General features: G+C 39.1%; 1 protein-coding gene across 15 annotated transcripts; it reads right to left on the minus strand.

Moving 5' to 3' along the window:
- Nucleotides 1-4,822: 4,822 nt before the first annotated feature.
- EMSY (EMSY transcriptional repressor, BRCA2 interacting) lies at nt 4,823-85,076 on the minus strand. Of its 15 annotated transcripts, none has more exons than XM_019726430.3 (22): nt 84,937-85,076; nt 83,141-83,249; nt 77,179-77,278; nt 75,640-75,714; nt 74,243-74,284; nt 70,641-70,816; nt 68,840-68,989; nt 66,675-66,934; nt 58,370-58,646; nt 52,675-52,929; nt 38,636-38,785; nt 35,944-36,114; nt 30,098-30,234; nt 27,478-27,651; nt 25,646-25,844; nt 18,377-18,541; nt 16,488-16,643; nt 15,537-15,578; nt 13,102-13,253; nt 10,646-11,209; nt 9,179-9,679; nt 4,823-5,246 (listed from the first exon to the last, which is right to left on the minus strand). In XM_019726430.3, the coding sequence occupies exons 2-22, from the start codon at nt 83,208-83,210 to the stop codon at nt 5,052-5,054; spliced, it is 4,011 nt and encodes a 1,336-aa protein (XP_019581989.1). In that variant the 5' UTR covers nt 83,211-83,249; nt 84,937-85,076; the 3' UTR covers nt 4,823-5,051. The 15 variants fall into 15 exon arrangements, with proteins under 15 accessions (XP_019581989.1, XP_019581988.1, XP_019581992.1 ...); XM_019726429.3 differs by having other exon boundaries at nt 68,840-68,992; XM_019726433.3 differs by lacking the exon at nt 74,243-74,284.
- Between the last annotated feature and the right edge of the window lie 45,118 nt (nt 85,077-130,194).

Genomic DNA, 130,194 nt, shown 5'->3' on the forward strand with positions numbered 1-130,194 from the left:
TTGACAACTGTGTCCCCAATGTCTACACATGGAAAGTACCCAACAACTATTTGTTAGAAGAAAGTCAAGCCGCCAGAAAAAACCATTTGCAGGAAGATTGCTTATCTATCAGGCTTTTTAAAAGTGGTAATTAGATAATGTGGCATTATAATTCATTCTATCTTCTGCTGTTTTAAGCCTTTTAGAGCTCACATGACTTGTCAGGATTCAAACCCAGGCTTGTCGGGTTAAAAACAAAACAACAAAAAAAAGCAAGCATGTTTTTTTCAGTTACAGTATGCATGTGTGAGCAAGGAAGAGGGAAGAAGGCGGAGCAAGTCTTCTCACAAGTACAAATCTGATCCTTTCTTCTTTTTTCAATATGTAGGTCATCAAGCCTCACTTAAAGGCTTATAAACCTGCAAGCAGAGGCAGCAGACTGTTTTTCACTGTCCCTTCTTGGAAAGGCCTTGCTTATATGGTGCTTTTTCACTCTACTTCCTCTTACCTGGCATTTGTGACACATAAGTAAACTCAAAAAACAAACCTGAATTGAGCACCTCTGTGTGAATGCATCTAAGGTTGGTGAAGAGATGACGTTATAGACCAACACCAAGTTCCTCTGCCCTTCCAAAGGCCAGTCCTGTGTTTGGTGCAGCAAACACACTCCTCTGTAGAAAGCAGCAACTCGTGGCTCAGCAGGATGCCAATTAGCATTTAATGTGAGTTTTGGTATATCCTTTATCTCTGAGTTTTCTATTTATACAGTGGGAGTGCAATAAATGCTAGACTTCAAAACTAGTGCACTTAACTCTGTGCCTGGCATTTGACATGCACCCTGTCATCTAGGCTCCATAATAATCCTGTGAGGTCAGAAACGCTCAAGCTGTATCACGGGGAACGTACTTGCTCAAGTTCATACAATCAACCTGTTTATTGCCTGGCACTCAAATCCAGACCACCTGACCACTAGTTCCTTTGTACGTTTCCTATCCTAGCAGGCTATTGAGAGAGCCACCTCTCAAAGAAATGTATTTAAAAGAGTTTTCAACTCTAAAGCTCTATACAGTTTCAAGAACGTGAAGCAATTTGTTACATTAGAGAAGAACTAGAACCTGATTAAGATTTTAAGTGTGATGAATCAATTACCAGAGAATAGCTTACTTTTCTGTTAAGAGTCATATTTTCTGTATTTCAAAAGTTCGCAATTTAAATAATAAAACCGAAAATAATTCAACTGAAAAACGGGCAAAGGGTCTGAACAGACATTTCTCCAAAGATATACGAATGGACAATAAGCACATGAAAAGATGCTCAGCGTTAGCCATCAGGGAAATGCAAATCAGAGCCACAGTGAGGTACCACTTCACACACTCAGGCGGCTCAGTTAAACAGACAGTATCAAGTGCTGGCAAGGATGTAGAGAAATGGGAACTCTCCTGCACGGCTGTTAAGGATGTAAAGGTGCAGCGCCGTGGGAAACAGTTTGGCAGTTCTTCAAATCATTAAACCGGCGGTACTGAAAGGTAGGTAGAAAGGTAGAAATGAGCAGGAGAGAACTAGCCCCGGTTAGGAGGCCCCTTGCAGCTGCTCCTACTTATCAAGATACATATGTTGTTAGAAAAAGGGGAAAAATGTCAAAAAGGGAGGGAAAACATCCCACTTATCAAAATGTACATCCTGTTTCTCAGGACCGTACAATTATAATTTGCCCCTTTTTAATGAGTTTCTCAAATAAATTACAGGAAATTGACTGGTTCACATTTGTACCCTAGGAAACAACCTTGAGAACAAGAAGGGAGGACGGGACACGCCAGTAGAAAGAGAGAAAGCTACTACACAAGGAGATGGGGAGACAACTGTACCCATAGAAATAAAAACCCTCACACCATGTAAGGAGGCCATTTCTCTCCTAGGTCAGCCCGTGCCAGGTCTCAGTGCACTTGCTTACTAATAAACCTTGCTTTTTCTGCAACTCGCTTAATTCTGTCTTTTGACTGAATTATTTCCTTCAAGAAGACAAGAACCGAGGAAAAACGTCACTAACATCAAGACACAGCAATTGCACTCCTAGACATATATGCCAGAGAATTGAAAACATGGGTAAAACTTGTACAAATTTTCACAGCATTATTCGTAACAGTCAAAAAGTGGAAACCTCCCAAATGTCCATCAATTGATGAATGGATAAATAAAATATGGTACATCCATGTAATGGAATATTACTGAGCCATAAAAAGGAATAGAGCACTGATACATGCTACAGCATGGATGCACCTTGAAAATGTTATGTTAAGTGAAAGAAGTCAGTCACAAAGACCACATATTGTTTGATTCCATTTATATGAAATGTCCAGAATAGGCAAATCCATAGAGACAGAAGGTAGTTTAGTGGTTGCCTAGGGCTGGGATGGTGGTGGTGGGGTTTCAGGGCTGATGGCTAAGGGGTACAGGGTTTCTTTTGGGGGTTATGCAAATGTTCTAAAATTGATTGTAGTGATGCTTGCCCAACTCTGTGCCTGTAATAAAAACACTGAACTGTACACTTTTAATGGGTAAATTCTATGGCATGCGAATTAATCTCAATAAAGCTATTTTTTAAAGTTTCTAAGTTCACCACAAACTGCATCTGTAATACGAAGTATTTATCAAAGTTTACTTTGAACCAAATGCATTTTTCTCATCGATGCCTATAACAGTTGTTACAATAATTTTGTAACATTTGCTTCATGATCTCTGAGTATCTTTCACAGGGATGACTTAAAATTACATTTAATTCATGGACTTAAACATGAAATACTAATGCTAAGACCTTAAGTGAAAGGATACCTGGAGATCCACATATGGTATCACCATGTACTTAATCAAGAAACCTAAGAGTCACTCTTGTTTCCTCCTTCCTTTAATCCTCACATCCATGTCATCAGCAGGAAGCCCTGTTTGTAAACTCTCTCAGGGTGGGTAGGATTTTTTCTTTATTCACGACAGTATCCCTGGTGCTTAGAACAGTACCTGGCACACAGAAGATGCTTAATTAATATTTGTTGAATAAAAGAATTCATGCTGTCCTTGAAACTAATACCTTTAAGAGAAAAAAAATTTAAATCCCTTATTTGATTTGTTAATATATATAAGTACTACTTTTTTTAAATGTAGGCTATGGAAGTTTCATTTGCCATTCCAGTTGCTGAAACATATTAAGGCTAAATTCTCAAAGGGACAAAGGTATGCTATGCTGCCAGAATATGTCGAAGTAGAACATAATAATTTTATTCAAGTTTGCTCTTGGTACCTGATCCACAAATATTTAAAAGATTTTATTTTATAAAAACTTACATCTGTAAGTAATGGACTGACCATAACAGAGGGCTTACCCTGCAATACACGGATAGGCTGAAGGGTCCATGGACCCCTGAAATTGTATGGAAAATCTAACATGTGTATCATTTTGAGGAGTTCATATTGTGATCAGATTTTCAATGAAGTCTATGACCCGAGAGGTTAAAAAATTACATAACTAGAAACAGTCACAAAGTCTTTTAAACATGAATTTGTACAATAAAATAATATCCAACAGCTCCACCTATGGGTGAGCCATCATCGCCTAACAGAAATAATGACAACTACCGGAGATCAGTGCATCTTATGAATGCTTGGGTTTAAATCTTCAGTGTCACTCTAGTGGGAATTTATTAACTGTAGTATCCCAGTTTTTTTCCAGATATAGATGCAAAAATTGGGAGACTGTTGATGAATTCTACTTACAGTACTTCAGCACCAAAAAACTGGGCAGTTATGCTGATATATGTATATACAGTTCAACATTTGTCAGTCTTAAAATGCTTATTTATAGTGAAATCTATATAAAACCGTTAAAAACTTTTCTATTTACATTTTTTTAAAAACGAAAAGTATAGTTTCCTTTGCCACAACTTGTCAAAACTGACCCTTACCCTCCCACCCTCTTACCCCTCAGTCTACTTGGGACGGTGAGCACAAGACCCAAACATATTGCTTAAACAAACTGTCCTAAAAAGGTAGAATGCTTAAAAACATTACATTTAGAAACTGTAAATGAACTTTTTATACATTTCAAAGGGGTTAAACAAAAGTATGTGAGTTTTTTTCAAAGTCTCAGTCCAACATGTATGTGCAATTTCTATGTAAAGATAGCATCATATGAATAATTTGTTTTCCTGAACAGAACTGAACAGTTCCTTTGAGCCAGAAAATGTTTCTTTTTCCTCTGCTTCACAATGAAACATTTTCTCTGAAGTTTTCTTAAGGGGGAGGGTAGGAGGTGGAAAGGTAAGCAATCCTGGTTTACAAGAAATTTGTCAGAAGTAATGTGGCCTGCTTTGAAAAACGTTTACATTTAAATAAATAGAAGGCAAGTGTGCCACCTAGAGCACAAAAGAACAACACAATAAATTAGCATACAATTAGTAAGAATGTACAAGCCACCCAAAAAGCACTTCCCACTGGTTAAGGATGTGATTTCCACCATCCAACAAGGATTCTTCAATGCCAATATTTTTCTAGTGATTTTATAAACTATGAACTGAGCAAATGTAAAAATGTTAACCCATTCAATACTTCCATGGATTTGTAAAAACATACAAGATTTTAAAAAAACAGTTCCTGACACACTGTTTCAAAATACAAACTATTCACATTCTGCTTTTTCGATGGTGTTTTGCTCAGTAGAAACCAGTTGAGGAGCATTCACAGGAAAAGTCTCTTTCCACTGCAAGACAAACCTTTCCATCAGCCAGGGTCCAACAGAGGAAGAATATTCGGTCTTATGTCACTGTTGATGTGCATCTTTTTTTTCCTTTTTCTCTTTTTCCTTTTTTTTTTTTTTTTTTTTTTTAAAGTACATTCCCTTGTGAGTTTTATCTTGTTTTAAAATGCTGCTCCCGCAGCAATTCTTGTTGAAACACTGCTGTTTCAGGGTCTATAGCCTAAAACAAGCATGGGCAAAGTGCTCTTTTTAGACATCAAAATACAAGGGCTTCCCTGGACACTTGGTAACCAAGTAGGTTTTAAAGTGCACTCCTGTGTCCAAAACACTAGGACCGTTCAGCAGAACTCTGCGAGGGGCTGGGCTCAGTTCCATCCTCTGTGCTACTGTCTATGTCCTGCTCCATTGCTGTCTCATCGTCATCCAACTGCTGACTGGTGAAGTTGTTTAGCTCAAGGAGCCCACTGGGCTCTACTACCACATTGGAGCTGGAGTGACAAGGAATAGCATACTGGGGAATGGCCTGGAAGAGAAGACACGGAACAGAAGCTTTACGGTAAGAAAAGGTAACAGAAGAGTTTATTTCCCCAATAACACTAAAGAAGGAAAAAAGGATTCTGACATTTATTGGACAACTACTATATGCTAGGCACTGTGCTAGGTGATTTCACATATGATGTTCCACTAAACCCCCATAATAAGACTATAAGGGAAATGTTATTCCAGTTTTACAAATGAGGAAACTAAGAGGGTAAGTGATGTAATCAAGGGCATACAGCTGGTCAGGGTTAATGTCAAGATTCAAATTCAAGTACCATAAAACACAAAGTGATCTTTCTGCTCCTTGCTGTCTCCTAACAAAGGAGGCTATCAGTGCCTAATTTGAGACAGAATTTGAAGGTTATTTTCATTTGATCAGTAAGCAAATTTCAAGTGTAATTTTGCTCATTTCTATCAGTAAAATGAATGATTAATTTGCTGATACTATAATAGTATTTTAAGCCCTTTGGTAACCCTTTGGTAGTTCAAAGGGGGAATTATCTGTTTGGGTCACCTTGTGACAATCTTTATTGAAAATGGGCATAGAGAGGACAAAACTATCTTTTTAATAATAAAAATAACAGTGGATAAACACATATTATGACCATACTGCCTTGTCATATTCTTCTTTCTCATCTTCATTAGACATCTTTTTAAAAGGTACTCAGTTCACATCATACCCTTCTTAAAACTCTACAATTGTTTCCTATTGTACTTCCTTTAATAAAAACCGAACTCCTCACCATGGCTCCAGCCTTATGCCAAACTCACTTGTACTAGTTCTTCCCCTCTTCCTGGAATACTCTTCCTCCAGATGGCTGGTTTCCTGTCATCTGCATTTTAACTCAAACGCTTTCTTAAAGAAGAAACTTTGCGATGCCTTCCTTCTATGACCATGAAACCAGATTTCTGGGTCGGTCAGTCCCCCACCCCACCCCCCAACTTCTATTACGTTCTTTTACATTTTCTTCATTACATTTATTATGTTTGTTAAATTTTGTTCTCACCCTTAGAATGTAACATGAGAGTATGGACCAGAACACAGATCTTAACTATCTTTTTGTTTGTTTGTTTTTCATTAAAGTTTACTGCGGGGACAATTGTTAGTAAAGTTACATAGGTTTCAAGTGTACAATTCTTAATACATCGTCTAAATATTACATTGTGTATTCGCCACCTAGAGTCAATTCTCCTTCCATCACCATATATTTGATCCCTTTTTGACTATCTTTATCATTGCTAAAGTCCCAGGGCTTTGAACAGGGCGTGGCACACATCAGATGCTCAATAAAGATTGGCCAAATGAATAACGTACCTTTAACATTAAAATCCTAGAGCAAAGTTGAATATAAGCACTTTGCAAATATAATGGACCAAAACAACCCTCTACTGGGGGGGAGATGTGAAATTAATTTTAATACTATCAAGAAAATATTGTAAGATGCCTAGAAATCGATTCTAGGGTGGTGGTGTTTTTTTGGTCTCCCCCATCCCCATCTTATATAGCTAATCACTATGAAAAAGTCTCAGTCAGGAGACTAGGATTTTCGTTCAGCTCTGGCTCTGACTTGTGGACCGCAGAGCAAGTCACTTCACTTCCTTGAACATTAGTTTAATCTCGTGTAAAATAAGACAGTTAGAGAAGATATGCTCCCAAGATCCTTGTAGCTCTAAAACTCTATGAATTCCATATATATAGACTCCTTCAGGACAGAAAATATATTCACCTTGTTTACTACTCTAACCTCAGCACCTAGCACAGTGCCTGGAACACAGAGGTTAAATAATAACATGTGAAATGAAGAAATGAACAAATGAATAAAACACACATTATCTGTCTACAAATAATGATTTTTCATTTAAAGCATTTAATACCAAACATACTGAATTTTTATAGACTATTTCTCAAGTAATCAAAGCACTTCTGCATACTTCCTTCACTAGTCCCTATAGGTATTTTACTGAATCAGTAAAATCAGTACTTCAGGTCAGAGCTAAGTATAACTAATAAGATCTGAAAATGTTCTAGCAATACATTAATAATGATTATAATTATACGGGCTATCTTTATTGAGTATCACTCTATATCAGACACTTGACCAGGGGCTTTATATACAGCTTCTCACCTAATCCTCAGAACAACCCTGTGAAGTAAATGGTATTGTTTCCATTTCATAAATCATGAAACTGAAGTATAAGTTCACTCTGTTCCTCAAAGACAAAATTCGGGGAAGGCGTACAGGTAAGATTCAAATCTAGGCATTTCTGACTCCAAAAGCTTGGTTTGGAATCACTATGCTGACCTTCCATGACACAGCCATCTAAAACGTGGTAGATGTTTAAAGTTGAGTATTCTGTAGAGAAACTGTTCATTAGCTATTGTTTGATATGTGAAAACAAACTATATTTTCACTCCTGTTCATAAAGTGCAGAAAATAACTTTCAAATAAGTTATTAAAATTATTTTCAATTTAGTGAGTATACCAATTAAAACCCCCAGGAGCCAATAAATTTTAGTAAAAATAGTAATAGCTACCATTTATTGGACAATCACTATGAGCCAGGTACTGTGCTAGGTGCTTCATCTCAATTTTGTGAAATCCTTACATCCATCTCATGTAAAGGTGGCATCTGTTATTCCCATTTTACTGAGGAAACTAAGGCACAGTGAAGTTAAGTAGCCTTGCCACGAGTCACACAGTGAACGGCAAAGCCAGGAAGCCATTCCTTTTTCACTACACCATACCTCTTCAGGGGGGAAAAAATCCCTTTGTCAAGGGTTATTTAATTCATTAACATTTGTTTTTACAGGGAGGAAAAAATTATTTGAATAATTCAATGGCCGGTTCTATTTGCCTTTAAGCATTTCCCCCATACTTAATTATATTGTATTTCGAATAATATTGGTCCATTTGCATTCTCTCATAGCTTGGCATCATGGAAAAGGGAAAGTTTACCACAGGAACTTCCAAGCCACACAATAGTGAATCTATGGTAAATCCTAGACCGTCCACATTTCAGTAAATCCAAATTCTCAATTAACTAAAATGTGCTACTCTGATATCTTCTAAGCCATGTTATTAGTTTATCAAAAACTGACAACTGTCAAGAAAATAACCTGATATCCTGCAAGGAGAAAGGGAAATAAAACATAACTTTTAAGGGGTAGTCTGGACTAGGTAATTCTTCACTTTTGCTCTAGTATGCATGATGAAAGATGACTTTTAGGATGACGGGAACGTGAGACATTTTGTTCACTAGCCTGTACTTACCAAGGCAGGACAGTAACCATAACAAGATTTTTAATAACAATGATTAAAATAAAAAGCAAAGCTTTATGGTTAATCCCAAGTTAGATATAAAATTAAATTACTTAGAAATATTCTCTTAAAACGTTTCTCCAGACATTTCAGTTAATTAAGGTTTTATTGTCCTGAAAACCGTAAATTTGGATCAAGATCAAGAACTGTGTTTTTCTAAGGAAAGGGTGCCTGAAGTGTACTTGGAATAGAAGTACAACCCAGTGCTATCCCAGCAGTCCTTGAGCAAAGATTGGGGAGCCCAAAGTTTGACCCCAGGAAGTAACTGATCTTCAGGGATGACTTGCTGAATTAACACTGGAAAGTGTGGCTTGGATCTATAAATCAAGCTGACATCTGGGCTCAGGGCCCTTGATTGCCTCTAAGATGTGCTATATAACAATACCCATCAATTTTCTACGACTCTTTTTCAGAAAATAAATATAAAATTGTGTATTTGTAATAAGTATCAATAAAATTTGTCAAATGCCATCTCAAAGATGATCTCTATGTCTTTTTCCCACCTTGACTTGACTCTTCCTGTGACATCCCCAAACACACCAAACCCACCACCCCCAAGATGCCCAATATTTCTCATGTTCTTTCCAATTCTTACCTGGATGATAATTTCTGCTGGGCTCTCTTCAGCTTTCTTCTGGCCTACATTCTGAATACGCATGAACTGGCCTGTCGTAGGCACGCCTGGTGTGTCGATTTTTCTTGTCGTTAGGGGAGGGCCAACAGCAGATGGACTTGAACAGGACTCTCTACATTTCTGTTGCTGGGGAGTAGAATTCGCCATCCCTGCCACCACCACATGGGTGGAGGACAATGATCCTGCTTCACCAGTGAGCATACTAGTGGCAAGAGCCTTCTTTGGGGGATCCACTACCATATGCTCTACATTTGTATCAATCTGAGCTTCCATCAAAGACATTTTCAAAATGTCTGACACTGCTGTCTTCTCAGAGGCCTGAATGGGAGATATGCTTGTAACTGGTGATGTCAGCTTAGGTACAGAACTGCCACCAGTTATCTTTGTAACTGTGGGTGGCTGGCGCCCCTCAAAAGTTATCTTTGTAACAGAGGATCCTTGGGTTATAATTGGCTGCTCCACCTGAAAACAAATTGGGGTTGTGTGTGTTACAGCTACATCTCTTTGAGAAAACCTATCCAACACCCCAGACAATATGGCAAAAGAAACATTCGTGCGGTATACTAGGAAGACATTTCGAAGCTTGGTGTTTCGACAAGAGGGCTGGATGGGAAAGTATATCTGGTTACTTTTAAAGAACCTAGGGAAAGAGGAGGGGTTGAAAGAACCTTTGTTCAGCCAGCCAAGGTTCATGGCAGTAAAGGAAAAAAAGTCACAGCAGCCTTGTTTTCCTTTGGGATTTATATTCCCCACACAGTATACCTTCAACCTGTCTCAAATTATTTCATAATTTTTGACTTCTTAAAATAAAAAGTAGGGTTCTTTTTAAATCCTTTGCTTCAAAATACATTTAATACAAACATGTTCTATGTATATGTATTTATAACACACACACGTTACTACAAAGCCACTGATTTTCCCTAGCATCATTTTTCTTTTGAATATCCACAGAACATGCCTCTGTAATATAGAAGATAAATCTAAAAGATAATTTATTAACTAAATGGTGATGATATAAACTACAAAGGAAGACATTCAATAAAACTACTTAAAAGACTGTAGTTTACTTAGCATTATTGCCACAGAAATAAGAGTTTACAGGCATGGAAATAAATAATTTATATCTAAAAAATAAATTTAAGGATATCGCTTCTATGCACTGTTGATCAATGCTGAAGTGATTTCATTAAAAACTGCCTGGAAAATCAAGTTCTGAGGGCCATGCTTTTTTTCTCTTCCTATAATAATGTGTGTATTTCTTTCCTTAAGGTCAGCCTTCTGATGGGGCAAATTAACACCAGCGTAATGAGGCTTTCAGAGTTTCCTCTTGCCCGGAGAAAGCACTGCTAATCACAACAGGGTCGTGATGGTCTCATTTTTTCCGTGAACAGAGAAGTTTAACTTTGCATGCTATCAATATTCCGTTACCTGGCTTGCCGGCTGTTTCTCTGACGAGGCTGGGAGCGGCATTTGGCTCTGGGGGGTTTGGGGTTGCACGTAGATTTTTGGTTGGTTCGGAGCCTGCTGCAGTTTAGGGAGCTGCTGCGTGGTTTTCACTGCAAGCACCTGTACTACAGTTTGCGGGGACTGTGCCATTAAGGTAGGAAGCTGCCTGTCTTTGGCCACCATGGGATGCTGTGTGTGCTGTACATCTGGCTTGGGCTGTGCTTGTTCTTGCTGGAGAGGGGTGAGTTTCTGATGCCTGATGGAAAGCTGGGGCATTTGCGGGAGTTTGTGCTGGAGCTGGTCTGCCTGTAGGTGGATGGTCTGCTTCTGTTTAGTCTGGAAGCACTGCAGAGTTTTCACTTGCAGCTGAGTCTGTTCCAGCTGGGGCTGGCTAAGTTTCTGCTGTTTAGCTGACTGTGCCTGAGTCAGGGCAGATCGGTAAAACAGACCTGTCTGAGGGTCTAAAGTGTCCATCTCTTCAACCTCGCCCTCCTCAGTTCCAAGTTCCTCGCTGTGTTTGGTGAAAGCAGTGTGACTGCTTAATGCCTAAGTGAAAAAGGCACAAAGTAAGAATGAAGTAAGAAAAACAGCTACATTGCTACATTTTCCTCAAACTGGAAAAGACTTGGTTATGAGAGTCATGTAAAAATTTTCAGAGGAAAGAGCTTAAAAAGACCAAGTAACTTCAGGTTTCTACATCTAATGGGGGCTTTAGATTAAGACTCTTGTAATTTCAACTCTGCTGGTCTTCTCACTTCTACAAGTAAAGTCCTAGAGGGCCCAGAACTTATAGGTAAGAGGAATTAGGTTGCTCTGCAAGCACAGCCCAACACAGAAAAAGATGAAAAGGCTCCCTGGCTCAGGACACAGCTCTCTGGCCTGGTCATCACAGGTGTTAACCATCCAAAGAAAGACTCAGCAACCCAGAAGTGAGGCCAAGAAAAGCCGAGGTCCAGAGAAGCCCACTTGGCCATGTTCACGGCCAGCACTGCCCAGAAGGTAAGAACTGACGTCTGAGGGACGAGCCCCTCCCAGTCCCCCTAGAGGGCCTCTCTGCTCCGAGTGGAGATGGTTCATACACTTCACAAAGGTCTGCCCACAACCCTCTGCACTAGCCTCCTCACCCCTCCACTCAGATTCCAGGCCCAACAGACAACAGCTTCCCAGAGACTCGGCTCCCGGGAGGGAAGGAGAGTGGGGAGGGGACAAGAGCCCTCCTGTCAGTGGAAAGGGAGACTGCCTGGTATCGGTTATAATAGTGTTGGGAGGAGGCCTTGATCTTGAGTGACATGGTTGGGGCCAGCCTGTCTGACCTCTCTGGGTGTCTTGAGAAAGGTCAATGTCAGAACGGGCCAGATGAGGGCCAGGCTGCAGACTGAGATCTGACACCCAGAAAAACCTCTGCCCATCTGGCTTCCCTTGGTGACATGAGAACCACCCCCAGCCCATCCTTCCCGTGCCTTGTCTCCGTTGCACCTCCACTCTAAACTTTAATACTCTGAGATTCAGTTGAAACCCTTCCCTATCTCACAATGAACTTACACATACAAGTTTTTAATTCAACAATTTCTTCATTGTTTTGCAGGTAGTTTGCCTCCTATTAGGGTCAACTACTAATGGTTAAGTGATGGTGATTTACATGAATACTAATGATAAGTCACGCTTCAATCTGATATCTATGATATCACTTTGTAATGAAAGCAGGCTGCTCTGGGTTTAAATCCTGGCTGTCACCCAGGATAAGTTACTTAACTTATGAGCATGAGTTTCCTCATTTGTAAGAGGGATAGTGCACCCATCTTGCAGGGTCATAGTGAGAATTAAACAAGTTAATGTATTTAAAGCTCAAAGCACAGTATCTGACACAAAATCAACTTATCAATATGCTTCCTTTTCCTTGTTACCCCTGGTACCAGATTTTCTGTTCTACATTAATTCATTCCCCTTACTATTGAGTCTTTTCCTCCTTAATTGGTTACATATAGTAAAAAAAAAAAAAAAAAAAAAAAGTCAAATATTTATTTACCTCCTTATTCTTTATGTTCCTATGAGGATTCATTATAAAGGCAAAAAGTAAAACAAAAAACCCAGCCAACAAACAGCGAACCAAGCCAACTTCTACTTCATTTGAAAACCTTACCTTAGTGATAAATTCTTCTATAACAATAAGCTACAAAGAAACAGTGACTAATTCTAATCTCATAGATTCATGTAGATAGCCCCATCCTTTTGAAATGTTAAGAGCTCACAGAGGATCCAAGAACACTAATTACTTTCCTTTGTTAAGACTCTCAATTCGTTTCCTCTACTCACTCCTCACAGATGAAACAACTACACACTCTTTGATTCAGTTATTTCTTCTCTTATGAGATGAAACTGAACCTTATTTCAGGAAAAAGACAGTTACAGAAGGTAGGAAGAAAAAGAAGAGATACAACCTGCTGCATAATGTGGGTGATTGCTCCAGGGGAAGATGCCGGGATGGACTTCACCACCACCGAAGTCTGGGTTGCGGTCTGTGACTGCGCCACGTGCTGGAGCAGGGTCCGCTGGGGCTGGGAAGGCTGTTGGGGCTGGGAGCGATGGCTGACTGAAAATAGAGGAGGTGATGATATTTTCTCCAGAAATCACCACAGCATCTGTAACCAGTAGTCATTTTAAACAAAAGTCTGTGATACTGCGTCACAGAGAAAGTGTGGTACTGTGAACTAGGAGGCAGAAGACCAGAGCCTGCCCATCTATGAGCTGTGTGACTCTGAGAAAGTCACTTATCTTCTCTGAGACTCTGTGTCCTCATCTGTAAAATGGGAATAACAGAGCTATTATAAGGATGAGATGAGACATGTGTGTGGAAGCACTGTGAAAACTATTACCACAAAAGAGGAACAAACCCCTTAGAGTTACATCCTCCTGTGAGCTGTACTCACTTTCTCCAATGACCTTTATCCCATTAAGGTAACAAAACAATAATTAGTTTCTGTAATTAGTTCCCAGTCTGAAATCTTTAAGGATAGGAAGACAATACAAGTTCTTTAATCTCTCGGTCCCAGTTCCAAATGCAATACAAAAACCAGAAGCATTCAATCCTTTATATGAAGTGACACTGTCTCACAGCCTTACAGTTCCTAAAGCCGTAAGAGGTCAAGATGATACTGCAGAAAGAGAACTGGACCAAGAGTCATATCTGGATTCTGTCACACTCTGCTACCAACCAGATAATGTAGATTTGAAGAGGTCACTTAAACTTTACTTAACCTCTAAAACTTAGAAGTTTTGTTTTGTTTGATTTTTGTTTTTTAATGGGATAGTAATTTCTGTTTCTACCTAGAAGAGGGTCAAATGAAGTAATGGATTGAAAATGGTCCCTAAATTGTTAAATACTAAAATATAAAGTTAACAAAATAATAGAAAAATAGAGTTCTCCCATTTCCCCAAAGTTAGCTCATCTGACAAACGGGTAAGAGTACATACAGACTGCAACAACCCCACTTCTTATTCTCTTGCTGCAAAGGTCCCATGGAGTAGACTATACATCTACACTGATGTCAACTCATCATCTTTCATCAGCCTCAAATTCAATGATTTGCACAGTATAAACATTCACCACTTCTTATTCTACAGAGCTTCACAAATGCTTATGGTTACTGGGAAACCAACTTTTTGAATCAGAGACAGAGTAAAACAAATCTGTAAAATTGGCTAAGGATTTTGAGAATGTCAAAGTCAAAACTCCCTCTACAATCCATGATTCTAATGCTCATATATCTTGATCTACAATTTCTAGTAGTGGTTCCATACTTGGAAAAGTTACTAGTGGGGTATTGAAGGGTAAGATGAGCACTACAAAAATCAATGTAAAAGTGCCGTTTATGTGTTATTAAGTACAGAACTTTAAAACTATCTATTGAAATATAAACAAGTGTTGTTTATTTCTACAACACATTCTGTCTATACTCAGAAATACAGTTTTTCTATTGTTGCTGTACATGTCTACATGTGACATAAGAGACTATAGGTGGCACTATCAACATTCTTTTATAAATGTACTGTAGTATCTCACTGTACTTCACATGCGTTATATGTACATTTTAAACGATATGAGTTAAAATTTTCCATATGTGCTTAACCAAACTGAAAAAAAGGAAGCTAGGGTTTATATCAAAACAACTACTGAAATCATTTACGATATGACTGAATAGGAGAAAAAAACATATCATACTAATATTAAAATTAAGCAAGCAAATTAATGAAGTTTTTATTGATGAAGCATCAATAAAATGAATGACATTTGAAAAATAAAGATAATTTCTGATGAAATTATCAGATCACTTCTGCTGTCCATACTAATCTTCATAATTATTACATTAATTTTTTTTTTTATTAAGAAATAAGATAATCCTCATTCGAGATACTATAAACCTCTTCCCCAGAGTAACCACCCGGAATGCAGGAAAGTCAGAGAAAATGAGCACCCACTGCAGGATAATACAAGAGGCTGGGGCCAGAAAGCTGGCTGTGAAGTCAAAGAAAATGCTCCATGTGGCTGAGGCTATGATGGGAGGAGATTATGGAAGGCAGTCACAGAGTGAACATTTGGAAAACAGCTGAAGTGACCTTAACGAAGCCGTATAAACACCATAAAACAGTAACTTATTTCTTTAAACAACTCTTACTTTTTCCAATGTCAAACTGCTCATGTCTGAAAAAGAATCCCACTATTCTGCAACAGGAAAATGTCTCTCCCTCTCTTTCACTGAGTGGAGCTTCCCTTTCCTCTACCAGATCAGAGTAGAGCGCATCCATTTAGGTGGTTCCCCCAAAAACAATCATCTTTTACCTTTGGTTATACTACAAATGGATGCACACCACTTACCTAGAAGGGGAAAAGCAACCTCTGTCCCCTCATCAGTGCGTTCTGAAAAGGATAAGTAAGGGAAGAAATCATAGATCTTTTCATCTAATTATATCCAGTCTATCCCCAGAGGTTAATACTAATTTCCCCAACATACTGCCCTTGGCTTCATGTAGCTTTCTGCTAAGTATCTCAAAAGAAAGATGCTAGATAGATGGCTTTCCATTATCTTTAACTGGATTTTCCCTTTTTGGCAATTTTAACCCATTAGTAATATCTCCTAAAACGATGCCAAAGAATTCCTTTTCTGCTTTGGTATTTATAGCCTTTAAATATCTGTAACTTTATGTTCTCTTTTAATCACTGCTTAAGAATACTTAAGACAGGTGTTATTTATATTATTGCCTCCTAAGTCATTTCTCCTAACCCGTCATTATTCACGTTACTATTCTCTGAACTAGTTCAGATCTCAAGGTAATGAAGTGCCCAAAACAGAAAGCAGTATTCCAGGTGTGGTCTCACGAATACGAGAGAAAGAATCTATTATCCTTCCTGCTCCGCTTCTCCACATATGCCATCCAAAAATCGTATTAGTGCTTTGCTGCCAGACCACATTTTAAACAAATACCTAATTCGCTTTTCACCAGAACTCCTAAGTATTTACAGGAATTTCAAGTTTTCCACATTTTTTTCTTTACATTAAAAAAGGGTTGGATTTTATACCTTCTTCCTCCCTTGACCCACCTCCTCTCCCCCAAAACTAAAAATTCAGATGCAGAAAAATATTTATTTTTTTATTGATTTTCCCCCCTACTCATTAAAGGCAGAGTAAATCCCAAGGACAATGTCAATCAGAGCAAACTGGAAAAGAGCTAGAAATATAAAAAATATATTCCCCCCCAAACAACCATCCCATATAATCCAGGAAGGTAGCTCTCCTACCGTAATGCTACTTTTTAAGAGGACACCTACCAGTGGTGATGTATTCAGCAACTAGTTCTGACTCTACCACAGCAATTGATGGACTCTCAGGAGAATGTCTCTTTTCCTGGGTCATCTGAATAGGCACTGCCATTTGACTCAAGTCAATAGTGGGTTGTCTTGGTTTAGACTCCAATTTTTCCTTTACTGCATAAAAAAGTCAGGGAAAAGTCAACTTTTATTACCAAGTACCAAAACAAGTACCAAAACCAGAGCTGTCCATGGGAATAATGAACCCAACCTCTGGGGTGACACAGTGGCAGTGATTAAGGAGACAGTGAGTTGGGAAGAAATAAGCAGACTGCTATGTATGGCTATCGAGTCCACCATTTGTGCAACAGTACCCAGCAGCCTAGTATGAAGGACTCATATGCAATCAGAGTACAATCCCAGCCTGTTATCACCAGGCCAGGCGACTAGGTCTGTTTCTCTTGTAGACACTCCTTTTAGAACATTTCCTTTACCCTTTTTCAAGGTAGTCCCTGGTATCCTTGAGTTCAATACCTGAAAACAAAGGGTGAATAAGCAGTACAAAGCATGATTTGCTCTCAGGCACATCTACCCAGAATAGTACAACACAGTGATCAGTTAAATTTGATCTGTTAAAAATCTGACATAATTTTAAATAAATACTACAATGTTTTCAGTGACTCTTAAAAAATAAAAAATTTTAGTGTTAGGGAAAAATGGCCTCTCTGTTCCTATAAAAATGTCTTATGGAATGGTCTGAAATCAAGAATGGTTTCCGTGAATAGATTTACTTTTATATCTTATCATTTTTTTCTACAAAGTCTTCTTGTTCAGTTTCCACCCTCTATAAAGGCATTAATGGAAATGGCTGAGTATGTCAAAAACAGGGCTCTGAGGAAACGACTAAGGCCAAAAATAACACCAATATACAGAAAGGTTAGCCAAAGACTTACATTAAATGCTAGTATTTTTGGGGTAGTGTAGAGTGGATGTTACAACAAACAGTAACCAGTAATTAAGTCCACTGAATGATCATTCAGATTATTCCCACAAAGCATATAATGTGACAAAATCAAAATAATCATTTAAACAAAGAAAGCAAAACAAAACCAAAAGAATACAAAAGTCACCCCACAAGTAGAGAAGACACTGAATAGGAATCAAAAGATGTGGAGTCTCACTCTGCCACTAACCAATTGGGTAACCTCTTTAGATCTCAGTTTACTTATCCATAAAATGAAAGGGTTGGATGAGAGCATCGCTAAGGTCCCTTAAGTACTTTGACACTCTTTGACCCATTATTAAAGAAAAGTCAGTATTTATAATAAATACAGGTTTTGCCTAGAGTTCACTGAAGATATTTAGTAACTAGAAATACTGATAGGATCTTGTTAAATGAGGATAGCTTTCCATGGAAGCTCAAGTGATTCATTATATAAAGAAATATGAAGGTAAAATTGAAACAAATCAGAATACTAGGAAGGGCCATTCACGGTGTTTTATGACCATAAAACTGCCCCACTAATATCAAGAATGATGGCAGGAGCCCTTCAATCTGCTACTACGCTGGAATACAACTGGCAACTGTGCCACATCTATCTTTCTGCTTAGAAGTGACAGACCTACTCCTTTCTGTGACAAGAGGCAACAGGATTGTCCATTTTAAGCAGAAGACAGAGAAGAAGAGCTCTTTACATTCTCCTTTCTACCGACTATATCTATCCTTCAGTACTCATGTGCACATCTTAATGAACTGACAAGTAAACAGACTGTACCAATGATTATAGACAAGTCCAGAGGGGGGAAGTGTGCTCAAATAATAACAAAGAAAATATAACAGTGGTAGTATTTTAGCACAACCCATCTCTAGAGATAACATGCTTCATTCAGCTGAGCATGTGAATTCATACCTGTTGTCTGTTGCAGTTCTAATAGAGCTTTGATTGTTGAAGTAGCTGATTGTGATTCACTGGATACATCCTGATAAATTATGGTGGGGCTAGTCTCCATTGCAATCTCATGTTCTGACCAATCCTGACGCCGGGAAGCAATTACATGAACTACAGGCTGGGAATCTGTTTTATATTAGTTAAAAAAAAACAAACCCTATAAACAAAGTTTCTCTTAAAAAAAAAAAAAAAAAAACAACTTGCTTTTTTTTTAAAACCTTTGTATTTATTGTAAATTTCATGCTTTATCTCCCCAAGAAGACGATAAGCCCCCTGAAGGCATAATGTCTTTCATGTCTGTATTCAATATTCATTCATTCATTGATTCAACAGTCTGGGCACCTCTGTGCCAGAGTCTGTATTTGGCATTGAAGACATAAAGGAGCTCAAAGATTATCAGAGGAGGCTCAAGAAGCACACGATCTGGTTGGGGAGACAGACATGTAAAAAGACAAATTACAACTCAATGTGATAATTGCTGTAATAAATAGGTGTGCATTTGTGTAGACGGGTGCATGTTTGTGTAGAGTGAGAACAAAATGCTGTAGGAGTCTTTTTTCCCCCAACGTTCCTGAAAATGTGTTGTGTAATACAACCTCAGCATTCAGTCAGTAAGTATCGGATGACCGAATTACTGAAAGGAAACCCTGTCTACTGACTATAAGAATGGATAGATGATCTAGAAGCAGCACGATATATAACAGGGCATGTGTAACATTTGGAGTTCCAAGTCTTAGGTTACAGCTCCAGCTCCATCGATTATTAGCAAGTTGACTCTTTGGGTCTCAGTATTATTTCTAGAATGGCAATAAAATCACCTCTCTACCTCCCAGAATTTCTGAGGATATAATGTAAATGATATATGTAAAAAGAGCTTTGTAACTATGAAAGACAACAGAAATGTTAGTTTTGTTGTGGTGGTGGTGACCTGAAAAAGTCCTCAATTCTAACTTTTTGTTAGTTTCAAAATAAATTACAGCCCTAATTCAAGGTTTATTATATTCATGCTATACAGGTAAGCATGTAAACACTAAATGTGTATCAAATCAAGCAACACATTATTTATTGAGTTTTCCATCTACAGAGTAAGCAGGTTGGAGTAGACTAATGTTAAATTTAAACTCCTTTGTCCAAGACACCACACAGAAAATTATGTAGGATATATAAAGGCATACTCCCAAGTTTAGATTATAATGAAGGAGACACAAAAAATATACATATAGCTTTGTATTTGGGGGTAAAATCTAATGATTAGAGCAAATAAAATAAATATATATATATTTAAAAAGACTACTTTGAATTGGAATGGTCAGTGAAAGCATCACAGAAGAATGAAAAGAATTCGTGTAGCCCAAAAAACAAGAATAAATATAACATAAGTTCAACCTTCTATAACGATTATATTTTTAAAACCACAAAGTTGTCCAAAAAAGCTGGGACAGGGGAACAACTCTTCAAAATAAACAAACGAAAATACCAGTCTTCTGAAAGAAAACAAAATCAATATACAATAGGTCTGGAATTTTTAATTACCATTAACAAACTATACTCTCCCCTGCAAAAAAAAACAAAAAAACCCCACAAAAAACATAATACCACACACTAAGTAGAACATATGCCACATGAGGGATGTATAATTTCCATTAAACTTTCCCCAAAATCTAGATCGAAGGACACTATCCTGCAACACCAAATGCCATGTGAAGCATATAACAATTTTTCTTCACTCATCTAAGTAGATACATCAAATTTAAACTTAAGAGAACTGATTATATTAGGGAATCATTCTTTTTATATAACCTAAGTTCTCAAATTTAAGAAATCATTGATGATATAAGTACCCTTCGGTTAGGTGAGAGGACCTATAGGCAAGGAATGACTTGGCAACCCAACTCTATATACACTGAAAATCTAGAGGAAAGCAAGGATTGCATTCATAGAGAGAGATAAGGTAGAAAGAAACTAGAAAATGAATTTCCACATGGGAGCACCTCTCAGAGATGTCACCACAAATAACATCATCCTATAGGGACTGGGGAGACTGCTCGCTCTCTTTCTAGCCATACTCAGAAAGACTAGCTGACCATCATAAAGTCTTACTGTAACAACCCCAACAACCGGGACACAGAATGAGTGTCTGAACCTGCATGTGAAAACCAGTCCTTGAGTGATTTTCCGCTCTACTTTCGGCTTATGATTAGTCTGGATAAATCTATTGCCTATTAAGTCTGAGGCTAGGGTCAGAGAGCCTGATCTCACAGTACCGTTTGATTATGTAGCTTTCATCTTCTAGACTTTTGGGGAAGTTTAATGGAAATTATACATCCCTGGTGTGGCATATATTCTGCCTAGTGTTTCTTTTCTTTTTTTTTTTTTTTTTTTGGTGTGGGGGTTACAGTTTGTTAATGGTAATTAAAAATTCCAGATCTATTATATATTGATTTTGTTTTCTTTGGGAAGGTTGTTGTTTCTTTTTGAATGACTTTTCTATCTCTCTTGAGGATGGTGGTCTGCTGACCCTCAGGTATCTTTCCCCCCACGTCATTTAACAAATATTTATATCTTTACTATAAAATGCCTATACCACACTTTCATAGAATCGTGAGACCTTTCAGTTAGAAAAGATCTAAACGTTCATTTAACACGATCATCAAGCCTATGCTAAAATCTTCACAACAAATCCCAGCCAGTCTGGGAATTCCAGCACCAAAGAACTCACTATTTTCCAAAACAGTTTCCTTCCATCTCTGAAGTTATGACAGTTAGAAAACAATTTCATATGGAGTGGAAACAGGTCTTCCTGTGATTTCTACCCAATGGTTCTGGTTTCTGTCTAGGTATCCAGAAAGACCAATTCTTTTCCCTCTTCCACATCACGGTCCTCAAGATAACTGATGACAGCTCCCATGTCCCCCCAAATGAATCCAATCCTTCTCTTCTCTTCTCCATGATAAATGTTCTGTCTCCACCAAGCGTTCCTCATATAAAATGATTCTCAGAGGCCTTACCCATCGAAACCACCTCTTCTAAACTAAACCCAACATGTCTACATCCCTCCTATGATGTAATATGTGCCTTCCCTCTGAAGGATTGTCACAACACCTAAGGTTTTCACAGTATGTAACTGCCTAGATGACACTGCCAAAAATGTTCCAGAGAACATTAGTTCCTAAAGATGTTCTACAAAAGAAAGGTTCCATGGCCAAAAAGTTGGGGAGCATTTTACATTATATACTCCACACTTCATCTTTCACAATATATATTAGCACACAATGGCTCTGAAAAGTTCTACAAGTATGTTTTGCTTAACCCAGATTAATTCCCCACTCTCACTATGACTACCCAGATCATGTAGCTTCTGGAAAAATCATCCTAAAAACCAGGTGTGGCCTATTTAAAGCAATGTCTTTATAGGATACATTTTTGTATTTGCCTCATGCCTCGTTCCATCTTAAATCCCTACCCTTGGTTTTGTCTCCTTGTTCTCTTCCATTGTACTTCACTTAATCTTGTATTCTCTCTAATCCACCTTCAAACTTTTAAGAGTTTTCCACCTACAGAATAAGCAGGTTGGAAACAAAGAGAATATAAGAAACTTTTAATATATTTTTATTTTTTAAAATCTAGAACCCAATAAAGCTAGCCTATTCCCAAATGAGAAACAGAAAAAAAGAAGCTCCAACTAGGAACGAAAGTTCAGGAGCTGTGGAAGACATATGGTCCAATCTTCAGTAAGTGACCTAGGTAAGTATGGTCTTGACCCATTAGGCCTGGTCTCCTAATTATCCATCAAGATCTAAAACTATTCCACGCATATACCATTCAAAAAGCCCACCCACAAGGTTAGAGGGAAGCTCAGAAAGGAAACATTTTGGACTCAGGCAATAAAAATGAGTTTATAAAGCTGAAGCTTAACACTATGCCACAGATGCTACGGCTGCCATGTTGCTGTGTGTTCATTCAGTGAAACATTTCTGAGTGCCTACTTAGTGCTAATCAGCCTCTCTGTAATTATTGGATATACAGAGGTGGATATACAGTGATCCTTGCCCTTGGAAAGCTAGTAGCCTTGTGGAAAAGAAAACAATTATTACAAACTAACAAACAAACAAGTACAAAATAAAACGACCAAAGTAATTCTGGAAGCACAGTGTAGAAGGAATGAGGAGCCCTCCAGGGTGATCGGTGATACAATAAGGTGAAGATGAAGGCCTCTATGCTAGCCTGCGAGGAGACAGCTCAGGAATAAGGAATAGGACAAGGCCTCAACTGCTCCTTCTTGGGGGTGGGAGATGGTGGGGGAAATTTAGAAACTAGAACTAGAAATCAAGAAATTCCCTTGGCATAAAGACATCTTTATTCCAGGACTTGTGTAAAGGAAGTCACCAGAAAAAAGATTTGAATTCAAGAAAAGGTGGATTCGTTTTTACAGTAAAATGCCAACTATGAAATATATAAATAATCGACTTTAGAAAATCATCAATGGATGCTAAAACTAGTTGGTAAATGTTAGATGAGGAACATGATATTTATAGAGTCTCAAAGTATCTCCCCACAAATTAATATTAATCTCGAAGGGAAATATGGTAACTTCAACTTCATAATGCAAAACAAGGGGAAGATATCGCCTTAGGCAAGTGATCAACATTGACATCATCAGTATTGGGACAAACTAGCATCATGTGCCTCCTGATGAGATAAAACTAAGGACAAAACATCTGTGGAATTCCTGCTGAATCTAATCATGAAAAACATCAGACAAAAACAAATTAAAGGATATTCTACAAAGTAACTGATCGACTCTTCCAAAATGTCAAGGTTAAGAAACACAAAGAAAGGCTGAGGGACTATACCAAGTTAAAGGAAAACGAAGAGCCCATGACAATTAAAGGCAACTATGCAGTGCTTGATTCTGAATTGGATTGTGGAGTGGGGGAATAAATTATAAAGAACATTATTGGACAGTTGATGACATTTGAATGGATTGTAGATTATACATCATACTGTTCAATTTCTTAATTTTGATGATTGCATTTTAGTTATAAAAAGACTAACTTTAAGAAATATAAACCTACAACTGTTAAGTATTTAGAGGTGAAGGTCATGATATCTAGAATTTGCTCTCAAATGGTTAAGAAATTGAAAAATGATAAACACATGGGTGGAGGAGGGGCAGAAAGAGAATCAACAACAAAGCCAATAGGGAAAAATACAAACTAGTGGTGAATCTAGGTAGAGTATATACAATTCTTTTACTCCTCCTGCTACTTTTTTGTAAGTTTGAAAGTACATTAAAAGAAAATGTTGCTAAAAGGGAGGTGACTAAAAACTACAAAAGCAATATAAAGTAAAAATGGACTGCTATGTAGTGCTTACATTCCGAGTAGTTAAGACCCTCACATATTTTGAAAAACAGAATGATCTTAGATTGACTAAAACCTTTACCCCTTTCCTTTAAATCATAGCATGCATATATATATGGGACAGCCCCTTGTCTTTGTGATAATGTACTAAGGAGCTATACAAGGATTTGGAGAGAGGGGCAAATGCAGATTATAAAACTGGCTTAATAGTCAATTATATTTGATATGTCTATTGTGAATTATGAAATGTTTGTATATTATAGAATATTTTTAAAAAATAAACAATGGTAGAGAACAAATAAATATCAATAGATGATGCCATGTATAATAACAGATTGAAGAGCAGAAAACCTTATACTCACTCAATAACTTCCAAAAACAGCCAAACTTTTGTCCCATTTTTGGAATGAAAACTGAAGACTCACTAATGAAATGACATGTTTGGGAAGTAATGAATGACTTAGAGCTCCCTGAGGACAAGAAGCCCAATTTCTAAAGATAACCCGAGATTATATATATATATATATACTTGTTCATGTTCCCCTTTTAGCACCAACTTCTAAGCTAAATATTTTACATATTTTATAAAATGAGTGCCATATTGTTTGTTAAAATCAACATCTTTGTTTACTTTGAATTCATGAGTTTTCAAAGACCATTTCAAATGCTACTTCCTTCACGAAACTTGCTCGTCCTCACCTCACTATAGTGTGAACTTTCAGCCCCTGGCTTTTTTTGGTTTGTTATTAATAGAATTCTTATACTGCAGTTGAAATGTATTTTTTTAGCCCCTATTCTAGATGTCAAGCTCCTAGAGGACAAGCACTGTATTTTTACTCAACCTTGTAGGGTCTAGCACAAGGCTTGTACATACTATAAACTAATAATTGTCAGATTGAATTAATGGAATTAATCACCAATTTGAACCATGTTAAGACTAATCTGGGAAGACTCCACTGAAGAGTTAAAATAATAAAATGTTTGCACAATATGAAGAATCTGTATTAGAAAAATGGTAAGAAAGCACTTCAGAGAGGATAATGGGGAGGCAGGTGGAGAGAATGGAGTGAATGAGGAATGATGATCAAGGGAAGATAAACAGCTTTGCTTAGATGTATCAGAGTGTATAAGCATTGGCATAATATACCGCCTGACTATAAGGGTGGTTAAAGTACCTGACAGACATGAGTACTAGATTTGTAGAAGGTTTAAAAATTGTGATCACGACCTTATTTTAAGAGACTTCCTAGAAGAACAACATAATTAAAACAGCACTGAGGACAAAGAGCTTCCCTATTACGAAGTCTGGCTTCATAGCTCCTTTCTGATAGTTAGGAGAGCCATACAACTATCACCTAAACTGGGACACCTATTGAGAGTGAAAGGGAATGCTATTTAATAATTATGCTAGAACATAAACTAGGACTTGTCTCATGCAAACTGCAATGTACGGTCACCCTACTTGCAGCCCATTTATTTATAGCCCATCTCTGGCCACCTTGATTCTTTCTCAATGTTTAGTAACAACCACTTCAAATAGTATATTTGCTTTCTTGCATACTTCGACTTACCCGAGCAAACAGGAGCATCACAGCTGTAAACAGTCTGATAATACCTACCTGTCAAAATCATCATCTAAAGTTTCTCAATTATTTGATGAACATATATCACGCAGGAAAGAATGGCAAGCCTTACCAAAAACAAAGCTTCAGCTCACTGGTTGCATATCAAACAAAAGAAAATAAAATCTAAAGAACTGACAAATCAAAGCATACATGTTTGTCTGAAATTCCTAGATGCAAGTATTTTTGAACTAGGGCACTATGTCAACAGTAATTATATAAATCAGAAGTAAAATGGATCTTACCTTGGGAACTTTGGGAGGACTCTGTAGAAGAGGAACTACTATCTGTGTAACTCTGTGGCTCTTCTTTTCCCTCCTGAATAGAAGAATTACCAGCCTCTGCCACCCTGGATGCTTGCTGTAATGTTTCTGTGACCAGCTGCCTTGTTTGTTCACTAACAACTGTAGCTTGAAACGTCACTGGTTTGGGTTTAATAAGAACCTAGAGGAAAAGAAGAAATATACCCAGTTTAAACTTTAGAGCACTACTTAAAATGTTAAACTTCTAGGTCATGAATAATATTTTCCAGACATGGAAAACAGCATTTTGTACATGCTGTGGGCACAGCATTGTACATCAAAGACTAATTCAATCTATGAACAAATTATAGTCAAGCAATGTATGTTTTAAGTGGCACATGCCAGACTGTGACAGCCATGATTCTGACGAGAGCCGTTCCCCCCTTTTTTCCTTGCCTGTAATGATGTCAGGAGTCATTTAACTACCTGTAGGCTGTATAGTAGAAGTGATAGCCACAAGCTAAGGACAGCAGAACAGAAAGCTACAAGGAGCCTAGATTTCCAGTGGAAATTCTGAGCCACAATAACAGCCTAGGATTTCCCCACCTCTGAACATTTATTAACATAATAAATATAAAACCCAATTTAAGTAAGTCACTGTTCTTTAGGTTTCTTTTCATTAGCAACCAAATAAAATTCCTAATTGACACAAAGTAAACTTACTTGGGACCTAAATCATCTTTGAAGAAATCCCCAGGGGAACAATGATTTAGACAACTATTAGAAGCAATATGGAACATGTGGTAGATCAACTCCTGGCAAAAGTGGAAAACTACAGACACTAAAACAAGTGAAATGGGAAAAAATTTTCAAACTGAACCATTCCATTTCAAAATTTGGACTCAAGAAGTTAACTTCAATTGGGTACATGGAATAAAAATGTTAACTCATCACATTTATTTTTTATTTCTCCCATACATATAATAAGATTTTAACCCTTTTCAGACTCTTAAGTCACTGATTTCCAAGAATTCCAGAATGAAAATATAGGTTATACTATGACTTAGATGATGGAGTAAATGAAATTGTCACAGTTGAAACTTAAAAGACAATTTGGACTTACTTCTCATCACAAAACTTACTTGTTTAGATAGTAAACTATATAGCTATGATTTTGAGGGAATCAATTCTAAAGGCAAATTATTAGTTTATAAGTAAATCACTACCTTCTATAAAAATTCTAGGATAGCATTCCGCAACCAAAGCTAACTGCTTCCATTGATACTCTCAGACTAGCAGTTAAAGTATTTGCAAAATAAACAGCCCAGCAACATAAGAGTAAATCCTGAGTCTCAATTTCCCAGGCAAATTTCCAGAAGAGTTCCCTTAGTAGTTAAAAAATGAATAGATCTCTGGTTTCTACATTATTTAGGTTTCAAGTAAAGAAAATTTATAACAAAGTGCTTTCGATGGCCATATTAGCTTACAAAAAGTAAATACTTTTCTTTGAGAGATTCTGAATAACCACCTTCCCCCTCAACCATATACTCCTCAAATAATATATACAACTTCAGCAAATTTTATTCCAAAGGGATTCTTTTCTCTAATCTTTGCTCATGATATGACACAAATATTTAGATATTTTTAAAAAAAGTACTGAAGAGTGAAACACGGGTATTGAAAATAAATGGATAATTATACACATTCAGTCATAACTTTTAACAATCTGACTTTTTAAAGATTAGTGATCTTTTCATTCAAATTTCTACCTTGGAATTTTAGGAATTTAAAATATACCTGAGCCAAGAAAAACCACCATATCTTATATAGCATACCTGTGTTTTCCCTTGCTGCCCATAAACAATTTTTGTTGGGATGATTTTAGCTGCTGGTTGAACTGTGGAACCTATTCCTTTTGGTTGAGTTACAATCATTTTGGTGATGGGTCTTGTAGCAGTGATGATAGCTGGCTTTGCTCCCGTTGGCACTGTCTGAATAGTCTTTTCTCCCTAAAGGGAAGTAAGTGACTATATGAGATTTATATGCATTTAAATGATGAAAACTGTCCTTTCACTGAAAAAAAAATCACAGAAAGATTTTACCAGGATAATGGGAAAAGGACTATAAATTGGGCAACAAAGAACAATGTTTCCAGGTGATCAAAAATCCTAGACTTAGTTGAAATGATCTTAGAAGTCTTTCTGTCCAAACAAGGTGTTAAGTACTTCCTGATGAGTGAATTAAAAAAATAAACTACTCACATTAAGAACAATTATACTGTCACGTTCACAGAATACATATATTAAGAGTCAGAAAATTATAGAAGAATATATACTAAACTGTTAACAATGGTTCTCTCTCTAAGAGTTGGGATTATAGGTCTTGCCCCACCCCCCACATTCATTTTTATTTTCTAATTTATCTGTAATGAACATTTACATAATAGAATGATTGTGCATTATACCAATAGCTAAATGTACACATACAAAATAAACTGCCTAAGTTCCCCAAGTATAAAATTATAAGGCTAAATAGCAGAATATCTATGTGAAAAAGTATGGACAAGAGATGAAATCAGCAAAGATATTAACATTCTTTCTGAGGTTATATGGGAAAACACAAAGGAAAAAAATTAGAGCATTTCCCATGTTTTATTACTGTTACTAATATCACTTTAGTCTATTAACTAGATACCGTAGCTTAAGCCCATTAACTTTTCACCACTTTCTGCATTTCCATCTGGTACTTTATTCTTAAGTACCATTTTCTGGTCATTACTTGAACTAAACTAAATTAAATTCGAATACAGTAATTTTACTAAATTATTAAAAATTTTAAAAATTAAATCCATAAATAAAAAGGAAAGGATCTGAAATGTTTCAGCTTATCAGTTATTCTTAATTTTTAGTCATCATCATTCAAATATGTGGCTGTCTAAATTTAGCAGCCAATAAAAATAAAGCACCCAGGTGAGCTGGCAAAAAGATAATCACCATGAATTTAGAGGTAAACATGATTTTAAAAAATCACAAAATTAACTATCTGCTGTAATTATCTAAGGAAAACATGAAGTGTCTGCCAATTGTGTGATTACTTATTTTAACACACATACCCCCTTCACAGCAGCGTCTCTGGAAAGAGCTCTAGTTCATTTACCAAGAGTGCTGGTTTGCAAGTGGGTATGCCTATCTATTAAAATGGCTTGATGGGCCCTGTCCAAGTATAATGACCCATTCAAAACCAATCAAAACCAACTAGCAGGCTATTTTTTGAAAACGCTCTTCTGATGTGTGTGTACACATGTGGTAAAGAGGATGGTCTTATAGTCTTTTCTGCTTGTTTTACTATAATTTCCTGTATCAAACTATTGCAATTAGATATATCTAGCAGCTAGGATTTACACATGACTTTAGATCTACGTGACCATAGGACCAAGGGCACATGGCATCCCCTCGCATATATCAAGTTCTATGAAAGCACAACCTATAAAGACTATAAAGAGTTCTGAAAAATCTAAATTCTAATCCTTTACTTTTGGCTTACTATGTGAACTCAGGCTAGGAACAATCTGTGTTTTCCCACATGATGAAAAAATCTAATGCTGGACCCCCTATCAACATTGTAAAGACTGATGCCTAGGAAGCTCTGAGAGATCTAATACAGTGAAGTATAGCATTCTTTTTTCTAGCAAACTAGGGACATTACCAGCCTCAACAGTTAAGTACCAAGAGTAATAACCAAAACATTTATTGAGGACTTCCTATGTGTCAGGTACTGCTCTAAGCACTTTCAAATTAGCTACTAGTCAACAAACTCATTGGTAGAGATCATCATCCCCAACATACAAATGTGGAAACTAAGGATAAGAGAAGTTGAGTAAATTAGCCAAGGTCAAACAACTACAATACTAAGAGACAAAGCGCAGGTTTATCTAACTCCAAACCTCTTAACCTCTTAAAAACTACCTATAAATAGAAACAAACAACTATAAATAAATCTATTTGATTTTTTTTTTTTTTTTTACTAGCTCAGGGGTAAAAATGAAAAAAAACAGAGTAACAAATCCCTGTCAATTAATTCAGTCTTAATCCCAAATACTTTTCTTTGCCCAGGCCAGGCCAAATACGAGGCCACTCTCCACTGGCCACATACAGGAATAAAATGATCCTCTCACAGAGGCCCTCCTGTAGTGAAGCCAGTGGAATCCTCCATCGGGATAAAGCTAAGCATCTAAATCATGGTCATAAGTAGCCTATCTATAAACAACAGGTTTTAGAAATTACTGTGAAAAATGGCATCCGTGGCTGGTGTTTGAACACTTATTACATCACAGGGGTGGTAAATCGAGCCACTGTGGCCATTACGGGGTTCTGAAGTCGTGAGGCAAATGTTTGCACAGCTGGTTCTTAGCGTCCTCAGGGGATCGCAGAGGCCTCAGTTCGAGCTCTTACTTACCCCTGCGTTGAGCAACGTTGTGACGACGTTTTTGCCTGGGAGCCCTTGAATGGTCGCTCCTTTCCCTGTGGTCTTTTGCACAACAATCACATTGGGCTTGGAAGTCATGGGGATGGTAGTGATTTTGGTGGTCGTTCCTTAGAGAAGGGGGAGAAAAGGAGGCCTGAGTTAAGGACTAGTGATACTGAATTACTTGTTTGTGTTGTACACAATTCATACATGTCATCAATGTCATCCCCAGGTGATGTGAAGGCTGTCATGAGGATGAAAATGAAGGCTGGGAACAGGAAAGTACAAGCTGTCCTAGAATGAGAGAAGATTAAGAACTGGCTCTTAGCAACAGTCATCTTTTGGGAATCTGAGGACCCACCAAACTCAGAACCTGAAAATACCACTATCAGTTTCTCCGTCAATATGCCTCTCCTGACTAATTAACTGAAACAAATCAGAATCTCTATTCCATGATATATATTTCCCCCAACCCAGTGTTTTATCTGTATCACTAGTGTGATGGGAAAATTCTTCAGAAAGATCATAAAAAAGAGCTAGTACTTATCAAAACTCACATAACACCAGATTCTAGAGAAAATTTATTAAATAAGTCACAAATTTTTGTGTGATCAAGACAAAATAAACACTGATTCAGAGACCAAGTCACAGATTAAACATGTGCTTTTATAATCTGCAGCACTTCAAAGAGTGAGGATGAAACTATACATACTATTTATATATAAATATAAATTTATATATAAATTTATATATTTATATTAATATAAATTTACATTAATTTATAAATTTATATTTATATATGTATATAAATTTATATTTCCAACTATTAAGATCTACTTAGTAAATCTATATCTACTGATTGAAACATAATATTACCTTTCCCTCTCACCCAGATTCTTCCACAATCTGCTTCTCTTCTACCTATGAAACGTATCTATCAAATTTGTACCCTACTATTCAGCTCATTACCCAAGTTGGAAATCCTGGTACAAATCTTTAATTCATGCCCTGTCTTCAATCCAAGTATCCCCCAACAAAACGAAAGCCTCTTTGAGCTCCACACTGTTATCTTTCCATGTCACTGATTCCTCAGTGCTTAGCACACAGTATATGGCAATTAGTAATGAGTATGTGAATGAACTCAATTTATCACCAATGTGTATCTTTTTTCAAAATGTTATCAATGTCAGCTCAATAGACAGACCCCCATCTCTTTTGGCTTCTCATTATTTTCTTCCTATTTCAAGTTTCTCTATCATGCAAATAGCTCTGATGGTCCCTGTCATATCAAATATCAAAAACAAAAAACCAATCCCATCATGTCAAGAACCCAGAATACATGAAATTGGTTAAAAACCTTCCTAATCCCTCTTGTTTCTAGTTCCAACTTCCCCTTTCGGTTTTCAATATCCTATATGATCTGGCCTTTAATCTACCAACTTGATGTTATTTGTTCCTACTCCATGATGCACACCATGAACTCTAGTCTAACATGTAATTTCTTCACTATGGCTTCCTATTACCTACCACACAAAGCCCAAACTCCTCTGCTTAGCTTTCCAGGTTCCGTCAGACTTTAATTTTCAGGATTATCCAATATATACCTCTCCTTCAGTGTGCTGGTTTCCACATTGGTCCTTGAGCACACCAGTCCCAATGCAATTTTTGCGCCTGTAATTTCCTCTGCCTATGAAAACAGGCAAGTCATATTTTTCTTCTATAGGCTTACATATCATTTATCAAATGACTAAGCACAGAAGAGGTACTCGTTAAAAACATGACTGATTAATATATTCTCAAGATGAAAAATTAAATAAAATTTTATTCTTTTCTACTGGAAAACCTTAGCACTCCTTAATAGAGATTTAGAAATAAGATTGTACTAAGAAGAAGAATATTGTAGATTTAGAAATAAGATTGTACTAAGAATAAGTATATACAAGAATTTTTGACAATCTTATTACAATATCTTTATAATATACTTGCCATCATCTAATGTCTCATCAGTCTAAGGTAACACACTCAGGTTACATAAAAAAGCACTTTTATCCATGCACCAGCTTCTCAAATGTTTTTTTCCTTTATCTGTGGTCTCTGAATAGGCTGTTAAGAGCTATAAAAACCAAGCTACCTATTATTCACTTACATCAACTTTAACTCTTAATTAACTCCAATCCCTCATGTGTGATTGATTATGATGCCTCCTTTGACAATACAGCCTTACCAAATTTTGGCTAATAAAAAACTTTTTAGAAAGTAAGCATTAAAAACTACCTCCAGGAAATGTAAACCAATCTTTAACTCTACACAAAACTTGCTTAACAAGTGATTTATGTCTATAAAAATGTCTCTAATCCTTTCCATTACAGAGGTGTGTCAATTTATGCGACTGCTGCAAACCAAGTTCACCAGCTTAATACATGGGGCGGGAGGGAGGGGATGTCAGAAAACAGAAGAAAAAGGCATAGCATAAGACAAAGCAAGTACAGCATTACATTAAAGTAGAATACAATTTATGACTAGAATTATCAAATTATAAAAGTCTAAAATTCCAGTGAGCATGTTTCTGTATCTCAGGTTATACCTATGTATACCTAGGTTATACCTACACCTATGTTATACTGAAGATAGAAGTAGTACTAATTTTTTAAAAAGGTCTTTCCCCATGCTTTCATAGTGTGTTACAACAGAATGTATACAAGTTTAGCATTCTTTACAACAGAGAATGCACCTCACGTACATCCCTATGTATCACAGCACCCAGTCCAACAATTGGCTCATAACATCAGAGAACCCACCTATATATAGTCTTTACTGACAAAGAAAGAGTCAAGGTACAATGGGTGCCAATAACTGTGAATCACATTAGGATCATGGGCTATGACAGTCATGCATTCCAGAGACATTCCTATTTAAAAATAAGATACCTATAAAAGTTTGAGCCTCAGGGTAGGTAAAGAACACTAATTTACTGGCCTAGATTTTACTATTCACAGATTCTTAAGTCACCCTGACAATCTTGGTCTTTAGGGTAATGTTTTATGTTGTTTTGCTCAAAGAATAAGCAAATGAATGAATGAATTAAAAAGTATTTAAACACTTGGTCTTTGCCTGAACATTGTACTAATGATGAAGAGAATCAAAATCAAATCTTGCCACAGTCAAAGGTTCCCATAATGTCCTCAGAGTCAAGATAATGAGTTCACCTCTGAAGGATCAAATCTTCTGCATAAAATATGCATGATTCTTTAACCAACCCTCAGCAACACTCACAAAAAATCTTAATCTGATAGTTCTCTCTATGTATACACATGTAAGTAAATATTTGACTCTATAAGATACGAGTTAAATAACTGTAAAAATAGTCACGCCTTCCATTTAATTGCTTATTCCAATAAAAAGAAAAACTTGACCTTTTAGATAGAAGCATGAACTTGCTTTCTAGGATATTATACAAAGGAATTAAGAACTTTACATAATAATTTACATATACAGATGTTCATCACAGAATTATTGATAATGACCAAAAAATTTGTAAGCAACCTGAAACATTTAACAATAAGAAAATGGCTAAATTATGGTGCATCATATTAGAGAACATTGTGTAGCCATTAAGCAGGGGTCGGGGGAGTGTCAAAATACATTTAATGGAATGGGAAAATAGTATTATATGAAAAAAGATTAAAACTGATTATATTAGATCTCAATTTAAAATACATATATATATATATATATTATACACACACACACACACACAAACACATTTATACAAGAAAATGAACAGAGAAAGGAATGAACAGAAATATATACACTTAAATTTTAACACATTTCTCTGGATGGTGAGAATTATTAAGTTTTTAATTTTCTTTGTACCTTTCTATATTTTCCAAATTCCCCACAATGAAAGGGGAAGTATCATTTTTTTTAAAAAGCTTTCTATTCTTATAGCTAGATGTTTGAGTGTATTTTAAGAAAAGCATACTTTTTTTGTTGGGGAACAGGGATGGCGTGGAGTTGGGGTGGGTTCAGACTCTAGAATCCAGCATCTGCTCATGGATGAAAGCACAACTGTCTAAATTCATCCAATCAGGCTTATCAGTTTACTGTAAATAAACAACCTGGGATTGAAAACTACTAATAAACTAACCTATAATCTTAGTATCACGGATGAGAATATTACGAAATTAGAGAACTGTCTTTATAAAGAATATTGATACATAACATAAGGATCAGTTTAGAGCAGTCAGAAATGAGAGAAGTTCTTTAAGAGTAAAAGTGTCAAACAGTGAAGCAGAAGTAGATAAAATGAGCTCCATGCAATGAATAGAGTTGTTTCAACTATGTGCCAAGTATATCCTATAGTGCTGGAAAAACTTACAAACTATTCTCATGTATACCCATTACAATTGAAATAGCAATTAAGTTGCTTTATATTTAAACACAAAGGTGGATAAAATATATACATAATAAAAGGTATAAATGTTACATATGACCACCTCTTTGCTTCTAGGAAAATGTGCTTGCTTGTATTGTTCTAACCCAGTACAAAGTAGCTAAATCATAAATAAGGTTGGCAAATAGAGGCTTCATAACATCTGGACATTCCTTCAAGTTATGCGGTACCATGAATTCATATATAAGAAAAACCCTTACAGTCATAAAAGGCTACATACCAGTGAAAAGCACGACCACTTTTTGAGAAATGTTTGAGTATGTACACTATACTATTTAAAGATACTGTCAGGTAATAAATTATAATTTGAGTTTTAATTGTGTTATTTAAAATACCCTCTTAAAATCTGGAGTATGATGATTCTTTCCCTACTGGTTTCACCCTCCTTAATTTGGCAAATGCTGGATTTTCTCACTTACACTTAAAAGTAGAGCCAAAATTAACAGCTTTAAATATAGTACTTTATGCCAATACCATGCCCTGCTTTGCTTTTTTTTCACTCCCTGAGTTATCAGCAACATCGTATTACTGCCGGGAACTTCAATCCCTTCACTTTAAAATGTTAGAACAACTCACCTGGGGCATACAAAATATGGTTAGTCTACAAAAATGGTAGACAAAGTCTACAAGGCTTATTTGATCAGAGATTATTTACATCATTTTAATTAAAAAATAATAATCGATGAAAATGAATGCCATGTTAACATTCCACTTCATGATCCACAACCCAAATACTTCAAGAATTAACAAGCCAATAAAAACCAGGTAAGGTTCCAAAATACCAATAAATTAGCCTTCACTATCTAAGTAATATATTTTTAAAAAGTAAAGAATTAATATAAATGGTGAAAAGTAAATAAAGATGTTTAAGTATTTTCATTTTTAATGAGCTAAAGTGACATTAGTAATTCAAATTATGAGATATGGTCCCTCAAAGACATTTAAATAAATACTAGTCCTTCTATTATCCAGCTTGTGTGGTCTTGGACAGGTCAATTTCATCTCTATAACCTTAAATCTCTCTGTATCTGTAAACTGGGGATGATAACTAACTATCTCAGAGTTATGAGGTCTGAATGGATTAACAAACAGGAGGACGCTTTATATTAATAAATGAAAAATCTCTACAAATGTAAACGATAATCTTTCCATTCTAGTAAAAGCAACATTTATGTTCTTTCGATTTTAAAAGTATCAAAAGCTTAATATATGAAAATTTAATACTAAAACTAAAAAACTATACTTCATCACTAAACATCAGACTAAAATCAGCTTTAGATTTCTAAGCCGAAAACTGAGATCAAACAGAATTCTTCAACAGCTGAACTAGGCTTTTTCCTCTTACTAGTTACCTATACCTTTTGCATATTTCAGATATACCTACCAGAAACTATATTACTGCTAATGATCTTGCCCCCCAAGGTAGCTAATGATTTGGGTACTACTGTAATGATGCTACCACTGGTAGTTTTCACATAGGTTGCAGCTCCAGGGGTTGCAGCCATCCGACCTATGGATGGGCTCACTGTCGGCCGGGTATAAGTTGCCTGTGTGCCTATAAAAAAGGGAAAAGGCAAAAGAAAAACTTGTCATTACTTATAGAAGAATGATAATTTATAGTTTAACTATATGATTCAATGTAATCTACAATGCTTTAACTTGACAATGGAATTACAAGGCGTCAAGACATTAACAATTTACAGCCAGTTTTCAATGCACATAGCAAGAACTATAACCAAATCAATTTGAATGAATTTTACATAAAAATATTGTGATGTGTTATATCAAATTACTAACCCCAAGAAAAAGTATAACTAACTCTGTTCCCTTCTTCTACTACTCTTCTTCCACTAATTTTATGCCAAAAAAAGACCATTTTAGCTATTTCTGTTATAGATTTTAAGGTCTCTGCATATGCTGTCTCAGTGCCAAAACCAATGTCAGCACTCAGCAAATAAGGCATTTTTTTACCTAATATTTTATAGACTTTTACTGTTTTGTACTCTGCTACTCTGTAAATACATTTCCATCTTTTAAAGAGTTATTCCATCATTTTACTAGAGATTAAAGTTGAACCTGCCAAGAATATTTCTTTTTAGCCTAAAAAATTCATTATTTACATATTTTCTCAATTTCAACTGACCTGTTAGGATATTTTTCTTCATGTGTCTCAAAGGATTTCTCCACTACTGCTAGGACTTTTTTCTTTTCCAAAACAGGAATTAAAAACTAACCGGATGAGCCTATTACAGTTTCTTATAAATCCGGTAATTCAGAAATACCACTCCTAAACTAAGAATTCTTAGTCTTGGAGAGAATGAAGATGGCTAAGGTAACACCTCCTTCAACTAAAAAAAAGTTTTCATTACCAGATTCAGAAGTCACTGTGATAACCAATTTCAACAACCCTCTCCCCCAAAAAATGCTTTTAGCAAGTTATTCACCATTTAAAAATATAATCCCTATCTAAAAAAGGAAGAAGAACATTGAGTAGAATTAGTTTAAATTGGTTGCAAACATACATCTTGAATAAGAAAAAAAAAGTCTAGTGCAATGTAAGTATGCTATGTAAATACATAATTTGAATCAGTTGAACTATAACTGCAAAAAATTTCAACTTACGCTTGTTTTTAAAAAAGAAGCACTTATTCTAATATAGATACATAAGCATAGACACACTATTATTTTTCACTACCTTTAAGGAAATCATATATACACCACACTACTATCTTTGTACCAAATGGAGAAAAGTTTTGGGGGAAATATGATAGATTTAATACAAGAATAACAGTGTTTTTAAAATACAAGCCTTGCATAGAGACAGAAAGTAGAATGGTGGTTGCCAAAGATTGGGGAAGAGAGGGGTGGGTATGGGAATAGAGAGTTACTGTTTAATGAATACAGAGATTCAGTTTGAAAAGATAAAGTTCTGGAACTAGATGATGGTTATGGTTGCAAAATAATGTTAATGTGCTTAATGCCAATGAACTATACATTTAAAAATGGTAAATTTCATGGTATATATATTCTACCACAATTTAAAAAAACACACAGCACTGGGTTTTGATTCAAACAGATCTGGGTTCAAATACCAGTTCTGCCTTATTTTGACTATGTGAACTTGGGCAAGTTGCTTAATGTCTCTGTTTTATAGCTGAAAATGGAGATAATAAAGCCTAAAGGAGACTAAGTACAATGTTCGTACAGACCTTTACCTACTGGCCAATGGATGATAGCTTATAAACTTCAGACAGGTATCATTTTACACTATTTAGATTCTACCCTCTAAATACTGACCCTCCTCAAAAAGCTTGGTAAGAGTTACACAAATTTAAAATAATAGTAATGGCTAATTCTAATATTAATTAATAATGACAGCCACTGAGCACTCTGCTGAAGAGTTTACATACTTCATTTCAATTAATACTTACAATAACCTTTGGTACAGGAATTATTATCCCATTTAAATAGACAAGGGGAAATATTTAGAGGGATTAAGTAACTATTCAAGGTCACAAAGGGTGGTACTATTTAAAATGTCCTACACTGTCACTTCCTTGGGCATAGCCTGGTTGCTCTCATATCAGGCAAAATGCCATCCTGTGCTTCCCTCAGTCTGAGCAATGCTTACTACACTGTGATGTAATACAGACTCCCAGGACCATCAAAATGAGATCCTTGTGGGCTGGGACTGTGTTTTCATTCACTCAACAAATCCTGACTAAACACTTGCTTACAGACCAGCTCTGCATACGAGAATATATGGTGAATAAAACAGACATGGTCCCTTATGCTTACAGGAGCTTATGGTCTAATAAGGTGAACAACATTAAACAAATCAACAAACAAGTAACTAATAATTAGAAATTGCAGCAATAAAGGAAAAGAACAGAGGGACCGTACAACAGTAAGAGAAAGCTATTTTCAGTTGGGCAGAAGAGGGAAATCAAGAAAGGCCTCTTTGAAGAATTGTCTCATTAACCTCTGTCTCCCCAGTGTCAGGCACATTACTGGTACAGAGAAATTACTCAATGAATATACGATGAATGAATGTACTGATGCTCAAGAAAACTTACCAGTAGGTGTGGTTACCAGCTTAGTTGTCATAATTGCACCATTACTGCTAACCACCATAATAGGGGAATTGCTACTGGTGGGCAGAGTGGCTGTCACTGGTTTGGGTAAGATTTTACTTGGTTGAACTTGTTGTGTGATGATTTTAACACCTTTGAAAGAAGAAAGATAAATATCAGTACAAATCATTTTTAAAACCATGTGCCTGCCCTATACCAACCCAAGAGGGCAGTAGTTACATTTACTCAGTCTTACCTAAAGAGAAACTTTCTTTATACGGATGAAACTCTTCAAACTTTTATTTCTCAAATTCTTATCTTTCCTAATTTCTCTTATTCAAGCATACAATCAAAACATTATAGAAGCTCTTAAATTCTTGAAGAAAAACAATTTCTTTTTCTTTTGCCTATGAGCATGTCTTATAAGAGCTTTCAAACCAAATTAGCCATGACCTGAACTTTTACAGACAATCTATTCCATTTAAATGCTTGGGATAAAAGAATTAGGATAAGAAGACAAGAACAAATATTAATGTAGCTTTTATATATTCCCACTTACACCAAATATTTCTCTAACCACTTAAACTATAAAGGCTGTTGAAAACTATAAGGAGCAAGAACATTTTCTTTTTGAACCTTTATTTTTAAATTGACTTCTTTTAAAAGTACTTTTAATAGCTCACTTTGTCAAATACAAAATAAAGGATACACTATTATTGCACCTACAAAAATATGCATGTGGACAAGAATTTGAAGGCAATATGTAAAAATAAAATAAAAATGTTACAGTGGTGAGGTTATTTTTTACATTTTTCAAAATTTTTATTTAAATGTTATAATTGTTATACTGACTTTCCAAATGTACAACGTCCATTTAAAGGAAATATTTCATGCTAACTACAAATTTAAGTACTTATAATTTACTGAGGAAGAAAATTTGGTAACACTTTTTCCCCATTAACTTCACTGAAATAATTCAGGGGATAGAATGTACTCCATAGAAAACTAAAAACTTTATTACCTTTTTAGATGGTGATTAGGTTGAGATATCAGGAAGCAAACAAATCTATTTATTTAGTAGCCTTAAGTAATTTTAAATTTCTTGTAGCCAACAAAAAAATTAAAATGATGACATCTAGGCATAACTTGGCAAATTACTTAATCTCTATGACTCAGCATCCAAAAAAATAAAGATACTACTAGCACATAACTTCTAGGGCTATTGTGAAGATTAAATAAATCAAAATTGTAAAGCACCTAGTACATAGCAAGAATTCAATCAATAAAGTATTATTATTATAGAAATAAAGTAATTCTGACTACAATAAATCATAAACAGTGATTTCTTCTAGGAGGAAAAATTATTTCCAGTATTACCTCATTAATGAATTACAGTAATGCTTAAGGCACATAAAAAGAAGTCCCCAAAGAAGTAACCAAAGACAGTGATAAATTTATGAGAATCATAACAAACTACTTTGCTTACTCCTACAAATGAAATTTGGATCAAATAAATAATATTCTAGAAAAACACTATCAAAACGGATCTCGGAAAAGAGAGATATCTAAATAGACAAATTTCCTTAAAACAAATTTTACTAGTTTCAGGTGTACAAAATAATGTAATAGACATTTACACCCCTCACAGTGTTAACCACCCCTCTCCCAATCTACTACCTCTCTGACATTGCATATGGCTGTTACAATTCCACTGACTCTATTCCCTATGCTGTACTCCACATCCTGTGACTATATATATATTAAATTATAGTTCGGTATTATTCAGTATTATTCAGCTTCAGCTTCAGGTGTACACTGCAGTGGTCGAGCATCAATAGCCAAGACATGAAAAACAAATTTTTAAGAGCTCCCCCTTTCTTCAAAGAACAGCAGGCCCAGATAGTTTCACATGACAATTCTATAGTCCTTTAAGATAATTCCAATGTACTTAAAACCATTCCTCTTAAAAGTTCTCATCACACACACGTGCAAAACGTGTACCTGTGTGGTGATAGATGTTAAGTAATGTTAACTAAACCTGTATCAAATCATTATGTTGTATACTTAAAACTAATACAGTTATATGTCAATTATATCTCAATTAAAAACAAATAAAAACTACTCCAGAGATCGACTTCTGATAAGAGAGCATGAAGAGATCTACCAACCTGCTCGCTAATACAATGAAACTGATAAAAGTAATAAAACCAATGAAAAGCTCTGGAAATGGACCCAAGGATCAATGAAGAATCATCTATTCAAGAAAATGCAGAAAAATTCAGTAAGAGGGGCAAGATCTGTAGTATCTCAACCAAGACTGGTTCCTCCTCCCCCCATCCTCAACCCATTACAAGCAAGGTCAAGACTGCTCTCCAGACCTGCTTCAGTCAAGAACACAGGGTTTCCTCTTCCTCCAGCTTCCAGTTGTAGGGTTTTCTTCAACTGCACTTGAAGCAACAGGACTTCAGCTTATCTTGTCCAGCCCCCAGGTACCTATGGCTAGTGTTAAACCCTGGGCAAGTGCAGTCAAGAGGTGGGCGCTCCTTTCTTCTGTTCAGCACCCAATTCATGGAACAAAGGCTCGCCCTTGGTCTCGGTGCCACTGAGAATACTGGGGTCCTGATCACCAAGGCCATGGCTTGTGAGGCGGTGGCTCCACCACCAGGAGAAGCAAGCCGAGAAGATTTCAGGCTGCTGCCCTCCCTTCTACTTGCCTTCATTCACTCAGTGCTTAGCTTCTAGAGCAGGGATGTCATTCAGAGAAGCATGCTCCTAACCCAATCCCCTGAGCTCCAGAACTGCCTGAAGGTAGAAATAAGTCATAAAACAGGTAACTCCTAATCTCTTCCCAAAGGAACTGACTTCATTTGTAACAGAGCATGGAGAAATTCAATTCAAGCCTAAGGGTGTTCTCAAGAACAGTGGAAGATGTGATAAAAGAAAGGAGATTCATGGATTTACTGAAAACACACTCTGAACTACAGGCCACATAGTTTGCAGGACAGGAGAAAAACTGAGGAATAAGGAAGCGAGAAGAATCCTTCTGTGGTCAGAACAAGTATCAAAAATAGACCTCTGAAACTATTTCTTCAAAGAAGCCACAATTTAGGTTAGTTTGTACTGAGTAACTTATGCTCCACGGCCTTGCTGAAATCAATAGAGCAATCAGTTAATAGAATTTTAACAGCTGAGTGTGATCATGGACAAAAGGAAGAGAGCAATACCGATACCACTGTCTCAGAATAACTGTGGGCATCCCCAGAGCTGTACCTCCTTGAGGAATAACACCAGAGGCTTAACTTCACTAAAATAATTGATGTAGTCACTAAAATAATTGATCTTGTCACGAAACATATAACCAAGCAAATAAAAACAACAATGGGGGGGGGAACCAGTACTCAGTTATATGTAGTACAAAAAATTTCAATATAAACATCTAAAATGTCTAGTTTCCAACAAAAATCATTAGGAAGCATACAGAGAAACTGGAAAATATAACCCATTCACTAGGAAAAAAGTAACAGAAACTGCCTATATTCAAGTGACCAGATATCAGATTTAACAACAACGAGAATACTTCAAAATAGCCATTATAATGTTTACAAAACTAAAGAAATCATGATTATAGAAGTAAAAGAGGGTATAATGACAAAGTGGCGTCAAATAGAGAATATTAATACAGCAATAGAAATTACAAAAAAAAAAAAAAAAACACACACAAAAATGAAAAAACTGCATTTGAAGAGTACAATAACTGAAATAAAAAATTCACTAGAGAGGCTCAAGAATAGATTTGAATGGGCAGAAGAAATAATTAACAAATTCAAAAATAGATAAGTAAGAGATTATGCAAGTTGAAGAACAGAGAGAAAAAGAATGAAGAAAAATGAACACAGCCTCAGAGAAATGTGAAACACCACTAAGTGCACCAATATAGATATATAATGGAACTACCAAAAGGAACAGAGAGTAAAGAGAAAATGAAATAATGGCTAAACACGTCCCAAATTTATTAAAAAAGCAGTAACTTACACATCCAGGGAGCTCAATAAACTCCAAATAGGATAAATAAATCCAAAGAGATCCACAAACAGACACATCATCCTAAAAATGCTGAAAGTCAAAGACAAAGAAAAAACCTTGAAAGCAACAAGAGAAAAACAACTTACCACTTACAAGAGAACTGCATTAAAGTTAACAATTACTTCTCAGCAAAAACAACGCAGGCTAGCAAGCAGTAGGATAATGCATTCAAAGTTCTCAAAGGAAAAAAAACTGTCAACCAAGAATCCAATACCCAGCAAAGTCTTTACCAGATAAAAACAGAATCTACTGGTAGCAGACAGCCTTACAACAGACACTAAAGGAAGTTCTATGACTAGAAGGAACAGAAAACAAAACAATGATGTCCACTCTTGCCAGTAATATTCAACATTTTACTAGAGGTTCTAGTCAGGGAAGTTAGGCAAGAAATACAAGGCACCCAAATTGTAACAGAAAAAACTATCTCTATTTGCAGATGACATCATCTTTCATATTAAAAAATCCTAAGGAATTTGCTAGATACTACTGTAAGTAAAAAATGACTTCAACAAAATTGCAGGATACAAAATCAACATGCAAAAATCAGCTGCATTTCTACACATCAGTAAAGGACAATCCAAAAAATGAAATTAACAATTCCATTTACAATAGCTTCAAAAAATAAAATACTTAGGCGTAAACTTAACAAAAGAAGAACAAAATTCATACTCTGCAAACAACAAAACATTGTTGAAAGAAATGAAAGAAAATCTAAATAAATGGAAAAACATCCATGGTCATGGATTAGAAGATTAAATATTGTTAAGATGCTACTACTCCTCAACTGTTCTACAGATTCAATGCAATCCCTATCAGAATCTCAACTGACTTCTTTGTAGAACTGACAAGTTGATTACAAAATTCATATGGAACTGCAAGGTACCCTGAATAGCCAAAACAATATTTTAAAAAAGAGAAACGAAATAGGAGTACTCACACCTCCTGATTTCAAGGCTTACTATAAACCACTGGTAATCAAAACAGTATGGCGCTGGCATGCAAACAGACATATAAATTAATGGGATATAATTGAGAGCCCAGAAATAAACCTATATACATGGTCAACTGATGTTCAACAAGGGTGCCAAAACCATTTGGTGAGGGGATATTCTTTTCAACAAATGGTATTGCCACAAGTGGATAACCATATGCAAAAGGATAAAGTGAGATCCTTACCTCACATCATAATGAAATTAACTCAAAATGGATCAAAGACCTAAATTTAAAAGGTAAAACTATCAAACGTTTAGGAAAAAACAGGGATAAATCTTTATGACCTGACATTTGGCAAAAGATTCTTAAATATGACACTGAAAGAATGAGCAACAAAAGAAAAAAATAAATTGAACGTCAAGATTAAAAACTTTTGTGCTTCAAAGCGTATCATCAAGAAAATGAAAAGACAACCCAAAGAATAGGAGAAGGTATCTGCAAATTATATATCTGATAAGGGCTTGATATCCAAAATATATATATTAAAAAAGATTTGTATAATGCAAAATACAGAAAACCCAATTAAAAAGTGGGTAAAAGAGGTAAATACACATTTCTCCAAGGAGGATATATAAAGGGCCAATAAGCAAATGAAAAGATGTTCAACGTCATTAGTCATCAGAGAAATACAAATCGAAACCAAATGAAATACCACATCACACGAACTAGGATAGGTAGAATTTTTTTAAGAAATCAGAAAATACAAGTGTTAGAAAGGATGTAGAGAAACTGGAACCCTCCTAAGCTGCTGGTGGGAATGTAGAACGGTGCAGCCACTTTGAAAAACAGTCTAGCACTTTCTCAAACAATTAAACATAATTACCATACAACTCAATAATGCACTCCTAGGTATATATGTAAGAGAAATGAACACCCAAAAACTCATACATGAATGTTTCCGCAGAATTAATCGTAATAGCCAACAGGTAGAAAAAATACAAATGTACATCAATGGACAAATGGATAAACAAAATGTGAAATATGATTTGGCCATATAAAGAAATGAAGTACATGCCACAACATGGATGAACCTAGAAAACATTGTTAAGTGAAAGAAGCCAGTCACAAAGCACAACATATTATATTATTCCATTCATATGAAAATCCAGAATATAGAAATATAGAGACAGAAAGTAGATTAGTGGATGCTTAGGGCTGGAGAGATTGTCATCGGGAGTAGTGAAATGATAGCTAAAGGGAACAGGATGTCTTTTTGAAGTGATGAAATGTTCTAAAATCGACTGTGGTGAGGGCTGCACATATCTGTGAACATACCAAATACGACTGAATTAAACACTTTAAATGACTTAATTAAATGGTATGTGAATTATACCTCAATAAAATTGTTTTTGTTTTGTTTTGTTTTTTTTAAATCCAGAGCATTTTAAAAATGGAAAACTTTACAATTCTCTCTTGGAAGCACACTTAACAGTGCAAGTAAAGCCTCACATGGGGCGGCCAGATGGCTCAGTTGGTTAGAGCGCGAGCTCTGAACAACAGGGTTGCAGGTTCGATTCCCACATGGGCCAGTGAGCTGCACCCTCCACAATTAGACTGAAGACAATGAGCTGCTGCTGAGCTTCCGGAGGGGCGGACGGATGGCTCAGTTGGTTAGAGCACAAGCTCTTAACAACAAGGTTGCCGGTTCAATTCTCGCATGGGATGCTGGGCTGTGCTCCCTGCAACTAAAGATTGAAAATGGCAACTGGACTTGGAGCTGAGCTGCACCCTCCACAATTAGATTGAAGGACAACTACTTGGAGCTAATGGGCCCTGGAGAAACATACTGTTCCCCAATATTCCCCAATAAAAATTTATAAAAAATAAAAAAAGAAAGTAAAGCCTCACAAAGATTGCACACGTAAAGAAAACTGCAGACCAATTTCCCTATGACTATCAACATACTATATTATCCATACCTCATACTACTGTAAGGGTGACCGTATACATTTCAAGATTTAACAACTAGTTTATTTTTTCTTTTTTATTATTTTCTTTGTTTCCTTCTCCTCCTCCCTGATTCAACTGTTCTGCTTTTCCTAAGGTTACATGCATACCTTGCTAATCTTGTTAATCGCCAGAACAATAACTTGAAAGAAACTGTTTCAGCTCTTAGACCTCTGGACACCGATAACCAGGCTGCAACTCCCTTGCAATTTTCCACCAGATGATCGCCTCTAAGACTAGGTTCGAGATAACATTATCTCGAAGCAAACCAGATCCCCAGGAGGCGTTTTTCTGGACTGTCAGCACCCAGGAATTGCCTAACTACCCCTTTCTTTTGTTCTGCTTCTTCTTAAGCACCTATAAAACCTTCTGGCCATTCTAGGAAGGGGGAAGATGGCCTTTGAGACAGGAGTCCGCCATCTTCCCAAAATGCCATCATTTTGAATAATCCTCCTTTTCTTTCCATGGTCTCTCAATCATCGGCTCACCAGTGGCAAGCAGACATTTGGTAACACTAAGATAAATTTCAAAAGATTTAAATGTGAAAAATGTGAACTGTGACTAAAAATCTAGAAGCATTAAAGACCACACTGATAAATTCAACTACATAAAACAAAAAAGATTTGCACAGCAGAAGTCCCCATACATGAAGTCAACAGACAGAAAAACTGGGATGAAAATCTCTGTAAATCATGAAACACACAAGTGCTAATTATCCTGATATATAATGAATTCATAGAAATTGATCAGAAAAAAGACCACAGTATAAAAATGGAAAATGAATACAGATAGTATACAAAAAATGAAATACATAAAGAGTTGCTCAAACCCACTCTCAATAAATGAAAATAAAACAACACTGAGATAATGCCCTCCCCTATCAGATTGGAAAAATCCAATCGTTTAATAATATCCTGGTGGGAACAGGACACTGTGAGGCAACTGGGACTCATGTACATTACTGGTTAGAGTATAAATTGAAAATCTCTATAGAAGATTATCTGGCAATACGTATCAAAATTTTAAATTATTTTATCTTTGCCACTCCTGGGACTCAGTCTCCTGGGAATCACACTCATGGAATTTATCCCATACATATACTTATAGACATACAAAATGATTATGTACAGTCTTGTTTATTGCAGTTATGCTTGGAAAAGTCCCAAAAGATTGGAAATAATCTTACAAGGGAATAGTTAAATAAATTATAGTATGTCCAATATAGAATGCAGAGGCAATTTAATTTTATGTACTGACTGCATTAGGAAGATCTCCAAGCAACATTGTTAAGGGAGGGGGGAAAAGCAACATGCAGGTGTTACATTCTATATCTGTGTAAAAAGGAAAGGATACAAATTTAAATTTAAATGCTTGTATATACAGATTCTAAAAATACATAAGAAACAAATACTTTTTTTAATGATTAGGGAAAACTGGACAGATAGAGAACAAGTTATGCTGTATAACTTATACTTTTCAGTTTTTGATAAGTATATTCTCTATTCAAAAATAAATGATTCACAAATAAAGTCACCAAAACAGACCTCAGAAACTGGAATACAGCAGTATTATATGCTAACCAACATTAGAGACACTGCAATCTCCCTTCCTTACTATAAAGATAATTATTTCAAATATACAGTAATATGTGGTAAAAAAATCAAAACTGGATAACTTACACATACATATTAAAATACCATGAGCAAGCACTAAGAAAACAGAACAAAATAAAACACTCAAATTGTTCCAGTAAAACCACAGGAAAGTGCTGTGCGGGAGACCCTGCTCGCTGCGTCATGTGTTGTGCGGGGCGGCCTGCGGGGTCTCAGCTCCCGCTCTCCACATAAGAACACAGGACATGGTGAGGCCAAAAAGGAACACCCACGGAGCCATAGGTAGGGGAGTCATACCACTATAGTCTCGCTGGAGGCCGGGTGAGACACACACAGTAGTAGCCACATGATCCACAGCCCGCCATTCACTTCTCTGCCTGCCAACCAACCAACCAATCATGCTGGCAGTAAAAAGCTTGTCATCTGGGTCCTGCATGTTAAGGTTAAAAATAGCATGTCTCATACCCATTTCACGGATTATTTGCGTAAGTTCTGTATATGACTGCCATTGACTCAGTGTCTGGCAGCTCGCCAGCCTGTTCCCATACGGTGCGTACCGCAGCAGTGAGCCACGCCATTAGAGAATGGTTGCCCTGGTTGTGGGCCAACCTATGGCAGTTTTGTAACCTTTGTCGCAGGGACGGATGCACTGTCACGAAGGCTAGCTTTTCCATCTCAGCTAGGGAGCAGAGAATGTTGTCTGCTCCCTCATCCCATAAACGTAATAGCCAAGCCGAGACTGGTTCTCCAGGGCGCTGTCGGTACCGCCTCCCCAGCTCCTGCAACTCAGTGGGAGTGTATGGGGTGTAGGTTGTGAACTCAGTCACAGCTGGTGTGGGGACAGAGCCCCAGAGAGTAGTTTACAGGCTCTCGGCCTCACGTGGAAGGGTGCTGGGTCGGGTAGTGGATGGCCGTCAGCTGAGGCTGGTTGGCCAATTGGCCGCTGATGTAACTGCTGCAGCTACGGAGGAGAGCCGAGGATTGCCGAGGAGAGCGGAAGAGAGCAGAGGAGCAGAGTCGAGGAGAGTGGAGGAGAGTCGTCGGTTGGTTGGCAGAAAAACGGACAGCAGGTCGCACGTCCAGTGAACCCAGCCTCCCGTGAGACCATAGTGGTATGACTCCCCTACCTATGGCTCCGTGGGTGTTCCTTTTTGGCCTCACCATATCCTGCGTTCTTGTGTGGGGAGTGGGAGCAGAGACCCCGCAGGCCTCCGTGCACGACAAATGGCGCAGAGAGCAGGGTCCCCCGCACGACACTGCTGTTTCCTGTTTCTCCAACCCAGCCGCCAACGAGAATGCAGTGGTATGACTCCCGTATCTATGGCTCCGTGGGTGTTCCTTTTTGGCCTCACCATATCCTGCGTTCTTGTGTGGGGAGCAGGAGCAGAGACTCCGCAGGCCTCCCTGCACGACAGCTGGGTTGCCAGCAGCAACGCCTCCGGGGCCCAAAGGTTGCTCACGTTTTACCCTTTGCTTCAAGATTGGCCGGGCTTGGGGGTTGGGAGCTACATTGCCTCCACTTGCTTCCTCTGCCTCTGCCTCAGAGTCTCCACCTTGGGGCCCCTGTTCTAACAGGCGGACCCGGGCTTCCAGCGGGACACCTGGTCCGGCACCTGGGCCATTTCATTAAGCACATTTTCCGAGTTGAGACTCAAGGCCGTGAGGAACATCCAGCCCACGCGGCCGGCTGTAGCCTTCTCCTCCTCCGGCAACCGCTCAGCCAGAGCCTGCAGGGCCCTCTCCACGCTGGCTAGAGAGCCATCCATGTCCTTCCATCCCTCCTTGGGGGTCCAACTCCTGAGAACAGTGGCCACCAGGCACCACACACTGTGTGGGGGCCACACGTCCTCCTGCCCAGAGTCAGACTCCATTCCTACCTGGTTGGAATCTTGCTCACCATGCCAGGTGTCTGAGTGGGTGGAGGCCTCTGTGTAAGATGTCCACAACTCTAGGAGCCCACGGCAGGAGCAGATTACCAAAAGGAAGATGACACTTGCTCTGGCCAACAGGGCTGCATGCCATCTGGAGGTTTGAGTCTCCCAGGCAGACCGTGCCTCCCGTTCCTACTGTTGCTCTCATGGGCCTCCTGAAGTTGAGCTTTCACACACAGAAACTGCTCCACCATGCTTCAGTAGGTTGTGGCCAGCACCATACCCTGCTCACTGAGTCATGTAATGTGCAGGGCGGCCTGCCCGGTCTCTGCTCCCGCTCCCCACATAAGAATGCAGGATGTGCCTAGGCCAAAAAGGAATACCCACGGAGCCATAGGTAGGGGAGTCATACCACTATAGTCTCGCTGGAGGCCGGGCGAGACACACGCAGTTAGTAGCCACACGATCCGCAGTCCGCCATTCACTTCTCTGCCTACTAACCAACCAACCAATCAACGCAGCCCTGCAGTTACATCAGTAGCCAAATGGCTAACCAGTTACAGATGATGGCCAACCAATCACAGCTGATGGTCATTCACTACCTGAGCCAGCACCTCGCCACATGAGGCCGAGAGCCTGGAAACTGCTCTCCGGGACTCTGTCCCCACAAAAGCAAAAAACTTTCTAGTATATTCCACCCCTGCTGCTCCAAAGAGATGATTAAAAATCCATTTTCAGAACAAGACAAGGACGCCCACTCTCACCATTTATTCATCATAGTACTGGGAGTCTTTACTAGAGCAATTAGGCAAGAAAAAAAAAAGGCATCCAAATCAGAGAGGAAGAAATAAAATTGTCTATTTGTAGATGACATATTATATATAGAAAACCCTAAAGACTCCACCAAAAAACTGTCAGAATAGGTAAATTCAGTAAAATTGTACGATACAAAAGCAATATTCAAAAATCAGCTGTTTCTATACACTAATAATGCACTATCAGACTGAGAAATTCAGAAAACAATCCCATTTACAACTGTATTAAAAAAAAATCTATGAATAAATTTAACCAAGGAGATGAAGGATCTGTATGCTAAAAACTGTAAGACACTGATAAAAGAAAATGAAGACACAAATAAATGGGAAGATATTCTGTGTTCATAAATTGGAATGATCACTATTGTTAAAATGTCCACAGTACCCAAAACAATTAACAGATTCAACGCAATTCCTATCAAAATTCCATGGCATTCTTCATTAAAAAATAGAACAATCCTATAATCTGTATGGAATTACAAAAGACCCCAAATAGCCAAAGCAATCTTGAGAAAGAAGAACAAAGCCAGAGGACTCACACTTCCTGATTTCAAACTATGTTACAAAGCTGTAGTAATCCAAACAGGGTGGTACTGGCATAAAGACAGACACATTATATCAATGGAACAGAACAGACATCCCAGAAATAAACCCATACAGACATGGGCAATTAATTTACTATAGAAGAGCCAGGAATATACAATGGGAAAATGATATAGTCTTTTCAATAAATGGTGTTGAAAAACTGGGCAGCCACATACAAACAAATGAAATTAGGCCACTATCTTACACCATACAAAAGTCAACTCAAAATGGATTAAAGACCTGAACATAAGACCTGAAACCATGAAACTCCTAGGAGAAAACGTATATCTGGTAAGGGGTTAATATTCAAAATATGAAAAGAACTCATACAACTCAACAACAAAAAAACAAACAACCTGATTAAAAAATGGGCACAGAATCTGAACAGAGATTTTTCCAAAGAAGACATACTAATGGCCAATAGGTACATGAAAAGGTGCTCAACATCACTAATCAGGGAAATGCAGATCAAAACTACAATGAGGTATTACCTCACACCTATTAGAATGACTAGTATAAAAAAGAGAAGAAATAACAAGTGTTGGCAAGGACGTGGAGGAAAGGGAACCCTTGTGCACTGCTGGTGGGAATGTAAACTGGTGCAGCCAGTATGAAAAACAGTATGGAGGTCAAAAAATTAAAAGTGGAACTACCATATAATCCAACAATTCCACCTCTGGGTATTTATCAGAAGGAAATGAAAAGACTATCTTGAAAAGATATCTGCATCTCCAGGTTCACTGCACCATTATTTGCAACAGCCAAGACATGGAAACAACTTAAGTGTCATCAATGGATAAATGGAAAAAGCAAATGTGGTGTATAGATACAATGGAATATTATTCAGCCATGAGAAAGAAGGAATTCTTGCCATTTACAACATCTTGGATGGACTTTGAAGACATTATGCTAAGTGGAGTAAGTCAGAGAAACATAAATACTGTATGGTCTACGTATATGTATATGTATATGTATATGTATATGTATATGTATATGTATATGTATATGTATAAGTATATGTATATACATATATATATGTAGAATCTAAACAAACAAAGGAAAACAGTGGGGATGTTGGCTGAAATGGGTGAAGGTGATCAAAAGGTAAAAATTGCCAATTATAAGATTAAATGAGTCCTGGGGATGTAATGTACAGCATGGTGACTAGAGTTAACAATACTCTATTGTATATTTGAAAGTTACCAAGAGAATAGATCTTAGAAGTTCTCATCACAAGAAAAAAAGTTTGTAACTATGTATGGTGATGGATATTAACTAAATTTATTATAGTAATCATTTTGCAATATAAATAGATATCAAATCATTATGTAGTGCACCTAAACCTAACACAATGTTATATGTTAATTGTATCTCAGAAAAATAAATTCAATGTTCTTATCAAAAAACAAAACAAACTGAAAATGTCAGCATCCTCCCAAATTCCCGTTCTACGACTAAAAAGAGTCCAGATTCGTTAGAGGAAATAAAATCCATTTTCTTTTCTTAAAGACATTAAGTATGCTAGGAGGCTTTTTAATTTCCTTGTATCTCCTGCCTTTCTATTTAATGCTTTTATGATTTGATAACTTACAGTAGTTGACTCCTACCTCTGAGTACCCATAGTGGAGATGCTTTCAATAAACAGCTAATTTGTTATGCCACAAACCACAAACTTCTTCATTGTACACAATGTCCTATAATCTTATCACCTCTGCTCATGACAATTTTATGCCGTATTCATAAATATGAACTGCCCTCTAACACAAGACTCCCGAGACTAATTTTTCCACTGCCCACTTCCCATAACCCCAATGGGCCCCAGAGTATAATTCTAAAACCTGGGTTTGTTTCCTCAGCCTTTATCTCTCCAGAGAATTCATTGAAAAAAAAACCAAAAAACAAAAAACTCCTTCTGCTGTGCAAGCTGCTTTTTATCCCTTTTCTATCCCCAAACTCCAGTTCTCTCTATATAAGTATTCTCAATATAAGGTGCTCAAAATACATTTTGGAACTTAAAAATCTGGTTCTTGAGGAAACTGTATATGGAAGTAAATCCACATATAAGCAGTCTTCAAAGAACTGGTGATTGGAGAAGGATTACCATATCTTATATCTTGTAAACATTTCCCAGTTACCTGACTCCTGTTTGATTTGAATAGTAGGCTTGATACCAGGTGGCAAAGGAGACTGCTGAGGCTGTGGCTGATGAGATACTGGAGAAGGCTGGGCCACCTGTTGCTGAGTCTGTTGCTGCACTTGATGTAACTGCTGCTTAGGAGACTGTTGATGTTGTTTAGGAAACTGTGCAAGAATCTGAGTTGGGGTACCCACTAAGCTTTTGGGGGAAGGAAGTCTGGTTGATGCTATTTTGATTGCTGATGTAGATACACCTGTAGGTGAGTAAGGAAAAAGAAAATTTAATACTAAAGCATAATTAAAGTTACTTCTGGTTACTGTAGTAGGTAATACTTTTGGTTATTGTAGTAGATAATACAGACTGGGTTAAATCAATAAAAGCAATGATACATTAAGCACCTACTGTCAGATATAACTTGTGATATTTTACATATTTGATACCTCGTTCCCAAACTCTGCAAGGGAGGCATCATTGCTGTCATACTCAAAAAAACTGATTTTCCCTTAATGAAGAGTTAGAATGAAAGAAATAAAGTATCAGGCAAGATAGCCTCACACATGTCTCTCAATAGATTTTCTGTCAGAAAATACAGGTTCTCAATGTAATACAAGAACAAAGCAATGTATGTTTTGAATCTTATTTGTAATACATTTTTTCAAATATTACTTTTCAGATTCTAGTGAGACAATTTAAACATGGCATAAGTAGCTTTCTCATTCCAATAATCTATCAATTAAAGTCATTTCTTAAAAACTCTGAGTCAGTAAATAATCATATGAAAAGTTACAAGTGGGCATACTCAATGTATTCACAGCAAAACAATTCTGATGATATACGGTTTTAAGACATTTCTATTCAATGCAATACTAATATTAGCAAGAATGCATGTATAGGTAAGGAATACCAATAACTTCCACTATAGATCTATGTTTAGAGAAATTTTTTCCTCTCCCAGATTTGTCATCAATAATCTTATAATTCATCAACAACACAATAGGACTATTATCTGTAAACAAATTAATATTCCTAACAGAAAGAACCTGGAATATAATTCACTCACTCAGCATACTAACTTTCTGAGCACCGATGAAACAAAGAAAGTGATAAATTAATAGCCTAATTATCAAGTATAGGCTATTTCCTACCTTCTTCCACCACACCCTCATCATGACAATTACATTGCATTACAGAAAAATGTTTAAATAATATCACATTCTTAAGTAAAACGTTTCTGGAGAATGATAAAGATGGAGAAGAAACCTTGAGAAGTCACTCTGGCTCTCTGGGTCTCAGCTTCCCATTATGTTGATTGAGTTTTCCTAGCCCGGCAAGTCTAAGGGTTGCTGTGTGGATCACGTAAGATCACAGAGAAATACTTTAAAGGTAGACAAAGTGTAGTCACATTTTTGTCTATAAAATGAAGGACTTACTCACATTACTTACACATGCTCCTACATCAGCCACCCTCATCCTTCCCTGAATATTAGTATTTTGGTGACATGTGTCTGTTACACTGCTTAGTTGCTCTGAATTATCTCTGGAGCCCCTTTTGGCAACATTTCATGACTCAATGAGCATAAAGTATTATACAAGTGAAAGGTATTATTTTTAAGGTTTTAACCTTTATATTACATTCACAATGAACTTTTGTATTAATCAAGGTAAACTGTATACATGAGTAAGTCCTTAACTAAACTCTGTTCTCCATATATGTACTTTTGTATAGGAAAACTATCTGATGCAAAAACAGTAAGGATGACTTAGAATCAGAAAATTGTGTTCAAATCATGCCTTCAAGACATAAACATGTAATTGCTGTATTATCTGATTAATGTACTTCATCTCTATGAATATTTATTCATTCAATAAAAACTTACTGAGCAGATTCTATATGCTATATCGTTGGGAAACTATTTTCTATCCATGAAACAGTCCCTACCTTCAGGAAGGTTAGAGAAGACAATCAACTGGTCACGCGTATCTATTACAAACTGCTATCTTTGTTTTAACAAGTAAAAGGTCCTCTTCCTCTTCCAAACAATTCAGCACTAAAGCCATCAGGTAGCGCAAAGCAAAATGGACAACTAGGCGGCTAAAGAGAAGACTGACCAAGCATGGCGTGTCAGAGCCCACTGCAGAGAATGGCCTACCGTGGGAGTCAGGGTCCAAGTGAGATGAGGAAGGTGTCCACATGGGGAGCTCAGGGGACAGCGTGCCTATACTGTTGGAGCCCAAGTAGGATAAAGAGGGGTTCCATGACTATGAGCCACCTAGCAAACGGTCTCAAAGCTTAAGCAGTTATGTCCACGGGAAGGGGTAGCTACGGAGGTATGATAGTCCAAAGTGGATGAAGAAGACTTCCGAGTGGGAGGCACAGGTGTCAGAGCTGAGCAGGGTGAAATAGGCATCCATGCAAAAGGGTGAATCGGGAAGGTGTCAGAACTCAGGTGGGGTGAGGTAGTGGTCTGCAGGGTGTCAGTCAGAGCCGGGGTGGAGTGAGGAAGGCATCTGCAAGGAGGTGGGGCAACGACAACAGCACGACGACGATGACAGAGTGCTTACGTACTGGCAGACTGATGACATCAGGGAACATATGAAAAGATAATGGAAGCTAGGTTTTTCACTATCAAAGATGAGAAAGGAAAAACTAGAATTAACAAGTAGTGTTTTTCATTGAAATTAGATGCATCAGTATGACCCCATAGTTTTCAACATACAGAATATAGATGTAAGCGTGTGGGTGTGTGTATAAATGTACATACAGGCACGTGCACATGCACACAAACACTAGCAATAAACACATCTAGCACCCAGATTGGCTTCTGATTATCACTTTCCACTGACCCCAGGGCTAGAGTAGGAAAAATACACCTTGGTAAATATAAAAGTTTTTTTCCCCCCTCTTTTGTAATTTATTTAAAAGAAAATTCACTACTTAAAGCAAAAATAATAATCATGCAAGGTGGGGTTTATACATACACAGAATTAAAATGAGTAACTACAGCACAAGGATGAGAGAGAGGAAATAGAAGTGAACTATTCTAAGATTGTAACAAAATATGGTAAGTAGTATATTACTTGATGAAAAACTGTTATAAATCCAAAATGCATATTGCAAGCTCCAGAGCTGAGTTCTTAACCAAGGGTAATTTTTTTCCAAACCTCCCCCCCATATTTGGCCATCACTAGTGATACTTTTTTATTGTCACAACAAGGGATGTACTACTAGTATCTAGCAGGTATAGGCTGAGAATGCTGCTAAACATTGTATAAACATTGTAACGAAGAATTATCGGGTCCAAAATGTCAGTTGAGAACCCTACTCTAGAGCAACTATTTAAAAAAACAAAAAAAGCACAGCCAATAAGCCAATGGAAGAGATGAAATGGAATCTTTAAAAAGCCATCAATAAATTCAAAAGACGAAAAAAGAGGGAAAAGGAAACAAAGAACAGAGAGGACAAATAAAAGACAATTATCAATGTGGTAAACTTATACTCAACTATATTGATATTTACATTAAATGTAAATGGACTAAATCCTTCAATTAAAAGGCAGAGGTGGTCATACTGGATAAAAAAAAGCAAGACCTAACTATACAATGTTCATAAGAGATGCACTTTAAATACAAAGGTACAGATGGGTTAAAAGTAATGAAAAACACTAATCATAAACACTATCATGCAAACACTAATCATAAGAAAGCTAGAATGGCTACGTTAACATCAGAAAAGGTAAACAAGGAGGATTACCAGAGAAGAGCAATATTTTATAATGAAAAGGAGGTCAATCCATCAAGAAAATGTAACAATCCTAAATGTTCGTACACCTAATAACAGAGTCCAGAATATTGGAAACATAAAGTGACAGAGTTAAAGGGAGAGATGCACAAAGTCACAATTACAGCTGTAGGTTTTACACTCTTCTCTCAGTAATTGATAGAACAAGTAGACAAAAAAAAGATAAGGATAATTTGAACAATTCTATCAACCAATTTAATCTCATTGTAATACATAAGCCCAAATGAAAAGTCAATTGTTCTAAAACCATTTATTAAATAATCTAATGCAGCATACACTCTTGGTTGCCTACCTAACTTTCTTTCCCCTCTGCTCTTTCTCCTTTCTAATTGAAGCCTGTTTTCCCTCCCCCAGAGGATCCACGTTTCTGGGCACTGGCATGTACTTTAAGGCAATTCCTAACTGATCTAACCTAGTCATGGTGGCCCCATTCCTTTTGCCAGGAACTAATTTAGGCCAGGGTCTATGACACACTTGTGGCCAACAAGACGTGAGGGGAATGTCCTTCTGTGGACTTTTGGGAAAGATTTTCTCTTTCATAAAACAAACCCAAAGCAGGGAACAACTTCTTCCTGTGCCCATTGTCATATCTGGACATAATACATGGAATTGCTGCACTCACCTTGCAACCATAATGGGAGCTATCTGGCACAAAAGTTGATGCACCAAAGAAAGCAGAGAAGAAAGTAAAAATAAACTCCTCGATGGTTCCAATGACAAACTAGGTAACTTAACTGGAACCTCTCTGCTTTTGGACTTCGGGTTTTGTGAGATGATTCCTTATTGTTAAAAGCCAATCAATCACTCAGTTAGTGCAGATTTATACAAGGTCATTCAATAACTTAATCCAATTTTGCAATTCAATTTAGATATTAACAATCCAGGGGTTCTGTAACAATTTATTAAACATTTGAATGACCAAAAGAATATATGCTGCTGTGAATACCAGTGAAGCAAACATAATAGTCCGTATTTGAAGGAATTATATTGTTCAGGTTACATTGGTAATTTTGAATAAATATGAAATACTTAAGAGTTTTAACATGAGCCCTAGGGGAAGAATAAAACTCGAAAAACATCAAACAACAGGTAAATATAGGGGAAAGAAGATACATAAGAATATTACCTGTGTTTTGTCTTGTGCTCATAGAAATTGAAGAAAAAAAATCAGGTATTAAACAACTGACTGGTTAAATAGTATGCTATTCAAAATTTTTTAATCCTAGATATTATACCCCTTCCTTTTCTTGTAAACAGGAAGAACAAGGACTTAATAGTGGAACACATACTAGCAAAATATTCCATCATGATGTAGTTCAGGAAGCTAAAAAATGTCATTTAGCAAACTCTACCAAAACATTCCAACCTTTTAATTTGGTAATCCTACTCTTGAGAGCCTATTCTAAGAAAATAGAGGGCTCAATTTAAATTCACAAAGATGTTCACTAGAGTTAATTCTATAATATCAAAACCTGGAAATACTCTAAATATCCAACATTAAGGGAATAATTTAATAAATTATGCAATAGTAACAGTACCTGGATTATAGAAAAATAGAATAACATGAATGAAGCAATGTTACATGAAGTATGACACCAAATGAAATACATATTTTTTAATTCCAAATTAATAAAAAATGTTATTCACATGGGTAAAAGGCAATAATATATTAATCTATGGATTTGAAAAAAATAATCTTGTAGTAAGCATATTAATATCAGAATCCTGAGTGACCCACTGCTTGACATTCTCAAACTAGGGGAGGGAGAGTGGTAATCTCTGATGAAACAGGAGGGACCTTCTCACCCAAAGCAGAAAAACACCCCCCGCCCCCATTTTCTTCAAAATTCCTGTATACCACAGGGACAGAATTACACGGCGCATCACCACTCACCTTGTGCTACTGTTGACATGACCACAGACGGTGTGGAAGATACCACAGCTGTTACTGCAACTGTACTAGGGACAGGCGATGGCGTAGAACTGCTGCTGCCACTGCTGCTACTGCTGACCAGAGCGGACTGTGAAGCAGTGATCACCACCGGGGATTTCTGGGTTGTGGAAGCGATGACTGATGTTGGTACAAGCTTAGTGACGGCTGCATAGTTATGGGATTTGGAGAGAATGTTGGGCACGAAGGTTGAACTTGGTGATGTGGTCACTATAATAACCTAAGAAAGGGAAAATAAGTTATTTTCATATATCTATTATACTACTAATGTATCTAGACTTGCAGTTAGTTCAAAAATAGCTTACGAAAGATGAAGAAACAATTCAACAAAAAGAAATTTACACCTAAAAATATTAAAAGAAAAAATTTTATGAACCAAATATTTTAAAAGACAACATTCAATGCTATGCAAAGTAAAGTGAAGTAAGCATTTCCATACACTCCTTAGGGAATATAAAGCAGAACAATCTTTCTACAAAGTAATTTAGATAGTCATTCATTTATAAATATTTGTTGAGCATCTACTATGTGCCAGGCATGGTTCTAGATGCTGGGGACAGTGGAATGAACAAAACAGACAAAGTTTGTACTTTCAAGGAACTGCATTCTAGTAGGGGGAGAGAAACAATTAACAAAGAAAAAGTAACTATAGGTCATGTTGGAAGAGACAATAAAAAAGGTGGGAACTAAAGGATAATGGGATTTTTTAATAAAGTATTCAATGAAGATTACTCTGAGAAGGTGACATTTGAACAGAAACTAGAAGTAACCAAGGGGTGTGAACCATGTTGCTACCCAGAGGAAGAACATTCAGTGACACAGGAAGCAGTAAATACAAGGACCCTGAGGCAAAAGCAAGCTTGGTATGTTCAAGAAACATCAAGGACCTAACGTACAAATTGAATTTATAAGATAGAGAGTAGTAGGGGCGGATTCAGAGCAGTAATGTAGGACTAGCTGGTGTAAGATCAGGTTGATAGTATATACCCTTGATGTGATATGATAAAAAAGTCTCTTTACCTCTGTGGTCTTCTTTCTGACAATCCATAACCCTAGCCTAATCATCAGAAAAATACTAGACAAATTCCAGTTGTGGGACATCCTACGAAATACTTGACCAGTATTCCTCAAAACTGTCAAGGTCATCAAACACAAGGAAAGTCTGAGAAACTTTCACAGCTAAGAAGAGCCTAAGAAGACATGACAAGTAAATGTAATGTGGTATCCTGGAACAGAAAAATGATAATAGATTAAAAATTAAAGGAATCTGAATAAACCATGGACTTTAGCATCAATATTGGTTCATTAATTTTTACAAATGCCCCATACTAATGTAAAATGTTAAGAATAGAACCTTAATGCAAGGTACATAAGAACTTTCTGTACTATCTTCTCAAGTTTTCTCTAAATCTAAAACAGTTAAAAAAAAAAAAGTTATCTGCTAAGTGAAAAGTACAGTAGGGCAGAGACAGTAGAACAGGGAGACAAATTAAGAGGCTTTTGCAATAAAGCAGAGATGATGGTAAGCAAAGTGTTCATGGTAGAAGTGCTGAAAAGTTAACAGATTCTAAATTTATTTAAAGATAAAACCAACAGGAGTTGCTAACAGATTGATACAGAGAACATAGGGATAAAAGGCAGGAAAGAGACTTCAAGTTTAGCCAGTATGGCTAGAAAACAGTAAATGACATTGGGACAAAGCAGTTCAAACCAAGAGAACAGGATAGATCAAAGGTCCTAAGGTAGGAATTACTTTGATGTACTTAAAAAACAGAAAGCAAGCGATTGTAGCAAAAGCATATAGGGCAAGGAGGGGTTGGGAAAGTAAGCAGAGGCCAGACCAAATTTGTTGTAAGCCAGAGTAAAGAATTTAGATTTTATACTAAGTATAATGGGAAGCCATGGGATGACTTTAAGTAGGGAAACAACAAAATTTGGTTTTTATTTTATAAGATCATTCAAGCTATTATGTAGTAAGAGGCAAGAGTAGAAGCAGTGAAACTAGTAAAGAAGCTATTATTGCAGTAGACCAGGCAATGATAGAAAAGGAGAAGTGATCAGATTCAGATGATTTGGGGAGGTAGAGTCAACAGGACTTGGAGTATGGAAATGGCAGGCTTAAGGAAAAGAACCAAGATTAGCTCCTAGAGCTAATATGCATGGGTTTATTTACATCTCCCAACAATCCCATGACACAGATACTATTATTATCCCTATTTTACAGTTGAAAACACAAAAATCATTTACAAATCTGTAATATCAGTTTTATTTTGGGTGAGTATAATGTGGTGTAATGATACCCCAAAACAGAGCACAGTATCTTTTTCCTCTTTCACCAACATTACTTGTACCAAGGACAGAAAACTGTGAAAAATCTAAAGAATTTAAGGGAGAAATTCTTTTTCATTTTTATATCAGTCCTAAAGAAGACCTGAAGTTAAATCAGTCAGTCAAAATTTACTGAGTATGTCTTTACTCAGTACTTACATCTCAAAGAAGCTTTGGCTATATCATTATTATACATTTTTAGTGTTGCAGATACTTAAAGACACAAGTACACGTTCATTACTTTAAGGAGTTTGTTAATTATTTGAGGAGTCAAGAGAGATATACAAGTCTTGACCAGCAAGCACCTATATAGAGTTGACCAGCATACTTCTACATAAATTTGATCAGCAAATACCTGTATAGCATTTATTACAAAACACCCATCAGCCATCACATAAACTGAAAAGAAGTAGACCAATATGGTAAAAAGACCAGAAGCCTAAGAGTCTGAAGAACCTAAGCTTAATCCTGCCTCTGCCACTGACAAACGGCAGATCCCTGGACATGTTCAAATCTCTAGGCTCCAGCTTTCATCTATAAAATAGGGATAATAATATCTACCTTGCAAATCATTATAAGGATTAAACGAGATAATGATGTGAAGCATCTAACATAGTGCTAGGCACATAGCAGGTGGTCAATATTTGGCAGTCAACAAATGGTACTTATTAGTATTAATAGTTTATTATTACTACTTAATAAATGCTAAAAGGATAGCAGTAAAGATGTTATAGATGAAATCAATCTGGAAGTATATAGTTTAATGTACTCCATTTTTGTTTCATTAAAAAATTTTAGATACCTTTTTCCCAAAATTCTGATACCCCTGAGAATCCAAAGAACTCATAGCTACTACCACAGCCAAAGCAACGGGGGTAGTGATGGCAATTAGGCTGCACAGTTGCCAAGTCCGAGTTGCTGGCAGCAGCTTCCTGGAGCACAGCGTTTCTGAGGACTCGGAGGCACAGAGGAGGCTTCGCCAAGGCTTGGCAAGGAAGTATGCGAATTAATTAGCAATGTCTGTCATGGGCAAGGGAAGGGGAAGCCTGCACACTTGTATCAAATATAACTAGAAATTAGTAGGCTTCTAACATTAAGACAACAAAACCTAGTGTCTTTAAAGAGGATGTTTTAGGTTATAGATACAAATTATAAAACATATTTTGAGATGTCAGTCCGCAAGTTAACTGCTGATCTGAAAAGGGGTTATCCAAATTTAGAGATCCACCTTGAAGAAAATTTACTTGCTTTTTAAAGTTACTTATTACAGCAGGGAAACCAAGTGAACCAAACAGTGTTTATTCAGGCCATAAGTCAAATTACTGACCTTCTAGCACTCACAAAAACTCCTTAAGAGTGCTGGGACTTGCACCCTAAGGATAAAATGAAAAATATCAATCAAGCACATGAAAGCATAAAGCCATATTCTGTTGCTTTGTTTATATAAGTGCTATAACCGATGTTACACTTAAAATGAAGGCACCACATTAACACGGGTGTAAATGTGTCTACCCTGAAAATACAGGACCTATTTAAATTTGAATCAAGTCCACAAATTCATAAATAATTATATTTAATGTAAATGTCAGTTTTCCTAAAATAATTCCTAAGTTGACTTACAAAGGATATGTGAGAAATACAAGGTGAATGCAATAATGTCAAAAGCCTTACAGCGATTTCAAAAAAAATCCAACTACCCAGCAAACCAGCAAAAGGAAAACAAAAGTCAAATAAAAATCCCAAAGAGTATCTATTAGTCATATCCACACTCAGTTGTCCAAGAAATAACAAAACTAACAGCAATGCGTACACATGAATTAAAAGAGTACAGTTTTGCATCTGGAACATAAGCAGATAATAAATATTTGTGGAATGAATGAGTCTTATTTTTAATAGAATTTATTTTAAATGTTTATTTCTTAAACACAGTAGCACAAATCTAAGGTTCTGAGCCTGAAATCTCATGGTATGGCTCATACATGACTTTGGAGATATGCCCTCTTAATAAGCATCACAAGCGTGACAACCTCAACTATTCATTCTCGATTGACAATTCAGAAGGGAAAAAAACAAAAACAAAGATGTGGTAAAGTCTGTAAATTTTTTTAAAAAGTTCACCAGTTTCACTTATTAGGTGAACCCCCATCTAATCCAAGTATTTTTATAAAGGTTTACCAAAGAAGATTGGAAAGTTAATAATGTTAGGTGACATTTACTGTGAGCTCATATGCACTAAATCAAGCACCTTCCATAAATCATCTCATTTAATTATCCTGATAACTCTAGGAAATAAGTACTATTATTAACTTTGTTTTATAAGGAAATTGAGGCTCAAGAAAGATGGTATTAGAGCCAGTATTAGAACCAGATCTATTCATTCATTCACTTATTCAACAAATACTAATTAGTGCCTACTACATGCCGGACATTGTTCTAAAACACTAGGGAATACAGTGATGAATAAGGTAAAGTCCCTCAACAACTTTTACTCTATGGGAGAAATAGGACATAGACAAATATGTAACATAATGTCACCTAGTTGTAAGTATAACAAAAATAAAAGAGTGAAGGAATAGAAAGACATGGATGGGAGATGGATGCTCTTTTAGTGTAACTTTGCTACACTGTTTCTCAAACACCAAATTAAAAGAGTAGATGAGGCGGGGAAGAGTGAAGAATTACTGATAAAATAAGATCCAGCAAAGAAGGCAGTAAAAAAAGTTACAATATGTTGACTTAAAAACTCACAGAGTATAGCAGATTGATGCCACCTAATATAGGGATAGCCCAGGAAGCAATAACTATATTATAATATTATATGAAAAGTGATATTCACAAAGATTACCTTGGAGTCATCAAACACAAATGCAAAACTTATGTTCAGTGTAATACTTAAGAAGTCATCAAAACTAGTCAATTTCTATATAGTAAGGGGTAAGTTTCAGTTAATTGATTAATTCGCTTATTTGGAACAGCTCATTTGCAATAGTGTAAATAAGTAAAACACTGCTTTTCATAAAATACCTGCAAGGAATGGGAGCTAACATTTTTTTAATACATATGTTATGTTACACTTTAAAATACCCAATTTCATTTAATCCTCACAATAACCTTATAAGATTGGCATTATTCTCAACTCATAGATGGGTAAACACTTAGAAAGATTAATGTATCTCACTCAGACTGGAAGAGTTGCGTTCCCAACCCAGTCCTCTTTAACTACAAAAATTCTTGCTTGATTTTAACACTACACCATAATGCCTCATCCTAAGATTGAAAATAAAATTACATTCCACAGATCAGCTCATTATCACTTGTAGTTTATTAATAAGAAAATAATTTTTAAAATATTTTTCAAATATCCAGGAATCTCAAGGAGGTTCATTAAATGAAGGTTATCATGGATCTAAAGATTCAAAGGTGGGGAAGGCCACACATTTAACACAAGACTTTATCTCCACACCTTTCCCCAAACTCCTCTAAAACAGTATGAAGGGATTTTTTTTTTAAAGGGAAGAGGTGCATAAATTTGTTTGATCAAAATGGAAAGGAAACAACAGCTATAAAGTTTTGGAAACTGGAAAACAGACAAGTAGTAACCAATCAAACACACCCAAGAAAGTGGAAACCTAAGACAGCAAAAAGAACAAAAACAAGACAACTTGCATCAGAGAACCCCAGAAAGACACAGGAATCGAGAGAATTAAATAATTTTGAGGTGGGGGTAAAAGTGGCACTAGAGAGAAGAAAATTAGTTGAAATTCTGTTTAAGCAGCATTTCGATCCCCAATTATCCTCCCTCATCCTAAAGACTACACCTAAATCCGAGGGAATTTGATGACACCATGCTGAGTGGGCTGGGTGATGTGCTGAGAACAGAGAGGTAAAGTCAAGTCTGGATACTGACTGGTGAGATTATCCAGTCCTCTCCCTCCATTTACTCTCAAAATACTCACATTGCTACTCTAGGTAGGAGATTAGAAGATTCTTCTCTGAGGAATCTGACCAGTCCATGAAAAAGCCCTAATGAGAGTGACAGCTTGGTGGAAGGAAAGGGTCATTGGGTGCTTCTCAACAAAACAGCCCAGCTAGGTCAACCTACAATGAAAGTCACCAGCCAACACGTCCCACCCTATACACAGAGTTTCCTGTCAGCTTTTTGGTGCTCACTTTCATATATAAACAGACAGCCAGCATTTAATGAAACTCTGAAATGAGAGAGAGAGCAAAACAAACAGATGAAAGGAAGTTACAGGTAAAACAGAAAACATGAAAGAAGAAAATAAAAACAAATTATCCTGAATTATCATCAGATAAGAGAAAATATTATGAAAGAGCAGAATGCTATTTTTTTAAAAAAGGAACTTCCAGAGAACAAAAATGAATTACTAGAAATTTAAAGTATAGAGGAAAAATGAAAAAATTTTATATAAGTAGTAAAGGATAAAGTTGAAGGATAAATATACAATAATACTTATAAAGCATTTAACTATGTGCTAGCTCTATTCTAACAGTTTTACATTTATTATCTCATTTATTTACACCCCAAAACCATAAAAAATAGATATTTTTTTCCCCTATTTTATAAATAAGAGAACTTAGATCTAGAGCTTAGTTTTCCCACAGTCACACAGCTAGCAAGTGGCAAAAACTGGGATTCGAATTCAGGAAGTCTAATTCCAAACCCCAGGCTTTTAACCTCTATACTACAGTAGAAGGAAAAAGTAAACAAACGGAAAATGGGAGTGAGAAAGCACTAAAAAAAAAAAAAATTAAAGGATCAATATAGGCAGTTCAACATCCTGAATACTAGGTGATCCAAAAAGAGAGAATAGAGAAAAATCAAACAAATAATTTAAGAAATTTCCCAGAATTGAAGTACATGAGTGTCTAGAATGAAAGAGGCCATTGAGCACGCAATCCAATAGATAATAAGGACCCACACCATGGAAAATTACCTTGAAATTTCAGAACTCTGAAAGTTACTGAGTTTTCAGAAAGAAAAAGGATCTGAAATTAGAATGGCATTGGGTTTCTCAAAAGCAATATTAAAAGCCATAGCCAATAGAGTAATATCTTCAAAATTCTCAAGGAAAATGACCTCCATCCTAGGATAGTTCCCCTAGCTAAACCATCAAGAAAGTGGTAGGGTAGAATAAGGAAATCTTCAATCCACCATGCAAGGTCTCAAAAATGTACTTTCCGTCTACCTATACAACAAGAACCTACTAGAGGATATGCTCCAGGAAATGAGTAAACAAACCAAGAAAGAGGACAATCAGAATGTGGAAGATCAGAAGGGAGACCCCAGAAATACAACAAGTCTAGGGTGCCACCGGCAACCAGACAGATTAGCGTGGGAAGTCAGAGGGTTCTAATAACATGAAATTGACAGCATGCTGATGATTCAAACATACTGAGAGAACAGTTTCGGAATAAAGCGATGACAGCATACAAAGAATAAAAAAAGAAGACAACAATTATTCACTTAATCATATCCTTTCTTCTTCTATGAAACACTTAACTCTGACAACTTTGTTCCTCTGGCGAAGTAAAAACTGAGTTCCTAAAGGTAAAGTTACCTTATTTCCTATTACAGGTTAAAAAAATCTTTTACATTCTAATTTTTGTCCAAATGGCATCACAATAAAATAGAATGAAGGTCATAGAAGTAAGGGATCTGCCAGCTATGGTGTATTAGGCAAGTCAAGTCATTTGGCATCTCTGAGCCTCATCTACAAAAAGTGAAATACTAATACCTCTTCCAAAGCTTTACGTGCACACTTAAAGAGATGTGAACATTCCAGCAAAATGCCAAGCACATAGTACGCGCTCAGTGCATGTGTGTGAAATCTGCACCATACTGACTGAAAGAGATGGAAGCAGCCACTGGCAGGCAGAGACTCCCTCCAGAACATACCTTCTGTGTTGTCGTGTTTGTCGTCTGCGTTGATGGTTTGGTGAAGGTTATTTTCACAGGAGACATGTGGGGAGGTAAGGAGTTGGCAATGCTCTGCATGATATTGCTCATCTTGGGACTGCCACTCACAGGCACAGTGATGGTCTTGGAGACCGGAACCACGGCCTTTGGAACCTCCTTTAGGACAACAGGGGAGGAGCTAGACGAGTTCGTTCGCCTTCGTTTCCTGGGTTTTTCATCTTCATCTGAACAACTAACACCTGAAAGGCAATGACAATATTGCTATATTTATACCAAGCTAACAGTGTATTTTCTACTTTATTTTAAAATCTTTGTGTCATCAAGTCATCCGTCAGCTCTCCCTTTGCCTTAGGCCCAATCAGACAGTAAGTCCTATCAACCCTCCCTCAGAGAAGTTGTCTCTTAATGCCTTCCCTCCTTTCACTCTATGACCACATCAGGCCTTCTTATCTCCTGCCTGTATTTTAGGAGCAAGCTCCCAAAAGGTGTCCACACTTTTAATCTCTCCACTTCTTTTCCTCTCCATACTACTACCAATTATAAAATCTCACATCTAATCATGCCAATGCCTTGCTTCAAATTCTTTAGTAAGTAATTTTTATCTCCCAATAAGATGAGGCACAAAATCATTACTATATCATTCGAAGACCCGTATCTTTCCAAAAACGCAATACCCTGTTCCACCCAGGCATACTGAACTGCTCACCAGGCCCCAAGCCACCTCACCACAGTCTACGCACATGAAGTCTATATACTATTGTTCTTTGGGGAATGAATACCAGCCACCATCAATGATCCTGCAATCATCATCCTGCAAGCCATCTCCTCAGTGAATTCGCATCTCCTCTGAGCTTACAAGCACTAAGTCCGTTCTCTTCTGTATCACTTACCCCAGGGCCATGTGGCTGTCAGTCTGTACATCCCTCATTATCAAGGGGCTCCCAGAGGGCAATGACTAACTCTTATTGGTTGCTTCCCTGGTATAGTCCTTGCACATGTAAAGCTAGCTGAATGAATTATATCCCAAACTAATGTTGCCTGTGTGATTTCTGAGAATAAAGCAATAAACTTCCTGTTAGTTCAAACTACATGTTATGTGAAATGGTTTCTTCATGTTTGGGATTCACTTTCAAGGTTTTAAAAAATGATTAAAAAATAGGTCTCTATAGTTATTTTAAAAGACCACTTTGGCTAAATCCACAGAAATCAGATATAAACTTAATTAACAGTCCCAAATTCTTAGTTTTTTTCTTTATGCACTAAAGCCTCAACTGTTTTTGTAGACTTTTTAAAAAATCGAGTGAGAAACAAAAACCTCGCAACATACATAGAAAATCTCTACAGAGCAGACATAAAAAAAAAAAAGTATACGGCATAACTCATGGAACTGGTGAAAAATATATAAATATATATAACTCCTTACATGTTCAATTTTTAGACTCTAATTTAAACAAGGTTGACAATGATCTAAAATCATTCCTGTCTAAAACAGCAAACTCCACCTCTAAAAGTTACAAAGAAATCAAGTTTATAACTATACTGAGAAAAAATGAAAATCAAATATTAATGATCTCCAGTTGATACCAAAATCAGAAAATACTAACATAATAGACATGAAAAATAAAAAATGAATTTGCTATGAAACTGTTTTACAGAGTAGAATCAAGGGGTTAAAAACCGCAAATAAACTTCTAAAAATTACAGTCAACTAGAAATATAAAAAATGGACTCTCTGGAATGCTTCACTGAATCTAACAGATGTTACATAAGTAATTTTTAAAAAAACACTACAAAAATCACAATTACAGGAGCAAACACCAAATAAATCATGAATATATACCTTTAGTGTTTGCTCACATTTCTATTCCATGACAATCAAAACAAGTAAATACGTGAAGGATAGCACTGTTCAAGGTAGACTCCCCACAAAGAACAAAAAAAAAATTTCTCAACCCCCAGAACTAATTAAAAAGCAATATATATCTAGTCACATGTAAAGAAAGGAATTCTGTAGAACCTTCAGAAATGACCCACTGCTAATGGCCAGTGAACGAATGATTTAACCCAGGAAGGCAGACCTAATCAGAGCCTACGCTGCAGCATTCTGCCAAGATGGCCCTGATGACACTGAGAAGATCACTTACTTTTGACATAAACAGTACTTCCACTTGGCAAGACAACTACATTGGAGGCAGGACTGGCGGGTCTTGGAGACTTAACCGTTGCTATGCTGCCACTTGGAACGGGGGTAGAGGTTGGGGTTGACGTGGTACTTGTGTAGGAATAGCAAACCACTACTGAAGGAATGATAAAAAAGTTTGCTGTTAACTTTCACCAAAACTGTCCATGCATACAGAAAAATTATTTTTTACTGTAGGCCAATTTTAACATTTTCATGTGATCTGAAGTTAGAGGCCAGTACTAGGTATTAGGTCCACACGTTAAAAGCTATTCATTAGGTCCACACGTTAAAACCTTTCCTGAAAGTCATCACGTAACTGGGTTTTCCCCAAGTAGTTAACAGCTGTCTGCAGGTGACACTGCCAATGGAGAAGAGCGCAGTTACAAAGAAATCAAGCCTAAAACTGGACTGAGAAAAATGAAAATCATTGTTCATTCACGGCAGGAGTTAAACAGGCAGGCGTTTAGTACTTGTATTCCCTTTTAATACTATTAATAATAGCGGTACCAATGATGGGGTGATGGATAATTTTTCCCTAACCATAGCAATTTCCAATTTGGCTACTAGAGGGGAACCAAGGCAAGGTTTCTTTATTATAAACCAACTCAGTTGGGTCACCTGCCATCCAAGCAGTACAACAATAACTCAACTAAAGTAATGACAACATCATATTTCAATTTCTTGAATAGCAACAACAAGCAAGAACAGCTCATAGGCACCATTTGCTGAGTACCATGTACTAAGCTAAATTATTTCCAAGTGTTACCACTAATTGTCACAAAACCACACTCTCATTTAAAAGATGAGGAACCTGAGGTTCACAGAAGCTAAAAAACTTGCTTGAGGTTACATAGCTAGGAAATGGCAAACTAGGATTCAAACATAGATTTGACTATTGAAAATCTTATATTTTCTCCACTTTACCAGAGAGTTGGTGGATGGAAAAGGTAAAGTGGGAAGCAAAGAAAGATACCGCTCATAAAACGAATGAAAGAAACTCAATGGAAGCCAAGTTTGCACACTAATAACTGTCTCTTTCTGAATATAGCTTTTTTCAGCCTAAGAGAGCCTGGCATGATGAAAAGTGTATTTCACTCTGCTCCACAGCTCATTGCTAGTTAAGAAAAGACAATTCCCCAAAGTAATCTGACAACTTAATACATTATTTTCAGGGTCATTTTTATACGACACCAAAGTAAGCTACTAAAGTCAATCCAAATATGCACTCTCGAATTTAATATTATTCTTTGGTGACCTCAGGAGAATTCAAAGATTTTTAAAGCATTTGTCAATTATTAGAATAAATAACAGTAAGAATGCCTTCTCCATCTGTCAGGTAATCCCTAATGGATTCAGCACATTGACTGGAACAGAGAAGCAGCATATACCATTGATTCCAGGAGACAAAAACAGAGCTTGATATTCTAAAGTATTCAGTTCAGGATCTTTCCCCAGCAGCTAAATGACTTCTATCTCTTATTTATCTTCCATGTCACTCATTAAGGCCTTGAATTCACTCCTAACAAAATACACTGATATCAAAAATTCATTCCAAGAAGGTTTTTTGCAATTTTGTGATTCATATAATTCACACTTTGAACAAAAGGGAGATTTCATTTTGGCTGAGATGAAAAACTTTGCAGTTTCTAGTTTCAGAATAAGACTGGCTCACTGTGTTTTGCAACTTTTACATGCTGGTTAAGAACAGATGATTGAAGAATCTGAGAGAAGTCATCTCTAGATACAAACATTTTTCTACTCACCTTCCTTGCTTCCTGTCTCTGCAGGCACCGGAAGAGATGAATTGTGCTGGATAGCTGCATTGGCAACAGCGTTAGCTGTTACAGTGAAGGCAGTCTGAGGAACCAGCCGCGGCATCAGCGGTACCAATCGACGGCCTTCAATGGACCATTCTGAAGAGCTATTAGGTCCAGACATACTGAACAAAAAAGAAAATGCTGCTACAAGGGTTCTCAATCACTAAAAATGAATCAAATATGTTTTCTCAAACAAATATAACTTTTTAAATTGTAAAAAGTACCCTGAGTGAATAGGTTTATTTTAAGCAAGCAAGATCAAAATTATGAATGATAATCAGAATTCAAGGAATTTCACACACACTTGTGTTCTTATGTATTTTATTCTATAATCTGAATGGATCTGATAATGAATATAATTGAAACTATGAAAAATTTTCCTGTCTTCTAAGTAAATACTGACATTATTTTCATTAGTTTAAATCCAGTAGTGCTAATGAAAACCAGTATTTGTACTAACTTTTAAAACTTAATTTTGTAATTAAACTAGAAAGGTAAAAAGCACTAATAATTTTAAAAATCAGATTTTCCTTAATAATTAAGGATGGAATTCAGTGAACCTTTGCAAAATTATCTAACTGCCTGCATGGCCAGAGGTTCTAAGGCTTTCAAACAAGGGAAACTGAGGCAGTAAACGAGGGAAACTTGAGGGATAGAAGATATATATCACTGCACATGTCACTGGGGATGTGTTATATTATTATGCTTCCTGGAAAAAACCAGACTAGGTCTGAGGACACTGGAGGAAGCCTGCCACTACTTTAATTTTATTTATTTATACCACTCTTCACTCTAAGCATTTGAGGCTACTGAACACTATCCTTACACAGACACTATTCCCAGTTTCTCTACTCTAAACTTCTTGAGCAAATTTTACCCCAAGAATCCAAACGGAGATTGCAATATGAAAAAATAACTGTGTCACTTCTCCTGATGCAGCACCACAAAAGGTAGTTGTGTCACTTCTCCTGACTAATGATTAAGGTTGAGGTTTAAAATTCACGAAGAATCAATCAACCTCTTCACTAAATCAGAAACATTTCTGTACCGTTTTCAAAACCAACGATTCCACAACTCAACCTAGAGTTTAAGACTCTGCATGTCCACCGATTCCTCATGTTTAGAGTACACAACAGCCCTTGTTAGTGGATAGTGGCGTAACGAGAATGATGATGAGGACGGTGGTAAGGATGATAGTTAACATCAATTAATCATTTTCTGTATGTCAGGCATTGTTCTAAACATTTTACATGTATTAACTCATGCAATTCTCTCAAAAGTCCTATGAAATTGGTAACATTATCTTCATTTTACAGATGGGGAAATTGAATCACTGAGCTTTAAATAATTTTCCTAAGGTCATACAGCTACTAAATGTCTCCTGCAACAAGCAAACATGCTACTGAAATTATTTGCCACATTATAAACAGAGAGCATAAAATTTTTCAAACGTGTTTTATGTCTAACTTTCGCCTTTGATTTATACTAATTGGGCACTGTTATTTAACTACTACCGACTGTCACTGAAAGGAACAAGTAAATTACTTTACAATTTGAGAAGGATCTACATTCAGTTCAGAAAGGAATTTCTAGGGGTTGATGAATCCAATTGGGTAACTGTGGGAAATCTGCCAATTCCCTCATGGTAACGGAGTCCTACCTAAAACAAGAGAAAGAGGAGTTCCCCAATAACCCTCACAGATTTTTTATCACATAATCTCCAAGTTGATGCTAGTTTTGAAACGGAATGGTATAAACAAGAGACAGAAAACAGCTACAGCTAATTGTCAAAGGAAAAAATTCTAAAAGCTATTCAGCATTTTCTTGGCTTACTCCTATTCTACTATCATTTTATTAGAATATCACTAGTAAATTTGCTTCGTGAGTTTATAATACAAATAAAATGATGCCTACACTTACCTGGTGCATTGTTTAAATGGTGGCAGAAATTATAAAAGATTAATAATTTGAAACACATGAATATATGCTATTGAAAAGAGAGAATTTGCAGTGCAAAAGACACAACTGCAACTTTCAGAAAGATCTATAAATCTTCCAAATTTCTACTCACGCAAACATGCTCAAACTTTTTTTAAGTGATTGAAAAACTAAACATCATGTTAGAATTAGATCAAAAATTCCTATCTGCTTAGTAATGAAGATGTAAATACGCATTAAGTTACACAAAACATCTAAACTGTTAACAGATTTTTATAAATATCTTACTCCAGGGCTTCTCTGGCATACCTGAGTTATACTAACATGACAAGGGAGGGGGGAACCTTGTTCCAGCCCCTTTTCTAAGAACTCTAACATGACACCAATGAAACTACCTTGGTTGGCCCCTCACACACTTTGGTGTGCAGGGCACTAGTAAGAAATCCTCATCCTCACATACAAACTCACACAGTAACCAGTGACTCTTTGGCTGATGAAGAAGGGGTTAAGAAAACAGTAATTCCAGATAGCCACTTTCCTCTAGAGACAATGCTGGCAAGAGCGGCCCAATTAAAAGCCCTGAAGCCCCTTGACATTCCAGGCTTTAATACTATAATATTCTGCCATGTTTCAAAACTGAATTAGAGTACCAAACTTAATAAATGGTCTGGTGCAGAAATAATAAACATGCATTATGCTTCAAGCCACAAGCAAGGTTTTTCTTTGATCCCAGACACCCCACTCCTTTTGTTTCTACCTTCTTTGTACTCAATCTTCTTGGCTTTCTATTCACCTTTCAACCACATTCCTTCTGGCCTAAGCTGCTGTTTTGAGTGGGGGAGGGAAGTGTGAGGAGAAGGGGAATGCAGTCAGTTCAGACGCATTCCTCCTTGGTTGGAGTTGCTTTTTTCAGACTCTTGACTATGAAACCCTCCTATAGATATTCTTTGAAACTAAGTTCTGTTGCTACCTCTGAGGGAAAGAGGGCAGAGGAGATGGAGAGAATGAGGGATCTAAGCCTTCTTCACCATTCCCACTCACTGATCCCTAGGCTCAACAAGTAAATGTGACATCTGGTCAAACTAAAATCCACAGTATAACATATTAAAACAGGAGTATGAAAACACCTAAGAAGCTTAAAATTATACACTAAACTCTTTCCAAAAAATTAAATTCATGTATTAAAGAAATCAGAAAGAGGGGGGAAAAAGGAATCACAGGCAGATAAAAGTCAACTCTCAATTATCCATGCTAATAGAGGAGGGAAAGGGAGAGGTCAAACAGGTTAAAGAAACCCACATATTATCTAAAAATACTTTGGCAAATACTTGAAAATTCTTCCACCAAGCCTTTTCCAGGACAACTAACAAGTAGTACAATGACTAATTAAAATTTTCGCCTCCTCTCCCTTCCCACCCTCTGACTAGAGGTACTCCCAAGCAGCAAAATAACCACAGTGGGCAGTGTTAGGTGGGGGAGGAAGGGAAAGAAGGAAAAGTAAGGGGCACGGTTAATCTGTACATGGAATATGTGCCCCTGAATAATTGAGAGCTTCAATTTTGAAATAAATACGAGAAAAAGCCTGAAATAATAATAACCTATTTGCATACCTGTAACTTGGTCTTTCACCCAAATATAAGGATAAATTCATTCTTTAAAGGGGAAAAAAGGAAAAGGAGACTAAATAAATGTTATCCTTTAAGTATGAAACTGATGCATCAACTTACAACTAATTGCCCCACACAATATTGTTCCAATGCTTTTAAGGTACTAAGTTTGTATCTAAGTGCCTCTGAATGCAAGCTATTGTTTACTATTTTATTATCTAGCACACAAGTTTCCTATTACCAGTTCTCAAATTTGAATCTAGGCTCAGTTATTATTTTTAGAGCATCCCAATTTAAAAGTTTATGGTAAATTAAAGAAGGAACACAATATTTGGATGTTTCAACCATTTTGGTCTGATAACTAAATACTTAATGTCTCTAATGGAAAATTTCCAAATTTCTACAATACATACGTACCTACCACTGAAAAAAATCTCAAAATTCAAATAGCTAAACTTTCAAACTATGCAGTTAAAAAAGGCAGTACCCCATTTTATAGGTTAAGTAAATGAGGAACAGTCAAGCAGAACACAAAGCTAATGGATCTTCAGGGTCAATACAAATACTGTCATTTATTTTAAATGCACTATTTATCACATTATGAAAATATATTGAGTTTTTTCCTTTATTTTATTTCACATTAAAACATAAAAATAAACAAATGAATTATACTATATCTTATTTTATGAAATGTTCCTATCATCTTGCATTAACATTTATAGGATAATTTCTGTTCCTCTATTCTTCATGAGGCACTGTCTCCATACATCCTATAATGCTTAGCTTGATCCCTGCCCTTAGCCCTCCACCTCCCTCCACCCCATCTGTCAAATAGTTATAATGATCTGAAAACAATTTGATAAAACTCCTTTATTAGTTTATTTTGTTGGCTTTTTAAAGTAAAGTAAGATATACTGTATTCATGTTTCTTAAAAGCAGAACATGTATTTTATAATCCTTTTTGTGAATCTCAAAACACATGAAATACTAGAGTTGGTTACCAAAAACTTTATAACGCCTATTTATAAAGCAATATATACATCAAATACCATTACAAAGAACCTCTAAAGGGCTATCAAATTTGGGGAGCACACTACTTTGTTATTGAACTTTGCTTCAAGTAAGTGAATCATCTCATCTGCTAAACTGTGGTGGCCGTTAGTTATATAGAGATTACATTGTAACGGGATTTGACCTGAGTACTTAGAGCTTGCCTAACCAAAGGCAAAAACATAACCAACTGAATAAACAATTAACACCATTATGGTCAGGATCCCTGAGTACAGACATATTACTATTAAGATAAAAGACTCAGGAATCTGCTACACAATAGGAAGACTGTTTCAAAACTATGTTATACTACGTCATAAAAATCAGGGGTGGTATGACTAATGGCTTACTTATGTGCAATTGTTGTTAACCGTTCATCGTTTACTGCTCTCCGAACTTCAGCACGGTGGCGTTCTGTTGAGATGCTATGAAAAAAAATAGCCATTATAGAACTCTGCCAAGCAGGCAGCTCTTTTCTATATTTTATTAATGTTTAAGTCAACATTTTGCTAGGGGGAGGGAGGACAGGATTGATTTGTGAAAAGATATAGATGGGGCCTAACATATATATATATCTTCAAATGCTTGATTTAATTAGTCATAGAAAAAGATTCATACTGATCCTATGTAACTGCAGAGAGAATTAGCGGCAAATTAGAAATCACAGGAAAACAAGTCATTAGCTCCAAAACTCAGAAATGTCAGACCATGTTCAAGATTAGCAAAGGTTCCTGTTATCTAAATATGCAAAAACCCACTGAATGACCCCTAATTGTGGTTACTGAGAAAAGGATTTTGGCACTCAGCAGAAAGTCTTCTGAAGTCCTTTCTAACGCTTAATAGTTTATAATTTTATGTTCAAAGATTATAACAAAGAAATAAAAGCGGAAAGATAATCTGTTTCCTGTAGCTATATGCTATGAAACTTAACACCAGGATATTATTCCTTTATTACTTCACACTTCAGCTGTGTGTCTTCTACAGTGTATCATGTTACCACTATGGTAAAAATGTGCTTATGTTGATCCTGATTAAATATACATAAAGTTAATATTAACTGAAAAAAAGGCTACACCCATTCCATCCATAAGTACTCAATAAAATAAATACCACACGTCAAATTGTAATCTTTACTGCTGCTTAAGCTAAATTTAAAATCATGAACTAAAATAAAATTTAAGGGGCTAGAACACAGAATTTATGAAGCAGTATAAACAACACACAAAAAATATAAATCGTTAAATATGAAGACAATAAGACTGAGGATTTGGCTTAATAATGTCCCTATATTAATGTTAATCAAATATAAGAAAAGCTTCTTCCCTATTTATACTTAAAAAAGAATAGAACAAAATGATTTTAAATGTAGAAAGGAAATTTTAGTTACAACATTTTCTGAGAAAGCTCAAGATGTTAGAATGGATCAATCAAAGTATCATAGAACCCCTTTCACGATAATTTTTTAATGGATTCAAGTGCCACTCTAGTGAGAAGCTGAAGGGATAAACTATCCTTAAGGCAATGACTATATAATAACCACCCATTTCTACATCTTCCTATTACCTCCTTCTTCTCCCCCCAAAAATGTCACTGGGCCACTCTAGATCTTCATATCTGGTTGCTGCCAGCTCTTTCTTCTTTCACCCATGTCAAAAATAACTCCCTTTCCTAGGTGGCCCAAGCCTAAAATAACCTGCCTTAAACCCTTTCTGATTATATTACAGAATAAATGGTAAATTACATAATTTTCTGTAACAAAGCACACAACTCAGATGGGATCTTTAAGCACTAACAAATTGAATAGCTGTCTTCAACTTGAGTGTGAAAAGTATATCTAAACCTCTCAAAATGAAATGTCTAATGTCTCATAAACTTTTATGATAATTTACCTAAGAACTTTTGAGAGTTCTCCAAGAAGATCTTTCTTTTCCTTGGTGAGATCCCCCTGTGCCCGAAGTGCACTGATAACTCCAGCATATGCCTCCAATTCTAGAAGAAGAAAATTATTTTATCAAGAAAGGCCTTCAATATTTTAATACTGTGGCTATATATAGTGAAACTTCAGGGCAAGAAACCTAAAAATCACTATACAAATATTTTTTTAAATTCCTCTCAAAAATTTTATCTAACAACAGATTAAAATGTCTTTTTAAATTTTATGTCATTTTCTGTTTATTGCCTCAAGAAGTCACATGTAAAATGTATAGTAGAAAAATCTAACAGTAAATATTTTGTCTCACACATTATCACTGAAGAACATTTAACTCAAATGCTACCAACAACTGGAAACAGGCTTTAAGTGATGTAATAAGGCTGATAAAAGGAGTTGTTAGCATTACTGAAAGGTACATTCCCTAACCAATCCTTGACATAATTCCTTAGGCCTACTTAAGAATTCCAACTATATTCCACCTCCCTCCTAGGTAGTTGCGAGTACTAAATACTGTGCAACTGAGAAACCACTGAAACAAGAATGAAATGAACAGATTCTGATTCTAGCACTGCCACTTACTAGTTGTGTGACCTTGGGCAAGTCCTTTCTCATCTCTGAGCCTCAGTTTACCTGGAAGAGACTTTGAAGGTACCTTCCATATCTAAAATCCTCTGCATCTATAAAAACCACCATCAAAATGACCAAGGCAGATTAGGGAACATGCATTGTTCTTACAGCATCCAGGACTTAAAATACTGAACCCTAATGCCAGACAGCTTCATTTCACTCTTTCCATAGCAACAACCATTATGAAATGAAACTGGTGATACCTAGTACTGTTTAAAATATGAAACCAAAAAGTCGCCAACGGCTCCCAATGAACTATGCCTGACTCCCAGTGTACTTCTCATGTACTACCTTTGTATATATACCATTTCCCCAAAAATAAGACCTAGCCAGACCATCAGCTCTAATGCGTCTTTTGGAGGAAAAATTAATATAAGACCGGGTCTTATAGTAAAGTAAGACTCAGTCTTATATTATATAAGACCCGGTTATATTATATAAGACCCGGTCTTATATTATAATAAAATAAGACCGGGTCTTATATTAATATTTCCTCCAAAAGACACACTAGAGCTGATTGTCCGGTAGGTCTTATTTTTGGGGAAACACGGTAGTCCCCTTCTACACTGACTCTGGGCTTAGCATGTGACTTGCTTTGCCACATGAAACATCAGCATACATGATATAAACAGACAAGCACTTGCACACAGGGCCTTGCTCTTTTGAAACCCTGAAATCACCAAACTGTGAAAAAGCCCAGGATGAAAGGCCACATGAAACAGAGGCCCAGCAATCTCAGCTGAGCCCAGTCAACCGGATAAGCTACCAGCTGAATACAGACACATGAGAGAGCTCAGGCGAGACCAGCAACATAGATGGAATCATGAGAAATAATAAAACAGTTGTTGTTTTAAACCATTAACACTGTGAGACAGGTGTATCTGAGTGAAAAAAAAAAAAAGGGAAATAAGTGTCCAGACTCTAGTTATCTTCTCACTCGATTCAAATTGCTACCAGTATTTGCTACTTGCCAATGTCTGACACACAACAGACCATCCAGTTAGCCAAACAATGAAGTCAAGGATACCTGCACCCTAGGTACTACATCAATAATAAACTAGTAGCCTCATTCATATTATTCACAGTTCTGTCAAAAAAAAAAAAATATAGAAAAGTGAGCTGACTATATTAAATAGAAATGTCTAGTCCAACTGAATTATCCCACATGTAAACACCCTGCATGTCTAATCTGGATACTATAAAATGTAGATGTTTCACGTGGGTCTCTCTGGAAGGACAAAGCTCTGCTGCTCTGAATACTGAAGGAAATACCATATTTTGCCGTGTATGACGAGCTCTCGTGTATAATACACACCCACGTTTTTGGCCCAAACTTTCAGGAAAAATAAAATCTTTCATTTTCATTTTTTTAATTCATATTTTTATTTGTTTACATTTAGGTACTCGTTTTTTGTATTATAAAGGAATTTTAGCACTTATTTTTAAACATTATGGCATAAGAAATGTTATGTAACAAATAATTACAAAACAAGAACAGATACAAGGTACAAGAGATTTTATGTATTGGTAACAAATTTACAATATTTACACATAAGAGAAGGCCAAGAACTCTTCATCGTTGCAAGTTTGTCATAAGTTCAAGAAAACCGATTATTGTATTCCAGGGTATTATTTTGCATACAGATATCGTTATTGATTTCTAGAGTTACACTTTTAACTCATAAGCATCAATAAAAGAATCAAAAACATTTACATAGACACAGAATTAGTACTACCCATGTATAATGCACATCCTTATCTTTCCCTCACAAATTTAGGCAAAAAAAGTGTGCATTATACACAGCAAAATATGGTACTTAGTTCCAGGAAATAATATCTGAGCTACTATCACGAACCAAAATAGAGTTCAGAAACGCGCTGGAGATAACCAACTAACAAATCACTATACTCTAAATGTTTATGCCCCATTTATGAAATATTTTAGTCCTATCGAGTCCTGTTATGAAGGCAAGCATACCTGCATCCTAGGTTTATAATAAATGGTATGCTAAATCCTGCCCTCAAGGAGTGAACTCTAGAATAAAGCTACAGTGAAACAAGTCATCAGGCAATTATAAGACAGTGTACAATATAGCGGTAAAGGTACAGAGGAAAAACACATCTAGTCTGGAAGCATAAGCTTTAACCAGAACGAGAACTGTGCTCCAGGCAGGAAAGGAAACAAAAGGCAAATGTGCAAAAAGGAATAGAAAAGACAAGAGCAGACAATAATTCATACAGACATCAAACTTCCAGTAACGGTCAGTGACTATGCTGAGAGTTTACACTAGAGGAAGTAAAAATATGCCTGTACTTGGATAGTCACTAATTCAAACCAAATATTACTTGAACATCACTACTACAAGGTACCATGGAGAATATTTATATGAACAAAACAAAGTCCCTACGCTCAAGGGGATTCAAATCCAACAAGGGATGCATGTAAGGGAATAGCAAAGGATAAAAATGGAAAAGTGGTTGGCTGCCAGATTACGAAAAGCCTCTAATTCCAGTCTAAAAAAGTTTTTATTTGATAGGGCTCAGTAATTTACTGAAGGTGGAAGGAACAGCAGAAAGAAAGGAATGAGGTTTTGTAGGTTGCAAGATATTTAGGAGAATGTCAGTATCATCAAATGAAATGGAGAGGTCAGAGAGAGGAAGTGAGTGGAGGAAAAAAAAAAAGAAGTTCACTTTTAGCCTTTGGAATTTACAGTGATCAAGACACTATTTCAAAAAAACAAAAGTGAAATTAACCAACAAAATGCAACAAAGATTTTTGACATTTCAAGTCCCACTTCAAGTCTGATTAAAAAGTCATGCACAAAAGAGGTGGCAATCTCAACACAAAACTGGGACTCAGAACAGTTACCATAGCTACACAATCCAAGGCACTTCCTCCCCTTCTCCAAAAATTCACTCATTATAAATAACCTTTAATAGATTCCCAACCTCCTTCACATTTGATTTCCATTTTGATGAGTATCCTCAGATCCTGACAAATATTAATTCCTGATGTTATTTTGGTGCCATTCTATTAGTGTTAATTCTAATGACACATAAGGTATACTGAAATAAACACATGCAAACACCACAAAAAAACAAAAGATTTACCAAACCCTTTTTAATAAAGTCCTCAACCTATTCCATTTCAACAAATCAGCTATTCAATTATACTACAGTCCATAAAGCCCCACGTCAGAGTCACAGCTCAGGACCAGCCATAAAAAAACAGGGTAGGAGAGAGGCAAGATAAAAGGAAGCGTTTAACTATGACCGGTATGTTCAGTATATCATAAAGAAATTCTCTATTCCAGTTTCTTTATACTTAAGTAAAATCTAAATGTTTAGCATCTTATCACACAATGTTTTATAACTATTTTTAAAAGGACAAAGCTAATTCTTCAAATATTTTAAGCTAATTCTTAAATACAGTACCTTTTCTAAACTTCGAACCTAGAGCTAATGTTTGAAGGCAATTCAAAGGTTTCATTGTTATGATAATCAGCCAATGGGTGGGGAGGAAGTCTTTCTGCAAATCACTATCAAGGCTCACCTCCCAAAGTGAAGGGTCACTGAAGATGACATTACCCTGTAGGAAGGCTGTTTTCTTTTGTATAGCAGCAGCTCTCCAGCACCACTACCCACACAGCTCTGACTAAAATTAACGATAAATTTGGACCTCAAGCTTACCATTTTTATACTAACATAATCTCTTGATTCAAGGCCCCAAAAGCCCAGAAACCTTAATTTATCTACTGAAGTTGTGATCTGGTCCTCCTTAATTATTTCAGCTGTGAAATAAATACAAGCCCAGCTTTACAGTTGGTAGCTAGCAAGTTATAGCAATTGCATGTAAGTGTGTAGAAAAACCATCCCCAAATTAGTACTAAAAGTTTGGATAGAAGGTTAAAGGGGAAAAAAAATATGGGAATAATTGACCAAAAAAAAAAAAAATCTCTCTAGTTGTGGTAAAATACAGTACTAAGAAGTAGTTTAAAACAGAGAAATCCTCATTGTAGCATGATGGGAAATAAAAACGGCAAAGGTTATTAGCAAACAGGACTGGAGCAGCTATGACCAAATTTATACAAAGGAAATTCCAACAAGCATTTCCTTTGAAATGTTTCATCTGCAAAAAATAAACTGTCTGAAAGCAACTGCTTTAAAACACTATGCACTGAGATATCAGGCACTGTGATAGGCCCTTTTTATATACAGTTAATCCACATAACAAACTTATGAGGCAGATATTGTTATCCTTTCTTTACAAAAGTGTTGACAGATTTAGGGAGATTGAATAATTTGTCCTTGATCACGTGGGTCATTAGTAACAGAACCAAGATCCCAGGTCTATTTGAATTCAAGACCTACACTTTCCCCTTCAAAATCAGAGACACAATGATTCATATCCACTGCCAAAACATTTAATGTTCTTTTCAAATTATTTTTTCATTTACTGAGCACCTACTATGTGCTAACCTGAGATTACAGTGATAAATAAGACAAGATCCTTCTTGGACCGTACAGTTTAAGGCAACATTTCTCAACCGAGGATCGTCATCTGAACCACAGAATACAGAAAATGATTTGAGTAACTCAATTTTCCCAAGGATGGTACATAACTAATATCATTCTAGATGCGTGAGAAGTTAGTTCATTACATAAAACAGATGCCTTAGCATCAAGGCCTTAATTCTCTCCCTAAATGCTAAATAAGAAAGGCTGCTCCAAAGGAAAAGAAACACAAAATAATTCATTACAAGCGGAAAAGGTGTTTGATTACTGAGAGTCAAATATAATTTGGGAAAATCAGCATAGCTTATATTAACTTAGAATTCAAAACCAATATGTAATTCATACATACATTCATGAAGGTTAAAAGTTTGCTTAAGTGAGACAAGAATTATGTTCTCTGGGTTGAAATCCTGACTCCATGCCTTACTATCAGCATTACCTTGGGTTCTAAGCTTCAGTTTTGTCATCTATAAAATGGGGACAAAAAAGAGAAAAATACCTACCTTTTCAGTTTGAGCGACGATTAAATGAAATATTGAATGTAAAGAACTCAGAATAGCCCAGATCCCTCAACAACTCTTAGTTGCTATGATTATTATTATAATTCATGCACCTACTATATTCAAAGCACTATGCTAGGCACTGGGGAAATAACAATGAGTAAGGTGGGAACTATACCTCTAAAGAATTTCTAATGAATGCAAACAGCCGTGGTCCAAATAGAAAGAGAAAAGTATCACAGAAAGGCATCAAAACATAAAAAATGAAAATCATACCCAATTTTCGAAGAATTCTTTTGCATTCATCCCTGCTGAGATCCAAAAGGGTTGGCCACACAACAGGCATTGCTGCTTCTTTTTGGTAGCCCCAAAGAGCTTGTCTTCACTACCAAAACGAAAAACAAAAAATCGAATTACCAAAGTACATTCAAAAGGCCACTCACCTGGAGATCCACTCTCTGAGAAGTCAAACCAATAAGACTATCTCACAATCCTATTTCACCACATTTTCCGACTTCTCACAAATGAAGAACTAAACAACCATTTGGGAGCTTACTATTCCAGCCTATGACAGTGGAGAAAGCACAGGCTAAAGAGTCATACACCTCTAGATTCTCGTTCCAGCTTTCTACTGACTGACTGTGTGATCCTGGGAAAATTGGCCTATCTGAGCATATGTTTTACACATCTGTAAAGCATAGGTATTATCACCCAGCTTGTCATAAGGATTAAAGAACAGTGTATGTGAAGTTCTTATAGTCGCTGGCACGTTGTTTAATAAACGGGCGCTACTACCTGCAGAACCTTGGGTGAGTCTGCTTTTTCACTTATGAGTTACATGAGATAAAATATGGAAAGCTCCTAGCACGATATGTGGGTTAATGGAACTTAAAGAGCTTTCTCAAGCCTTAACAATTTGAGATGAATTTACACCCTGTAGTCTTGAAACAACCATGGACCAAAAGTTTGGATGTCAGGAACTTACTTGGTAACGGGAATTCCCTGATCTAGAGAATAAAAAGACAAAAGCCATGGGCGCTTGCACAATACCTGCTTAGCACACAGTAGATCTGCTGTAAATATTTGTTAAATAAAAGATTGGGAAGAGTGAAATGAATGAAGGAATGAGTGAGTGAACGAAGGAATGAATGAGCGACCTCATTGGTCTAGAAGTCAGGCACAGAACCGTAATAACTGCTATATCCCGTTCCAGGCGCTGGGGCTGCTAACTCCCAACTCCACGCCTGGAGTTGAACTCCCCCTCCCCCTACTTCCCATAGTCCCCTCAGCTAAGAACCAACCCAGAGCAAGGAGAACTGGACTGCGCGCCCCAGCCGGCAGGATGACATAAAGAAAAGGGGTGGGGAGGAAGAAGAGGGGCAGAGCCAAAGGAATCCGCTCCCTCCACAAGCCAGTCCCCGCCTCCCGACAGGATCTTGGAGGCGGCCGGCGACCGCCGGAATCAAGCACCACGTCACAGCATCCCGAAGCGTCCCCGCTAGCGGACCCCACCGCGGGGCCACATCGCACTGGAAAATCTGGGCAGCAGTTGCTGGAGCCCGGTCCGGGAACCGGGATCTTGTATAATCCTTGCCCCACTCATGTGTCAAGAAGGCAAGCCCGCCCCGCCCCTTCCCCAAACACGCACTCTCGCAGCACCACAACACAGCAGCCAGCCCATCTTCCTCACCGTTGCCGCTCGGCGCCAGCCCCAATGTCAAGCCCACGACCCAAGCCCTTCGCGACCAGTAACTGGAATCAGGGGCTCCGGCCAGGATCAGCGCCTCACTCCCTCCTCTGCGGAGAGGACAACGGAGAGAGGGTAGGCGCGCGGACAGCCAAGCAGATGACTGAGACTCACCGGGAGGCTCCCAGAACTGGACCCCCGAGATCCCATCACGGGGCCTGCCAGAGTCCCCCTCAGCACACCTCGGGAGCCCAACGATCCCGTTAGGAGACAACGGAGGATGGGGCTGGGCGCCCCAAGCCGGGCTCCAAATGCTTGGCCCGGCGCTCCTCCAGCCTGGTTAATCTGCCAGCTCTGCCCAGTACCCTGTCTGAGAGTCACCCACCTGCCCGGCCTTTCGTGGCTCATCTAAAAGGCTCCTCCGCCAAGACTAGGGGACACCAGGAATTGGGTTTGTTTGCGGTGCCTCAGAAGGGGCAAGATGGCGACAGGTATCAGAGCGCAGGCGCAGCTGCGCGCTGCCAGTCGGGAGATGTAGTTCGCCTTTCCCGCCTTTCGGAGATCGGACAGCAGAAGGCCTCCATTCTCCTTGTCCCTCTTTTCCTCCGCGTTTTGAAAGGAAACGAGAGACATCGCGTGGGGTGCTGGGAGTTGTGGTCGGAACCCAAACTCTCTTCTTTCACTCTAGGTCGGCTGTCGCACGCGCAAGGAAGACTGGGATTGTAGTTTCCTTGGCTTCTCATACCCTCCTCTCAGGCTTCGCGCGCCTCGCCTCCAGCTGCCGTCTCCCAGCCAATCGGCTGCGCTCTCAGTTACGTGTGGCGTCATACGTAGTGATCAAAATGGCGTCGGTAGCTGGATCCGAAGCTTTGCGGCGGCCTTTATTCAAGGCGAGATTAGGGAAGGTAGGGAAGCAGCTTCGTCCCTGAAGCGACGTGGAGGATTAGGATCGGATTTCCCAGAGTCATGGGAGCAGTTATCAGCGGTTTCCAATGCTCCAAACTCAACTCGAGGAGAGAGTTTGCGCAACGAGAACCGACATAGTGGACATCGCAGTTGCCTTTATCCGGTCTGGAGGTTGAGGAGTCGCAGAGAAGGGGAACCTGAGTGTCCCCGACTTCGGGTTTCTCCACGTGTGAAGTGGAAATAATAGTGATATCTCGTGCTATATCTGTCAAAGGCAAGAAGGAAAAGGGATTTATTTGAGGCCCTACGACGTGGTACGTTCACCCTTCAGCCCTTGTACTTAATCACAGAACAATTGTGTTGAAAGTATTGTTGCCCCTGTTTTACAGATGAGAAAAGGGGCCCAATAACTAGTTACTTGCGGCTATAAAATCGAAGCCAGTGCCTGGTATTCTTGAAGATTCAAATTGTGTGATTGCCCTCCCTCTTAAATTTTGTACTCTTAGGAAATTGGATCTGGTAAAAATGCGCATGTCAGAAGTGGTTTTTAATATGCTTTCTTGAAAAAGTGGGGTTGATATTACCCTTTGGGGAAGTTGTGATGCACGACGTAGGAAAAAATTATTTGTAAATTGTAGACCACCACAAAAACATGTGGAACTTCATGTTCTTGAATGGAGCTGTAGATTAGGAAGAGAGAATAAATAACAGCATTTAAGTTTCCTACTATTGCCCTTTAGTTGAAAATACTCCTTGAGGTCCAGGAAAATTGTTACTGTAAAGACCCAAGCCTGCCTCTTCAGAAAGTCATGAAATGGGACAGATAATCGCCAGGCTCTCCCTCCATTCCCTCCCTGATCTTCCAAAACATTCTCTTCCATCTATTTCCCACTGAATTGAGGTACTACCTGTTTGGGGGCCAATTACTTAACTCTTGGAAAGATGGTAAATGAAACTTTAATAGAAGATTTTGTAGTTTAACATACATTCTTTTATTTGAGCCTCACAGCATCTCAGTGAGGCAGGTACCATTAAGATTCCTACTACAATGAATGGGAAAAACATATTCAAGAACTTACCCAATTTCACAAAGCTAGGAATTGAAGGGAGCTGGGCTTTATAACCCTAGGTCTTCTGACTTCCAAGTGTTGGAGTAGAAATAGAAAGACAAACTGTTTATAAAATTGATCCTGACCATAATAAGTAGCATGTGAGTCAAGAATTATTATGTGCTTACTAGGTGCCAGTACTTTTCTGAACATTTTCACATCTTAATTTAGTGCTTAAAATAACTTTATTAGTTAGAAACTAATCTAATTACAAATGAGGAAATTGAGGCACAGAAAGGACATTAAATAGCTTGCCTAAAGTCACACCTAAGTAAATGGTAGGTAAACCCAGGATTTAAACCCAAGAAGCTTCGCACCAGAGTCTATTCTAGACCAGTGGTTCTCAAACTTCAATGTTCAATAGGAACTGTTTGAGGATCTTGTTAAAATGCACAGTTAGATTGAGTAGGTCTGGATAGGGCCTGAAATCCTGCATTTCTAACAAGTTTCAAGTGATGTTGATGCTCAGGCATCAATTGCGTCTAATCTACCACACACCCTCCCTTTCCTCCTAGCCATATTTGTCTTGTAGCCAGAAACTGCCTTCCCCATGCTGCCTCTGATACCTCCGTATTACCAGAATTTCCCAACGTTAAATTCTCTTCCTTAAAGATCAGAATCAAACTTTACCCTTAAGAAGCTGTCCTGCCCGTACCTTTCCCTCTAGGATGAGATGGACATTCCCACCTCTGCACCTACACCACTCACCACACATCTTGTTACAGAACTCAGAACATTGATACAAGGTCATTTGAAAGTTACCCTGACTAGACAATGAGGTCTTCAAGGAGAGAGACCAGGTATGTGCCCTGTAGTGCCGAGCATATAAGAATAATAGCTAATACTTATCCAGGGCTTTATTCCAGATGCTATTATATATATTAACTTATTTAATCTCCACAGTAACTTCATCAGATATAGTATTGCGATTTTATGGGTGAAGAAAATAAGGCACAGAGAAGTTAAGTTTTTTACCCACGGTAAGCTAGTACGTAGCAGAGCTGTGATTTCTTTTTGAGGGGGGTGGGGGGGAGGGTAACAGGACTTTATTGGGGAACAGTGTGTACTTCCAGGCCTTTTTTCCAAGTCAAGTTGTTGTCCTTTCAATCTTAGTTGTGGAGGGCGCAGCTCAGCCCCAGGTTCAGTTGCCGTTTCTAGTTGCAGGGCACAGCCCACCATCCCTTGTGGGAGTCGAGGAATTGAACTGGCAACCTTGTGGTTGAGAGCCTGCGCTCCAACCAATTGAGCCATCAGGGAGGCAGCTCAGCTCAAGGTGCTGTGTTCAATCTTAGTTGCAGGGAGCAGAGCCCACCATCCCTTGCGGGACTCAAGGAGTTGAACCGGCAACCTTGTGGTTGAGAGCCCACTGGCCCATGTGGGAATCGAACCGGCAGCTTTCGGAGTTAGGAGCATGGAGCTCTAACCACCTGAGCCACCGGGCCGGCCCCAGAGCCATGATTTCAATTGAAGGCACTTTGACTTCAGGAAATATATGAAAAATGAGAGCCACCCTCCACTTCCAAGGAAGAAAAAATGTATTAGAGTACAATACTTGTCTCAAACTTTATTACTCCATTGACTAAGCAGGTTTTGTAGCTATATTAGAGAAGGCAGATTTCACCATTGTCATGAAAATATCTGTTAAGCTTCTATGGTGTTGTACAGGTAGGCAAATTGAAATGGATAAGACCTTAGAGATTCATTTTCTAAATGGAAAAAACTGAGTTCCAAAGAAGTCAAATGAGTTAACCGAAGTCATACAGGAATGTCATGGCAGGACTGGGAGTGGAAACCAGCCCTTTCAACTTCCAGTCTGCTGCTTATTTCACTTTACCACACTGCCCTTAGAGTCTTACCTTCAGAAAATTTTGTTTCCACACTGTATAGCCAACGTGTGTACTAAAAATGTGAACAGCAAGACAAGAAAAAGAAAAAAAAAAACAGTAGACTATCAAATAAATAGATCAAGATGAGTGGCTTTGGGGGACAGAAAGAAGGAAAGTAAATGGATAACTGGCAATTACGTATCCAGGCTCAATGGAGGATCAACTGCTAGAACAGCTTCAAAAGGAAGTGAAAGATCTGGCCACTGCCATCACTCCCTTTCCTCTCTGTCCATTAAGTTCTGTAGTCCCTACTTCATAAACAGCGGATGCCATTGTTTTGGTGGGCTGATGATGAGGCCTCATTACCTGTGTGGAATGAATGGACCTTTTTACAAATTGTTTTCCTCGAAGGGAACCTCTGCACTCCATTCCCGTGCTCCACCGTACTGCCCATGCTGTCAGGGCGAGCTTTCTAGAATTCAGATCTCATCATGTCAGTCTCCTGCATAAAACTCTGGTGGCTCCCAGTTGCCAAGAAAATAAAGTTCTAGTTTTTTTTACAAGCAAACCCATGCTAATGCAAAGAAACTTCCTTACATAGCTAACCTTTCCCTGGAGCAGTGCTGTCACCTCCTTATCTTGTCTAAAATCTGACCTTTTCCTTAAGTTCATTGCTTCCCTGTCAGCGCTTTCGAATAGAGTTCTTCCTTCTCCTCCCATCTTCAATATCTTGAACCAAAAGTAAAGGCTGGCATTCTCCTAACTTGTCACTACAACTTCCAGACCATCTACCCCTGCATTGAAGCTTTCACCATCAAGCCATGCAAACTTCATCCCACCCTCATGCCATTACACTGGGAATGAAGGAAGATTTTTTAACAGTCTGCTGATGAGCTAGGTTGCCCCATTGTCCACTCTGCCTTTGTACTTAGAAGAGAGGTGTGAAATCTTTCCCCAGCACAGACATTTGAGCGTGCACGTCTGTGACTATATCCTGCACTCTGTTCTCCAGAACTGTTTCACCTGTAAAACCAGTAACCAAAGTAGTCCACATTCTAAACAAAACTTCCTTTTATGCCAGATTTCTTACTCTACCCTACCAAACCTGCTCTTCAACTTCAGTGAAATCTGCAGTTTACAGTGTCTCAGTCCCAAGTCTGCTCCCCTCCTCTGGCTTTCCTTTCCTTTCTACCCTGGGCCCCATTATCATTTACTTCAAACTCAGTCTCATCAGCACTTTCAAGTTCATTCAACCACCTCTGTCCTTCCACATAGAGCTTAAAACAGCCCTCAATTTTGAATTAGTTTCTCTACATCTTCTCCCATGTTGATATATCTATTAGCTAACTATTAGTGCATAATAAATTATCCCAAATTAACCATAGTGACGTAATAAAATTTTTATTTCATACATCTTTTGCAGTTTCTTTGTGAAGCGAGCAGCTTAGTTGGGTGGTTCTGGCTTGGGGTCTCTAAGAGGCTGTAGTGGTGATGTCAGCTGGGGCTGCATTCTGAAGGCGAAGGGCGCTGGAAGGTCAGCTTCCAAGGTAGCTCACTCATATGATTGGCAAGTTAGTGAGGCTTCAGGGATTCCTGAATCCAAGGATTCATACAGAGCCAGTCTTAGTATCTCTCCATCCTTCAGCTTTGTCTTGACCGTTGGCTTCATTCTCAGGTTCCACATGTTGGCTCCCAGCAGCTCCAGGCGTGTATCATCCCTGCTTATAGCCTAAGCAGAAAAGAGTATATGCCATCTCTTCCAACAGTCTTATCAAAAGTCTTCTTGCTGTATTGGCTGTTGACTTCATCTGGGTCACATACCCATCCCTGAACTGTGGCCAGGGCAACGTAATGCCCTGACTTGCCATGCCTGAACCACATGTTACTCTCTGGGAAAGGGGGGACGGATGTGGGTAAAGTAATTATTCCCAAAACACATGGAGTGGGAGTGAGAGTAGGCTTGGTTTCTCTTAGGAAAATTAGTGTTCTGTTAGCAGAGGAAGACAAAAGAATACTGCAGAGCAAAATCACAGATGCTTACTAAAACTGGCAACGTGTGATAAGTCATAAAAATGTTCATACTCTTTGATACAGGATTCCCATACTGAGAATAATCCAAAATATGGGAAAATTACATTTATAGATTTTAATTTCAGTGCTATCAAAAAATTGACAACCTGGGGGACAGACGGGTGGCTCCGTTAGAGCGCGAGCTCTGGGCAACGGGGCTGCTGGTTGGATTCCCACATGGGCCCGGGAGCTGCGCCCTCCCCAACTAGAATGAAGTCACTGAGCTGCCGCTAAGCTCCTGGGTGGCCAGATAGCTCAGTTGGAGCGCAGGCTCTCAACCACAAGGTTGCCGGTTCGACTCCCCGCAAGGGATGGTGGGCTGTGCCCCCTGCAACTAACAATGGCAACGGGACCTGGAGCTGAGCTGCGCCCTCCACAACTAAGACTGAAAGGACAACAACTTGACTTGGAAAAGTCCTGGAAGTACACACTGTTCCCCAATAAAGCCACGTTCCCCTTCTCCAATAAAAAAAAAAAAAATAATTGACAACCTAAATATCTTACAATAGGAGAATCTACATATCCTACATATCTACTCAGTATGTATTCATTTAAAATAAGAATTATAAATAACATCAAAGACTATGCTTATGATAAGTGGAAAAAGCATATATAGGTGAATATCAAAAATAATGGAAGTTGGGTGGCCGATTAGCTCAGTTGGTTAGAGCGTCGTGCTAATAACACCAACGTTGCCGGTTCAATCCCCACATGGGCCACTCTGAGATGCACCCTCCTTAAAAAAAAAATAATGGAAGAAAACATGCCAAAACAATAACTTGTAGAACTAGGATGATTCTTTTTCCTTTATTTTCCAGGTTTTCTTTTAGGTATTTATGTTATTGTTACGATTTAATAACATTTTGTAAAACTTCTTAGTATCTTATTAAGAATACTTCATTCTCCTAAGTATGGAATAGAGCCAAATAAAGAAACTGCTACATCATTTGACTAATGATTCTGGTTAAGGTCATCAAACCTCAGAGTTAGAACCTCAGAGATAATCAGTTTAATCCTCCATTATACAGAAGAGGTGTCTGAGACCCAGAGGTGAAGTAACTTGTACACAGGAACGAGCGGGCAGCTCCGATTGTCAGGCTAATATTGCCTACACTGATTTAACCAATCAACTGAGATTTGGATTTTGGTGACATTGTTTGATTTCCTTGAAAACACATCCTCAAGTTCAAGTTGATATTCAGCCTCCCATTACTAATTCAGATTAAAGGAGCTATTGGGAAGTTGTTTTAAAAAGAATATTAAAACTAATATGGCCCTTTAGGTCCTTCCTTTTCACATCCTTGCACATCTTTCTTTGTAAGCAACTTAGTGAATAAATGCAGAGGAAGCCCAGATCTGGGTAAATTAAATGGACTAACATAAAGTCTCTTTACTTCTTTTGGGTCTCAGCCTCCTCATTCATTCAATGAATAAGTGTGTCAGGCCCCATGCCAGCCAGGCTCTGGAGATAAGAAGATGAATAAAGTATAACCATTATTCTCCTGGAGCTCACAGTCGAGGGGGGAAGTTAGATACAGGAAAGGCATCAGATAGCTCTATATACTACTATAGGAGAACCCGATTAACAGAATGGTATAAAGGTATTTAAGAAGTGCTCTGGGATCAGGGAGAAAGGATTATTCCCATCACAGAAGGCTCCATAGCAGAAGTAGCATTCGGGCTGGGCCTCGTACGGTGAACAGGACTTGACCAGGCAGAGGAATGAGGAGAGGGTATCAAGAGTATCATGGCATAAAACTGAAAAAAAAAAAAAAAGTATGGCAGAGGAAGTAGGTAAAGCAAAGGTGTGGAAGCATAAAAGGATGCATAAAATGGTAAGTGAAATGAGGGATGTTGGACTCTTAGTGGTCCTCAGCTGGGACTACTTGTCAGAATAATGTAGGGAGCTTTACCAAATTTCAGAAGATTGTGGGGGCAGCCGGATGGTTCAGTTCGTTAGAGCATGAGCTCTTAACCACAGGGTTGCTGGTTCATTTCCCATATGGGAGAGTGGGCTGCGCCCCTCACAATTAGATTGAGGGCGGCAACTGGACTGAAGGACGACAACTTGAAGCTGATGGGTCCTGGAAAAAACACACTGTTACACAATAAAAATTTTTTTTAAAAGTTTTTTTTCAGAAGATTGTGATGTACACTCAGCAAAAAACTACAGATGACCACTGAGATCTTGACTATACCCTAAAAGTTTCTGGGTTTGTGATTACCACAGTACCTCACAAGAAACTACCAGACCTAATAACAAGTTATTACCATTTAATCCACGTTGGAAATCAAGTGGCAAAAATACTGTGCTCTAGAAGGTAATTTGACACTGATTAATGACTTGATCATTAGAAAGCCAAAGGGAATTGCAAATGAAAATGGAAATACATAACCTCACACAATGAGTTTTCCCTAGTTCATTTCTGAAAAAAAAAAATTGCAGGGGGTTCACCCAAGTGCTAAGGCACCTCATGTGAGGAGCTGATGATAATCAGTAATTATCCAAGGTGAGATCCAAGATATTTCGTAAAGATGGAAATAATAACCCTGTCAGAAGTGGAAATCAGCTATCATGGGGGAGGGTCTATAAATCCAAACATAATATCCTGCCTGTCTTCGCCTCAGAGAGTTTCCAGCTGTTTATGACGTTCTGTGATTTGCCAGCGATGAAATGCATTTTTAAAAACTCCAGCCAGCTGAGCAAAAGGCTTGGAGCCATATTCTCTTTCAAGACGCACTGAGCACTTGTTGAAGACTGCAGAGAAATGGTAGGTGTCCCTTTCTTGTCAGTTCCGATGAAGATCTTTTCCTTGCAACCCTAGGGTTAATCATTAATCTTTAAGTGAGCTAGTGGAAGACCAGGTCAGGTCTCTCTTGGGTTGAAAGGGCACTTGTTGAAATGTTATGGGCTTTAAACTTATCACATCAAGGCAAGCAGTTCAAATCAAGCCTTGTTAGAAGCAGAGGCAATAAAGGAACACACACTTATGGGGAGCCCGGGGAATATATGTGTTGAGAAATGACTGTGGGAAGGAAATGGTCCAAACAACACTTGAGTGACTATACACACACACGCACACACACTGAGCTCAAGTATACAAGACAATCAGTGGTGACAGCAGTTCTCACCAGATTAATTAGATTGGAGACTCCTTGAGAGTAAGGATTGAAGTTTTTGAGCTCTGGATCCCCCGCACTATTGAGCGAATCACTGAATGACATGTTGAATCCAAGAAGACAGTGGTGTGGGCAGGTGGCAATGTCTTCTCAGTCACCCCACAGGGCCCAAGATGCCACAACTAAGCCATGCACCTTCACACCTTGCCTTGGGGCTGTTCTCCCATTCTTCCTCTGCCTGGAATGCTTTTACCTCATACCTTCTTCCACTCCTTTGCCTTTTGAAGCCTGTCAAAATCCTTTTCATTCTTTAGAGGTCATCTCACACGTCTTTTGAAAATAATTTTCCAAGCACAGATGGGGGAGCAGGGCATGGTCTTAGAAGTCAGAGAGATCTGCGTTTGAATCCCAGTTCTACTGCTTTCAAGTTCTTGAACAAGGTACTTCACTTTTTGTGCCTCAGTTTCCTCCAGATGGGTTTTGGGGATGATTTAATGTAATGACTTATGTACAGCGCTTACCTCAGTGACCAGCACAGAACAGATGATCAGCGAGTAACTGTTAGCTCTCTCTCCCCTGGTTAACCTACCTCTGTGAAACCCCACTTCGTGCTTCATCAGGGTTAGCCCCTCTGTCTATACATTCTTTAACACTTAGACTTCTTTCCCCCATCCCAGCACTTCCTTATCAAGTATAATTGCTCCCTCCTCTGTTCCATGGTGCTTTGTTTATGCTTCTTTTCTAGCACTTATTAGAGGCTGACGTATGCTATAATTCATTGTTTCCCATCTCTTGGCTGAAAGTGCTTCAAGGGCAGTATCTCTAGCAATTAGCGTAGGGACTAGTTTAGGATAGACATTCCATAAATGGTTGTCTAATTGAAACAGCATTTATTGCAGCTTTCCAGGAGGCAACGTGAATATGCAGCAGGTCTTCTCCCAACAAGTGCTGAATGGTCTACGTAGGAAGGAGGAAATTCCCTGCAATTAAGTGGTTCAGAGTTGATTGCTGTCTGTCCAGCCCACGGGAGCAGAGCCCCCACTTTCAGATGTCTTCGTTTCTCTGACTTCCAACCCAGCCATGTCAGAGGAGCATTCCCGTATGGGTAACCCAATATACTTTTTTTTTGCTGATCTGATTAGAGTGTGAAATACTTTCTTTGGAGAAAATGCACAAGAGCAAGGCTTTTCTCTGTTTTTGCAAGGGACAGAAAATAAGGGAGAAAGAAGAAAATTGAAGCCAGAAGGAAATCTGTCATATCCCAGGAGATGAAAAATACATGTGTCACGTGGGGTTTCATGCGGAGTCTCTGGTACTGCTCCCCGCATAAGAACGCAGGACATGGTGAGGCCAAAAAGGAGCACCCACAGAGCCATAAATAGGGGAGTCATACCACTATAGTCTCACTGGCGGCTGGGTTGGAGACACAGGAAGCAGGAGCCACACGATCCACAGCCTGCAGTTGGCTTCTCTGCCAACCAACCCCACTTGCTAACTGCAACCGGCGCTTGCTAGCTCAGCCACGGCAGTTATATCAGTGGCTAATGGCCAACTGGTTACAGCTAATGGCCAACTAGTCACAGCTGATGGCCATGTGCTACCTGAGCCAGCACCTTAACACATGAGGCTGAGAGCCTGGAAACTGCTCTCCTGGCTCTGTCCCCACAACATGTAGTCAACATAACAGATATCACCTAGGTCAAAACTTCAGAGCCTGAGCCATAGAGGACTCTACACCCTTGCACTGATCCTAGGTGTGGGGACAGAGTCCCAGAGAGCAGTTTTCAGACTCTCGGCCTCACGTGGAAAGGTGCTGGCTCGGGTAGTAGATGGCCATCAGCTGTGACTAGTTAGCCATTAGCCACTAATATAACTGCGGTGGCTGAGCTGTCAAGCGCAGACTGCAGCTAGCAAGTGGGGTTGGTTGGTTGGCAGAGAAGCAGAGGGTAGATTGCGGCTAGCAAGCAGATTATATTGTGGATCGTGTTGATCCTACTTCCTGTGTCTCGCCCGGCCGCCAGCGAGACTGGAGTACAGGAAGACCCCTTGTTGGGGTACTGGCAGATGTTTGCTTTTGTGTCACGACAAGCCACCATCAAGAATATAGTGGTATGACTCCCCTATCTATGGCTCCATTGGGTTCCTTTTTGGCCTCACCATATCCTGTGTTCTTGTGCGGGGAGTGGAACCAGAGACCCCGCATGACACCCTGCATGACACTAGGAAAAAAATTAAACAGAAACAAAAAAGCAAAATGAAACAAAAAACCACCTCTTCCCAGAAGCTATTCTTTGCAGTGATGTCTGTAGCAACAAAGAAATAGAAGCAACCTAAAAATTCAATGCAATCCAACAAACATGTACTGAACTCCTAAGTGTAGAAGCACTGGAGTTATGGAGATAGTGGTTGTCGTGCGCGGAGGCCTGCTCACCGCGCCATTTTTCAGGCGGGGCGGCCTACGGGGTCTCTGCTCCCGCTCCCCACACAAGAACGCAGGATATGGTGAGGCCAAAAAAGGAACACCCACGGAGCCATAGGTAAGGGAGTCATACCACTATGGTCTCACTGGAGGCTGGGTTCACTGGACGCGCGACCTGCCGTCCGCCTTTCCGCCAACCGACCTTTCCGACAACTCTCCTCCACTCTCTCGACTCTGTTCCTCTCCTCTCTTCCGCTCTCCTCGGCTCTCCTCTTTCGCTCTCCTCGGCTCTGCTCGGCTCCTCGGCAATCCTCGGCAGTCCTCGGCTCTCCTCTGTAGCCGCAACAGTTATACCGGCGGCCAGTCGGCTAACCAGCCACAGCCGACAGCCTATCAGCCACAGCCGAGCCAGCACCTTTCCACGTGAGGCTGAGAGCCTGTAAACTACTTTCTGGGGCTCTGTCCCCACAGTGGTGAAGCTGACTTCTAACCTTAGTCTGTTCTATCTACCCAATTATTTTTATCCTTGGGAAAAGCACAGTATTTTAGTCAGTGTCCAGCTAAGGAAGCAGAACGACTATGAGTTATGGGAAAAGGATTTACTACAGGAATTGGAACTTATACAATTGTGGGAGGAGCTGGGACAGTGCAGCTCTGAAACTGAAGGGGCCAAGGACCAGTGGAGTCACCAACAAGCCAATCCCAGAAGAAGGCAAGCACACAGCTGCTGTGAAGGGGGAGCTGAGGGAGAAGTCTGTGGGAGAAGTCTGGGGTCCACAGCCAGGTGTCTGATGGTGGGCCTGGAGCTCCTTTTGGCCGGGAGAGACAGCAGTTGGGAAAGCTGGATGTGGAGTAGAGGAGAGTGAAGATAAGCTGGAATCTACTGGCACCTCCATGTCTGTTGTTGCTGTAACTCGCCCCCACCATCTTCAGAGAGCAATGGCTGCTGATTCCCATCTGCTTCCTAAATCTCAAGTAACAATGTTTTTAACTAACTTTAGTCTAGAACCATACAGCTGTAGCTTAACCAGGCTGACACACATAAATTTCCTCGATCATCATAAAGTCATTTTTATCTTCTCCTAATTTTTCTACAATGGAAAAAGAGTGGGTTTTTAAGTCAGAGGCCTGGGTTCTCACCCAGGGTCTGCTGCTCCTTCGCTGTATGACCTACCATTCCTGGGCCTTAGTAGATCAGGAGCTCTTCATCTGTGCTACCAGGCCTCCCTGTGCTTCTTTCTGTTGTAGTATTTATTTCATTTTCTTGTCATTATCTATTTATGTGTCCATTTCCTCCACCAGACCACAAGCTCAAGCACAGTGATCGTATCTGATTCCTCTATAGTTATGGCGTCTAACAGTGTCTGGCACAGAATAGATGTCCAATAGATGTTTATTGAGAAAATAAATCCTTGAAATGGAGAACAGAAAGTTATCAGACAATCAAGCTGATAGTGGAGCCCAGTACTAAGCCATTAAGGCACTGAGACCCGTCTCAGTCCCGATCACCTCTCAGCTCCCTGTAGAAACAGGCTCCGGACACCCTTTCCTTGTCCACGGCTTCTATCTTAAACCATCCCACCTCCCAACCTGTTCTAATCATCCTGATTTCTGACTCCTGGGCTTGTGTTCTGTTTATCACCGGCTATTATTACCTCTTGGACATATTACTTGAAATGTTCAAGCCTCTGGCTCTCTATCTTGTTTGAATTTTCATTTTCCCCTCTGATGAAATGATTTTACTTTCTTTGTGTATTTCTTACTCGCCTACCCTAGGTTCTCAGGTCAGAGACTATGAAAGTCCTGCCCTCAAGTTCTCAGGCTACTGCAACCAGAACTTCCAGTACAGTGTGGTAGGAGGTCTGATTGAAGTATGTTCAGGGTAGTATGGGAGCATGGAAAGAATGAAGAGCACCTAATCAGGAAACGAAATCAAGAATGAAAGTTATCCTAATCAAAGAGAAGGGTAACTTTCAGAAGTAAGTATAGTTTGATCTGAGTCTTGAGTGATAGCTTAAAAGATTCGTAGGCAGAGAAAGGAGGATGTGTATTGCAGATGGAAACCAGTAATCCGAGCTGTGAAGACGGAAGATCAGGGCCTGGGGAGCTGTAGGTGGGCTGTGTGGTGGGAAGAGCATGGAAGCACAGCTGGGAAGTGGAGGGAAATGAGCGAAAGTCAGGTCATAAATGGCTTGAGTTCCAAGCTAAGGAGCTTAGTAAGACATGACCCTAGAGCAGGGGTGTTCAAACTTTTTTCAATGTTTTTTACCAAGGGCCATAAGCGGTAAAATACACAAACAGCCGGGCCACTCACTCGAGGTGAAGTACGGATTGCCTCACCTGGTTTAAGTAAACTAAATATATTTTTGGAATTTGCTACGGGCCAATTAACAGTGGATCATGGGTCGCAGTTGGCCCACGGGCCACAGTTTGGGCACCCCTGCCCTAGAGGGTAGAGGTGATAAATTGTTAAGGATGATTTGGCCCAGAGATGTGCTTTCTTTGTCTCTCAAAATTTTCTTTTTAAATTGTTTTGACAACATTTTAAAATTGGGAGATTTCACATATGTAATGCCGTGTCTCAGCTCCCGCTCCCTGCAGCAGAACGCAGGACATGGTGAGGCCAAAAAGGAACATCAACGAGCCATGGATTAGGGGTTCATACCACTATATTCTCGATGGCGGCTGGTCGAGACAGGAAGAAGAATTCACATGATCCACAATCCACCATCCGCGCTTGCTAACCACACTTGCTAGCCGCAATCCGCCATCTACTTCTCTGCCAACCAACCAACGAACCAACCCCCTTGCCAGTGTAGCCATGGCAGTTACATTAGTGGCTAATGGCTAACTGGTAACAGCTGATGGCCACCCAGCCACAGCGGATGACCATCTGATTACAGCTGATGACCATCTAATAACTGAGCCAGCACCTTTCCATGTGAGGCCGAGAGCCTGGAAACTGCTCTCTGGGACTCTGTCCCCACACCATACAATTCTAGATCTCCAGCCTCTGTTGAAAAATCAGAAGATCTAGCCACGTGAGGCTCTCATTCCCATAAGAGGCAAGTGTTGTTTCTCCTTCTCAGATGTCATACGTGTTTTGTAATTTGTTCATCTCCACCACACACTTTTGTCATCACACTTGCACGCTTGTTTTTCTTTAAGGGGAGAAATACTTTTTAGTACTTGTGTGTCTGTGGAAAGTGGGGAAATGGAGGTTAGACCACAAGAGCCAGGCATTCCAAAAAATGGAGAATAACATGTTTGTTTGGGAAAGTGAAGAAACCAGTGCATCTGTTGGAGAACTGCAACTTTCTCTAACCCATCCCCTCCCCCCGTTTATGTTACCTGTAGGGTTTGCTATATAAAGAGAGATGACTTCATGGGGCCCGCCTTACTTTTCATAAAACCTAATGGCAATGTTCACAGACCATCAAGAAGGAATCTGCCAGGCGTGCTAGTCTTAAAGAAGGTGCAGGAAACATGTACATGTCTGGCCAGAGCTTGTCAGAGCTAACACTGACTCTCAGAGCCTCACATAGGTGATGAATCAAGTAGAAAAAAATTAAGAAGACTCAGAAAAGAGCTTGTCCGTGGCTGAAAGGCAGCTAATGGCACTTCTTTGCAGCCAGTGACAGCATAGAGGAAATACAGCGCAACACCCCCCCACACTTCCTAGATCCAGGGCCAAAAGACCAAGCTGCTCCCAGAAATCATGCAGAATTGGCCCAGGTTCTCAGTAAGACTGTTAACGGATCCTTCAGAACCCCCTGTGGTCCTCACATCTTGGACTGTACTGCACTTCTAAGTATCTAAGGCCTCCAGCCTTCTGAGAATCCTGGATCCGCTCTGAGCAACTTGCAGCTGACTGAGAAAAGGCTGCCTTGGGCTCCTTTGGGGCCTCCTGTCTTCAATGGTGATTCTCTGCAGCTCAGCTCTGGCAGTCTTACCTCCTCTGCCTGTGTAACGGATTCAGTTCTCTGGCTCTGTCAGCACCTCTGCTGTGTGCACCATGACCTGTGTGAGCCTCAAGCCGGGCAGGAACCCTGAGAGTGAGGTGTGACTTTCTTCCCCGGCCACTGAAGCTGCCTTTGTGCAAATGCCAGACACTTGGGCTCCGCTGGTGGGAAAGCAGTGCCTTCACTAGGTGTTCAGGGAGAAGGGATCCCCTAAGTCTTCAAACTGATCTCCCTGCTCCTCATTTTTCCCACATCAATTCTGCTTGTACCTGCTGAATTAACATACTCTAAAGGATAATGCTAAGTGTGGTATGTTTCTGATCAAAGGCCTTATTGTCTCCTCATTTCCTACCAAATTCAAACCAAGTCATCCGCCCTGGCATGTTGGACCTTTCCCAGGATGACCCAAAGTCCGCTGGTCATGGGACCAAGGCCAAACCAACTCATGTGTCTGGATCCCTGTCACTTGCCGTCATCTTGCCCTGCATCTTTTGGTTGCTCCTCCCAATCCTAATAGCGACCATCATCGCTGAAGTACCAAACATTATGGACTCAAGTGTTTGGGAATTTCATCCCTGAATTTGAGAAGCAGTGAAATGTGGAAGAAAGAACATGATCATTGGGGGCCAGCCAGACCAGATTCAATTTTCATTGTTTTGTCTAGTATGGTGTGGTTAAGAACTCTGGCTCCGGAGTTAAGCAGAACTGGCTTCAAATACTATTCTGCCATTTCTTATCTCTGTGACTTCAGACAAATCACCTAACTTCTCTGAGCCTTCATTTTCTAATATGTAAAACAGAGACAATAACACCAGGCATTGACTTTTTGTGACAGTTCAGTGAAAAAGTACAATATCAGAATGTCTTCAGCTGCAACAAAACAAAACAAGAAAAAAACAACAAATAAAAACTCAAAAAACTCAAAATGGCTAAAACAATAAGGAAAATGTATTATCTCACATAACAAGAAGTCCAGAAGTAGGGCAGTTTCAAGATTGGCTAATTCATCAAGGACCCAGGTTCTTTCCATCTTTATGCTCTTCCAACCTCAGCTTATAGGCTTCTTCGACCGGCTTTCCTTGTGATCATAAGATGGCTACCACAGTTCTAGGCATCACATCCAGACACTATAATGTGCAACAGCAAAAGATCGTCATCTCTTTCTTTGTGTTGTTTTTTGAAAAGCAAGGAAACCTTTCCCATGTGTTCTCACAGAACTCTGTCTCCCCTCTCTAAGCCTTTTCACATGCTACTTCTTCACTGATGCCCTCTCCCATACCATTGGCCCAAGCTGAGTCACACACCTGACTTTAATTAAATCGCTGACCACAGGACATAGGATCACCACGATTGGCTTGGCCAGTCATACTGGAAATAGAGTCCTTTTTCCTGATGGATGGCTAGCTGAACAAAATGAGGATTTTGTGAGCAGAGAACCGGTGGGATGCTTGTTGGATAGGCAACCAACAGTGTCTGTTACAACAGACAAGAGTTTTGAACTCTTACTGTGTGAACTTATTCAAGTCACATAACTCCTAGAGCAGTGAGTTCTTCATCTGTAAAATGGGAATAGGATTATCTGATTTGTTGGATGGTTATAAAATTAAATGAGATGACCTGTCAAGTCTTTGGTGCTTAGTAAATGATAACTATTTATTATAGTTGTATATAATTATTTCCAGAGTACTTGGGCAGCAGGCTGAGGTCTCGAACAAAGGTTCCTGGGGTTGACCTCAGCCTGAAAGGCTCAAAAGCATGAGCACTAGAAACAGTTCATAATGTTCTGTAGTTGTGATTGCGTGTATTAATTTGCCCAACCCTAACCCTTCAAAAACAGTTGCCCATGCTCAGTAGTTCTCCTTTTGTTTGTGGGGGCTGGGGTGGGGGGAGGTCGTGGTAGGGAATCCTCAATAATTTTTATTTAAATTATTTTATTTTTCAGTTCTAAAATTTCCATTTGGTTCTTTATATCTTCTATTTCTTTGCTGAGACTGCCCACTTTTTCATTTGTTTCAAGCATGTTCATAATTGTTCCCTAGGGCATTTTTATGATGGCTGGTGTAAAATCCTTGTCAGGGAATTCCAACGTTGTGTCATGTCAGTGTTGGTGTTTGTTGATTGTCTCTCCTCAATCAAAATCTCAAAAGGCGAAGTTTTTCCTGGTTTTTGGTAAGACAAGTGATTTTCTATTATATCCTGGACATTTGGGATATTATTACCTTATGAGAACGTGGACCTTATTTATCTCGTTCCAGCAGGCCTCCACTGACACCATGCTAATGAGGAAAGAGGCTCTGCCTCTTTGGCACTGGGTGGGGTAGAGATCTGACTCCCCACAGGCCTTGCTGGCAGGGGTAGGGACCTGCAGACTGTGTGGAGTACAGCAGAAATTGTTGAAGAGGTCTGTCCGAATGGGCTGCCTGCCTTCTCCCTTCCTGCTCTCCTTGGAGCTTCTTTCTCTTTGCCTGTTGGTGTGCCCAGGCTTCAGGCTTCTCCAGGACCCAGGATTATTGGCAAATACTTGAAGGTCAAGTGCTACTGCATACATGACAGGCAGAGCCCAGTTTTCTTCTTTGTGGGCCCACAGGAAGGATTGGATGATGACAGTCTGGCATTTGTAGGCCTCTGTGAAGTCATGGTTCCTCACTGCATAAGTGCTCCTTAAATGAGCTGCGAACATTTTGTCATAAGGGAGTTCCAAAACTTGTTGACGCTTCTTTTCTGGAGAGGCCAACTGAAGTCAAGGAGTTGCAACATGAATATGCTTGAAAGACACCAGCTCCGTACATCATGCCCCATCTCGGGTGTCAGTTGCTTCATAGAACTGCTGCAGGGACTGGTTTATAGTGTTGTGCACCGTGGCGGCGCCCACTACTGGGCCAGTAGTTCTTCCTTTATGTCAGGATTTCCAGTAAGATGATGATTCCTGCTACGTGGCCCACTCCCCTGGTGTTCTTGCCCCTGAGGGCATTAGAGGCAACCCCACCTCCCCTCTGAAGGGTTAGATGGCCTACGACCAACAACCCCTACACCAAGAGTAGATTTCATTTCTTGGCCTTTGAGTCCTTAGATAAGGATGACAGCTTGATGGGTAGGAACCATCTTCTGCCTCCTTTGCTCCTCCACAGCACCGAGGACGATAGCTGTGTCAGATCTAGGTTCCCATCACAGCTCTACTACTTACACTAATAGACCTTATAGTAGTGTGATGTTAGGTAAAGCTCTTCCCTCTTTTTGAATATCATGTTCCTCATCTGTAAAATAGGGATGATGACACCATATCCGTTTTATGGAGTTATGGTAATGATTAAATTAGATGGGGGCTATACATCATGTTTGTCAAATTGAGTGAGCCTTGAGAAACGGTGGCTGAGTTCTTATAAGGATTCATAATGATTTGTGTTTGACTGTAGAGGGGGAATTCCTGCACCTACATACTTGAAACACTTGAAGACAGTGATGATTCACTTAGGTCCAGTTCTTACACTTTTACAAACTAAGTTTTCCCCGGAGAGGTAGAAATTAGCCTTGTCCTAATTTGTACAGATGATGATATTGAAGCTCAGAGAATAAAAACATGGTGTGGGTCACACAGCAAGTTAGTGGCAGAGCAGTGATTGGAACCCATGTGTCTCTGATGCCGAAGACCCATACTTTTCCACTGACCCCTGTTTCTCTCTTAATCTCTCATTTAACTTCCTCTCTGAAGGCAGAGACCCTCTGACCACACCTTCCGCATTCCTGCATTGTGGTCTTACTGGCCTCAGAATTCCTAGAGCACTTGCTTAAACCTCTCTCATTGGGTCACATTTTTGAGTACATCCAGTTAGCCAGGCCCTAAGCCTGGACTCACCCTTGATCCCTCCCTTTCCCACGTTTCATGGCTAGTAGGTTACTAAGGTCTGTCAATTCCACCTTTCAAATAACCCTCAAATCGTTTCATGCTTCCCTCTTCCCACTACCACCACCACCCTGTTTCAGGCTTCCAACGATCTCCCGTCTGGAGTAATACAGCAGCTTCTTAACTGCTTTCTCTACCCCCATGTCCTCCTCCAGAAGGACATTTCTGACAGAGAAAACTAACCATGTCACTCATGCACTCAAGAGTCTTCCAGAACAGGTGGCTCTGCTCACCTGCACAGCTTCATCTTTCATCCTCTTCCCCTCAATTTCTGGTCACGGGTCACGTGGTCAATGATCAGTGACCTGTCGCTCCTGAGCAGACCACTCTGTCTCTACTCTCCCAGCTGTTGCCTGTGCTACTTCCTCTTCCGGGATTAATGCCAACCCCACTGCCATCCTGGACTGGAAAATCCCTCCTCATCCTTCCAGATGAAATTCAGGAGAGCAGTCTCGTTCTCCACCTCCTACCCACAGCCTAAGTAATCCTGAAGCACCATGCATTTATTTCTATCATTGCATTGATTTCCCTGGATTGTAACTGTCTTTTACTTCTTTGTCTTTACCATTAGATTGTAAGACCACGAGTTGAGGGCCGGGTCCCCCAAATTATTCATTGATCCACCCTCAGGTGAGTAGTGTTGAAGTGTTCTCACTCTATTGAAGTCTTATCAGTGAAGGGAGCTATGCCGTTTCCAGTGAAGTTGCCATGGGTGTGGTGTGGAGCTGCAAATAGCGCCACAAAACCATTCACCCTCTTCCCTCTTCCCCCCCAGCATCCCAGCCACAGCAAAATAGCATGATGACTTACTTCTTTGGGATATTCCCAGCAGTTGGAGCATTTGAATAAACAAACAATAAAAGTGAGAGAGGGAAATGTAGGCTCCCAAGAGAAGGATTGGAACTGGAGTTGGCAAGGGGCTGTGACTGCTTCCAAAGCTGATAGATTTCAGACTGGGAATTTTGTGTTTCCACATGGACCTGGACTGCCTCCAGTGTACTAACAGCCAGGGCTGGACATAGAGTCAAAGTGATTTGGAGGCAATAGGAGACCTAGATTCATTTGATTGAGAAAAAGCTTTGAATTTTTATGTTCTGTCTTTAAACGTAGGGGTCCTATATGGTATTAGGGGGGGTACAGGTGCCTTTATGCTCACGTATGTTCTCTCTGCTCTCTCTACCTCCAATCTCTCTCTCTCTCTCTCTCTCTCTCTCTCTCTCTCTCTCTCTCTCTCTCTCTCTCTCTCACACACACACACACACACACACACACACACACACACTTCTGTATGCAAAGATTGATTATTTTTTAAAAACTCGACTACACTCTCATGCTTCACCAGGAAAGGAGATAGATAGAAAAGAGACTAGATAGATAGAAAAGAACCCTCTTTCTTCTTTCCTGGAACTCAGGAGGATTTAGGCATTCAAGAGTCTCCTATATGTCCGAATCAAGCCAAATGTCTGCATTCCAAGTCTCAGGGTCCCATTCTTTCCCATCCATGCTCTAATTTTCATCTAAAAACCCTGGGGAAACTGTGACTTCTACTAACATTATCATTCTGCAGCCACAGGATCAAAATTTTTGTCTGAATTTCAATCATATTAATATTTGTCCTGCAACTATAATAAGTAAAAAATTATTTTAGAGCTATAGCAGAAGCTCTCAGCTTTTCTACATGTGCCTAGAATTTAGTTTAGAACTGTGAGCTTGTAATTTTCTTTTAACAAACCCTCCAGTATAATCAGAAGAAGCCAATCCGTCTCAAAATCCATGTAGTCACAATTCCTACCATAAAAGTCTATGTCAGCAGGAATTTGGTCTCCCAAAGACTTGCCTTCAACAGGCACTTCATCTCAGGTATTCACAGGTGATAGTTAGGTCACTCTTTTGCTGGCTCATGCCCTGGACTAGTAGTTATTGGGAGAGGCTATCCCCCAGGGGCCCCAAGTGTCCCAGTACGTCCCTGTGGAATGTGTCGAAGTGCAAGGCCTAACCATGCTCTTACCCTGAGTCATTCCTGTAACCAGTCACAAAGACAATTAAGAAGGACTAGGTGACCACAATGTGACTACTACACAATTAGTCACTCCCCAGGGGAAGGAGACTGGCTTGTTGACTGCTTGCTATAAAAGGTTCTGAGCTCCTGGCCCAAGGTTCCTCAGTGACAGCGTAACCTCATTGCATGTGTAGACACCATCTTGGCCCATCGCATAGTCCCACGGGGCTGGAAGGCAAGGAAACCAGCCGTCCCATGCTATTACTCCTGCTGTTTGTGAACTAAACTCTCTTTCTCTGATCCGCTTAGTCTCATTGTCTACTTTCAGCACCTATGGAGTGTGCAAGCCAACTTGGATTCCTGTTACTCTGTGCCATCTGCCATGAGATTGGAGTTCTTCCATGACACAGTATCCCATTTTCCACTGGCAATGAGGTCATCACAAGCCCAGGCAGGTCATATAACAATCCCAGAGTCTCACCTTTGTGGGTCAGTTTCCCATGACCACTTTCCATATAACTACTGTATCAGCCAGTGTCCTGTCGGAAACACAAATCGTTCTAGATCTGTGCTGTCCAATACAGCAGTCATCAACCATGTGGTCATTTACATTTAAATTATTAAAATTAAACAAAACTGAAAATTCACTTCCTCAGTCACACTGGCCACAGTTTAAGAGCTCCGTAGCCCCATATGGCTGGTAGATACTGTATCGGTCAGCACAGTTAAGCCATTTCTATCATCACAGAACATTCTGTGGGACAGTACTACTCTAGATCATTTCAAGCAGAAAGCAATTTAAAGTAGGAAATTATCTACAGAGATGTTGGGCACATGGCAGTAGCCCAACGAAGAAAGGCTTAGAAGGGTTAGAAGAGAAAAAGGGAGATCAGGAAGGTGCTGCCACCACTGGGGAAGCCAGACCACAGCAGGCACTGCTCTGTCAGGGGGCTGGTGCTACGGAGGAGCCCAAGAGCCTGCGCCTGGTGGTGGTGGTGGTGGTGGTGGTGGTGATGCTGGACAAAAAGTGGGACCAAACAATGGCTTCTTCCCTCCACATGTTTTTCTGTCCCTGTCCACACCATTCATCTGGCAAAGTAGTCTACAAGAGTGGAATTTGCAAGTTTCCACACTTCCTCTAATACTAAAGACAGCAAAAGAGAGTGCGACTGTATCTTATAGCAAATAACTGCAGAATAGGGATTTTTATCAATAATAATATTAGGAGGTGCCAGGGCTCCCATCCTGCAGCTTACATTCATTCCCTTATTTCTAGCAACTGCCCCCTGCCATGTACGTTCCAGCCACATGGAATTGTTTTCAATTCTGTTGTAAAGTCTTATGATCTTGCTGCTTCTTAGATCTGGCATATACTATTCCCTCTGTTGGGAACACTCTCCCCTTGGCTAGTCTCATCCTTCAGATATCAAGTCAGATGTCAACTCCTTAGCGAGACCTGCCTAAAATAGCCTTGTCACCCCTCCCCCTCCCCCTTACCTCACCTCCCACCCTGGCCATTCTCCATCATGCCACCCATGCCACCCTTTTTGTCTTATCGGCCTTGTGTCTATTGAACATCTATCTTCTGTGTTCATTATCTGTCTTCCTTCACTAGAATATAAGCACCAGGAAGGCAGGGGCCTCATCTGTATTGTCCAGTAGTGTGTTCTCAGCATTTAGAACAGTACCTAGCAATTAAGAGGCACCCTTAAGAGTCAATATACGTTGTCTAAATGAATCATTTCTATTCATCGTTCAGGTCTGAAATCTTTCCTGACTCTCTAGCTGGATGAGCTGTAAACTGTGGGTTCCCACAGAACCTATGCTTCCTTCTCCCATTGTGACACATAAAACAACTGTAATTACTTATATCTGATCCCTTGCTAAACTTCAGTCTCAGTGAAAGCAGAGATATGTCTGTCTTGTTCACAGCTGAGTCCCCTGTGCCTAGCATAGACCTGATGGATTTGGTCATCACATTGTTCTACCAAAGACTTTGGAAGAAGGTTTCAGGGATGGGTATAAGCAACAGAAAACAAGGCAATTCTTACCTCAAGGAAAAACAAAAATCTTACCAAGAGTGGAAATTAATCACAAAGCCCTACACAGCTTGGCTGTGAATAATATTTCCATAATCACCATCAGGGCCAACAGGCCTGTACTTGTTCTATTAGACTGTATTCGTTGTTAAAATGTTGAAATTTTTCTATGCAGCTTAGTAAATAGTAGCGACTCCAAGCTCCCTGAGCACCACTGTTCCAGCTGCCCCTGCTCCGTCTTAGAATTCCCTGCACCATCCCAGAATCCAAGAACGCCTTGCATAGCCAGGGGCTCCAGAATCCTGCTCAAGAAGCGAGCCTCTGTTTGGATCAGTCAGTGCCTATGCCAGTCAGCAGCGCCCAGCCCCTCCTGGGCACAGCCTGAGGCTTTTCTAGAGGCTTACCTCTGCCCTGCTTGCTACACTTACTTGGGAACCTGCATGGGAACCATCAGGAGCTGTGCTGGTGCCCACCAGCCTGCCAGCCAATGGCCCCCCTGTCCCACCTCCCACACCTCAGCCCCTGTCCCTCAGTGTTCTGCCTTCCCCCGCAGGCTCAGACCTCACCAGGAAGGACAGCAGTGCTGGAGGGGAGGCTGGCATCTTAGAGGGCAAAATATTTTTAGTAGTACTCCTGGTCATAATATGTAAATATTACATAATGATTTAACCAAAAATTTTGATATCATTACACTGAAGGATGGGATGGGGAAGTGGTGTGAGAGAAATCTTCCATTGTTCAGTCAGTAGGTGATTTCTGAATTAAAAATCAAGAACAATAGGGGAGCCTTTGAGCTCTTGCCCCCTGGCATATGTTGTCAGTTTGGCTCAAATAAACTCTTTTAAAATTTAAAAAAAAATAAAAAATCAAGAACGGAAGTATAGGTATATTGTTTTGATAACAGAAGTAAATACCAAAAGCAACAATTGAAAGAGTTGCAAGTGGCTAGTTGCATCTGAGGAGTAAGGCTGGAGGTGGGAACAGGTGGAACAGGAACCTATTGGTATTTATTAGAAGGCTTAGAAAAAAATTTGACTTTTGAGCCAAGTACATGTTACTCTTCTTTTCTTTTTAGGAGGCTATTCAGGAATCTTGATGTGCGGTGACAGCCAAAGGTGATGGCAATGAGACAGAGACAGGTGGATTCAGGAATATTCGGGCTGTGAATCGGTACAACTTGGTAATTGCCTGGTGCAAAAAGGGAGGGAAGGTGAAAGGGAGGAGAGTCGCACAGATCTGGGTGTGTAGCTGGGGTAAGGGGATGACTGTTTCTGGGTGGGCACTTGAATCCAAGGGTCCCTTCAGGCACCACACATGGCAAGAGTGACTAATTCTGCTTGTGAGAACTGGAACGAATTCAAAGAGAAGGGGTAGCTGAGCTGGGTCTTGAACAGAGTATAGAAGTTCCCGTTTTCACAAAGGGTGAGCTCTAAGGTGTGTTGGGGAGCGTATTCTCACAGAAGAGAGATGAAGAAGAACAGGAAGTACAAAGGCACAAAAGCATAGGAGCATCATTTGGAGGGGAAAACAGCGAATTGTCCCATGTGGCTGCACTGTGGGAGGCATGCTGGGAGAAAATGGTGGGAAACAAAGCAGGAGCGGGAGCCCAAGAGCCTGTAATTTAGTCCAAGCAGTCCGCTTCCACAAGCTGGTGGCAGAACAGCAGGTACAAACCCCTGAATAAACAATTGGAAATATACCTCAGAAGCCATTAAAATGTTTCTGACCTCTGTCTTAGTGATCCTGTTTCTGGGAATTGTTCCTAAGGAAATGCTTTCTTTAAAGGATGGAGTGAGCAATATATGTGAAGGTGTTTATTACATCATTATTGGAAATAGTGAAAAACTGGAAAATAAAATAAAAATTCAAAAACCACCATTTGCATCACAGGAGAGTACTTAAGTAAAAGATAGGGCATTCATCCAATGAATAATAAATATGCAGACTGGTGTGCCTGTCAGAAGTTAGGCGGGCTCACCCAGGAGGTCTGCTGGGCCCAGGGGAGAGGGGCCAGACAGACATGGTAGAAGCAGAGTGGATCCTAGGTTGACCCCAGGAAGGGCACAGGAAGGGGAGTTACTATTTATATATTGGGCATTTCCCTTTTGGTATCTGATTTAATCCTCAAAGCAATCCCATGAAGGTGGTACTAATACCAACCCCATTTTCCAGACAAGGAAGGATTTGAGGCTCAGAGATGGAGTGATTTGCCCAGGGCCATCTACCTTTGAAGTAGAAGAGCTGAGATTCCAACCCAAGTCTGTGCAACAGCAGAGCAGTCAGTGATTTTCCTCTGCACCACAATGCAAATATCAATGGTGACCCTGTTATCTATGGGGCACCCCTTTTACATGACTCTGGCATCTTCCTTCAGCCTTGGGGAAGCAGGGCCATGCCTGTGTGGGTACTAGGAGTTGGCAGTTAGTAAGTAGCTCAATAGAAAAAGCTGCATAGTACAGTCCTCAGCAATACAAATAGAATATATAATTGCATCCATGATCAAAGCGGCCAAAAAAAAAAAAATCATGCTCACAGTCAATAACAGGAAGGGGCAAGGAGAAACAGAAAGAGATAATGTGCTCTCTTTCCTCTTTCTCTTATTTTTGGGGGTTTCTGTTCTTTTCACTGCATTATTTGCTCAATAAAAAACAATTTACAATGGAAAGACTGAGGAAATATGAGCCTCATGGGCTCATGGCCTGGAGTACAGCTGCAGCTCCCGGCCTTCCAAAGCCATTCTGACAGCAGTACTCATAAAGAAGGTGGCTTCTTCTGGACAAAGGAGTCAGGGAAGGAGAGAAATGTAGCAGGTCTTTGCCATCATACTTCAGATGTTGAGGGCATCGCTACATTCTGTGAAGCTCTCACACCTCAGCTGGGGAGGTGTGGCTGCGAACGACCGCACTTCCCAGCCCAGGCTGTTTCCCCATCTGATGGTTGTTGCTGTTCTCTGTTCATTCATTGTTGGCTCTCCTGCCTGGGACCTGGATTCAGCCTTGCTGGAGGAAGGGCCAGTATGGGATTCTCTTTGATTGATGGACAGAGGCCAAGGTGACCCCAGCCGGCAAAGAGAAGAGTGAAATAGCAACATCCATGCCTGGGGTTCAGAGCTGGAGCCTGACGATTTTCCCTTTGTTCATGCTCACACCCCATATCTCACTTGATTTTATTCTCTAGATGATCATTCCTTTCAGGATTCCATGCATTTGCCCATGCTGCTCCCTCAGACTGGAACACCCTTTCTTGTGCTTGCTGACAGAGCTAAACCCTGCCCATCCTTTAATACCACTTCCTGGAGGAAACTTTTCCTAATCTCCTCTGGCTCCCGCAGCTCTTGATTTGTGTCTTTCTTATGGCAGTGTATTTTTCTGCAGGATGTTATAGTTATTTATGTCCATGTCTGTTTCTCCCACTAACTAGTAAGCTTCTCAAGGTGGCCAAGGAACATGGCTTATCCAACTCTGAGTCCCCACACAGTGTGACAAATGCCTGGCGTATGGTAGGTGCTCAGTCAAAGTGTGGAATGACATTAAATTACAACGGCTGAGTTCTTCCTCTTTCTGTATCATGACTCTCTGGGAAAGCTGTTAAGATTGTAGGCAGCTGACCAACTAGTTTTATATCCATTTCTTTCCTGCACATTTTGAAAGGGCAGGAGAGGAAGAGAGTTAAATCTAGCTGTGGATCCATATTCTAGAGATTTCAGCCAGGGGTCTTTAAACAGTGTAATAATATGAGTAATAACTAACATGTGCAGAGCCTCTTACACTTTCACACACATTAACTCTGCTGGGTCTCTGAAGGCCTCTAGGAAGTAGGCTGGGTGGGCAGCAGTAATTGGCTTGTCCGAAAGTTACAGCCAAGGAAACCAAGGCTCAGAAAAATGAAGTGATTTTGCTCAAGTTTACATCAACTTTAAGTAGAGCGGGGACTCAAACCCGGATCTGTTGACTCCAAATCCCATGCTTTGGGGACTGCAGAGGTGACAAGAACACATGCTCTCCTCCCTTTAATGAACATCTGCAGAAGGAAGGAAGGAAACCCACGGTTTAACCCTTGATAAGGTGGACTTGCCTCAGGCCCCAGTTGTTATCCCGTGGGCATCGATCTGCTGCTCCTTTCAGGGTTTAACGCCTCAAGGATAGGGACCATCTTTTCTCCTTTATTTCTCTCCTCAAACTTTAGGTGTCTAGCAAGCCCCACACTTTTGCTGGGTCTTGGTTTCCATGTCTGTAAAATGAGGAGGCTGAGCTAGAAGTTTGAGTTGGGTCACATTCCCGCCAGCGCCCAGCACAGAGCGTGGACCACCATTTCCATCACTCTCCCGGTGGACGGCTCCCGGCTCCAACACGAGAAGCCTCCAGGACTCCAGCTGACATAATGGAGTGTGTACTACGCACGTTGCAGCCTCTTCCCAGGCTGGCTGTGGAAACTGAGCCTCCTCCAGACAGCAGGGCTGTTCCGCTCTCATGGATCAGGTTGGGAGCCTCATTAGTCATGTCAGATGACATAGTTAACACTTAGGGCCGGCACAGCCAGTTCATCAAAAGCTCCTATGTGCCTGACTCCATGGCTGCAGCTGAGGAACTACTGTATGTGGAGCAGGCAGCACATCAGAGGGGCAGCGCCAGAGTGCTTCCAAATTGGTTTTGATGAATTGCATAGACATGTCTTTAATTGGTGCCAGGGTAGCGGCCAGAGAACTTATGGGAAAGCAGGATGTTATGCTTTCATTCCCTGAAGTCCCATAAAGCATGAAAGATGAGGAACAGAATCACTGCTCATTGAAAATTTATCGACCGCGCAGACCCAGAAAACACAAATAACTATCTGAATCGAAACCTAACCTCGTTTTCCCAACTCCTTGGAAGCCATGCATGTTCCCCTCTGTGCCCCTGCCTGCCTGCTGAGAAGTGCAACTGAGCAAAAGGTGTGATTTCTAAGAAATGAGTGTTTTACTATGGAGACGGCACATTCAGCTTTCCCAGATGGGTGCGGGGGTATCTGGGAAGGCCCCATCTCCTCAGAAATCTCTCTCCCTCCAGCGCATCACCATCCTATGACCTGATACCAGATGCTGGTTCACTTTGGATGAAGCATTCATTCACACATTCATACTTTCTTGTCCACCCCTTGGAGATTTGAGACACATATATTGAGTGTGTACAAATACAAAGCACTGTTCTGATATCATGGGGAATACAGAATGGAGTCAAGTACAGACCCTTCCTTCTGGGAATGGCTACCTAGGAGAAAAGAAAACAGGTCCACAGATGAACTAATGGAGGGTGGGTGCATTGCATAGCATTGGGATTTGGCATCGTGAGAATTTGGGTTCAAATCTCAGCCCCGATTCTCATTACTGAACCACTGCAGAAGTCACTTGGATTCTCTGAGCTTTAACTACAGAGTAGGCGAATAACACTTACTGCTCATGGCCCTCCTGAGGCTTGCACGAGTTAGCAGAGTTACAAGTACCCTGCACAGGACCTAGCACTGATCAAGAAATGGTAACTAATTCTGAGTAAGCGTCACCAGGGAGGTTCCGAGAGAGTGCTATGTGAATTCATATATGCAAGGAACAAATGTTTATCAGGCCCAGGCTCTGTGCCAGGCTCTGTGCATTAGGGACGTTAGGGATTAAGGTAGAAGCTTGGCCCTGAGGTCCACTAAAGGGGAGCGATGCTATAGTATGGTCGTAACGGCAAATTGTTACAGGTGTGCCGACAGAAGCCTACTCAGAGGCAATGCGGAGGAGAGGAGAGAGTGGTCACTTCTACCTGGAGAAATCAGGAGAGATTTGCCCGAAGAGAAGGTGCCTGAGGCAAGGCCTAAACCATGAGAAGCTTTTCATTTGCAGATAAAGGAAGAAAGCGTATTCTGTGCACAATGTCAGTTTCCTTCTTTTTGTTCCTAGAGCCGGCAAAGCTTATCCGTTGTCCCCTAGGAGCTTGGAATCAGCTGCTCTCTCTGTAGGGAAAGTTCTTGCCCTAGAGTATCCCCAAGCTAACTCCTTGACATTTATAACCTGACAATTTCTTAGTTGCTGCTTTGTTTCTTGTATGTCTCCTCCACTAGTATGGCAGGTCCACGAGAACACAAGACCTTGGCTGTCTTTTTCTCCCCTCTATTGCATCATGTGGAACGTTGCAAGGCTTGGTGTAGGTATTCAATATACGTTGCATGAATAAATAAATAAACAAATAAATAAAAACAGGAGGCACGGGGGGCATGCTGCAATCAAAGAATGATAACCCCACTGCCTGGTACACAGAGCACTGAATTTTTTTCCTCATAGAATTGAACAATGAGGAATGTCTGAAGCACAGGCCAGAGGAATTGAGGTGGGGGGGTATCAGAAGAGGTGGCCTCTGAGCTGCACCCTGAAGGCAGCAAAGAATGACCATGTGATAAGGACATTAGAGAGGGGATCAGGATTAAATCAGATCACTTCTAAATCCTTTCCAAACCTGAGCTTCTCAGGATTTCTCCCAAACAAATCATCTCTTGCCACCCTTCCTGGTCCCCTGACTCACACCCCTCTTTTCCACTCCACCCTGTCTGGAGGCTGTAAGGACATCTGACACACCATTTCCTGCCAGAGTAAATCATGGACTGTTGTGTGATGCTCATTCTCGGTTTTTACCGTCCCCCAGGTGGAGATAGCCCCAGAGCTCACAGTGGAGGCTCCAAGCAAAGCCAGCCTTTCCACAGGGTGGCAAATAAGGGGGAATTGTTTACCCACCAGCACTTTTCTGGCCCTGCTCCCAGATAATTTTATGTCCTCTGGTCTTGGATCTGCTCCTTAGTTGATGCACCTCAGTTCACTTGCTAGAGCACTGATGTGTGACTGTTTAACGGCTGCTGCTTCCTGTCCCAGGGATCCCGGGCTTTGGGGAGCATGGGAAAGAGACAAGAAAGAGAGCTTTATATGAGGTAAACTTTGACTGCAATAATAAAGGCTCAAAACCAACTTACACAGGGCTTAACAATTTACAAAGCCTTAGAGGACTCCTATTCGTCCTTTAAGACCCTGCATAAGTGTTGACCCCTTCACCAACCTTCAACTGTCCCAGGCAGAGCTACTCTTTCCCTCAATACTTTGTAAAACCTCCATTAGGGCCCTTATTACCTTTTAAAAATTTATTTGTGTACATGTCTCACTTCCTCCATTAAACCAACAGCTTTCTTGGGGGCAGACCTCTTCTTTCCCAGTAAAACATGTTTCTTTCTTTAAAAGTTATTTTCATTATATGTATTTTTCTAATTACAAAAGTAATATTTATAGTTACAGAGATCAAAAATTGTATATATAAAAGTATAATGAAGAAAATTTAAAATCACCTATGATTTAATCACCCAGATAAAGCCAGTGATAACATTTCGAGTCTATCTTGAGCCTTTTTCCAACATATAGAAAAATAAAATGGAAGTACATAACGCACGTAGTTTTACAGTCTGATTTTATCACCTAATCTTTTGTGGACATCTTCAAACATCACTGATAATTCTTCAAAAACACCATTTTAAATGACTGCATTATTTCATTTAATTGTGGGATTTGGGTTATTTACTTTTTACTATGTTATCAATAAAATGAATAGCTGTATATGTAAATCTTTGTCTGCCTCTTTGACTATTTCCCTAAGAGAGATTCCTAGGAATGGAATTTCTAAGTCAACTGATTTAAACTCTGTAAAGGTTCTTGATGCTCACTGCCAAATTGCCCTTAGACAGGGATACCAATTTACAATTCCACCCATGCATGAGTGGGCCCATCTCACTGTGACCTGACCTGCATTAGGAACTACCCCATTGGTATCTTGACCAAGTCCAGTGTTCTTTTCACCATGCCCCTCAAGGTGAGCCATTTTTCTTAAGCAGAAGAAAGCATACAAGATATCAACCTGGGAGGATATATTTATTTCAACAGTGCTTCTGCTACTTGAAACATTTCTAAAAGTTTGATTTGAAAATTGCCTGCAGAGCATTCAACCCGTTCTTTTGCATCTAAATTACAATACAATTCTGTCTTTGGGGAATGATGTTTTATTTTTGGCAATAGTCAAAAGCCATTTGGAACTCATGGTAAATGAGATGAGCTGCAGCTGGGTTTGGGGTAAGAAATGAGGTGTAATTTTACAGTAATGGGATTGAGGTCTTTTCATGACTTGTAAAGAAAAGTCCCACAGGAGTTCCGGGCGGTAAGTGGTATCATCAGAACAAGTGCCAAGCCTCCCAGCATGTCTCTTCGAGTGACTACACTCAGGTGCAGGCACGAGTCTAGCACGTGCAATTACGGGACCTCTTCTCATGACTTCATTGTTACTCTGTGTATAGCCCCAGGGACAGGTGTCAACTTATTTCAGAGCTGATCCTTTTCCACCTTCTCTCTTCATCAAGCCCTCTTGTGTCTGATGTGATTCCATGACCAAGACCTAAGAGGGCCAGTTAACGGGAAGAGTGGGACATGGCGTGACAATGGAAAGAGTCCTCAGACTGCAGTCAGAAAGAACTGAGTCTGAGGCTTGGCTTTGCCTTTTAACAGCTGTGTGTCAGGCCTTCTTTGTAGAGCACCCTACTTCACAGGATTGTTAGGAGAAATGGAGAACACTTATAACCACACACACACACACACACACACACACACACACGTGTGCATGAAATAGCTCACATGTGTTGAGCACTTACTCTGTGCTAAGTACTATGTTTTATATGCATGTGGCAGACCCAGTTGGTTGGCTACCCAGACGCTATTCCTCCCTTGTACCTCCCAGCACAGCTCCCTTGTAATTAGGGTGATTAGGCAGCCCAGTTCTGGCCAATGAGATTTAGGTATAAGTCAGCTGGGTGTTACTGGGAGAGCTCTTGCTTTCCTGATGAAAAAGGACTGCTTAGTCTGAACTGTCACCCTCACCTTGTCCTGGCTTGAACTTGGAGGTGATGGCTGGATCACAGCCACCCTCTAATCAAGGCGGAAAGAACAAAGAAGCTCATCTGCAATTCTTGGTACGTCAGAAAATAGCTACCTATTTATTCATCATAATTAGTTAGCATTACTTGCTAAAATGTTCCAATACGCATGCACACAAAGTGTCCATACATAATAGATGCTCAATAAAGGATTTCTGTTTACAGTCACATTCACATACAATTCCTCCCTCAAAAGAACTAATGATATTAATGTTGGTTATCTCATATTTATGCAGCCCTTGGCAGTTTTCGAAACATTTCGAAATCCATTTTGTCATTTGATCCTCACAACTCTGTAAGGAAGGCAACTTTTATCCTGAGACTATTTTTAATTGTAAAAGGATATATAAAAAATATTTTAGAATGCTTATATGTTACATATAGGCTTGTCTTCTCTCTTTCCTTCCTCCCTCTCTCCCTCCTTTCCTTCTTTCTTTCCTTCCTTCCTTCCTTCCTTCCTTCCTTCCTTCCTTCCTTCCTTCCTTCCTTCTTTCCTTCCTTCCCTCCTTCCTTCCTTCCATGCCAGTTCTGGGCTTGTTTTTCTCAGGCCCATTCCCTAGCCCTCTCCTGTCCTGCTTTGCTCTGTAACAGGGAGGTTGATCCATTCAGCCTTCTAATCCAGACTCTAAGACATCTGATTTCCAGCTGAGTTTGGCTACAGGGAGGTACTAGCAGGAACTTAGAGGTAGGTGGATGGGGGAGAAAGAGGCCAGGAGTTGTTTTCTCCTCCTCATCTGCCTCAGTAGCAGCTCTGGCTACACGTTCTCCAGGCTCCTGCTCCCACTGGCAAGCCTGATAGGGTTCCAGCTTCTGATCACCCGGCTCCTGGGGACACCATCTCCCCTCTCTGCCCTTTGCCTTATGGGTGGCTGTGGGGACAGAGCCCCAGAGAGCAGTTTCCAGGCTCTCGGCCTCACGTGGAGGGGTGCTGGCTCGGGTAGTTGTTAGCCATGAAAAGCCTCAGAATATGCCAGTCTCTGCTGAGACATCTCCAAACCCCGCAAAACTTACAGGTAAATCCTGCCATGGCCTGGGCTTCCTCCTTCTTCCAGAGGAAAGCCAAAAACATTGTGCAGGACGCTTGGTATGTCTCCTTCACTGGCCACTGCACAAGCAAGCTTGGGGATGCTTCTGGATGGTGCAGAAATGCCTGCTGGCTTTCATATCCTCCTAGCCAAATGCTCCTACCAGCGGCTCTCAGGTTCAGGCTTCCATGGCTTGCTTTCTACTTCCTCCCCCTCTCTCCCAAACAGCTTTACCTAGTAGAAGGAGAACTCTTTTTCAGAGTATTTGCTTCAGCAAAAACCCAGGGATGAATTGTCCATAAAGGCTAACAATGGAGAAAAGCCAGGGTATCGAGCTACCTTCAAGGTACCTAGATAGCTTGCATGGATTTTGTAGACAAAGACTGAACACAAAACCCATTTACATCTTTATTTCAAGGCTGGACCGGTGGCCAAGGTGGTTGGAGCTCCGTGCTCCTAACACTGAGGTCACTGGTTCGATTCCCACATGGGCCAGTGAGCTGTGCCCTCTACAGCTAAGATTGTGAACAACAGCTCTCCCTGGACCTGGGCTGCTGTGAGCAGCCAGAGGTTGGCGTCCTGGTGGCCAGCGTGAGTGGCCAGCAGCCAGCCTGGGCCAGGGAGCTGTGTCCTACACAAATGGACTGAGAAACACGGCTTGAACTGGAGTGGTGGGGGGAGGCGGAAGAAAGGGGGGGAAAACCTTTATTGCTTCGGCAATTTAGACAACCGTTCTGAGCTTCAGTTTCTTATCTATAAAATGGAGACAATAAATGTCTTTCTCACAGAGTTATTGTTTCTAATCTGGCAACTTCCAGAAACATGACCAGTGACGCTAGTGTACATGGGTCTCACACCCCACTTGCCGCTACAGACCCAAAGAGATGCTGGATGAACTGTAACAGAAATGTTATATTTTTATTGCCAAATTTGAAAACTATAAAGAGATATTGCCAGATGTCAGAAATGAAAAAGAAATGAAAAACAGTGTCCAGGTGACATGCCTTAGCAGCACAGAGAGTTTACACTTAGCTATCGAGCCTGAGAGATGGAAACCAGGGTTACACTGTACACTAAGGAATAGGAGATGGAGCTTCAGTCCCAGCCAGGTGAGGACGCTTGAGCTGAGCGTCCTGCATAAAACCCTAACATTGGAAGCTCTACCCCCTTCTATGAAAAGAAGACTGGAAAAACTGTACTCCAGGTTTAGAGAAGTTGCAAGGAAGCTTTATGTCTAAAGAGGCCGTGGATGGGGAAAAATGGCACTCATGAGAAACAGAAACCCCAATGTCTGCTACATGCATATGGGGTTTAAATGTTCTCTACCTGTATGTGTAGGCACCTACTGAGATAACTTTACATAAAAATTGGTCCAGACCATTAAAATTCTTAAGTTAGGGCTGAAGTAAGACCTATTAAAATTCTTAAGTTAGGGCTGAAGTAAATTCAAAATAGCTCTGTAGGGATGCCTAACAATCCAGGGCTTGCAGAATCCACTAGAAAAAGCAATCCTTGGTAAAGATGCTCACAAAAAGTAACAGACCACATGAGGAAAGAAATGACCAAAATGGAGAGTTAACAAACACAACCAACTAGAGAGAAGAAGGGTAAAAATAGAACTATCTGAAAGAGGCTATGAATTAGGATGATTAAAATAGAGAGATAAGAGAAGGACCAGAAGCTATCATAAAAGAACAGAATAGTATTAGGAAAAAAGAGTTGGGAGATTTTTTAAAAAGTCATACAGAACTTCCAGAAAGGAAAAATGTACTTACTAAAATTAAAAACTCAAAGGATGAATTAAACTACATATTAGATCTAGCTGAACAGTGAGTTAGTTAGAAGAGACATTGGAGGAAATCACGCAACCTGGAGTAAAGAGACAGAAAGAGATAGAAAAAGAGTTTAAGAGAAGGATAAACAGAGAAAGTCAAACATATATCTAACAGGAGTTCCAGAAAGATTTAATAGGGGGAATGGTGGGAAATCATTTTTTTAAATATTGTAGCTGTATTAGTCAAGGTTCTCCAGAGAAACAGAACCAATACATGTGTATGAAAAAAAATCCATATCTTGTGCTCGCTTCGTGCGCAAGGATGACACGCAAATTCGTGAAGCGTTCCATATTTTTAAATTTTAAAAAAAGAAAACAGCTCATTCTTGGTGGCACTCAGAGGCTATGCTTGGAAAATCCATTTACTTGTTCAATAAATATAAGAAATCTGTTTAATAAAAAAAATCCATATCTTATCTCTATACCATATATATGTATATATATACATATACATATACTTATTTATTTATTATAAGGAATTGGCTTACACAATTATGGAGGCTGACAAGTCGCAAGATTTGCCGTTGGCAAGCTGGAGACCTAGGAGACTCAATGGTGCACTTCCAGTCTGAGTCCAAAGGCTGGAGAACCAGGACAGTCAAATGGTGTAAGTTTGCAGTCTGAAAGCCAGCAGACACAAGACCCAAGAGGAGCTGATATTTCCATCTGAGTCTGAAGGCAGGAAAAGACTGATGTCCCAGCTTAAACAGCCAGGCAGGAGGTGTTCCTTCTTATTCCCAGGAGGGTCAACCTTTTTGTTCTACTCAGGCCTGAGGGAATGAGAGAGCAGCCTGCTATACTCTGTCTACTGATTCCAACGTTAATCTCACCCAAAAATATCCTCACAGACACATCTAGGATAATGTTTGACCAAATATCTGGGAACCCCACAGCCCAGTCAAGTTGACACCAAAAATCAACCATCACAAAGGCTGATAATGTCCCAGAATTTAAGAAATATACCAAGGCAGTCAAGAAATAATTTCATAACTAGTCATACCCCAATGAAACTGCAAAACCACAAGTCAAAGAGAAAAATATAAAAGCCCTCAGTGAAAAGGGACAGATTACCAAAAGGAGTGTTAATTACAATGACAGCAGCTTTTTCTCATCAGCAACAATGGAAGCCAAGAGAAAGGAGTATAACATCTTCACCATGAGGAAAGAAAACAAATCTCAAACCAGAATTCTATACACAGTTAAATTTATAAGTGACAGCTAAATTTTCAGACAAGCAAAGACAATGGGTTTACCTCACAAAAACTCTTGCTGAAAGAACTGATAAATATGCTTCAGTAAGAAGAAAATTCAATCCAGACAGAAATGATATGTAAGGAGCGGAATGTAAGTGAGGTGCTAGGGCCAGCTCACACTGGCCCAGAGAGCCGACCGTTAAAATTATAGGGGTTTTATGAACTGGTTGTTAAACGTGGTCATTATTAAAAATGAAATGATATGAACTTACAAGTAAATGAGTTGTTTAAAAAATAAAGGTAAAAAACCTTCACCATGCATTACTTCTTAATTATTTTACTATAATTTTACTATTACCTGTGCTCCTGAGGTTATTCATAGCTCCTGAATCTGTATGGTGGAACTACAATAGAATGATGGGCTACTGTGCATCTCTTCTGCATTTGGTATCACATTGGTAACTTGAGTATTTACCACCCAGAGATTAACAAATGCTACAAAGCAGTTCTCCCCTACCCCTTACCCCTATCGCTGATTGTTAAATACTTATCAGCACACCAAGAAAATGGTTTCCACTGCTAGGTATATATCCAAGAGAACTGAAAACATATGTCCACCAAAAACTTGTAATGAATATTCATAGCAGCGTTATGCATATTAGCTGAAAGGTGGACACAACCCAAATACCCATCAAGTAATGAATAGATAAATAAATATGCTATGTCCATACAGTGGAATATTATTCAGGAATAACAAGGAATGAAGTATATGTTACAACATGGATGAATCTTGAAAACATCATGCTAAGTGAAAAAAGACCATATATTGTATGATTCCATTTATATGAAATTTCCAGAATAGGTAAATCCATAGAGACAGAAAGTGGATTAGTAGTTGCCAGCAGCTGGGGAAAAGGGGGAATGGAGAGTGACTGGTAACAGGTTTTTTGGGGGATAATAAAAATGTTCTAAAATTAATCATGATGGCTGCATAATTTTGTGAATCTACTAAAAATGATTGAATTCACTTTAAACAGGTGAATTTTATTGCATGTGAATTATATTTTAATAAAAAGAAAGGATTAAAGAAAGGTAGGCAAGAAATTGGTATACAGGTTTGTAAATCTAAATGAATACTGGCTGTTAAAATATCTAGTGGAGGGGTTAGTAGTTAAAAATAAGTTGGAACTAAAATACTAAAACCCAAATTATTTGGAAGATAGAAGGTGGTGGAGAGCAGAATTTAAGAATTCTAATGCTTCTGAAATGAGTTAGAGATAGTGATTAACTTAACAATGTTAAGTCAAGTATGCACATTAATAATGTAAGAACACCCACTAAAAGAACAGAATTAGAATGTAGAATTTCCAAGCCACTAGTGAGAATATAAAGAAAACAATCAAATCAAAAGACAGCAGATAAGAGAATAAAGAAAACACATGGTAAATAGACAAAACAAAACAAAGGGAAAACTAGGCTCAATATATCATTATAAGAAGAAATATAAACACGCCTACAAAAAGATAAAGATTCTCAGATTGGATTCTTAAAAATCCAGCTGTATGTTGATTACAACAATAAATTCATGAGATAATGACACAGAAATGATAAAAGAACGGGGAAAATATACCAGGCAAACTCTAAGTAAAATAATGCAATAATAACAGATTTGAAGGCAAAAAAACATTATTTTCGTCACGTACTTTAATTATAAAAAGAACAGTTCATCAGGAAGATATAATGACCCAGAAAATCTCTGTACCAACTGGAAACATTGCCTCCAAATATGTAAGACAGAATTACAAGAACAAATGGACAAATTTACATAATGGGAGATATTAACATATCTCCCTCAGCAGCTGATAGAGTAAGCTGACAAAATATTTGTAAGGCTACAGAAGATTTGAATGACACAACAATGAAGATTTTTCTTTTCATCTTTCTATACTTATGTTCTTAGGCCTCAAAAGGTTCTCCTGCCTATGGCTGTACCCTGCGTCGGTTTCATAGTCTTACGGATTGGTTCCGTGCCCAAACTCTTTCATCCTGTAGCTAGTTCTTTGGCTCAGGCTTTAGTTGCCTCTTTCCTGGACCATTGTAAGTGTCTCCTAATTGACCTTCCTATATTTATGGAGCATTGTTCAAAAGACATGTGATTCATTTTGATGCTATAAATTTTATTTTTGGATTAAGCCAGACCAAAGGTACTGCAACATTTTAGTCAGAGGGGAATCACTCTTACTGAACTGATCTCTGGTATGAAGCTATTGGCTACTTGGAGGGATAGCAAAGACAAAATCCTGGGACACTCCCTCTGGCTGGTATATCATTACAGGCACATACAGTATCCTCTTATGAGAAATCTTGTGGGGGAAATACTCTGAAATCTCTACTTCTCCTACCCATCCAGTTTGTATATATTTTATGGACACTAAATCATGTAACTGATATTTCCACTTTGCTAGGGTCACTAGGAAACTCACAGCCAGCCACTTTTTAACAAGTATATAGAATAATAATAGTTAATATTTATTGAATGCTCACACTGAACCAAGCACTGTTCCAAATGCTTTATATGTATCAATCTATTTAACACCCATCTCATTACAATGAGCTAGGACCATTATGACCCCCATTTTAACGTAAGGAAATTGAGGCCCAGAAAAGTTACAACTGGCCCAGAGTATGTAGCTAGTAAATGGAGAATCAGAATTTGAACCCAGGCAGTCTGGTTCCATAATTCATACTCTTAATCACTATATGATATTACCTCTTCAAATCTTATGCTATGCATGCTTGTGTGCTAATCATAGCCTCTGGCTTTATTAATTTCCAAAATTTCCAATTCTTATACTATTTTTTTTTTAAATTGGGGATTATTGGATATTAGGAAACAGTGTGTTTCTCCAGGGCCCATCAGCTCCAAGTCGTTGTCCTTCAATCTGGTTGTGGAAGGTGCAGCTCAGCTCCATGTCCAGTTGCTGTTTTCAATCTTTAGTTGCAGGGGGCGCAGCCCACCATCCCATGCAGGAATTGAACCGGCAATCTTGTTGTTGAGAGCTCGTGCTCTAACCAACTGAGCCACCCAGCCGCCCCAAATGCTTATACTATTGCTTCTGGCCAAGATGTAGTAATAGGGACTGGATTTATCTTCCCACTTGAAGCAGCTAAAAATCTGGACAAAATATATGAAACACAGTTTGGATATCAGGCAACTAAAGACAGTTGTCGCGTCCAGCACAACACAGGTTGTGGGAGAGCGAGAAGGGGCGGCGCAGGGTTAAGAAAGAAACAGAAATCAAGAAAGTTATGAAACAGGGGGCCAAGGGTCTCCCAGCCGCAAAGGACTGAGAGCCCCGAATTGGGCCGTCTTGTGGCTTTTATTGATTATCATACAAGGAATAACATTGTTTTTTCACGGTCTGTGAATCTCATGCATCATACCAGAAAACTGATTCAAACCAATCACCCTTGCCTGCAAACAGCCGGAACAGAAAGTCCCATGATGTCTTAACAATTATGGTATGTGCCCTCCCAGGGACAAATCCTACGTACTGAAACTTATTGCTAAGAATGGAAGGAAGGAACGCTGATGTTATCACATCATTGACTCACTTCTCAAGCAGGTTGTAAGAAGGAAAATAGCCACATAGGCAGAAGCTCTCTTCAGGCGGGGGAAAGTGGGGGCTGTGCCCACCTCTATTGACCCCGTGGATTCTCCTGGTGGTCCCCACACAGTTACGCCTGGCTTAGGTTGTTTCTCCTGTGAGAAATCTTACCCGTCATTGGCTGACCAACCATCTTTTGGGGGCAAAACAAGGGAGACATGAAGTGTAGGCACAAAGGTAAAGCAAAGTCCCTGAAAGGAACAGTCTCACAGACTCTTCTTTCTTTAGGGAAAGGCACGAGGGGACAGACGAGTAGGCTGCTGTGTGACAACAGACAGTGATCCATGAGACAGAGAAAACAAGTGAGGTAAGCCCTATGATGACCCTGCTTACCTCCTGGAGAGGGTCTCTAGGCTGTGGTGCCAAGAAAGTAAACCCAGACAGAACCCAGTAGTTGCCCTGAGTTGAGGAGATGGGGCTAGGAATCTGGGGAGGTCAAGGTGGCAAGATTTTTCAGGGAAGAATACCAAAGAGAAGAAAGCTACACAAAAGAAAGTTCTGGCAATCTGCTGAGGGTACCCCTCGAGTCTCCAGCATGCGAGGGAATTACCTGAGGCCAGAGAAAGAACCATCTAAAAGGACTAGGAAGAACATTCAGAGATTGCACAGGTCTAGTTTCTATTCCCAATATTGAGAGTAGCAATGCTTATTTCACAAGGCATCAGGTGAGCTTTGCTATAATAGTGGGGCAAAATTAGCCCTAGACTAATATTGCTCTGATCCCATCTAACAAAGGTTAAAAGTAATAGCCAAAAGCTATTTCCAAAAAGCCAAAGGACCCATACAGTAGGACCCATCTGACAAGAAAAATCAGTCAACTGGAACTAACCAAGATAGTAGAATGGAGAGATAAGGACAGTAAAACAGTGATCAAGAAGCTGGAGAAAAGACTGAGCTTGTTCAGTGGGAACATGGAAATACAAAAAAGACCCAAACCCCAGAAGCAGCAAACATTCTCAGTGCCTGTATCTTGGTTTCTAAATACCATTTTCCAATAAAAGGACCAGCGCTGTTTAGAGAAATGTTTGATTGCAGATCTGGAACAGGAAAAGTAGAAGATGATGCTGGAGCATATTGTAGTACCAGAAATAAGAAAATACTCAAAAAACAAAAAGACGAGAGCATATCAAAGAGACACAGAAGCCAACTGAAAAAAGCATTCAGTGGCCAAATCTGGACCAATTTGAACAACAAAATAAATAACATAGTATTGGATTGTAACCCGAAATATAAAATAAATATACATGTGTCCAAACTGATAGTAAATAAATAGACTAATAAATAAATAAGGAAGAAAGAAAGAAAGAAAGAAAGAAAGAAAGAAAGAAAGAAAGAAAGAAAGAAAGAAAGAAAGAATTCTTCCATATAGAAGAATTACAAATAACATAGGTAAACACTCCCTCTCCAGGAGCTGGAACTTAATCACTCCCCTCCCCTTGAATATGGGCTAAATTTAATGACTTGCTTCCAAAGAACAGTACGGAAAGGGAAAAATAGTAGCTTCACAGTAGGAAAATCTAGCAAAACTACCTTAAGCAAGTGATTCAAATGTACCTCACCAATGATGTCATGTGGCTATCATGTGCCCTCTAATTTGATGTAATAAGGACACTTCACGTCTGTTATTCTTTTCCAAAAGCTATAACTCCACTTAATCATGAGAAGAACATCAAACAAACCCCAAATTAAGGGGTAGTCTATCAAATACATGACCAGGACGGCACAAAACTTTTAAGGTCATGAAAAACAAGAAAAAGACTGAGAAACTGTCGTGGGTCAGAAGAGACTAAAGAGACATGACAACCAAATGAAATGTGATATCCTCAATTGGTTCCTGAAACAGAAGAAAGACATTAATGGAAAAATTGTTGAAATCTGAAAAAAGTGTGGGGTTTGGTTAACAGTAATGTACCAATGCTGGTATCTTAGTTTTTATAAGTGTTCCATAGTAATGTAAGGTAATAACATTAGGGGAAGCTGAAACTGGATGAGGCACATATGGGAATGCTCTGTACTATGTTTGCAAATTTTCTGTAAATCTCAAATTACTCCAAAATAAAAAATCTATTTAAAAAACCCAAATCAAACTTCTGGAGATGGGAACTATAATGTTGGAAACAAAAAATATACAAAATGGGATAAAAATAGATTAGACTTTTCAGAAGAAAGATTAGTGAATTTAGAAACACAGCAATAGAAACTATACAAAAAGACACACAGAGAGAACAAAAAAAGACAGAAAAAAATTGGACAGAGCATAATGAGTTGTGGGACAACTTCAAGTGGCCTAATATACATCTAATTCGTAAAGGAGGAAGGGGTCAAAAAATAACTTGAAACAATGGCCATAAGTTTTCCAAGTTTGACGAAAACTTTAGGCCCACAAATCTAAGAAGATCAATGAACCCAAGCACAAGAAACATGAGGAAAACTACACCAGGGGATATCATAATCAAATTGCAAAAGTCAGTGATAAAGTCTTAAGAGTACCAAGAGAGGAAAGAGCACATATAGAGAAACAAAGGTAAGAATTATGGCACATTTTTCATCAGAAACAATGCAAGCCAGAAGATAGTGGAGCAAAATACTTAAGGTACAGAAAGAAAAAAAAAGAATTGTTAACTTATATTTGAAAATACATTTCAAATATAAATGTGACAATAGAGAAAGAATTGTCTTTTTAATAAATGGTGCAGGGACAACTGGATATCCACATGCAAAAAAATGAAGAGGGACACTTATTTTACACCATATACAAAAACAAACTCAAAATGGGTCAAAGACCTAAATATGATAGCTAAAACTATAAAACTCTTGAAAGAAAACATAGAGAAAAATCTTCACAACTTTGGATTTGGCAATGGTTTCTTAGCACAAGCAACCAAAGAAAAAATAGATAAATTGGACTTAATCAAAATGTAAAACTTTTATGCATCAAAGGACACTATCAAGAAAGTGAGGGCCAGCCCGGTGGCTCAGGCGGTTAGAGCTCCATGCTCCTAACTCCAAAGGCTGCTGGTTGGATTCCCACATGGGCCAGTGGGCTCTCAGGCACAAGGTTGCCAGTTTGATCCCTCGACTCCCGCAAGGGATGGTGGGCTCCGCCGCCTGCAACTGAGATTGAACACGGCACCTTGAGCTGAGCTGCTGCTGAGCTCCCGGATGGCTCAGTAGGTTGGAGCACGGGTTGCCGGTTTCACTCCGGCAAGGGATGGTGGTGGGCTGTGCCTCCTGCAACTAGCAACTGGACCTGGAGCTGAGCTGCTTAGTTCTATCCACAACTAAGATAGAAAGGACAACAACTTTGACTTGGAAAAAGTTCTGGAAGTACCCAATAAAGTCCTGTTCCCCTTCCCCAATGAAATTTTTTTTTTAAAAAAAGGTGAAAAGACAATCCACAGAATGGCAGAAAATATTTCCAAATAATATATCTGATAAGGGCCTGGTATCCAGAATATATAAAGATCTCTTATAACTCAACAACAAAAAGACAATCCAAATAAAAACTGGGCAAAGGACTTGAATAGACATTTCTCCAAAGAAGATATACACCTTCCCAAAAAACACATGAGAAGATGCTCATAATTTGTCATTAGGGAAATGCAAATCAAAACCACAAGACATACCACCTCACACTCACCAGGTTGGATATAATTAAAAATTTTTAAAAAGGAAAGCACAAGTGTTGATGAGAATCTGGAGAAATTGGAACCCTCACTTCATACATTGCTGGAGGGAATGTAAAATTGTGCAGTCACTATGGAAAACCGTCTGGTGCTTCCTCGATAAGTTAAACAATTACTACAGGATTCAGCAATTACATTTGTAGGCAGATATCTGAGAGAATTAAAAATAGATATTCAATCAAAAACTTGTACTAATTTGTACCCTATTCATAATAGTCAAAATGGACATTTGTGGAAGTAACCCAAATGTCTATCAATCAATGGAGGAATGGATACACAAAATGTAGGAATCAATACGATGGAATATTGTCTAGCCCTAAAAAGGAATGAAGTACTGATACATGATATAATATGGATGACTCTTGAAAACAGTATGCTAAGTGCGATAAGCCAGACACAAAAGGCCACATATTGCATGATTCCATTTATATGAAACTTCCATATAGGCAAACCCATAGAGACAGAAAGTTGATTAGTCGTGTCCAGAGACTAGGGGTAGAGAAAAAATTGGGAACGGACTGCTTAATAGATACAAGGTGTCCTTTTTGGAGTGAGGAAGATGTTTTGGAACTAGATGGTGGTGATGGTTGCACAACACTGTGAATGTACTAAATGTCACTGAAATGCACACTTTAAAATGGTTACAATGGTGGATTTTACAATAAAAAAATCAATTACCGTGACAGTCTATTCTTTCATTCATCTACCGAACATTTGTTGAGCAGTTTCTGGCAAGCTTTATTCTGGATGCAGGGCATACAGAAATAATCAGAGATGGTCTTGACTTTTGAGGAGTTCATGGGTTAGTAGGAGAGGAAAAACACTCTGAAAACAATTAGGTTCAGTTAAATGTTATCGTTTCCTTGACATAAGAATGTGCATTGTACACTGGGGTAGCTGCAATGGCAAGGCTGAGTCTTGAGTGAGAGCAGGAGATTGCCAGGTAGATGGCAGCAGGACGAGATTCCAGGCAGAGGGTGTGGCCTGAACCAGCTCAAAAAGCTGGTGTCAAAAACCTTCCGGTTTTCAGCAAACTCCAAACCAAACAGCACATGTGCAGCAGTGTAGAGGATGGACTGCAGGACAGTGTGGTGACAAGTGGGTGACCACCCACCCATCTGGTTGTAGTAGGTGACACTAAGAAATGTTAGGGGAATGGCATGGACCTTACTGGATGTGAGGGTCAAAGAAAGTGTGACTCCAAGATTGGGTCACATTGGTGGATGGTAGACACTGCCGGTCCCTAAGGTGGGCCCACAGGATATTCTGTTCTCAAGGGACATCAAACTAGAATGTACACCCTCCATTTCTTATGTATTCTGCTATTTTTAATATATACACAATTTTTGCATTTGGAATCTACTTCCCTTTTTCAGGGGCTTCCTGTTTTCCTGTTTGAAGTGTATGTTACTATGGGAATGTCATGACATAGTAAAGTGGCATTTACAAGTGAGGTGTAAGGAATTTTCAGAACATCTAAAAACACAAGTCTAGGGTTTAAGAATATAATCCCTAATGATGTGATACCATTCATGCCTTCAGACGCTGTTATAAATATAAACACACCAGGAAATTTTAGACAGCACAGAGGAGATAGTTGAGAACTTTATTAGGATTTATGTACCCAGATTTTTCAAAGGTATATGAGAAATATTAAAAACACAAAACACAACGCACTACTTGGGAAGAACATCTGGAAAAAATGAACGACAGACTGCCAACATTTACTTATGAATACACATCTCTGGAAGAAGGACCAGGGGGCCTGGACACCCCAGGAAAATTTGGAAAAACCTTTGTAGCACCTTCTGTGCCATAAATATGTTCCCTACAAACTGCATGTAAATCAACTGTTGGTAAATCATATTTATCAAATGTAAGGGTGACCACTATTTTAAAGATATCTTAAGAAT

This window comes from Rhinolophus sinicus, chromosome 14 (assembly GCF_057876585.1).
Source record: "Rhinolophus sinicus isolate RSI-liver-muscle chromosome 14, RSI-T2T, whole genome shotgun sequence".
NCBI lineage: Eukaryota > Metazoa > Chordata > Mammalia > Chiroptera > Rhinolophidae > Rhinolophus > Rhinolophus sinicus.

Excerpts from the sequence above, each read along its gene's own strand:
- EMSY (XM_019726429.3), bottom strand. The coding sequence starts at position 83,210 with ATGCCTGTTGTGTGGCCAACCCTTTTGGATCTCAGCAGGGATGAATGC. Across the intron at positions 16,644-18,376 it reads AGAACTGCAACAGACAACAG|TAAAGGAAAAATTGGAGTCT; the intron begins GTATGAATTCAC and ends TTTTTTATGCAG. Across the intron at positions 15,579-16,487 it reads TGCTGAATACATCACCACTG|AACGCACTGATGAGGGGACA; the intron begins GTAGGTGTCCTC and ends TATCCTTTTCAG.